The sequence below is a fragment of the Dendrobates tinctorius genome, unplaced genomic scaffold (genome assembly GCF_039654945.1).
Source record: "Dendrobates tinctorius isolate UK_male_01 unplaced genomic scaffold, ASM3965494v1 ptg000162l, whole genome shotgun sequence".
Taxonomy (NCBI): Eukaryota; Metazoa; Chordata; class Amphibia; order Anura; family Dendrobatidae; genus Dendrobates; species Dendrobates tinctorius.
In genome coordinates this window covers 48,507,124-48,651,302 of record NW_027361829.1, presented here as the reverse complement: position 1 = coordinate 48,651,302, position 144,179 = coordinate 48,507,124, and the positions used below count along the sequence as shown (strand labels likewise).

Here is a 144,179-nt window from a genome sequence, read left to right as displayed (position 1 = left end):
TACAACTCCAGATCTAATGCCGTTAGGACGGCTTTACAAAAGGCCTGGCCTATACTCCGGATTGACCCAGTCATCAATAAATTCACCACCGAAAAACCGTCTTTGGCATTTCGACGGGCAAAAAATTTAAGAGACCATTTGGTCTCTAGTCATTATTCTGGTGGTTTTAGACCCTCATTCCTGGACTCCTTTACTCTCAGGGCTGGTTGTTCTCCATGTGGTCACTGTGTTGCCTGCCCCAACATATTGCAATGCAATGATTTCACCAACTCGGATGGTGATCAAACTTTCACCATTAAACAACGAATCACATGCACGACAAGATATGTAATTTATTACGCTACTTGTCCGTGTGATCTTATTTATGTTGGCCTTACAACACGCCAACTAAAGGTCCGTGTGCGTGAGCATGTGTTGGGGATCCAGGCGGCACGGGACCACATGGATGACTCCACCCTGAGAACTATTCCCAGGCACTTCAAAGATCATCATAAATGTGACGCATCTTTACTTAAAGTGCGTGGCATCGAGGCTCTGAGAATAGATATCAGAGGTGGGGGCCTATCTAAAAGGCTGGGTCAACTGGAAACCAGGTGGATCTGGAAGTTGCAAACGGTTCATCCGAGGGGTCTTAATGAGTGTCTGTCATTTGCTCCATTTTTATGATTTTTCTTTCTATCCCCTTTTCTGCTGCTACCAGTTGGGTGACACTTCGTGTCTTTGGTTTTAACATTTGTTTTTATTTCAGTTTTAATTGCAGGCATCGGTCTGATGGTTTTCTTGTGGCTTTCCTTGTTGGGTTGGATGGATATCCTACTTGGGAAGATGAAGATACATCTACTCCTCCATTGTTGTATGGAGAATATGGCGGTTTCAAGGCCTCATTTTTCCCTCATCGCAATGTTATGAATGCTGGACTAACAATGCCTCTGTATTTATGTGCCAGTTTATTCTATGGCACATTCTGAATGGAGAATTTGGCAGTTTCAAGGCCTCACTTTTTTTTTTTTCCATCACAATACTATGAATGTTGGTTTAATAATGTCTCTGTATTTATGTGAAAGTTTAATTTAATTTATGGCACATTTTCATGGAGAATATGGTGGTGCCCTAGTCCCTATTATTTATTTATTTATTTATTATTTTTTTTTATGCATGCTGGACTAATGACGTTGCTGTATCCATATGTAGGTGTATTTTATGGCTCAGTATTATGGATGTGTATACTGATGTATATTTCGACACGTATACAGCTTTTGTGCGGCTTTATGTATTTATAATCATGTGTTCGATTATATATGATAGGTATGGGCACTGAACACTGGTTATTGTTATTTTTGTAATATTATGTGCTCTGCCTCTCATCTTACCGATTATTCTTGCTGCCCAGGTGCAATTTATACATTTAGTTTACATTTCCATTTCTTGTTAATGCCTTATTTGCGCTCCCCTATATATTAATTAATTTTTATATCATTGGTAATGCGTTACTACATTATTATATTAGGGTACTTCATTATTTGTAGCGCTATTTAGCCCGCTTCTATCCTGTAAGGTCCTTTTAGGGACGCTCACTATTCCCTTTCATAGTTCTGGCAGATTTTCTGCCTTTGGCCCATAGCCAAGATGGCCGCGGCCGTCCTTCCTGTTCCTGTACATGTGTGGGTGGACGCGCTTCCTGTCCCGCCCCCATCTGCCTGTGGTCTGGCGTCTGACGTCATGGGGCCCGTGCTGATCAGCGCCAGCCCAGGCAGCGATGGGGGATGTGGGGGGATTGGTCAGCGTCACCCCTCATGATTGGTGCTTGTTTTTTATCTCCCCTATTTAAACCGCAATTAACACCCTATTGACACGCCCCCTGAGGAAGGAAGATCATTTCCGAAACGTACGTCGGGGTCAGCTGAGCTTGGGATCCAGTGTCTCTCCCCTCTCCCCTCCTGGTATGTTTACCTTACTTTTGTGTCTTTGTAATTTCACCCCTGATTATATGGCTGTCCAGCTGGGGATTTTACCCCTTATTGCTTTTCACTGGTCTGCCTGTTATATATCGGGTGTGTATACTTGAATCTTTACCACCAGGTGCTTACTTATGATAAGGGTCAGAGTGAGGTTTTTGACACTGTATACCCCTTTGCTCTGCTTCTGCTTGTGTCACCATTTGTCATTGTTTGTGCTTTTCTACCTGTGTTATCTAATAAAGATTTGTGATTTTATCATACTTTGGACATCTATGCACTGATTTCCTCTTGTTGTTTCTTATTAATTACAGTGTGTCCTACACTGATTTTCCATGGGCTGGTTTCATCTGCACCCACATGCAATATATGATGTTATACTGTTTCAGCCTTGTGGTCTGTCATTTTTATTTACTTCTGATCTTAGTAGATCTATTACGTCTGCCCATATAGTGTCTATAAGGGTTTTGGGCTGGGATTCGTAACTACAAACCGTCCTGGGGGGGTTATAAATTCGCGGGTATAGCACTGGGAACCTGTATTCAGGATCCGCTGGTTCTGGGGGATGAGCCCTTGGTTCCAGGAAGTGGTTTGAGGCACCCCACAACCAGTATGGTGTCACTGCCTGTTGAGGAACTTTGTCCTGAGCGAGAAGGGGGATCCTACTCTTCCCCCTTCTGGTGATACCAGCGAGTCGATTTACCCTCTTTCTATCTTCCGGTCTTTGGAAAGGACGGGACCTCTGAAGGGAAAACCTTTGCATTCCCACGGGACCGTTTTTTAATGTCAGTGGCATTCTTCCATGTTGAATCTAAGACCGGTCCAACTACCTTCCTGTCTGAAAAGGTATGGCACCTAACTTATTTTTCAACTGGTAAAGCCCTGACCAGATCTTCATGCATATGGCCTGGCGAGCCATTTTGGGTAAAGAATTATTCCTAGCCACAAACACACCGGTACGGCCGAAGCGTCCAACAGGAATCTAGCTGCAACTCTCCCAGGGAAAGGTCCTCTAAGAAATCACTTCTAGGGGTTTCCCCGGTAACTGGTCGGACCTCCGAGCATGGGCTTGTCTCCCATTCGGGTCCCAGCCCAGGCTCAAGCTGCTTAGCGGCTGCCACCTGACGAATGCACTCACGCTCAGTCTAGAATGGCCGGTGGCTGCTACAACTTGTTGATCCTAGATACGTGAATCTGGCGACCGATGTGCCCTATCTGCTACTGCAGACCCAAGCCCTCTTTAGGAGCCTGTCGGCCTCTTGACCCTGGGTCTTTTGGGGCTAGAGGAATCTTCGAAGGGAATTGAAGTGTTCCTTGACACCCCCCTGGGTTGTCGATCCTAGGAACTCCATCCCAAGTGCTAACCTGGTTGACGGTAGGAGAGCCTGAAGTCTCAGGAGACCTTGAGCTGCTTCTCAGCGTCCTCCCATTCCTCTAGAATGATTTATACTCGTCCGATGATAGACCGGACTCTCATCCTGGCCGCCTAGCGGCTGACACCTGACTAGCACCGGCTGCTCAGCCTAGCACCTCTTAGTGTGGGGTGGAAGACTGAGAAGGTAGCCATCCTGGGACGGAAGTGTGGACCTCCTATCTGACCCCTATGCGCATCTCAGCTCCGTGCGACCTGCGATTGTGGACTTGTCTGCACTTGGGATAGATATATTAGGCGTCAAGTTTCCCCCACTGCACAGGGGGAATCTCAAGCCCTGTCCTCTGCGGTCTCCCATCCTTTGCAGCCGCAGAGGTTCCTTCCCAGCAGAGACGTCAGTCCAGGTGATTTGCCCGGCTAACGCTAGGCGTTTTGACAAATGCAGTCATGCTGGCACGGACGGGTATTAGATCTGCCTGGTTTCCTGGAGGTTGAAGCTGCAGGAGTCGGTGCTGTCTTTTGCTATCATAAAGTACAGGAGCTTTTTGGTTAAAGCTCCTGTCTTAAGTATGTCCCTCCTGTCCACTACTTACAGACATTGGTGGTTCAGGGTGATTGCTGGGTTTCCACAGCGCCTTCCATGGCGGTGTCCCATGCAGCTGACCCACCCCATCGTCCTACCTTGTCTTGAGTGGGTCGATTGATCCTCACGCCGTCTGCCGCTTCAGCCGTCGTTGCCCCAGCCGTGCCGCCGCTCCAGCTGCGCCGCTGCTCCGTCCACGCTGGGATGCCACCGGAAGCTGTCATCTGGCGCCCGAAGTGATGCGGCCCTGGGGATGATGCGGCATGTGACGGCGGGAGCCGAGAGCCCCGCTGAGGGGAAGCGGCTCCGAGTCACGAAGCAGCGCTCCACGGGATCCCTGACGGAGAACCCCCCTCAGGGGGGTGCTGCCTCGGACCATCTGACAGGGAGAGCTGGTGTCTGGACCCCGATCCCCCTGGCCCGTCGGTAAGCTTCTCTTGGATGCCGCGGCTATCTTCCTCCGCGGCGCTCTCGTGTCTGTCCTTACAGGGACAGGAAAAACACTGGAGTCTGAGAGTGGGAGGGGACCTTTTAACCTCTCATGCATTTCCTGTCCCTGTGATGAAGGAAGGACAACCCCATGGTGCTGTCAGGATAGGACGTCCTGGAAAAGCATATGCCTCTTCCACTGAATAGCACTTCTGGGACAAACGGGATGACTTTTTTATGTATGTGGTGATTGTGTCAGTACTTTATTTAGTTGTGTGTGTGTGAAAGATAGTGCTTGGTGTAAACTTATTTGTTTGAAAAGAAAAAGCTAAAGCAAAAAAGCAGCAAACAGGGAGAAAAAAGTCAGTGAAAAGAAAAGTGTAAAATAGCAGGCACGAGCCCTGATAAGCGAACTGCCTCACTCATCAAAGCTCGGCGGCTGTTGGATGTGTGCAACAGGGTGGCGAAAAAGAAAAATGTCTAAAACAGCACACATGAGTGAACAGCATATCACTAATCAAAGCTCGGCGGCTGCTGGATGTGCGCACGGTGGTGGCGCAAAAGGTGGGTGAAAAAGAAAAGTGGAAAACAGCAGGCACGAGTGCTGATTGGTGAAATGTGTCACCAATCAACGTTCAGCGGCTGGTGGATGTGCGCACGGGGGTGGCACAAAAGTGGATGGAGGGGGTAAAAAGAGGGGGAAGTGGGAAGAGGGGGATTGGGGTGGATGAGGAGAGATCAGGCAGGGATGAAAACACACTTGTCTATTGTGAATTTGGTTTCTGGCCTACCTCTGGTTACTAATGAAGGTAGTGGAGCTGGTTACATTGACAGAGGGGTTGCGAGTTCTCTTTCCGGGCTCCCTCTGGTGGTTACTGGAGGTAATGGAGCTGATCTAATTAACAGAGGCCTGCCACCTGATAATGAGGATGACTGGAGATCTGGAGTTTCTGACTGGATTTTAGACATCCAACTCCCTCTATCCCTGCTGGTGATTTTTTCCTGCCTCCTGAGGTCTTAGTTTCCAGTTCAGTCCCTGCATGCTCAGCTAAGTATTCTTTTGCTATTGTTCACATTTGATCTGGTTTTGTCTATTTCAGTTTTGTGTCGTCAGCCAGCTCCGGCTGGGGCTGTGCTGAATTTCCATCCTTATGTTACTGCTTGTGGCTGTTTGTTTTTGTCCCTTATTAGATTGGCCTCTTTTTGCTCTTCTTTCAGAATATACCAGAGTGCTGATATAGTGGGCGAAGTCTTAAGTATTTTTCTATCAGACGTGTTGGGCATTTTTTGCAGGGTTTTTTGCGTGATTGCAGACAGAGTCTTTCCTTTCTAGTTAGTGTGGGCTCCATCGTTTGCTCAGTCTATTTTCCTACCTGCGTTTGTGTTTTCATCTTGTCTCACCGACAATATATGTTTGGGGGCTATCTATTCCTTTGGGGTCTGCTCTGGGGCAGTTTAGATTTCCCCTTTCTTGCTTTAGGCTTATTTAGTTCTCCGGCTGTGTCGAGGCGTCTAGGATCATCGTAGGTACGCTCCACGGCTACTGCTAGTTGTGTGGATGGGATCAGGGGTCTGCAATCTGCTTAGTTACCAACCTCTCTGGTTTTCTGTGGCTTAGCTTGGTCTTGCTTTCCTCCTCGGTGACCCAATCATAACATTTGTCTTCTATCTTTACTTCTGTTCTTCTTTCTTCAGCAGGGATTGTGGTGTCACAGGCTTCTGTGGCACCACAAGGCACAGCACAGCGCAGATCCTGTAGAGTGATCACTCTGCAAAAATAATCAGCTACTGTGAGGACCTGCAGAGCAATCACATACAGGTCACACCGCTGCTGTGCCCAATCAGAGCTGGCCCTGGTGACGCTGGCATTGCCAGGCAACGGCCTAGGTTCTGTGCTTTCACAGCTCTGATCCTAGGCAGGTCACAGCACAGTCACACCATGGCTGTGCCCTGTGATTGGCGCGATCAATGTAATTGTCGATCACGCCAATCAGTGGGTCCATGCCATGTCTGGCATTGCCAGGCACCAGTCTAGGATCGTTGCTCTTACAGCTCCAATCCTAGGCAGGTCACAGGCAGGGCACAGTGCGGTCACACCGCGGCTGTGCCCTGTGATTGGCCCGATCAATGTAATCGTCGATTGCGCCAATCAGAGTGGGTTCAGTGATGCCAGCCTAGGATCGGTGCTCTTGGAGTTCATTTTTGCCACCGCATCCCAATGGAACCACTAGCGGGTGAAGCTGCTGTATGGTCAATATAATACTGGAGTTGGGAGAGCTGAATGATCAATGTCAGTAAATTGGATTCCAACAGACACCAAAAGCATTAGAATTAAATTCAGAATACAGTGGAGTGCCCATCAGGGCAATGGGGATACTCGGTACCGAACCGCTTCTTAAAGGGGCAGTGTAAAGGCAGCAGTGACCTGGTCCGTGGCCCTGGGCGTCCAATAAAAGGGGAATAGTGAAAAAAGGAAAAATAAAGTGTTTGTAATAAAGTGTTCGTGACGTCACCTGTGGCACTCAGCAATAAAGATGTTAGCCAACGCTGCAGATTCAGTCCACTGGGATAGTTGTTGATGCAGCAGAGTTGGTTCAGCTTTCCACAGGCAGAGCTATGTCCCAGGGCAGTTAGGATATTAAAGATAATGTTGAAGGTGAATGTGGTGCAGGGCAGGTGACGCAGGAAAGATTTAGAAGACACAACAAGGTGAAGTTTCCTTTACCTTTTACTGAGCAGTGCAGGTACAGTCCGGGGCTCAGGTTACAAATGGTTCTGGAGCCGGTTAGCCTGTAAGCAATTTGGGGATCTCCTTATTCAGGTGGGTTGTGAGGCCTCCTTTCTAGCGCTACTCTGTGGGGTACTTGCTGCTGTAAATTCTCTTCAAGTTCCTTTCTCTGTCTGCTACTTAGTTAGAACTCCACTCACATGACAGGCAACTGGAACCTGCTTCAGGGATTGCTCCTATCTGGTGTCTCCTGCTCACACATGCTGCTGTGTCATCGAGTATCAGTTGGGGACAGAGGATCTGTGGTCTTCTGTGCCCCGAATTCTGCTGCTGAGGTTTTAGTACCCACACAGCCTCAGGCTCCGGGGCCCAGTCTCTGGTGCTCAAGCCTGGGGTGAGCTCTGCTATAGCTCCTGTTCCCCAGCTCCTCTCCACATGTCCTGTCTCAACCCTGTTCAGGCACTAACTAACTCCACTAACTTCCTCCTCCTGACCAGAGAGAGCAGCTCCCCTGAAGTCGGGTTTAGAGCTCAGTCTGCTGGCCTGGAGCAGGAACTGTGTTGTGTGCTGGAACTACATGGTAAGGAGATTCCTTCTTTGCTTCCAGGCATGACATCATTCCCCTCTGGAGGGAGGCAAGGCCATTGTGGCAACCGAACTCCTGGGGTGCCACAACAGTGTATGCAAGCGAGGGCCTGTATTGTGGTAAAGCTGTCAGACCTGAAACCCATGTCAGGAACATGTACAAGCCTCATTTTAATTGGAAGCAGCCTCCTCAAGGGTGCCATTGACCAATCTGCACAAACCTACACACGTCTTCTGGAAACTACACAATCAGGCAGAATGTATATTTTGGATGGTTTTGAGCAACAATGGAGTAATTACAAGATATGTCCCAGAGTGTCGAGGTCAGTGGTGTGTATTACTCAGGTGACAGGCAGTGCTACAGAGCGCAGGTAAAGGCAATGACCATATTCTAATATGTGTAAGCTGCGGCCTGAATGAGTCTGTGGAGTGTATTAACCCAGTCTCTTAGATGTTCTTAAAATGTACTGAAACTTGTCAATACCCCACCACAATTTTTTTTGTAAGGGCCTCAATGTAGACAATGTTAGGGAAGCGAGTTTAATAAAGAGACAAAAGTCTCATTTAGGAGCCTGTAAAAGTCAGCAATGGTCTTTGTCCAGCACCAGACAATGTAAATTGATAACGAATATGTATGCTCTAACAATTTGTGAACAGACATATATGCTGACAAGGGACAACTGAACGCTGCATTGGGACAATGAACTGGACGTGGTTGCTGACTGTTGTGTCTGTGCAACTGCTGGTTGTGGACTGGAGGCCTCAGCGCCTCCTTCCTGGACAGCAGAGTGGGAATGACGTAACACGGGGGAAGGGCCAGTGGTTTCACCCTCAGACAGATTTGGTACCCAGCCTTTCCCGCCCACCTACTGGGGTGCTGCGTATATGAGCACGATATGGCGTATGCTAACAGAGGTATTACAGTTAGGTCCATATATATTTGGACAGAGACAACATTTTTCTAATTTTGGTTCTATACATTACCACAATAAATTTTAAACAAAACAATTCAGATGCAGTTGAAGTTCAGACTTTCAGCTTTCATTTCAGGGTATCCACATTAAAATTGGATGAAGGGTTTAGGAGTTTCAGCTCCTTATCATGTGGCACCCTGTTCTTAAAGGTAATTAAGTAATTGGACAGATTAAATAATTGTAAATAAAATGTCCATTTCTAGTACTTGGTTAAAAGCCCTTTGTTGGCCTGAAGTCTTGAACTCATGGACATCACCAGACGCTGTGTTTCCTCCTTTTTGATGCTCTGCCAGGCCTTCACTGCGGTGGTTTTCAGTTGCTGTTTGTCTGTGGGCCTTTCTGTCTGAAGTTTAGTCTTTAACAAGTGAAATGCATGCTCAATTGGGTTGAGATCAGGTGACTGACTTGGTCATTCAAGAATATTCCACTTCTTTGCTTTAATAAACTCCTGGGTTGCTTTGGCTTTATGTTTTGGGTCATTGTCCATCTGTAGTATGAAACGACGACCAATCAGTTTGGCTGCTCAGAATTCATTTGGCTGCTTCTGTCCTGTCACATCATCAATAAACACTAGTGACCCAGTGCCACTGGCAGCCATGCATGCCCAAGCCATCACACTGTCTCCACCGTGTTTTACAGATGATGTGGTATGCTTTGGATCATGAGCTGTACCACGCCTTCGCCATACTTTTCTCTTTCCATCATTCTGGTAGAGGTTGATCTTGGTTTCATCTGTCCAAAGAATGTTCTTCCAGAACTGTGCTGGCTTTTTTAGATGTTTTTTAGCAAAGTCCAGTCTAGCCTTTTTATTCTTGATGCTTATGAGTGGCTTGCACTGTGCAGTGAACCCTCTGTATTTACTTTCATGCAGTCTTCTCTTTATGGTAGATTTGGATATTGATACACCTATCTCCTGGAGAGTGTTATTCCATTGGTTGGCTGTTGTGAAGGGGTTTCTCTTCACCATGGAGACTATTCTGCGATCATCCACAACTGTTGTCTTCCGTGGGCACCCAGGTCTTTTTGCATTGACGAGATCACCGGTGCTTTCTTTCTTTCTCAGGATGTACCAAACTGTAGATTTTGCCACTCCTAATGTTGTAGCAATTTCTCGGATGGGTTTTTTCTGTTTTTGCAGCTTAAGAATGGCTTGTTTCACCTGCATGGAGAGCTCCTTTGACCGCATGTTTCCTTCACAGCAAAACCTTCCAAATGCAAGCACCACACCTCAAATAAACTCCAGGCCTTTTATCTGCTTAATTGAGAATGACATAACTAACAGATTGCCCATACCTGTCCATGAACTAGCCTTGGAGTCAATTGTCCAATTACTTTTGGTCCCTTTAAAAACAGGGTTGCACATGTTAAGGAGCTGAAACTCCTAAACCCTTCATCCTATTTTACTGTGGATACCCTCAAATGAAAGCTGAAAGTCTGAACTTCAACTGCATCTGAATTGTTTTGTTTAAAATTCATTGTGGTAATGTCTAGAACCAAAATTAGAAAAATGTTGTCTGTCCAAATATATTTGGGCCTAACTGTATGTCGATTTTCCCTTTATAAAGGGATGTGTGGGTAAGATTTTCGAATTAGCAGCATATACGGTATATAGAGCATGTTTCATTACTAATATTCTGTGTAAGGCGGAAACCTGAAGAATTGTGTGGGACATATTAATGCATTTATGTTCTAAAATGTCCAAGTGCAGACCCAAAAAATATCAGGCTACCAGACACACGCTTAAAAGACCGTGAGAAGGGCAACACAATAAAAAAAATGCTAATAATAGAATATATAGAGATTGAGAGTAGAAATTTGACCATTGCACAAAGTACAACGGTTTCCAAAAATTACCCCAATTTTAAATAATAGAGATGAGCGAATATTTCAATGTTCGATTCGAATTACGTTTGCCGAATTTGCAATATTTGCCGATTTAAGAAAAGAAAAGAAAGCCATTCAAAACAATGGGAGGCAAAAACAAATGCATGCACAACACCTTATAACGGCCCCAAAAGCTGTCAAAACACATCAAATTATGGGAAAACACCAGGAAAGTGTCCTCAATTCACTCACAGTAAAAATTGTATCGTGGCACTGTAGCAATCAGCCAGACATGAGGTATTGAGGTCTGGGACAGCCTTTACGGCTTTCAATTGAACGTCACAGTAAGACGAGGTAGGTGAGGGATCGGTGTAGGCCTCCTGTGCTGGAAGCCCTGATATCACATGCAACAGCTCAACCTGCTTTCATGCTCAGACACACTCACGTGGCACAAATAAGCCGGATTACTTACCGGTAATGCTCTTTTAATGAGTCCATGACAGCACCCACTGGAGAGAGGGATCCGCCCATAGGAACAGGAAACCTACAGAGATAAAAGAGGGCGGTCCGCCTCTCCTCCTCAGTTGGATTTCAGAGTACCCGGAGGACCGCCAATTATTAGGCCATTATATTATTCAATATTTTAAATTTATCAATTTTATATCTAAGAAGGTGTATATACATTATGTTAACTTCTAGGGAGGGTAGTGAGCGGGTGCTGTCGTGGACTCATTAAAAGAGCATTACCGGTAAGTAATCCAGCTTTTTACCCTTCGACACAACAGCACCCACTGGAGAGACTTTCAGAGACCTTCACCTGGGGGGGGACCACCGTGCTGAGGACCGCTGTACCAAAGGCTAGGTCAGATGAGCATGATAAATCAAGAATATAGTGGTTATAAAAAGTAGAGGGCATCGACCAAGTTGCGGCCTTACACATAGACTCTATTGCGATGTCTCCCCTCTCCGCCCACGAGGATGCCATAGCTCTGGCGGAATGTGCCCTGATACCCTCCGGAGGATCTTCATTTTTCGTGGAGTATGCCAGACAGATGGAGTCCCTGATCCACTGAGACAGGGTACCCCCTTGTGACTTCATATCCCATATTTGGCCCTGGAAGGAAATAAACAGAGCCCTACTCTTCCTCCAGCTGCTAGACCTCGATGTATTGTAATACTGCTCTTCTAATGTCTAGTGTATGGAATTTTTCTTCTGGAGTAGAATGGTTACTGTAAAATGAAGGGAGGTGGATCTCTTGCGACCTATGAAATTTCCCCGCTACTTTTGGCAGATATGAGGGGTCTGGTTTTAATATCAACTGATCCTGGAATGTTAACAGGAACAGAGGTTCTATTGAAAGTGCTTGTATGTCACTGACCCTTCTGGCTGAAGTTAGTGCCACTAGCAGTACCGTCTTAAGAGATAAGTGCTTAAGGGATATTGAGTCTAACGGTTCAAAGGGGGAGAGTGTTAGGGCATCTAGTACCAGATTCAAGTCCCAGAGAAGCACTCTGGGTATGTGTACTGGTTCGCTCCATTCACAGGCAGAGGTGAATCTGGTTATCCCTCTATTGCCTGCCACGTTATAACTACAGAAGGCCCCTAAAGCAGACTCTTGCACTTTTAGTGTGTTGACGGATAGCCCTAGATTTTTCCCTTTTTGTAGAAATTCTAGAATGGGTGTTATCGGGATTTCTCTAGAGTCGGGAGCTGTGTGGAACTCTAGGAACATCCCCCATACCCTGGTATAAATCTTTGTAGTAGCCAATTTTCGACTCTGTAGGAGGGTATTGATGTATTGATTAGTCCCTCCGTGAACTCTCTTGCTCTCAACATTTCCCTTTCAAGTTCCAAGCCGTCAAATGGAGATTGTCCACTTGAGGATGGAAGAATGGCCCCTGAGAGAGGAGCTTGTGGGTTGAGGGGAGCACCCAAGGGTCTGTCACTGACATTGCTTGTAGGCACGAAAACCATGGCTTCCTGGGCCAAATGGCGCTATTAAGATTATTCTCGCCTTTTCTGCCTTGATCTTCCTGATAACCTGCGGCAGTAGTATGATTGGGGGAAAGGCATATGCCAATCTGAACTGCCACGGGGCTTGGAGGGCATCCAGAATTTCCAGACAGTCTGTCACGTTCAGGGAGGCAAACCTTCGCCCGTCTGTTTAGTTTGGTGGCAACGAGATCTATCTGGGGGAAGACCCCACAGTGACGCGATGTGTTTGAATATTTGCCGGCTCAGGCACCATTCTCCTTGCCGTAACGTGTGGCGAATTATGAAGTCTGCTTCCGATTAGTCTTCCTCTTATGTGGGGAGCCGAGAGAGACAAAAATAGCTTTTCGGGTAAGGATACGATTTTTCTTGCGGAAGATATCAGGCTGTTTGATCAAGTTCCGCCTTGCCTGTTCAGATATGCTACCACTGTGGTGTTGTCTGAAAGGATTCTCACGTGCTCCCCTTGTAGCTGTGGAAAGAAGTGATATAACGCATAACTAACCGCATTCAGCTCTTTTAAGTTTGAGGAATCTTGTCTCTCGCTTATATCCCACTGGCCTTGGGAGAAGGTCCCTCCCATATGAGCCCCCCATCATGTAGGGCTAGCATCAGTAGTAACTATACAGGAAGGTGTTATTACCCATGGCACTGCTCCCGATAGATCATTGTCATCTAACCACCATGCTAGGGAAGTTAGGACTGTTTGGGATAAGGTGATTTTCTTTGCCAAATTCCCTCGGACACAAGCCTTCTCTAGGAGACTCTGGTGTGGCAGTTCCCTGGTGTGGAACTGGGCCCACTGAACTGCTGGGATGCAGGAGCTAAGGGACCCTAAGAGGGACATTGCTTCCCTCAAAGACATGCATGGTTTGTCCATTGCTAATGTGATCTTTGTTTTGATCATTGCAATCTTTACCTGTGGAAGCAGACATTTTTGCTTTATGGAGTCTAGTTGGAGACCTAGGAAGGACTGGACGGATTGTAGCTCGACTCTGGACTTGAAGTTTGTTATCCAACCTAGAGCCTGTAGGGATAAGATTGTCAGCAACTCGTCTATTACATTGTTGAATTGAGTTCCCTGTTATTAAGAAGTCGTCCAGATAGGGTATCATCAAGGTGTCTTTCTGGTGTAGGAAGGCCATTACTTCCAGCATCACCTTTGTAAAGACCCATGGTGCGATGGAGAGGCCGAATGGCATGGCTGTGAACTGGTTTAGATTAGATTAGATTAGATTAGATAAACTTTATTGATCCCGGAGGAAATTACAGTATTACAGCAGCAGAACAAAGATCAAGAACATTACAAGAACAATACACACTTTACAAAATAAGTCTATATGGACAGCAGATGCGGATAGACTGGTACTTGTAACTCACCAATTCCCCCCCATACACTTTGAACTTCATTTAGTCTTGGGATGCTTTACACTTATACATTTGTTAAACATCCCCACAGCTGTCGGAACAAACGATTTTCTATATCTTTCCTTTTTACACATTAGTTGGAGTAGACGCTTGCTGAATGTGCTCTTTTGCTTCGCAAACAGTTCATAGAGCGGGTGTGTATGGTGCCATCGAGGGACACCGCCACTCTGAGGTATTTCTGATACCTGTAATGGATGGGAAGATGATAATAAGCATCCTTTAGATCTAGGGCCGCCATCATACAATTGGGGAAGAGAAGTTTAATTGTAGATCTAATAGACTCCATCTTAAATTGTTGATTTTTGACAAATGTATTTAGTTTCTTCAGGTTGATGATTGTCCTGAAAGAGCCATCTGGCTTAGGTACCAGAAAAAGAGGGGAGTAAAATCCTCTCCCTTCCTGCCCTTTGGGCACATGGACCAATACTTTTCTGTCCAACAAGCTTAGAATCTCAACTTCCAGGGCCTGCTGTTGGATTGGTGAGTTGAGAGATGTTATAATTAACCGAGTTATGGGGGACATGATGGAACTCTGTCTTTAGCCCATTTCTAACAATGTCCAGGACCCAAGAACTGGCTGTGATTTTTTCCCATTCTCGGAGGAAAAATTTTAGTCTTCCTCCTACTGGAGGGACTAGCCCTTTAGTTTCTGTCTCTACGGGAGGAGGATCCCTTAAATATGACACCTTTGTTCTTGTCCTCCTTTGTGGCCCAACGATTCAGGTTTTCCATTGGCCTTCCTCTGCCAAATGGCCGTCTCCTAAACGCCCTTCTATAAAATGGGAGAGAGGGGTTAGGGAAGCCCTTTTTCCTTTCTTTCGCCTCAGTGAGGATCTCATCTAAGGTTTTCCCGAACAGAAACTCACCCTCACAAGGGATGGCACAAAGCTTTGCCTTGGATTGGGTATCGCCTCTCCAGCTTTTAAGCCATACTACGCCTGGCGTTAAGCCTGCTGTCCTGGCTGCCAAGCGTAACGAGTCAGCAGAAGCGTCCGCTATAAACGTAGCCGCACCACGGATCATGGGAACAGCGGCTCGTAATCTGTCTCTGGAGGCCTTTTGGTCTATTTGCTGGTCTAGTTGATGAATCCAGACCAGCATAAAACGGGCCGTGCAAGTGCTGGCTATTGACAGCTTAAACGTGCCGGTAGCTGCCTCCCATGCCCTATTCAGTGAGGCATCGGCCTTACGGTCGAGAGGATCTTTTAGTACGCCTGCGTCTTCTACCGGTCTACCGGTAAGGCTGATTGTTTTGAGGTAGAGGCGACCGCAGAGTCCACTTTCGGGACTTTAGACCACGTTACCAACTCCTTGTCACTGAAGGGGTACCTTCTCTTTGAGGCTGAGGGAGATAACCTCTCTGGTCCTGTTTCTTCCATTCCTATCAGTTAGTCCTACAAACATTATTTCTTGCGTTGTTTGCGGCTCCCTTGTGTCTGTGCACCCCATGGTGTTTCTCACGGACTTAACTAAGTTGTCCATGTTCTCTAAGGGGAAACACGAATGCCCCTCCATATCTGAGGAGGATGACGATGTGGATGCGTAAGAGCTATCAGAAATCACAGCCTCGTCTGAGCTGGCTACAGTCGGTTTCTTAGTCTTAGTATGTGTAGGTGTACTACTAGACTGGGTTAGGGCCCGTAACTTCTGTGGCTAACGCAGATGCCTGTTTCGCAGTCTCATTAATGCATTGTTTACATAGCTTTTTTTTTTTTTTAAGCCTGAGGAGGAGACGTAGCGAAGAGGAGAAGAGGGAGAGAGAGAGGTATTTGTCAGCTTGATAGGCAGAGAGTCGTCCACTCACCCAGAGAAGCTGTAGATACCGGATCAAGAGGCTGAGATGGGGGCTTGTTGGCGTGGCTTCTGTCTGAGGAACCTCTGCCAGAGTGTTCCTTGGATGCCACCGTGTCACCTGCCGGGGGATGCGTGCTCTGTCCTGGGGAAGACATGCTTGCATGCTGAACCCTCTGCTGCAGTGTTTTTTTTTTTGCTCCACCATTTTGCCGGTACCTCCTCAGGGTAGGTGCGGCTAATTTGCGCGTGTTCGGCCTGGTATACAGCCGCCGAGCTGCACCACTGAATATCGTCCCTTTTTTTTTCCTTGCAGCGTCTGCGGGGAGGGGGCGGGGAGTGCTTTACATGCTTATGCGCGGTCTCACGATGCTCCTGAGACCACGCGTGCACCCTGCCGCTGGGGATTCTCCGGTGACCCGGAAGTTCCCACTTACCACTTCCGGTATCGGCGCTGCATGTGCATCCTCCCTCTGGGCGCTGAAGCCATGGGAAACGGAGGCTTCATCTGTTCCCTCCGGTTCCGCGCTCCTGCACGGACCGAGACGGCCATCTCCGGACCCCGGTGGCGTGTGTATATGCAGGAGAACCCCGGGCGGCCTCACTCGGACCCGTTGTTTCTGCCATCGCTGCTGCGGCTGTTCAGACGAGGAGGGAGCCGGATTACAGCACTCCCCCGTCGCTGCTTCTGGACCGGAACCCCTGCCGTTCCCACAGAGACTGCACAGGCGGTTCCTTGGCCCAGGTATGTCTGTAGGATAATCCTGCTGTTTCCCACAGGAACAGGAAACCAACTGAGGAGGAGAGGCGGACCGCCCTCTTATCTCTGTAGGTTTCCTGTTCCTATGGGCGGATCTCTCTCTCCAGTGGGTGCTGTCGTGGCAAAGGGTAAAATATAAATTTCGTAGACTACTATTGTCAGAAAAATCTAAGGACAGTAACATGGGTAGTTGACTCCAAGGAATCGGAGACCTGACGGTCTCGGAGGCCTACTGCTACAGGCAACACACATAAAGTAGGCCCAACCAGGAGTCTATACATTTCCAAAAATTATTGGCAGCCACCACCAAAGTGGCATCAATTTCACCACAGAAGAAATAGTATAATAGGGACTGAGAGGTTGTCCACTACACCCAACCCAGCAGATTAACACTCAACCAGGAGTGTTCAAATTTCAAAAAATTATTGGCAGACACTAGTGATGGGCGAACACTAAAATGCTCGGGTGCTCGTTGCTCATGTAGACCATATTGGAACACTCGGGTACTCGGACAGAAAAACAAGCCCAATGTAAGTCTATGGGAGACCTGAGCATTTTTACCGTGATCCCCCGGGGGTCCTTTTAAGGTCTAAAAATGATGGAAACACTGCTCAAATGACACAGCGACATCATGGGGATCGCCCCTGGAAGCATTTCTCACTCATAGTTCACAGCTTTAAACAATGTTGTCAGAGTTTCATGTCATTTTTACCGGTGCACCAAAAAACATACCAAAACTAAACCAAACGGATTTTGCTGGGAAATATGTTAAGGTACATCCTTTCCAGGTTAATGACTTGTATATAAGGCAAAATAATTAACCCCAGACCAAAATGTTCCTCCACCACTTGGGCTATGTTCAGACACAGAGTTTTTGAAGCGTTTTTTGACTTTAACATTGCTTTCAACCAATACAAATGCATTCACTGGGAAATGTCATTGTAACATTTAACAACCCTAGCTGGCCATGTGGTGTGTGACACATAAGCAAACACATCTTGTTTCATTTATGAAAGAGGGACTCAAAGTCACAGAGCCTATTTTTACAAGGGCATCAGGCAGCATTAATCTTCTTAAAGGGCCATTAATAAACAGTGGGTCTCCTAAACTGTTATTGTTTATGCAGTGAGTGGATGGGCTGCCAAGAATTACGATGCACCCCAATACCCCTTTCACAAGATGTCCAGGAGGGATTCCATAAAAAATGTTGCATTGAATGCAAGGCCTGGCTTCCCCAAAGTTATGTGCACCCCAATAAGCTTTTTCAAGCCACGTACTGGATGGCCACCGGAAAATCCACTTCACATTATTAATTTCGTAACCCCAAACTCTTTTCTTATGCATTGACTGCAAGGCCTGCCCTGCTGCCAAGTTATCTGCACCCCAATATGCCTTTGAACCCAGGTACTGGATGGGCCCAGGAAAATCCACTTCACATTATTCATTTTGCACTCCCATTCTGTTTTCTTATGCTTTGACTGCAAGGCCTGTCCTGCTGCCAAGTCATATGCACCCCAATAACCCCAATCCCCCCTTGGAAGTAACAAGTAAGAGGGCCTCTTGTAATGCCCATACACTAAGTGTGTTGGCTGTCAAACATTTTCCCCTGTGGGGTACACCTCAACCTTTTCCATAACAATTCTTTTACGCCCAGCATAACCACCCACCCTTGTTCAGAATTCGACACTGGCTGAAGCAGCACGGATCATGTTAATGCTGGTGATCTAGTGGGGGTGGATGATGCGTGAAGGAAGGCCTGATTAAAAAATAGGCCCAATTTCTAGGAGCGGGTCTCCGACTTGGAATGCCCATACGATGGCCTTGTTGATGCTGGTATTCCACAACTGCCCGCTTCTGCTCACAAATAATTTCTAACATATGCAGTGTAGAGTTCCAACACATGGGGACATCACACACCAGTCGGTGAGCCGGAAGCTGCTGCAATCGCTGCTGAAGCACGGCAAGGGCGGCTGAAGCTGTAGCTGACTTTGTAAAATGTGCACACAGGTGGCGTACTTTAACCAGCAGATCCAGCAGCTTCGGATAGCTTTTTAGAAAACGTTGACCAACGAGGTTCAGCACATGGGCCAGGCATGGTACGCGTGTCAGTTTACCTCGCCTCAGAGCCATCACCAGGTTCCTGCCATTGTCACACACAACCATGCCTTGCTGGAAATTCAGCGGTGTCAGCCACACATCTGACTGCTCTTTCAGAGCTGTCAACAACTCTTCAGCATTGTGCGGTTTGTAATCTAAGCAAATTAGCTTCAGCACAGCCTGTTGCTGCTTTGCTTTGGCAGTGCTTCCAGCTTGTGACTGATGTGCTCATTTTGGACATGGAGGTTGAAGAGGAGGAGGTGCAGGAGCTGTACACATTGGGGGCAACCCTGATTGATGTAGGGCCTGCAATTCTTGGCGTCGGGAGGAGTGTTCCATCCCAATGTCTGACTGGGTCCCGGCTTCCACTATCTTAACCCAGTGTGCTGTCAGCGAGATGTACCATCCCTGGCCACAAGCACTTGTCCACGTGTCCGTGGTTAGGTGTACTTTCCCAGTAACTGCATTGTTGAGGACACGGGTAATGTTGTTGGACATGTGCTTGTGTAATGCCGGGACAGCACAGCGGGAGAAATAGTGGTGGCTGGGGACAGAGTACCTTGGGACGGCTGCCGCCTTCAGGTTGTGGAAAGCTTCCATCTCCACGAGCCTAAAAGGCAACATTTCGACCGCAAACAGACGAGAAATATGAGAATTGAGTACTGTGGCCTGTGGGGCATTGGCTGCTTAGTTACGCTTATGTTCCAATAACTGTGGTATGGACAACTGAAGGCTACGCTGGGACAAGGACGTGCTTGATGATGATATATTTGACTGTGGGCAACGGCAGGTGCAGGGCAGGAGGCATTTTCGCATGCACCGTTGACAGGGGATTTGCTTGCACGCACAACACTGGAAGAAGTTGTGGTGTCAGACACTGTTCCTGCAGCATGGGGTTGGGTCCACAAAGTCGGGTGCTTTGCTGCCATGTGGCTGATCATGCTGGTGGTGGTAAGGATGGTAGTTTTGCTACCCCTGCTAATGCTGGCATGACATGTGTTGCAAATGGCCTGTTTGGGGTTATCTGCAGTCTTTAAAAAAATAACCAGACTTGGGAAGACCTAACAGTTGGACTGGCAACTTCCGTCAGGTTGGTGTTACGGGTAACGGTTGCATGCCTTCTGTGTGCAGCCACCACACTGCTTCTTCCTGCCTGAACTGGTGCGACGCCTACCTCCCCCTGTGTGCTGCTGTCCTTGCTGTGCATGTCCTCCTGCCAGGTTGGGTCTGTTACTAGATCATCCACCACCTCATCATCTTCTACTTCCCTACCCTGGTCCTCCTCCAGACTTTCCGGCAATGGTGTCTCATCATCGTCCACCTCTTGCGACCGTGGCTGCTCAAATATTTGTGCATCGCTACATGGAATATCATCTTTCCCCGCTTCAAGTGGACCGGGCAAGAGGCATGAATCTCCAAATGTAAAACTGAACAGCTCTTCGGAGTGTCCGAGTGTGGGATCAGTTTTCTCAGGGCACTCAGCATGGTGGGAGGAAGGAGGATCAAGGTAAGGAATATGTGGTCCAGATACACTGTGACTTGACCATGTGGAAGACAGGGTGCTGGTGGTGGTGAATAAGTAACTGCAAGTATTATCCGCTATCCAACCAATAATCTTTTCACACTGCTCGGGCTTCAATAGTGCTGTCTTGTCACAGTCCCCTAGCATTTAGGGCACTAAGGTCCAGCGAGAAGATATGGGTGTTTTTGGTGGCCCAATTTTAGCTTGCCTGTGTATGTGATACGTGTGCTGGAAAATCACACACTTTTACCTATAAGGTCTGTAGGTAAAATTATGTTTTGAATAAATCAAATTTGTGTCAATAAGTATGTTAACAGACTGCAAAAAAAAAAAGTGTAGGCCTAAAATGGCCAAATTTTTGGCACTGAAAAATGAGACATGTTAGGGAGATACCACTACGACAAATGTGTGTCCTGTATTTTTTTTTATTTTTTGGCTAAATAGTGCTAAATTTAAGTACAGTGACACCCAGGACAAAGAAAGAAAAACGGCCTAAACTGGCCAAACTTTGAGCACACACAGATATGAGCTGGAACGGAGATACCACACCGAAAAATGTGTATTTTTTTGCTAAATAGTGCTGTATATAACTACAGTAACACCCAGGACATAAAAAGAAAAAAAGCTTAAACTGGCCAAACTTTGAGCACACACAGATATGAGAGCTGGCACGAAGATACCACGACGACAAATGTGTGGCCTGTATGTGTATGTTTTTTATGTTTTGGCAAAATAGTGCTGTATATAAGTACAGTGACACCCAGGACAAAAAAAGAAAACTGGCCTAAACTGGCCAAACTTTGAGCACACACAGATATGAGCTGACACGGAGATACCACACCGACAAATGTGTGGCCTGTATTTTTTTTTTTGACTAAATATTGCTGTATACAAGTACAGTGCCAGACAGCAAAAAAAACTTGAATTTAGGGCTAAAAAGACCAAAAATTTTTAGCAGACGGATGGATGAGGTGTGTCACAGATATACCACACTGTAAAATATGTGGCCTTTTCTTGGGGGGAGAGTTCAGCAAAATAGTGTCAAGAAATTGTGCAAGATACTCAAAAAAAAAATCTACTCAACCGTACAACATAAAAAATAAAATATTTCTCTGCGCACTCAAAAGTGATTTTTGGGACCCCTTTAAAATTGCTGGATTTTCATGCTGTGCTAGGAAAAGGATCTGGCTGCATTGTGCACTGTCAAAAAGCAAATGGTGGGAAAAAAAGGGCTCTGGATTGCTTTGCAATAAAAAAAAACTATTAACCGTGACCAAAAAATTTTTCTAAGCCAATTACACCTGGGGCTAGGTATATACGGGCAATATATCCTACAGGTAGCAGCAGCACCAGAACACTGGAAGTGAATGGTCCCTCTTGATGTATGCAATGAAATGTATATACATACACAGTGCCTGCAGGCCTTGCACTTATAAGTATACAGCGATGTACACTACCCTGCCTACCTAACACTGGAACCTATATAATCCGGAATTAGTTCTTAGAAGGACTGTTGGTTTAGCTGGATTTGAGTAGTTTATAATGGTAGACCCCACACTGACTAATAAATCACCAAATCTGACCCTCTGATCTCGACAGCAGCTCTCCCTACACTTTCTAAATCCAAAGCTGAATGCGCTGAGCAGGGCAGCGTCCAGTCTCTTATACCCCTGATGCTGCTGTGCGGCCAGCCAATCACTGCACGACCACAACAAAGATGGCTGCGGCGTTTCATTGCCTGGCAGACAATTCCTGCATTGTGATTGTTTCTGTAAAATCCGCCAAAAAAGCTGGGTGGAGACCCGAGTTCCCATCGAGTAATCCCGGAAATGCTCGATGCTCGCCGAGTACAGTGATACTCGGGCAAGTAACGAGTAGTGGCGAGCACGTTCGCTCATCACTAGCAGACACCAAAGTGGCATCAATTTCACCACAGTAGAAATAGTAGAATAGGGACAGACAGGTCTCCCACTACGCCCAACCCAGCTGATGTTGGACCAAAATTCATCGCACACTCGTAGGTATAATCATGAAAAAAGTTTTTATTCAAGTCTGTTACAAAAAAAAAAAAAATCAAATAAAGGAAGCAGATCAGATTGATGGTACAGAAAGGCGACTATGAAATATAATAGATGTTTCGACCCATCCTGGGTCTTAATCATTAAGTCCCTGAAAAAGAAAGAAAGCACATAAGAGAATTCAAAATCATAACAAAGTTGACAATAACGGGTTTGGAGCATAAAAAAAAATAAATAAATAAAGTTGTTCTTTGCTCTAGGATCTTGGTCAAACAGTCTTGTAACCAGAGAAAAGAAAAATCTGGGGTACAAATAAAATTAAAAAGGAATAAACAGTAAAAAGGGAAAAAACTAAAAACATGGTGTACTCATGGTACGTTGATATAGTGTTAATTTATATGTGGCATCTATGGCCAACCAAGGAATGCATGTAGGGGAACAGACAATTAAATATTAATACAAATAGTCTAAAGGCAGTGAGAGATCTCTTATGATTATAGTAAAGGGGAAAGTTTTCCTGTGGAATCCACACTGCAGGTGCTGAGTGAGAGAGGGATGTTAATAAATAAGTACAAGTTAGAAAAAGATACCCTAACACAGAGGTCTTGTACCTGAGCTGCAGTGGAGAGAGGTTGCTAGGAAGAATGCCAGGTAACCTGCTGTGGGCAGTAAGCAGAGGGTTACATATAGGCAGAGTAACTAATAAGCAGTCCCATATACAGTGGTGAGGCAGAATACCTGGCCTGAGTGACTTCAATAGCGGCGATCCCGTGCCTTGCTGAGGTGCTGGCATGCTCATCAGTGGCTCAGTGAGTGTTTATGTAGTGATATGCATCGCAAGACCAAAAGTGCGTCATCTGGTCCTGACCGGAAGTGACGCGGCGCCACCTAGAGGATTGCGACCTCGCATGTCTGCTGGTTGTTATGGAAGCGCTGATGCTTCCAGACAGGGAAAACAGTGTCTGCTCGACTATGGGTTGCGTAGTTGACAGGATTTTAGCCTGCATGCCCTGCAGCAGTTAGGACTGTGTGTATAAACAAGAGATGTGAACAGAGAGCGGCGGCATGAATTGTTACTTAATGTACTTAATGTATGGTAATAGGGTTCATATTCCTCACAACTGTTACACCGATGCCTCTACCTTGTGCCAGTCATTACACTGGTTACCCATCCACTCCAGAATTCATTATAAACTTATTACCCTCACCCACAAAGTGCTCCATGGTTCAGCACCACCCTACATCTCCTCCGTCGTCTGAGTCTACCACCCTACCCGTTCCTTCCGTTCTGCTGATGACCTGAGGTTAACATCCTCAATAATCAGAACCTCCCACTCCCGTATCCAAGACTTTTCACCTGCTGTGCCAATTTTTTGGAATGCACTACCCAGGTTAATTTGATTAATCCCCAATACCCACAGTTTTAAGTGTGTCCTAAAAACTCATTTCTTCAGACTGGCCTACAGTCTCACACATTAACCTAACTATATCCTGTGTTGCACATTCAAAATTTTTATCATAACCAGGTTGCTTGTATCATGTTTTCACACGCTTTATGCATTTAATAGCCCTCTGTGTCTGTACTGTTCATATTCAGGTTGATAACCGGTTCATGTTGCATTACATGAACACTCGATTTCTTACATTATGGCTGGTCCAAGCAATGAAAGCAATTGTTACCATCCACCTATCGTGTCTCCCCTATTTCCTCATAGATTGTAATCTTGCGAGCAAGGCCTTCATTCCTCTTGGTATCTGACTGATTTATGTGATTATTTTTATGCTGTAATGTCTTTTGTCTGTACAAGTCTCCTCTAAAATGTAAAGTACTGTGGTTATCTTATCGTAGACACGGATATGTAAAATGGTGGGAACGTGGAGACTTCAAATATAGCTCATCTGTGGTATGGGGTATCTAAGGAAGAGGATGTGGGCTCTCCTGTTGTGATTAAGAAATAGCAATAAGAGGAGCTGGTATTTTGGAACCCCGGGGGATAAACATTTTAAGGGAATATGTGTCAATTACTAAGGGGGCGCTGAGGTATTAGAAAATACCTAAGGGCCGTCAAGTTGATTATTGGACCGAACAGTTTGGGAGTGGTGTATCAGAGACTCAAATAGGGATGGGAGGATCAACGTGTCTGTGGGGGGAATAATAGGAGTTAGTAAATAGTAGTAACTAGAGATGAGCGAATATTTCAATAGTTAGTTCGGTTCACGATCGCCAAATTTTCAATTTAATCGTCGAATATAGCCGAACATACACAACACAAAAGCCAGGGTTTCCCATGCTGTGTGCTCAGCTGTAATCAGAGGTATAAAGTTTACCTCCGGTCACTGGTGTCAGCTGATGGGACTACTGCTCCAATCAGCTGACACCTGCTGCCGCTAATAACAGTCAGAGCAGGAGCGGCAGATGGGAGTATTCATCAGCCGCTCCTATGCTGTAAATAAATAATAAAAAAAACCTGCGTGGGTTCCCTGTATTTTTGATAACCAGCCAGGTAAAACTCACAGCTGCAATCCTCAACTGTCAGCTTCAGCAAGGATGTTTATCAAGAATAGAGGGGTCCCCATGCCGTATTTTTTAATTATTTAAATAAATAATTTTAAAAAAATGGTATGCGGTCCCATTTTTGACAACCAGTCTTGCTAAAGCTCACAGTTGGGGGCTGGTATTCTCAGGCTGGTAAGGGGCCATGGATATTGCCCCCAACCAAAAAATATCAGCCCGCAGCCACCCAGAAAAGGCACATCTATTAGATGCGCCAATTCTGGCACTTTGCCTGGCTCTTTCCACTTGCCCTGTAGCGGTAGCAAGTGACGTTTATATTTGTGGGGTTGATGTCACTTTGTATTGTCAGGTGACAGCAAGCCCACGGCTTAGTAATGGAGAGGTGTCTATACCTCTCCATTGCTAATCCTATAGTTACGTGGTAAATAAAGACACAGCCAGAATAAAGTCCATTTTTAGAAATAAAAGACATACTGATAGGGAATTTAGATTGTGGGCCCCATCGGGGACAGTAATGATAATGTGTGCAAACTGTAAAGCGCTGCAGAATGTGTTTGCGCTATATAAAAATAAATATTATTATTAAATAAAACTAAACACAGTTTTCCATTTTATTTAAAAATAACATACAGTTATACTCACCTAACGTCTAACTCCACCGAAGCCCTCGTTCTCCTGTAATAAAACTAAGATAAAAAAACAATATCCCAAACCTGTCTGTCATTCTGTCCCACTCCGTAATCCATGTCTGGGGGATTAATAGTTTTCGACCTGGATGGTGCCAAGATGCAACCGTCCAGGCTGAGAGCCACTGGTGCATGAGCTGCTGCGAGCGCAGCCTCAGTGACTGGCAGTGATGTCATCGAGGTGACCTCCGGTCACTGAGGCTGCGTTCCCTGCGAGGCTGAACTGCGGTGACCTCAGTATTGTGGGAAAGTCAGTGATGTGGTCACCACAGTTCAAGCTCAGTGTCTTCACAGATCACTGTGAGAGTGTCTACTGGATGACAGGCTGGATGATCACATCATGCAACCTGCCACCTAGATGTAGAAGAGCTATACCCATCGTGGGACAAATGGATTAAAAGCATCTCTGCGGAAAGGTGAGGAATATTGATTTTTTACCTCTTTTGCAATGAGGGAATATGCGTGGTCGTAAGTATGGTTTAATTAAGATTATTAAAGGAGTCTTTCAATTAAAGGTCTTTTTTCAGGGTGTCTATGTTTTTATACAATGTGACTATGGGGTTAGTAATGGGGGTGTCTTATTGACACCTCTCCATTACTAACCTCGGGGCTTGATGTGATCTGACAATACAAAGGTGACATCAACCCCCCCAACTACAGGGCAAGTGGGAAAACTGAGGCTAAGTGCCAGAATTGGTGCATCTTAGAGATGGATGTGCCTTCTCTGAGGTGGCTGAGAGCTGATGTTTTTAGCTCTGGAGGGCAGTATCCATGGCCCCTTACTAGGCTATTAATATCAACCCACCAACAGAGAATATAGAGCACAAAAATACCGAAAAAAAATACACAAGTTTATTCAAGTTACATATAAAAATCGACAAACAATAAAGGTAGCAATCAATTTAAAGACAAAGTTGAGAAGTGACTTGCACAGGTGTATCGCGCTAGGTCCACCTCAATTTCAAAGGATGGATGAGCAACTATGGCATTAAGTTTAGAAAAAGAATAAAGTGCCAGACTGAGCAAATTTATATGCTGGCCTGCTTGCTAGTAAATACTATTTCATTCAGTCAACTATATGACTGATTCCAAGAAAAAATAATGAAAGTCATAAACAGTCAGGCCAGCAATAATTGGTCAGTACATATAAAGTAAAAAAATAAGGTGTATATCACTTTAAGAAAGTCAGTAAGTGACATAGAAAATGGCAAAAATTGCCCTTACCCATAGTATCCAGTCAGGGACCATGTATGCGCAGCCCCAATGCTCGTTTTGCATGAGCTCCTTCCAGGAGCTGTACCTAATAGTGTAATGCCCTGTCGTTATCTAGGGATCCCTTATTAATAACATCTGTGTCAGCACATGAGCGTCGCACTGGAGCCCCACCTCCACGTCATGTCTGGTCTCAACTGGAGCAGTCAGGAGGGGAAAACACCCTCTGACATCATTACCCAGACTGCCCCAGGTTAAGAGCCCTTCAAGAAGGCGGCGAAAAGGCCGCGCGCATCGCGTATGCGCACTAATGTGAAGGCGCCATCTTAAGTCTGGGAAAGCGCGGTTTTAATCATCATTGATAAGGGCATCGGACCATAATAAGAATTTTTAGTATTATTCATCATTTTTCAGTGTTTAAATGTAAGTCCCATCTTTAGGAGTAAATACATAAGATAAGAAGCAATATTACCTTAACGGCGTGCGGCGGTGGAACGGGGACAGGTGAATATCGCAAGTGCCGGCGGGCCTGAGCCAGTGACGACACTGGCAACTGGACCCCATAGCTCGCCAGTGTCCCTGCCTGCTCAGGACACCGGCACCTGGCCCCCAGCGATGAGAGGTGAGCATCTTTTTTTTTTTTTTAATCGCAGCAGCATATGGGGCATATTATTCTATGGAGCATCTTGTGGGGCCATCAACCTTTATGGAGCAGCATATGGGGCATATTATCCTATGGATTATCTTATGGGGCCATCAACCTTTATGGAGCAGCATATGGGGCATATTATTCTATGGAGCATCTTATGGGGCCATCAACCTTTATGGAGCAGCATATGGAGCATATTATTCTATGGAGCATCATATGGGGCCATCAACCTTTATGGAGCAGCATATGGGGCATATTATTCTGTGGAGCATCTTATGGGGCCATCAACCTTTATTGGGAAGCATATGGAGCATATTATTCTATGGAGCATCTTATGGGGCAATCAACCTTTATGGAGCAGCATATGGGGCATCTTATGGGGCCATCATTAACCTTTAACCCCTTTCTGACATGACGTACTATCCCATCCATGTGCCCTGGGACTTAATTCCCAAGGACGGGATAGTACGTCATAGGGGTGAGCGCCACTGATCGCGGCCGGGTGTCTGCTGATTATCACAGCTGACACCTGGCATTATGTCAGGGGCGGTCACGGACTGCCCCCGGAACGTTAACCCCTGGCACACTGTGATCAAACACGATCGCAGTGTACCGGGGGTTTAGGGAAGCATTGACGGGGAGGGAGCTCCCTCTGTGCTTCCCTGAGACCCGGATCCAATATGGCGGCGGGGACCTCCGGGGACCTGCAGGGAACCAGCTTCCTCACTGCCTGCATAGCGCAGGCATGAGGAAGGCTTGTGCAGTGCCTGTGTGAGATCGCTGATCTGTCACAGCGAACAGTGATGTGTCAGAACAGCGATCTCACATGACAGTGATGTCCCCCCTGGGACAATGTAATAAAGTTAAAAAAAAAAAAACAAAAGTAAAAATAATTTATAAAAAACGCTAATTAACAAAAAATTCCCTAATAAATTCATTTTTTGGAAATAAAAAAACCCAAAACTATAGAAGTACACATATTTAGTATCGCCGCGTCCGTAAGAACCCGCCCTATAAAACTGTCCCATTAGTTAACCCCTTTAGCGAACCCCTTAAAAAATAAAAAGCAAAGCAAAAAACTCATCCCGCAAAAAATAAGGCCTCACATGACTCGGTGGGTCAAAATATGGAAAAATTATAGCTCTCAAAATGTGGTGATGCAAAAACTATTTTTACAATAAAAAGCATCTTTTAGCGTGTGACAGCTGCCAAACATAAAAACTCGCCATAAATAGTAAATCATATCCCCCTTTATCACCCCCTTAGTTAGGGATAAATAATAAAATTAAAAAACTATTTCCATTTTCCCATTAGGGTTAGGGGTGTGTTGGGGTTACGGTTGGAGTTAGAATTGGGGGGTTTCCACTGTTTGGGCACATCAGGTGTTCTCCAAACACAACATGGCGTCTGATCTCAATTCCAGCCAATTCTGCGTTGAAAAAGTCAAATGGTGCTCCTTCCCTTCCAAGCTCTGCCATGCGCCCAAACAGTGTTTTACCCCCACATATGGGGTATCAGCCTACTCAGAACAAATTGCAAAACAACTTTTGGGGTCCAATTTCTCCTGTTACCCTTAGGAAAATAAAAAATTGGGGGCAAAAATATCATTTTTGTGGAAATTTTTTTTTTGGTCAAGCCTGGGCGTTATAAACTTCTGTGACGCACTTGGGGGTTCAAATTGCTCACCACACATCTAGACAAGTTCCGTGGGGGGTCTAGTTTCCAAAATGGGGTCACTTGTGGGGGGTTTCCACTCTTTAGGTACATCAGGGGGTCTCCAAAGGCAACATTACACCCGCAGACTATTCCATCAAAGTCTGCATTCCAAAACGTCACTACTTCCCTTCCAAGCCCCGACGTGTGCCCATAAAGTAGTTTTCTACCACATATGGGGTATCAGCATACTCAAGACAAATTGAACAACTTTTGGGGTCCAACTTCTCCTGATACCCTTGGGAAAATAAAAAAATTGGGGACCAAAAGATCATGTTTGTGGAAAAAATATGATTTTTTTATTTTCACGCCCGGGCGTTATAAACTTCTGTGAAGCCCTTGGGGGTTCAAAGCGCTCACCACACATCTAGATAAGTTCCTTGGGGGGTCTAGTTTCCAAAATGGTGTCATTTGTGGGGGGTTTCCACTGTTTATGCACATCATGGGTTTTCCAAATGCGGCATGGCATCCAATCCCAATTCCAGACAAAAAAGTCAAATGGCGCCGCTTCCCTTCCGAGCTCTGCCATGCTCCCAAATAGTGGTTTACCCCCACATGTGGGGTATCAGTGCACTCAGGACAAATTGCACAATAACTTTTAGGGTCCTATTACCCTTGGCAAAATAAAAAATGAGGGTGAAAAGATCATTTTTGTGGAAAAAAGATTTTTTAATTGTACTTTTTCAATTTTGCATTGAAAAAGTCAAACGGCACTCCTTCCCTTCTGAGCTCTGCCATACGCCGAAACAGTGGTTCCCCCCAACATATCAGGTATCAGCATACTCAGGACAAATTGCACAATAACTTTTGCAGTCCAATTTCTCCTGTTACCCTTGGTAAAATAAAAAAAAATTGGACCTGAAGTATTTTTTTTGTGAATAAAGTTTAATGTTCATTTTTTTTTTTAAACATTCAAAAAAATTCCTGTGAAGCACCTGAAGGATTAATAAACTTCTTGAATGTGGTTTTGAGCACCTTGAGGGGTGCAGTTTTTAGAATGCTGTCACTTTTGGGTATTCTCTATCATATAGACCCCTCAAAGTAACTTCAAATGTGATGTGGTCCGTAAAAATAAAATGGTGTTGCAAAAATGAGAAATCGCTGGTCAACTTTTAACCCTTATAACTTCCTAACAAAAAAAAATTTTGGTTCCAAAATTGTGCTGATGCAAACTAAACATGTGAAATGTTACTTAAGGTTTTTGTGTGCCATATCTCTGATTTAAGGGCATAAAAATTCAAAGTTGGAAAATTGTGAAATTTTCGCCAAATTTCCGTTTTTTCACAATTAAACGCAAGTTATTTGAATGAAATTTTAACACTAACATGATGTACAATATGTCTCGAGAAAACAATGTCAGAATCAGTGGGATCCATGGAAGCGTTTCAGTGTTATTACCTCATAAAGGGACAGTGGTCAGAATTGTATAAATTGGCCCGGTCATGAACGTGCAAACCACCCTTGGGGGTAAAGGGGTTAATGCAGCATTATATGGGGCATATTTTTATATGGAGCATCTTATGGGGCCATTATTAACCTTTGTGCAGCATTACATGGGGCCCATCATGAACTTTATGGAGCAATATATGGGGCTCCTGATTCAATATGGATATTCAAAAACTTTTAACCTACAGATATCTCAATTAATTTTACTTTTATTAGTATCTAATTTTATTTTTGAAATTTACCAGTAGGTGCTGCATTTTCCACCCTAGGCTTATAATCGAGTCAATAAATTTTCCCAGTTTTTTGTGGCAAAATTAGTGATCTCGGCATAAACTCGGGTCGGCTTATACTCGAGATATATATATACATACACACACACAGACAGGTGTATATTATATATATATATATATATATATATATATATATATATACACACATACATACATATATATATATATATATATATACACACACACACACACACACACACACACACACACACTACCGTTCAAAAGTTTGGGGTCACCCAATTTTGTAATTTTGTGTTTTCCATGAAAACTTATACCTTTATTAATCAAATGAGTTGCCAAATGAATTTAAAATCTAGTTCAGACATTGACAAGGTTCGAAAAAAAGATTTTTATTTGAAATAATTATTTTCTCCTTCAAGCTTTGCTTTCGTCAAGGAATGCTCCCTTACAGCATTGCAGACCTTTGGCATTCTAGCAGTTAATTTGCTGAGGTAGTCTGGAGATATTTCACCCCATGATTCCAGAAGTCCCTCCCACAAGATGGTTTGGCTTGATGGGCACTTTTTGCGTACCATATGGTCAAGATGCTCCCAAGACAGCTCAATGGGGTTGAGATCTGGTGACTGCGCTGGCCATTCCATTACAGATAGAATACCAGCTGCCTGCTTCTTCCTTGAATAGTTCTTGCATAATTTGGAGGTGTGCTTTGAGACATTGTCCTGTTGTAGTATGAAATTGGCTCCAATCAAGCCCTGTCCACAGGGTATGGCATGGCATTGCAAAATGGAGTGATAGCCTTCCTTATTCAAAATCTTTTGCCTTGTACAAATCTCCCACTTTACCAGCACCAAAGCAATCCCAAACCATCACATTACCTCCACCATGCTGGACAGATGGCATCAGGCACTCTTCCAGCATCTTTTCAGTTGTTCTGCATCTCACAAATGTTCTTCTGTGTGATACAAACACCTCAAACTTAGATTCATCTGTCCATAACACTTTTTTTCCAATCTTCCTCTACCCAATGTCTGTGTTCTGTTGCCCATATTAATGTTTTCCTTTTATTAGCCAGTCTCAGATATGGCTTTTTCTTTGCCACTCTACCCTGAAGGCCAGTATCCCGGAGTCGCCTCTTCACTGTAGATGTTGACACTTGCGTTTTGCGTGTACTATTTAATGAAGCTGCCATTTGAGGACCTGTGAGGCATTGATTTCTCAAACTGCAGACTAGTGTACTTGTCTTGTTGCTCAGTTGTGCAGCAGGGCCTCCACTTCTCTTTCTACTTTGGTTAGAGCCTGTTTGCGCTCTCCTCTGAAGGGAGTAGAACACACCGCTGTAGGAAATCTTCAGTTTCTTGGCAATTTCTCGCATGGAATAGCCCTCATTTCTAAGAGCAATAGACTGTCGAGTTTCACATGAAAGTTATTTTTTTCTGGCCATTTTGAGAGTTTAATGTGACCAACAAATGTAATGCTCCAGATTTTCAACTAGCTCAAAGGAAGGTCAGGTGTAAAGCTTCTCTAATCAGCCAAACTGTTTTCAGCTGTACTAACATACTTGCACAAGGGTTTTCAAAGGTATTCTAACCATCCATTAGCCTTCTTACACAGCAAACACAAAGTACCATAAAAACACTGGAGTGATAGTTGTTGGAAATGGGCCTCTATACACCTATGAAGATACTGCATTACAAACCAGACGTTTGCAGCTAGAATAGTCATTTACCATATTAACAATGTATAGAGTGTATTTCTGAATAATTTAATGTTATCTTCATTGGAAAAAACTGCTTTTCTTTAAAAAATAAGGAAATTTCTGAGTCACCCTAAACTTTTGAACGGTAGTGTATGTATATATACAGTGCCTACAAGTAGTATTCAACCCCCTGCAGATTTAGCAGGTTTGATAAGATGCAAATAAGTTAGAGCCTTCAAACTTCACACAAGAGCAGGATTTATTAACAGATGCATAAATCTTACAAACCAAAAAGTTATGTTGCTCAGTTAAATTTTAATAAATTTTAAACATAAAAGTTTGGGTCAATTATTATTCAACCCCTAGGTTGAATATTTTGTGGAATAACCCTTGTTTGCAATTACAGCTAATAATCGTCTTTTATAAGACCTGATCAGGCCGGCACAGGTCTCTGGAGTTATCTTGGCCCACTCCTCCATGCAGATCTTCTCCAAGTTATCTAGGTTCTTTGGGTGTCTCATGTGGACTTTAATCTTGAGCTCCTTCCACAAGTTTTCAATTGGGTTAAGGTCAGGAGACTGACTAGGCCACTCCAACACCTTGATTTTTTGCCTCTTGAACCAGGCCTTGGTTTTCTTGGCTGTGTGCTTTGGGTCGTTGTCTTGTTGGAAGATGAAATGACGACCCATCTTAAGATCCTTGATGGAGGAGCGGAGGTTCTTGGCCAAAATCTCCAGGTAGGCCGTGCTATCCATCTTCCCATGGATGCGGACCAGATGGCCAGGCCCCTTGGCTGAGAAACAGCCCCACAGCATGATGCTGCCACCACCATGCTTGACTGTAGGGATGGTATTCTTGGGGTCGTATGCAGTGCCATCCAGTCTCCAAACGTCACGTGTGTGGTTGGCACCAAAGATCTCGATCTTGGTCTCATCAGACCAGAGAACCTTGAACCAGTCTGTCTCAGAGTCCTCCAAGTGATCATGAGCAAACTGTAGACGAGCCTTGACATGACGCTTTGAAAGTAAAGGTACCTTACGGGCTCGTCTGGAATGGAGACCATTGCGGTGGAGTACGTTACTTATGGTATTGACTGAAACCAATGTCCCCACTGCCATGAGATCTTCCCGGAGCTCCTTCCTTGTTGTCCTTGGGTTAGCCTGGCCTCTTCGGACAAGCCTGGCCTCGGCACGGGAGGAAACTTTCAAAGGCTGTCCAGGCCGTGGAAGGCTAACAGTAGTTCCATAAGCCTTCCACTTCCGGATGATGCTCCCAACAGTGGAGACAGGTAGGCCCAACTCCTTGGAAAGGGTTTTGTACCCCTTGCCAGCCTTGTGACCCTCCACGATCTTGTCTCTGATGGCCTTGGAATGCTCCTTTGTCTTTCCCATGTTGACCATATATGAGTGCTGTTCACAAGTTTGGGGAGGGTCTTAAATAGTCAGAAAAGGCTGGAAAAAGAGATAATTAATCCAAACATGTGAAGCTCATTGTTATTTGTGCCTGAAATACTTCTTAATACTTTAGGGGAACCAAACAGAATTCTGGTGGTTTGAGGGGTTGAATAATAAATGACCCTCTGAATAAACTTTTCACAATTTAAAAAAAATTAAACAAAGAAATAACATTCTTTTTTGCTGCAGTGCATTTCACACTTCCAGGCTGATCTACAGTCCAAATGTCACAATGCCAAGTTAATTCCGAATGTGTAAACCTGCTAAATCTGCAGGGGGTTGAATACTACTTGTAGGCACTGTGTGTATATATATATATATATATATATATATATATATATATATATATATATATATATATATATATACACACATATACACACACACACACATACATACACACACACACACACCCCTATGTCACCGACATTATATATATATATATATATATATATATATATATATATATATATATATATATATATATATATACACATACATATTCTATATTCTATGTGTGTATATCTATTCTATTCTAACCTGTCACGCTGTGATTTTACTTAACGCGGCACATGATTTGCCGGCTTTTATTCTATCTTTTACCGAATGTTACCGACTTTTTCCGATTTTAAGAAAAATGCTTGTTACACTGATCACGAATCCGAATGTACCATATTCGTGCAACATTTATGTTTGGTGATCGTTTACCGAACATATTCGCTCATCTCTATTCTTAAGGTCAAAAGATATCCAATGCACGACTAGCAGAGTGTCTGAAATAAAGTGACCATACAGTGTTTGTTAGTAAAGAACATATACAACCCACCACATAATTACAAAAATGAACTTTATTTGAGTTGAAATGGCTCCATGGCAAAAATATAAAACTGGGCAGTGGAATCAGCCTATTGTTTACAGAAACATGTAGCTTCATACCACAGGATCCAATATAACAGCTGCAAAGCAGTGAACTCAGTGCCTACACACGGGAAAGGCAGATATTTTGTGTGCCGAAAAGGTAGTCATGAGAAAGCAGCTTAATTGACTGGTACTGAGAAATATCTACCTACATCACTTCAGGGATTACATGCATGAGGCACTTATTCCAGCTGAACTCACAGGATACAGTTTCATGAATAATGGTCTACCAAGCCAAATGATTGCCATTACTGTGTGCAGGCATCAAGAGCACTTTTGGCTGTTGCTAAACTGCGACTTTGGCCACGACACCTGTCGCGCGACCATAGTGTGCCAGGTGTCACTGTTACATTGCAGCACGATACAAGAGAATGGGATCGCGATCCTGTGGGTAGGTGCAACTAGCCAGTGTCAAAAAAATGCCACTGGTTACACTTCTTGTGACTTGCTTGTCCTGGGTGCAGTAGCCTTGGAGAGGCAATGCAATTCCATTCACTTGTATTGCACTGTAATGTAGCAGTGACACCTAGCGAACACTGGTCAAACAAATGTCATGGCTACAATTGCTGTGTAATCCCGCTTTAAGACTGACTATACAGATAAAGTGAGACGCAGAGTATTCCTATATGTTCTAGTAGGCAAGGCCCATTACAATGAAAAAAAAAAAAAATCAGCCATGGAGTGTATCCCATAGATCTAGTAAAATCATATTGCTGCTTCTGTGTAGCCCCAGCCTAAAGCAAAGCAGTAGTGGTAAGAAACCTTAGATTACAACAAAGAAACAATCACAGTAAGTAAATGAAGAGTTCTTTAGTTACCTCCAAATCACATGTAATGTTTCCTGGATATATTGTTATGTGATGAACAATCAAATTACTATTTATATACAGTTGAGCATTGGAAGGATTTTATGCTTCAATGTATTCAGCATTTCTTTGCTTATCAACACGTTATGAAAAATTATCAGCAAAACTCAATCTCCTGAAAGTAAAGGCGACATACTATCTTAATTTCCCCAAGTTGAGTGAAGTACACAAAAATATTATACCTGCATTTAAAATATACCAAGAGGGACAAATCACTGCAAAACTATGCAAATCAAACATGGAAAGAATATCATTCCCAAAAAATGAGATGTGAGAACAATCTGTGGTGGATATTGAGCACAATGCTGACACAGGGACACAGTCAATACTACAAAGAAGATAAGCATCAAGGCTTTTGCTACCTATCATAGACGTAATAAAATAGTGGTGGAGTAGTAGTGAGGTTGGAGAGTTTAGTTTAAAGAAAAAAAATTGTACTAAGAAAAAATATAATACAACAAAAAGGAATTTGCTTACCAGTAGCGTTATTCTATATAATGATATTACCTCCACACTTTGCCATTTTGACCTACCTGCTTTTAAATGCAAGTAGGAAATGTGAATATTAGGTACACCCATCCACACAGCAAAAATTATTTTGAAAACTTTCCACTATGGTAAACTTGGTTCTTTTGTTATTCTGACTATTCTGAGCGGTTTTCAAAAACCTGTATTACCTGACTCTAACCCTATTTGGTTAGTCTTTGTGAAGCTTGCAAGGACATGTAGAATCAACTTGTCATCACTTCCTTCACCAAGTTTTTCTACAGCTTGTTTTGTTTCTGGCTTGGAAAAGAAAGCAAAAAAAAAAATTCCTGTCTTGAGGCATTTTGCGTGCTCTTTCCTAATACATACAAGTATTTTCTTCCTATAGAGATGCCTATGCAAAAATACACGCTAACAAACAAGAGTTGCTGTATTTGGAAAAAAACGTTAGGGACCCCAAATCACCAAAAGTGTATAAATAAAAGCAAAAATCATGTATACACAGTACCAGTCAAAAGTTTGGACACATCTGTTTCTCATTCATATGGTTTTCCTCATTCTTATTGGAATGTGCACATTATAGATTTAGCCAGAAGGCAGCAAAATCGCGAAGGATCAATTAGTAAAGAAACACTTGTGAAACAAACAAGAATATGTATTAAACATTGGATTCCTCAAAGTATCTCCCTATTACTCTGAAAACAACTTTACAACCTCTTGGCAATCTCTCAAGCTTCTTCATCAGAAATGAATTAACAGGTATGTCTCGTTAAGAGGTCATTTTTGGTATAAACAGTCTTCATAATGTACTTGAGGCCATCAGACGTGTTTTGCAGAAACAATGATTGTGTTGAGCTCCAATCCAAAACTGTTCTAAGACAGACTATGGCAAGAACCACTCAACTTAGTAGAGTGAAATGACAGTTCTTCATTACTTTAAAGGAAACCTGTCAACGGGATTGTGCACAGTAACCTACAGACAGTGTCAGGTCGGCATTGTTATATGGATTAAAATGATACCTTGGTTGATGAAATCCGTCTTGTGGTTGTTTAATCTTTATTTTCAGTTTTGAGTTAATGATATGCCCGTGCTCCAGGGCGGCCTGTGGGGGGGGGGGGGGGACGTTATGTGGTGCTCTGCTTACGTATTAATCAGTATGGCTTCCCCCTGCCCCCTAGTTTACATAATGAATATTGTATATGTAAAAAAAAAAATCACCTTCTGCAGGCAGGTGGTGGTGCCTGTGCTGCAGCATGATTGCATCTGGATTGTGTATTTAATTATTGTTTTTGATGGTATACATTAATTTAAAAAATAAATCAGTCTGAAAATGGCACCAGCCGCGCCTGCGCAGTAGCAGCTATTGGCTATCCAATAGCTGCTACTGCGCAGGTTGCGCCATCTTGCTAGAGAAAAAAAAATGTCTAAACTAAGATGGCACCTCTGCAGCAGCTATCGGATCGGATAGCTGCTTCTGTGCAGGTGCGGACTGCGCCATATTCAGACTGATTTTGTTTTTCTTTTTAAATTAATGTATACCATCAAAAACAATAATTAAATAGACAGTCCATATGCAATCATGCTGCAGCAGGGGATTGATTTTTTTTTTTAATACATATAATATTTATTATGTAAACTCGGGGGCAGGTCACTGAGGGATCAGTGACTCGTCAGAAGCCACACTAATGAATACCTAATCAGAGCCCCACATGAAGACTCCCCACAGGCCACCCTGGAGCACGAGCATATCATTAACTCAAAACTGAAATTAAAGATTACACAACAACCACAAGATGCATCAACCCAGATAGTCAGTCTATTTGGAAAAATGCCAGGTCCTTGAAGGTATTCTCAAATGCAGTCATAAAAAACATCAATTGCTATGATAAAACTGGCCCTCAAGATGTCCTCCCCAGGAAGGAAGACCAAGAATTTCGTCTGCTGCAGAGGAATAGCCCTCATAAATGATGTGCATACATCAAGTAACAGCTACACCTCAACATTAAGTGTCCTGAGGAGACTATAAGAAGAAGGCCTTTATGGTGGAATTGCTGCAAAGAAGCCACAAACAAGAAGAGACTTGCTTGGGCCAAGCAACACAAGAACTGGACATTACATCAGTGGAAATTTATTATGTGGTCTAATGAGTCAAACCTTCAGACTTTTGGTACCAGTCACAAAGTCTTTGCGGAGACAAAGAAAATCGAGAGTGGATGATATCTAAATTTGTGGCGCTCACATTGAAGGATGGAAGTTCGGGTGTGATGGCTTAGGCTATGTGCACACGCAGTTTTTTGGGTGTGCGGAATTTGTAGAGAAAACCACAGGTAAATCCTCAGGTAAAAAGTCCTGCGGTTTATCTGCGGTTTTGCCCTGCGGTTTTACACCTCATAATGGATGAGGTGTAAAACTGCAGCGTTTCTGTACCAAACAATTGACATGCTGCGGTTTGTAAACCGCGGAAAAAACCGCAGCATGTGCACAGCTTTTTTTTTATTTCCATAGGAAATAAAGGTACTGTACAACGCAGCAGAATCTGCTGCGGACCCGCAGGTGCAGAAACGCTGCAGAACCGCAGCAAAATCCGCACCGTGTGCACATACCCTTAGCGGTGCTTTGCTGGTGACACTAATGGTAATATATTTAAAATTCAAGGCATATTTACCTAGAATGGCTAACAAAGAATTGTGCAAAGACATGCCAAATGGTTTGCACTTACGAGACTATCATTTGTATTACAACAGGAAAATCATTTAAAAACACACCTCCAGGCTATGTAACGACTATGTGACCAAGAAGGAAAGGCATGGAGTGCTGTGTCAGATGACATGGCCTGCACCCAACCACCAAACCTAAACAAAAATTAACATGGGTTGGACACAGAGGAAGGCAAAGCAGCCGGGAACACCTTCAATACTGTTGGAAAGCCATTCTAGGAGACAACCTGATGTAGCTCTTGTTGTTTCGTAGTCGTGCTGCCTTCAGTCTGACTCTGCCATGTGCACATTGCAATAAGAACAAGGAACACCATTTCATACACAGGTGACCAAACTTTTCAACACCGGTACTGTATATTGATATTTGCTAGGCATTTTTCTCTGGACGTCCAGCCAACATCTGACCCACAGTGTTTTTGCCACAAAAAGCTGCACGTGATACCAATTTTAGTGTTATATCAGCCAAGTCGATAATTCATTGCCTGATTTCACATACTGATGGTCTAAAGTTTTACCCTCATTTGTATTGTTCACCAGTGATTACATTCAAAGTGCTGTATATTTGACTGCTCATGCACCCCAGGTGTATTTTATTACATCCATAGTAGACAGTTGCTATGGCCAGCTGAACGAACAGATAGCTGGATAAATTATTCTTTCTCAACTAACTAAACCATAGCAATTTCCCATATAAACCTATAATCTAGCATTTTAACTGATATAAGCACAAATGTGATTACAATGGCATTAGGAAATACTCCAAATGTAAAAATATTTATATTTCCTCCAAAGTGAACTTGTCAACATGTTTCTTTGATCTAAGCTGCTACGAGTACCTATGTTGCTTATTTAGGATCCTAACAATCCATTGGGATTACAGCCCTGCATACCTGCAGAAATTAACTTTATATATACTTCCGCTAGTAAATCTCTTCCTGGTAACCAGCGCCAATGTGCGAGTACGAACCAAGCTCAGTGCTGCTAGGAGCCTGCTCACCCAGCCTACCAATCAAATACAGAGGGGCTCAATAAGCAGGGTCAGAGGTGGGTCCATACTAGCCCATCAGAGAGCGGTGCGTGATGTCATTTATGCACGTGAACGGATCGTCAGGATCCTAATTAAGCAACACAAACGATGGTGGGAGAAGCTTAGATCTAGGACATCTGGTAACAGATTCCTTTTAAAATAAACAGAAGTTTATGACCACGGGATGGTGTCCTCAGGTTAAAAACTACATATGGTTACTTGTTGAGAGCCGTGTATCTATGAAATGCTGACTAAATGCATGTTAGGCACAAGAGCTGAATGCTCTCAATAATAAGTTGATTAAATTAGCCATTTTAAGCTGAATGGATTCTGTAACTCAGTACCTAAGTCTCAAAAGGGTATCTGCATTTTTACTTTAATGACCTGAAACTGTATTTCCAGATGGATGCAGCGATTTAGTGATCTGAAGCCATTCCCAACCTACCAGTTCTTACAGTAGTTGACTTTACTAAATTTGAATGCTACATGTGTGCCTGAGAACAGCACCTTTAATGTGACAGGTCTACTTTAAGGCATATTCAGAGCTACAGAGTAGTTGAGAATATGACAGTGGCTGAATGGCCTGGGTACCCATAAAGTATCTGTCATTCTGATGTTTGAGCCAAGTTTGCTACAGCGCGTTGCTGAACCTTGTACAGTTATCAGAATGGCTGCTAACCGCAGGGCTTAGGCTAGTTTCACACTAGCGTTTTCTGGAGCTGCACATGGCCGCCGTGAAGCTCCACCCACGGACACACCTCCTCCGGTCAGCTCCGCCTATGGGCGCATGACGCTGCATGCGATCTGCGTACCCTATCTTTAGCTTTGGGTACGCAGGCCGTGCGTCCTTTTGACGTGTGCGCCGACCTGCGCCAAACGCACAGTGTTGCATCTTGGTGCGATCGTTCGCACCGTCAAAAGGACGCATGCGCCAGAAAATGCATACCTGCGCACGGCCTGCGTACCCAATGCTAAAGATAGGGTACGCAGTTCGCATGCAGCGTCATGTGCCCATAGGCGGAGCTGACTGGAGGACGCGCGGCGGTGCGCAGCTCCAGGAAACGCTAGTGTAAAACTAGCCTTATGGTAAGTGGTCTCGCACAATGAGTACATTCAGAAACACAGTACATATTCAAATAAAACATATTTGGAGGAATTCAGTTTCCAGATATCGAAGAGGTAATTTCTCTTCTTTTTCCCTTTTCTTGTCAGTGGAGTTGAATGTCTTTCCAAAGCAGTGCCCAGATGCTTAGGGTATATTGTAGTGTCTTTGTACGGACAAGCACAGCCGCTCAGCTGAGATGCGAGGGGCATGCCAACGGGTAATGGTTCTTATCAATAAAAGAAAGGGTGGAAAAAAAAAAGAGGACTCAACAGTGCTTTCATTATAAAATGCAGCATCTTTCCCTTATCCTCTTAGCTAAACTTTTTCTTTTCTTCTTGCCATTTTTCTCTTTACTGTCTTCCATCTTTCGGGCACGAATTTCTCGCATCAAATCAAAGAAGACCTGCAATAATATAAATGAACTTTACAAAGGAACATGGAAAATGAAAAATAAATGTAAAAAGCGAGATGAAATAATAGCACGTTGTTATGCCTTTAGCAATAACATTCTCAAATGGTTTCCTATTTTAGAAAACCTCTTTTCCCCCAGGTACACTTTGCATCAGAAAAAAAAACAAACAAAAAACCAAAAATAAAAAAAAACACCTTAGTCACGCTCCTCATTGAGTCTCCACTGCTGTTCCGACGTCTATTATTGTGTGCAGCGCTGACGTCATGCTGACAGCATTGCAGCCAGTAACTGAGCTCAGCGGCTCTGCTGGAGTTGACGAAACGATCTGCTGAACTCATTTACTGCCTGCAACGCTGTTGATGTGATGCAGACAGTAACAGAAACGGGAGCAGCGGTGGAGACTCAGGGCTCCACCCAGCTAAAGTACAGAAAGCACGGTTTGTTTTTTAAAAACCTGAAAACCACTTTAACAACTTTGTATAACATGCATTAAACTCAATAATAAAGACACATAGGGGACAATTTACAGAACAAATTATTATGAACTCGACTTCCCAACCAGGAAAAATCTTCTATCCCTTGTTTAGTACACATTAAAATACATGTGTGCTCAAGTTCAAGAAATGTTCAGCTCTCTGTATTAATATGGGCATATACACTCACTGGCCACTTTATTAGGTACACCATGCTAGTAAGGGGTTGGACCCCCTTTTGCCTTCAGAACTGCCTCAATTCTTCGTGGCAGAGATTCAACAAGGTGCTGGAAGCATTCCTCAGAGATTTTGGACCATATTGACATGATGGCATCACACAGTTGGCGCAGATTTGTCGGCTGCACATCCCTGATGCGAATCTCCCGTTCCACCACATCCCAAAGATGCTCTATTGGATTGAGATCTGGTGACTGAGGAGGCCATTTGAGTACAGTAAACTCATTGTCATGTTCAAGAAACCAATCTGAGATGATTCGAGCTTTATGACATGGCGCATTATCCTGCTGAAAGTAGCCATCAGATGTTGGGTACATTGTGGTCATAAAGGGATGGACATGGTCAGCAACAATACTCAGGTAGGCTGTGGCGTTGCAACGATGCTCAATTGGTACCAAGGGGCCCAAAGAGTGCCCAGAAAAAATTCCCCACACCATGACACCACCACCACCAGCCTGAACCGTTGATACAAGGCAGGATGGATCCATGCTTTCATGTTGTTTACGCCAAATTCTGACCCTACCATCCGAATGTCGCAGCAGAAATCGAGACTCATCAGACCAGGCAACGTTTTTCCAATCTTCTACTGTCCAATTTCGATGAGCTTGTGCAAATTGTAGCCTCAGTTTCCTGTTCTTAGCTGAGAGGAGTGGTACCCAGTGTGGTCTTCTGCTGCTGTAGCCCATCTGCCTCAAAGTTCGACGCACTGTGCGTTCAGAGATGCTCTTCTGCCTACCTTGGTTGTAACGGGTGGCAATTTGAGTCACTGTTGCCTTTCTATCAGCTCGAACCAGTCTGCCCATTCTCCTCTGACCTCTGGCATCAACATGGCATTTCCGGCCACAGAACTGCCGCTCACTGGATTTTTTTTCTTTTTCGGACCATTCTCTGTAAACCCTAGAGATGGTTGTGCGTGAAAATCCCAGTAGATCAGCAGTTTCTGAAATTCTCAGACCAGCCCTTCTGGCACCAACAATCATGCCACGTTCAAAGGCACTCAAATCACCTTTCTTCCCCATACTGATGCTCGGTTTGAACTGCAGGAGATTGTCTTGACCATGTCTACATGCCTAAATGCACTGAGTTGCCGCCATGTGATTGGCTGATTAGAAATTAAGTCTTAACACACAGTTGGACAGGTGTACCTAATAAAGTGGCCAGTGAGTGTAGGTTATAGACTGCTGAAAACAGTCCTCCCTGTATGTCTCATATCTGATGTGTTGTTGAGAAATCATCTTTTAGCACTTTATATAAATTACCTCTTCCCGGCTCTAGGGAGGACGCTGCCTGAAAGATAACTCTGCCTCCTGAGCTTGTTTTACACAAAGGAAAGTTACCAGTTTGAGACAAGTAACCAACACTAAACAGGAGAAATGAAATTTGCAAACACATTTTTTGCTTCTCTCAGCTCTGCTATATTGCAACAATATTACACCACTGTCTGCATGTAATATGTAAGCTGAAGCTGAGAGGAACCTGCAGATGTGTCAGGTGTAATCACACACAGCTCTGCTGTGAGATCAGGAGAGCGGCCATTACACATCACACTGGTAACTCCCCCTTCATTTATAATAAGCTCTGGAGGCAGAGTTATCTTTCATGCAGCGTCCTCCCCAGTGCCAGGAAGAGGTAATTTATATTAAGTGATAAAAGAGGATTTCTCAAGAACATGTCTGATATGAAACACACAGGTAGGACTATTTTCAGCAGTCTATAGCCTGTATGCCCATATTAATAGTTTAGATGTCAAATGTGGTGATAGGTTCCCTTTCAATTCTAGGCAGTGGTAAGATTACAGTTTTATGGGTAATCACCTCTAATCCAGTGGGAATAGAGATTTTTGTGTGCTTTTAAAAAGGAATATGTTAGCACTACATAAGTAAGCATAATAAAGACACGAGGAAATAAAATAACCCACAATAAAGAATCGGACTCCTCTTTAATGTACCTTGTCGACATTGGCCCGCGTCTTTGCTGAGGTCTCGACATAATTAACATTCCATTGATCAGCTCTGCTCTTCGCCTCTTCTACTGAAACCTGCCTCTTATCTTCCAGATCTGATTTGTTCCCGACAAGAAGGAAAGGGACATTCTCATCTTCCTTCACACGTAGTATCTGTTCCCTAAACAAGTTTACACTTATATTGAGATATCTGTATTGATTCCACTATAAATCACTCATGTACTCACTCATGTGGTATCTAAACTATTTATTTACAATTGGTCATTTCAAATAATTTTTACTCAACTCATTCAAGCAAAGTGCCCCAATAATGCACTGCTATAAATGATGAGAATATAAGGCTGTGCACCCACTGCCATGTTCGCAGCCTCTGTTAACAGTTACTTCAGATTTGATTAGAATAACGTAGCACGTTAAGCTATTTTTCTCAACAGAATGATTGAAAGTGGTGAATCCAATTATAGGTTAATGGGGTCGTGGAGGACGAATAGTGTCTGTTGTGTGATGGATCGGACACAGTGTCATAGCTTGTGCTCAGAAGTCGGGAAGAAATCGCAGCCCATCTAATGCACCGTGCTAAATTATTTTACTCATGCCCCACTCATTTATACAAGTCATGCCGAAAACAAACGACATTTGACTTACAAATGGTACATAAGATTTCCTTTACCGAGCCCAAAAATAGATACAGCCCGCACATCAGAATAGAGGACATATACTCCTTAATACAGATACCACACAGGGCCTTTTGTAACCAACACCCACTCCATGCCTCAGCATACAGGCCCATGTCATGTAACCACTGCCCTCCAAATCCCTAACAGCAAACAGGCTCTCACCACAACGGTAAGCACCACGTGCTTCAGCAAATCCACCCCCATCACAAAGGCGCTTGCCACATGAACGATAAAGAACTCTCAGCCCCATCCTTCTCCCAGAATACAGGCCCCAACCACATGAAACATAAACAACCACCAATCCATCTCCTTGCTCACAGCACGACCTGTAAATGACAATCTGCCCTTTCACCCAATGCATACAGGCTGTTACCATATAAACTGTGACCATCATTGGTGGTTCATTGGTATTGTTGGTATGTTGTAACAGATTCCCCTCTTACAAAGGTATAACATTTTCCCCCAATAGTACAGGGCCATGAGCATGAAGTGAAACATGAAGCAATATTGATATAATCACAATTCTCCGTAAAGGAACAAAGACTCTTTGAAATCTTTTTGTTTCACCTCAAATACTACTAAGCTTTCATTATTTAGCGGGACATGCAAAACATGGTAATAATGTTCTGTAACGTTAAGTTTCTAGATCATGTTTGCAGTTATTCCACACACCTAAATTTACTCAACATTTCTTGGCATTCACTGCAGAATTTTATTGTGAGAACGAAACTACAAGCAACTGATCGCAGCAAAAAAGGCAACCGCAATCTTCATCAGACCTATGTGGGCAACATATTTATAGTAATTAGCAACTGGCATGGTGTCAGGCAGAACGGGAGGTGTTCTCTTCAGCAACGCTCTGGCTGGGAGGGTCCTGAGAGCTTTACCTTTATCTTGTTTATCTCCTATAACCACATGGCAAATTTCGTAGGAAGTCGATTGAGTTATCAGTACAGTATGTTTCTGGAGTGTGTGTGTGGGGGAATGGACATTTAGTTTCGAGCATTTCCTTCAAGTAGAGGGCATGCTGGTCTTGCATGTGAAGGCAAGGACAGCTCCTTTTTTACATGCAATCTTGGTAGCAATGATTTTTATTTAGCAGTTTCCTAGGAATCTGGATGACATACTGATCTCACTGGAGTGAACAGCTGTTTGCAAGAAGGGATTATTTACATGGCTGGAAGAAGATGTGTCTTGTCGTCAGTTTGTATCTTAATGAAATGTGACAAATAAATTGCCATATGTTCAAGAGAAACAAAAATTAATGAACAGAATTGTTATGTCTGAAGTATTTGGGATAAGACATGGTGCGTGCTCACCTGAAATCTGCAGTAGCAGCAAAAGATTCTTGTTCTGTGATGGAAAAGACACAGAGGAAACCCTCACCGCTTCGGAAGTAATTGTCTCTGATTGCTGCATAGTCCTCCTGGCCAGCGGTGTCCAAGATGTCGATCTGGACCTCTACTCCATCCAGCACAACTTTCTTGCGGTAGCTATCTGCTTTGGTTGGTTCATAGTCTTCTACAAACTTTAAAAAAAAAAAAAAAAATAATGAAAATTAGATATAACTAGTAAAGTTATTACCTCTGCTGCCACTAAGGCCTGTTTCATACTTCCGTTTTTGTGTCCGCCAAACGGATCCGTTTCCGTTTTTTTGACGGAAACTGATGCAAACGGATCCGTTTTTAAAAAACGGATCCGTTTTTTTGACGGATCCGCGGTAACCGCTAATGGAAGTCTATGGGACAAAAAAAACGGATCCTGCAAAAAATGGCGGATCCGTTTTTTTACGGAAACCAACGGATTTTGACGGATTTGAAAAAACGGAAGTGTGAAACAGGCCTTAAGTATAAGGCTAAGTCCACACGTACCGGAACTCTCGCGGAAATTACCGCGAGAATTCCGGAATTCCAGTCCGCGGGAAAATTGCATTTTAAATTCCCGCGATATTCCCGCGGAAAAACTAGCATTTTGCAAGCGTATTTAGCTTGCAAAATGCTAGCGTTCTCCAAGCGATCTATAGCATCGCTTGGAGAACTGATTGACAGATTGGTCACACTCGTCAAACATAGTGTTTGACGAGTGTGACCACCTTTTTACTACTGAGGCCGCCTATGCAGCATCAGTAGTAAAAGATAGAATGTAAAAAAAAAAATAAAAAATGGTGTTATTCTTACCTTCCGACGTCCCGCGCATCCGTTCCCAGTAGTCCTTTGCGAAAATGCCCGCGATGACGTCAGTTCTCGCGGGAACGCGACGTCTCGCGGTAATTCGCGATGACGTTGCGCGAATTACCGCGAGACTTCGCGATCCCGCGAGATCGGACGCCATCGCGGGCATTTTCGCAAAGGACTACTGGGAACGGGAGCGTGAAGAGAAGCGGGAAGCCTGCGCGGGACGTCGGAGGGTAAGAATAACAATATTTTTTATTTTAAATTCTTTTTTTTACAGGGATATGGTACCCAAAGCCCGGAGGACAGTCTTCTCTCCTCCGGACCATGGGTACCATCCGCAATTGTTCTGCTTACTTTCCGCATGGTGTGCACATCCACATGCGGGAAATAAGCGGAACAATGCATTCCTATGGGTGCGGGATCGCCGCGATTCCGCAAAATAATGAGCATGCTGTGGTTTTTACCGCGAAGCGATTCCGCCGCGGTAAAAACCGCAGCATTAGCACAGCATTGCGGAATCCCATAGGAATGCATGGGATGCTTATTTTTCGCGTTTTCGCGGCAAAATCGCGCGGTTAAAACTGCCGCGGAAACGCGAAAAAAACGCCACGTGTGAACTCAGTCTAAAAAGAAGATCCTTGTAAACACCAGAATTTGCAAGAAAAGCACACATCACATAATAAACCTTGGTGATGAAAGTTTATAAAGCACTATACAGTGTCTGACAAAAGTATTCACACTCCCCCACCTATTTACTTTTTGCATTACAACCGGTGTTTAAATATTTTTGTAATCCGATTTGTGTGTGATGCATCCACACTAAATAGTCTAATCTAGTGAAAAGAGAAAAATATGCATAAATTAAATTTATGGGATCAAATAGCTAAAAATTATCATGTGTATTCACTTTTTTTGCTATGAAGCTCCCCAAAAAAATTCTAGCACAAGTAATTAAGTCACATGCTTAATGATAGTATGGTGTAAGTCCTCCTATATGCAATATGAGTGCCAAATGATCTGTCAGTATTGGCTGCAACACCATTAGGCAAGAGGCAACACTAACAAAACACCACCATGAACACCAAGGAGATCTTGAAACAAGTCAGGGACAAATCAGGATTGGGTTATAAAAAAAAAAAATATCCCAATCTCTGATGATCCCCCGAGCACCATCAAATTGATTATCAAATGGAAAGAACATGGTACCACAACAAACCTATCAAGAGAGTCGCCCACTAAAACTCTCAGATCAGGCAAGTAGGGCATCATAGAGGCAGTACAAGACCAAAGGTAACCCTGAAGGAGCTGAAGAGTTCCCAAGCAGAGATTAGAGTATCTTGTTCATACTACCACAAAAAATTGTAAACTCCATACAGGTGGCCTTTATGGAAGAATGGGCAGAAAAAAAAAAAAAAAAAAGTCTTTACTAAAACAAAAATTATAAGGCTCATTTTGAGTTTGCCAAAAGACATAAGGGAGACTCCCCACATTAATGTAGGAAGGTGCTGTGGTCAGATGAGACCAAAATTGAACTTTTGACACTAAGATAAACGCTATGTCTGGTGCTAAGCCAAAATAGTTTATCACCCCAAAGACACCATCCCTACAGTGAAACATGGTGGTGGCAGCATCATGCTGTGGGGATGATTTTCGGCAGCAGGGACAGGAAAAATGGTCCAAGTTGAAGGGAAGATGGAAGGTGAAAAATACATGAATATTTTTGAGCAAAACCTGTTTCAGTCTGTCACTGTCAGTGATTTGAGACTGGGATGGCGGTTCACCTTCCAACAAGACTATGACCCAAAGCATACTGCTAAAACAACACTTAAGTGTTTTAAGAGGAAAAGTGTGAATGTTTTGGAGTGGTCTAGTCAAAGTTCAGACCTTAATCCTATTGAGAATCTGCGGTCAAACTTGAAGACTGCTGTTCACCAGAGAAAATAATTTAACTTGAAGGAGCCGGAGCAGTTCTGGCTTAAGGAATGGGCATATATCCCAGTGGAAAGATGTGGAAGACTCAGACTAATCCAAAGAGACCTGCAGCTGTAATTGCTGCAAAAGGAGGCTCTGACTGATTTTAGGGGGGTGAATAGTTATGCACACTGAAGTTTTATTATTTGTTGTTTGCTTCAGAATAAAAAGAAAACAAAATGTTGACAGTTGTATGCATGCATATTCTTTACATAAACTGATGTGAACCCTCAAAAAAACAAAAATAAACAAAAACAAAAAGAAACAGTGAAACACCAGGTTGTAAGGTAGCAAAACATGGAAAATGTCAAGGGGGTGAATACTTTCGCAAGCCAGTGTATATCTGGTTTCTCTAGCATATCCCTGCACCTGATATCGCCAAAGTTAATGACTTAAAGGGGTATTCCCAAGAACAAAAGTTAATTTTAATCAGATCTTGGAATAATAACTTTTATGTAGATGTTTATCTCTCAGCACGATTTCACCCTCAAAAAACGTTTTTATGAGCATGTAGCTCTTTCAAAGGAAAGTCCAGCAATATCTTTAGGCTATGTGCACACGTAGTTTTTTTGGTGTGCAGATTTTGGAGAGAAAACCGCAGGTAAATCCGCAGGACAAAAGTCCTGCGGTTTATCTGCGGTTTTACACCTCATAATGGATGAGGTGTAAAACTGCAGCGTTTCTGCAAACAATTGACATGCTGCGGATTGTAAACCGCAGCAAAACCGCGCGGAAAAATCTGTACCATGTGCATAGCGGTTTTTAATTTTCTTAGGAAATAAAGGTACTGAACAACGCAGCAGAATCTGCTGCGGACCCGCTGCTGCAGAAACGCTGCGGAACTGCAGTAGAATCCGCACCGTGTGTACATACCCTTACATGGCCTGTCTGATCCAGTGTTAGAGAAATCAGAATTTGAATTGATATGAAAATGAGGCTGCAGATCAAAAACCTCTGTCACTCCAGCTCTATTCCCTAACCAGTGCTGCCTCCTACTTGACTGGACTGTCTCTATGCTGTATGACTTCAGGAAAAGGAGGCGTCGTTTAACAGGAGCAGGCAACACTGGGCAGGGAATAGAGCTGGAATGATAGAGGCTTCTGATGTACAGCCTCATTTGCATATTAATTCAAATGCAGATCTCTAAATAATAGAGGAACAGACTGGTCATCTAAAGGTATTGGTGGATTTGTCTTTGAAGGGGCTACATGTGCATATAAATAATTTGGGGTGTGAAAAATCCTGCTCACTGATTCTCTAGAAGCAATCCCTAAACACTTACATAATACTCATCAGGGTTCTTGGCAGATGACCAGTTTGGTGAAACTACAGTATACAGAAGCTCTAAGTCTTCATGCCACAAATTAAAAGTGCAGAGCAGGTGTACACTTACCTCGTCATACATAAACTGAAGAGTTAGAGCAGATTTTCCCACACCACCACTTCCCACCATGATGACTTTATGCAATGCCAAAGAGTTCTGTCCCTTAGGCTTATTGGCAGTCATCTTTGGGTTATTTTTCAATTTTTACCTTGAAAGAAAATCAATTTTCTAAAAAATAAAAAATAAAGACATGTTAATTCTGACATGTATTTTTAAGAACGGGTAACCCGCCCATAGACACAGACAATTGTAAGGTCTCAGATATTGAAAAGAGATTTTACATTGTGTCCTCAAAGAGGCTGGCTACTACTTTTTTAATTGGTGACCTATCCTTACGATAGGCCATCATTATCTGATCGGTGGGGATGCTACACTCGGCAGCCCCGCCGATCAGCTGTTACCAGCAGTGGATGAAATTTCTTGGATGCTGGCAGAACACAGAAGCGCCATCAAAGCTATAGTGGCTGCGGACCAGGTACTGCAGATATCCCACATACTGAAATGAGTAATTTTTTTTTTCCTGGGGGGTGGGTTTCAGGTTATACGAGCCATTTTAAAAGATATGTGTTAAAAAATGTAGCAATTACACCTTATGAAATGGAAAGGATGTAATTTTAAAAAAATCTGCCTTTATTTGCTCTGTTTATATGGTGTAACAAGTTACATTTCTACAATTATGGAGATAGTGTAGTGAATTTATTACATTTTCCCTAAAGTTTTAGGAACATTCCCAAAGGGCAATACAGCTGCTGATATCATGGGAAAATTGTGTCATTAAGCCGCACACATTTGACCCACACTGCAGTCATGTCCTCTATGGACATGTTATGGATAACAAATACGCAGCATTGGTCAATTTCTCGGTGGATATTATCCAAAGCGTATGCACAAATTTCTTAAAATCCTGCTATTATGAAAACAGCAGATTTTTGTGCCCGCTGAATTTGCTCCATTCACATAAATTTACACACATTTTTATTTTGTTCCAGCAACTGAACTGTGTAAAGTCTGTGCACCTTTCATTAGTAAGATTTGAGGACAAATAAATCACTTCAGTTTTTTGAATGGTTATGAATATATTTTCCCATTAAATCAGTTTATGTAAATAAACAAATGTTGTATTAGTTTTGATAGTATAGGTCGTCGTAGCGATAATACCAAATACTTTTACTTTTTGTTTAAATATTGCTCCAAGAGCTATTAATTTTCAGTCGACAGTCCTACAAGGGCATGTTTTCTGTGGGACAAGTTGAACTTTTTAATGGTACCATTTGTTGGTACATAAAATTATTTGCCCACCCCTGACCTATAGGGATGTGAAAAAACAAGAGAAAACCAATTCTAGCACCATTTTCTAAATATTTTTTTTTTAAGTTTGTCACCAGGTGAGAATTCTAATTGCCACTGTTTCGCCAGGAACCCGGCTCATTTGTGGACCTCCTGCAGTTTATTACACAGGTACAGTGGTAGTATTGGCTGGACCAGCACAATATATCTATCAGGGAGTACTTATTAACAATCACTCGTGATGACTGTACAAATGATAGACAGTTAAAGTGCTAATGCTACTGGATTAATCCAATTTCAGATAACATAATCAATGGTAATCTACTGAAGGACTTGATCAAGGCTTAGTCAGTGGTATAACAACCTGTAATAACACTGAATTGCACTGTTTCATGCCTGTCAGAGTAAATTAGATCTTTTCTCCATTGCCAATGGGGTGACAGAGACAAGCCTCCATCAGAATAACTACTTAGATGCTGCAGTTAGTATTGACAGTGGCACCGTAGTCCTTTTGGATCCCAGCCATTGCAACACAATGTCCGTGTAAGTCTGTGCCATATACAACTCAGGCAAAAATTAAGAGACCACCACATCAAAACCCTGTCATGGGCAGCCCATTCTCCAGACCTGAACCTCATTGAAAACCTCTGGAATGTAATCAAGGATATGATGGATAGTCACAAACCATCATACAAAGAAGTGCTTAAGGGTATGTGCACACGTTTCGGATTTGTGTAAAGATCCGCAGCGGATTTGCCTCTGCTGATCCGATGCAGATCCGCAAGTGATGTACAGTACAATATTTGGCAATGGAAAATAAAAACCGCTGTGCACATGCTGCAGAAAATTCCGCACGGAAACGCAGCAGTTTATTTTCTGCAGCATGTCAAATCTTTGTGCAGATTCCGCAGCGTTTTTACACCCATTCCATTCTAGGAATCTGCAGGTGTAAAAATGCAGGCCAAATCTGCAGGAAATCCACAGTAAAGGGCAGGCATTTTGACCTGCGGGTTCTGCAGATTCCGCGTGAAAAATCCTCAAACGAATCCGCAACGTGTGCACATACCATTAATGTTTGTGCCAAAAGCAGTGTGACAGGCTGGTGGCAAGCATGCTAAGACGCATGAAAGCTGTGATTAAAAATCATGGTTATGCCACAAAATATTGATTTCTGAACTCTTCCTGAGTTAAAACATTAGTATTGTTGTTTCTAAATGATTATGAACTTGTTTTCTTTGCATTATTTGAGGTCTGAAAGCACTGTTGCTTTTTTTTTTTTAATTTTGACCATTTCTCCTTTTCAGAAAAAAAACCTAAATTTATTGCTTGGAAATTTAGAGACATGTTGTCAGAAGTTTGTAGACTAAAAGAACAATGTACATTTTACTCAAAAATATATCGATAAAGAGAAAAATTTGACAAACTGAATATTTGGAAGTGGTCTCTTTTATGCCAGAGCTGTATTTGGCACACAATCTTTGGTACATCATCTCCTTATGTGCCATGCAGTGCCTCACCAAATGGTATTTTTCACCATGCTAATATCCTACAGTCAAGTATATGACCACTTCTTATATCGCAGTGAACTTGGGCATCCTGACGTGGATTTGATATATAGATACGATGAATCTTGGAGGGGAAACATGTCGACTTATTGCTACTGGATATATTTTGCTATTCAGTTATTAAAGTTAAAGAGTAATCGTGCTTTTAATTTTTATTTCAGAAATCAATAGTATACATAAAAATAAGTAGATTTATAATATACTAGCTGAAGAGCCCGGCGCTGCCCGGGCATAGTAACTAACTGTGGTTAGTTATAGAAAATTATAATTATCCTCCATCCCAAAGTCCCGTGCCCATATACCCATCATACATATCCACGATCCCATAGGCCCGTGCCCATATACCCATCATACATATCCTCCATCCCAAAGTCGAGTGCCCATATACCCATCACACATTCTCCATCCCATAGTCCCATGCCCATATACCCATCATACATATTCTCATCCCATAGTCCCATGCCCATATACCCATCATACATATTCGCTATCCCATAGTCAAGTGCCCATATACCCATCACACATCCTTCATCTCATAGTCCCGTGCCCATATACCCATCATACATATCCTCCATCCCTTAGTCCCGTGCCCATATACCCGTCAAACATATCCTCTATTCCATATTCCAGTGCCCATATACCCATCACACATCTTCCATCCCATAATCCCGTACCCATATACATATCCGCCATCCCATAGTCCCGTGCCCATATACCCGTCATACATATCCTCCATTCCATAGTCCAGTGCCCATATACCCATCACACATCCTCCATCCCATAGTCCCGTTCCCATATACCCATCATACATATCCTCCATCCCATAGTCCCGTGCCCATATACATGTCCTCCATCCCATAGTGCCGTTCCCATATACCCATCATACATATCCTCCATCCCATAGTCCGGTGCCCATATACTCATCACACATCCTCCATCTCATAGTCAACCATTATGACATCATAATGAGCGGCGGCGGGGCTTGCAATCTTTGATGACATCAGCGTCGCCATGGCAACCATTGTGACATCATAATGAGGGGCGGGGCTTGGCGCGCACACACTGCTTCCCCAGTATGCAAATAGGGGCATTGTGACATCACAATGAGGGGCGGGGCTTGACACGCACACACTTTTTCCCCCAGTATGTAGATAGGGGCACAATTGTTTGGTGAATTGGAACGCGCGGGGTTAAAATTTCGCCTCACAACATAGCTTAGGACGCTCTCGGGGTCCAGACGTGTGACTGTGCCAAATTTTGTGGCTGTAGCTGCGACGGTGCGGATGCCTATCCCGGACATACAAACAAACATACACACACACACACACACACACACACACACTTTGAGCTTTATATATTAGATCTCAAAGAAATCTGATTCTTTCTCTGCCAGAATAGGTCATTATCAAAATTCTCAATTCTGAGGTATAATCTGTGTTCAAAGAATAATAAATAAAGTTGCACTCTGTAGTGCTATAGCACATAAACATGAAATATAAGACATTGGAATAGCATTACTGCTCTAGAAAATAGGAAAAAATTAAGATACTTAAGAGCATAAATTGGCCAATTCAAATGTGCCCAGTGGCCACAAAAAGGAGATCTTCTTTGCTGGGAACCTATCCTAGTGTGATTACTCTCCTGGGCTGATAGCATCCATTTATATTGGTAGGTTGGAATTGCAAAGTTGATTATTTTTATGTGTACTATTCACTTATGAAATACAAATTAAAACGATTGTTACACTTCAATTATTCAGTCTGTTTTGCTGCTATTATAGCAAATATTTTTCCACTGAATCTTTGCTAACGGAAATATTAAAAGATTTCTAGTTTTTCCACTGAAAAACTGAGGTTATATGGATATTGTTTTTAGCGTATATGATGCAAGATTACATTTATGCTGCAAATCTATATTTCACTACTGTGGATTTCATTATAGTTTACCTATTGGTGGTATATAATGATTTTGTAAGGGATATTAGGGTAAGCCATTGTAGACTTGGGCTGCCAGTTGCGCATCTAGGATGCCAAACTCCACGGATAGGTAGGGTACTACTTTTTTTTACTTAAAAGAAAAAGGATAAAACTGGAAATCTCATTTTGACCACCAAACCACAAGGAATACTAAAGCACAGTCTTCTTGGTTGTAGGGTTCCCTTTCCAAATAAAATCGCCACTTGGTGGATTTTGTTTTATAAAAACCTAACCCCTAACCATGCTGTACTCCCCTTACCTGGGTCCACCAGTGAATCTCCGCTACTGCTCCTGGTATGTGGTATTGGATGCGGTACAGACGCCAAGCTGACAGCACAGCAGCTAACAAGTGAATTCAGTGGCTGACCTCACTGCTGGACTGCTGCACTGTCAAGATAACATATGTATTTTTCCCAAGTCTCTGGAGCCATATAGCGGATTTAAAAAAAAAAAAATAAATAAAAAATTGAATACTCGGGAACAGTGGGGATAAAAAGCAAAAATTGCCCACTTTTGACCTGGTGAAGGGTTCTCTAACGAATTTGAGCTTTCATTTGACAGTGTAAGTAATGTACATTTCAGTCGTAATTAACAATACATTTGTATAACATATTTGAGTTTGTCTATATTAACCCCTTCACTACCAAGGGTGGTTTGCACGTTAACTCCCGGGCCAAATTTTACAATTCTGACCACTGTCCCTTTATGAGGTAATAACTCTGAAACGCTTCCATGGATCCCGGTGAGTCTGACATTGTTTTCTCGTGACATACTGTACTTCATGTTAGTGGTAAAATTTCCTTCAAATAACTTGTGTTTATTTGTGAAAAAAAACAGAAATTTGGCGAAAATTTTTAAAATTTCGCCATTTTCCAACTTTGAATTTTTATGCCCTTAAATCACAAAGATACGGCACCCAAAAAACTTAATAAATAACATTTCCCACAGGTTTACTTTACATCAGCACAATTTTGGAACCAAAATTTTTTTTTGTTAGGAAGTTATAAGGGTTAAAAGTTGACCAGCGATTTCTCATTTTTGCAACACCATTTTATATGATAGAAAATACCCAAAAGTGACACCATTCTAAAAACTGCACCCCTTAAGGTGCTCAAAACCACATTCAAGAAGTTTATTAACCCTTCAGGTGCGTCACAGGAATTTTTTTGAATATTTTAAAAAAATGAACATTTAACTTTTTTTCACAAAAAAATAATTCAGGTTCAATTTTTTTTATTTTACCAAGGGTAAAAGGAGAAATTGGACTGCAAAAGTTATTGTGCAGTTTGTCCTGAGTACGCTGTTACCTGATATGTGGGGGGGAACCACTATTTCGGCGCATGGCAGAGCTCAGAAGGGAAGGAGCACCGTTTGACTTTTTCAATGCAAAATTGGCTGGAATTCAGATCGGACGCCATGTCACGTTTGGAGAGCCCCTAATGTACCTAAACAGTGGAAACCCCCCACAAGTGACCCCATTTTGGAAACTAGACCCCCCCCAAGGAACTTATCTAGATGTGTGGTGAGCACTTTGAACCCCCCAGTGCTTCACAGAAGTTTATAATGCCCGGGCGTGAAAATAAAAAAAATTGTATTTTTTCCACAAACATGATCTTTTAGTCCCCATTTTTTTTATTTTCCCAAGGGTAACAAGAGAAATTGGTCTCCAAAAGTTGTTGGCCAATTTGTCCTGAGTACGCTGATACCTCATATGTGGGAGAAAACTACTGTATGGGCACACGTCGGGGCTCAGGAGGGAAGTAGTGACGTTTTGGAATGCAGACTTTGATGGAATGGTCTGCGGGTGTCATGTTGCTTTTGGAGAGCCCCTAATGTACCTAAACAGTGGAAACCCCCCACAAATGACCTCATTTTGGAAACTAGACCCCCTAAGGAACTTATCTAGATGTGTGGTGAGCACTTTGAACCCCCCAGTGCTTCACAGAAGTTTATAACGCCCGGGCGTGAAAATAAAAGAATCATTTTTTTCCACAAAAATGATATTTTTGCCCCCAATTTTTTATTTTCCTAAGGGTAACAGGAGAAATTGGACCCCAAAACTTGTTTTGCAATTTGTCCTGACTAGGCTGATACCCCATATGTGGGGGTAAACCACTGTTTGGGCGCATGGCAGAGCTTGGAAGGGAAGGAGCACCATTTGACTTTTTCAACGCAGAATTAGCTGGAATTGAGATCAGTCGCCATGTTGCATTTGGAGAACACCTGATGTGTCCAAACAGTGGAAACCCCCCAATTATAACTCAAACCCTAACCCCAACACACCCCTAACCCTAATCTCAGCCCTAACTCTAGCCCTAACCCTAATGGGAAAATGGAAATAAATACATTTTCTTTTAATTTTATTATTTTTCCCTAACTAAGGGGGTGATAACGGGGGGGGGGGGTTTGATTTACTATTTATGACGGGATTTTATGTTTGGCAGCTGTCACACGCTAAAAGACACTTTTTATTGTAAAAATAGTTTTTGCATCACCACATATTGAGAGCTATAATTTTTCCATATTTTGACCCACCGAGTCATGTGAGGTCTTATTTTTTGCGGGACGAATTGAGGTTTTTATTGGTATCATTTTCGGGCACGTGACATCTTTTGATCGCTTTTTAATCCGATTTTTTGGGACGCAGAATGAACAAAAACTAGCGTTTCATGAATTTCTTTTGGGGGGTGCGCTTACACCGTTCGCCTGCGGTAAAATTGATAAAGCGCTTTTATTCTTCGGGTCAGTACGGTTACAGCGATACCTCATTTAGGTCGTTTTTTTATGTTTTGGCGCTTTTATGCAATGAAAACAATTTTATATAAAAAATAATTTTTGCATCGCTTTATTCTGTGAGCTATAACTTTTTTATTTTTTTGCTGATGATGCTGTGTGGCGGCTCGTTTTTTGCGGGACAAGATGATGTTTTCAGCGGTACCATGGATATTTATATGCGTCTTTTTGATCGTGCGTTATTGCACTTTTTGTTTGGCGGTATGATAAATCATTTTTTGCTTCGTTTTTTATTTTTTAAGGGGTTCGCTAAAGAGGTTAACTAATGGGTGGGTCGTTACGGACGCGGCGATACCAAATGTGTGTACTTTTATTGTTTTTTTTATTTAAAACAAATGAATTTATTTGGGAATATTTTTTTTTTTTTTTAATTTATTTAGCGATTTTTTTAAAATTATTTTTACACTTTTTTTTAACTTTATTACATTGTCCCAGGTGGGACATCACTGTCCTGTGACAGATCGCTGATTTGTCACATCACAGATCACTGACAGATCAGCGATCTGTCACAGGCACTGCACAAGGCTTCCTCGTGCCTGTGCTTTGCAGGCACTGAGGAAGCCAGCTCCCTGCAGGCCCCTGTCGCCATCTTGGATCCTGAGACCTGCAGGGAAACAGCCCCCCCGCAGCAGCGCTGCACATTGCGCTGCTGTGGGGGGCTCAGGGAAGCACAGAGGGAGCCCCCTCCCTGCCGATGCTTCCCTTTAACCCCGGTACACCGCGATCATGTTTGATCGTGGTGTGCGAGGGGTTAACGTGTCGGGGGCGGTCCGTGATAATCAGCTGACACCCGGCCGCGATCAGCGGCGCTCACCACGTGGGCGCCGCTGATCGCTATGACGTAATATTCCGTCCATGGGAATTAGGTCCAGGGTCACATGGACGGAATATTACGTCCATTGTAGGAAAGGGGTTAATTGATCACACTCCTTCCTGCTAAACTCCACTCATTATTCGAAAAGAGGGTGCAGCTAGCTGGGACCAACAAAAATGCCAACCTTAAATGTACAGTATGAGGAATCTGGGCCATAAGCTAAGCACTTATGATGAGTGAACGTGCTCGGATAACGTCTTATCAGAGCATGTTCGAGTGTTATCCGAGCATCTGGCTGTACTTGTATATAATAATAATAATCTTTATTTATATAGCGCCAACATATTCCGCAGCGCTTTACAGTTTCAAAACACAAGCCATAAGTAACAACGTTAACAATACAATAATTAAAGCAAAATAAGATTAAATAAGATGACCCTGCTCGTGAGAGCTTACAATCTACAATGAGGTGAGGGAGATACAAAGTACAGGTGTGTATTTACAATTGTATATTTACAATGAAGGTCCAGCCATCTTGAGGGAGTGAAGGATGGATGGATATAGTGAATGGGCTACACACGCACACTTACACATAGAATGACTTTGATTAGTGAACGTGATAAGCCACTCTGAACAAATGTGTTTTGAGGGAGCGCCTAAAGCTATGCAAATTGTGGTTAGTCCTAATTTCTTGGGGTAGAGCATTCCAGAGGATAGGAGCAGCATGGGAGAAGTCTTGGAGTCCGGAGTGGGAGGTACGGATTAGTGCAGAGGTTAGTCGAAAGTCGTTTGCAGAGCGCAGCGATCGGCTAGGCCGATAAGTCAGAAATGAGGGAGGAGATGTAGGGGGGTGCCACACCTTGGAGAGCTTTGTGGGTGAGAACAAGTACTTTGAATTGGATCCTATAATGAATGGGCAGCCAGTGTAATGACTGACGAAGAGAGGACACGCCCGAGTACCGATTAGCCAGATGGACAACCCTGGCTGCTGCGTTAAGTATGGACTGGAGAGGCGATAGTCGAGTGACGGGGAGGCCAATTAATAGAGCGTTCCAGTAATCCAAGCGGGAGTGGATCAATGCTACAGTGAGGGATTTTTTGTTTCCATGGTGAGAAAAGGGCGGATTCTAGAGATGTTCTTTAGGTGTAAGCGGCAAGAGTGGGCAAGAGATTGTATATGGGATGTGAAGGAGAGATTGGTGTCAAACATAACGCCTAGACAGCGCGCCTGCAGCCGGGGTGTTATTGTGGTACCACCCACGGAGAGGGAAATGTCCGATTTAGGGTGGTTAGTAGATGGCGGGAGCAGAAGTTCAGTTTTGGAGAGGTTGAGTTTCAGATAGAGAGTGGACATGATATTGGAGACTGCGGACAGTCACTGGCGTTCTGTAGTACAGAGGGGGTAAGGTCGGGGAATAACGTGTATAGTTGGTTGTGTGTCATCAGCATAAAGATGGTACTGAAAGCCAAATCTGCTGATGGTCTGTCCAATTGGGGCTGTGTAGAGAGAGAAGAGAAGGGGACCAAGGACTGAGCCCTGAGGTACCCCGACAGCAAGAGGAAGAGGAGATGAAGTGGAGCCAGAGAACAAAACACTGACGGAGCGGTCAGAGAGATAGGAAGAGAACCAGGAGAGAGCAGTGTCCTTAATGCCTAGTGACTGGAGAGTAGGAGATGGTGATCAACAGTATCGAAAGCTGCAGATAGGTCAAGAAGAATGAGCAGAGAGTGGTCACCATTACGTTTTGCTGTCAGAAGGTCATTGGTCACTTTGCTGAGTACAGTTTCAGTCGAATGTAGGGGGCAGAAGCTGGACTGTGAAGTGTCTAGAAGGGAGTGAGTGGAGAGGTAATGGGTAAGGCGGAAGTAAACTAGGCGCTCCAAAAGTTTAGAGATGAAGGGGAGATTGGAGACTATTCTGTAGTTGTTTGTGCAGGATGGGTCGAGAGCGGGTTTCTTTAGTAATGGAGTAATGATGGCGTGTTTGAAGGACGATGGGAAAATGCCCGAGGAGAGAGAGATTAAAGATTGTAGTTAGGTGGGTTGTGACGACTGGAGAGAGATACTGGAGGAGATGTGAGGGAATGGGGTCGGTAGTGCATCTAGTCGGACGAGAAGAAGAGAGGAGTCTGGAGACAACTTCTTCTGTGATGGGATCAAATGTGGAAAGTGAGCCAGGGGAGATGCAGGAAGGGTTGGGAGTCACAGCACTTGGTGGTTGAGAGCAGATTTCCTGACGGATTTTATCTATTTTTTCTGTAAAGTGGGAGGCCAGGTCATCAGCACAAATGTCTGTGATAGGGGCTTGTGCTTTTGGCCTGAGGAGGGAGTGAAAAGTGTCAAAAGGTTTCTTGGGGTTGTTGGCTAGTGAGGAGATCAGGGTGGTGAAGTAGGTCTGTTTGGTGAGGTGAAGGCCAGCGTTATAGGATCTTAACATAAATTTGAAGTGGATGAAGTCTTCTGGTGTGCGGGTTTTTCGCCATAGGCGTTCAGCACTCCTAGAGCATCGCTGGGGAAGTTGAGTTTGCGATGTGAGCCAGGGCTGTTTAACTCTGTGCTTGGAGGTTCTGAGAGTGAGGGGAGCTACTTGGTCAAGGGTGCTTCTAAGAGTGTCATTGTAGTGATGAACAGCCAGATTAGGACAGGAAAGTATTAAGTTACGTACCGGTAACGGTATTTTTCGGAAGCCCATGACAGCACCACGAGAGAGGGGATCCGCCCCATAGGAACAGGAAACCTACAGATACAAAAGGGCGGTACCTCTCCCACGCATCAGTTGGATTACAGAGCTTGAGAGGCTACCATGGTTAGTACACAACATATGATATATACAACCTATCTACCCTATTTAACAGAATTATTTCATACCATCTCCCACATAAGGTGATTCTATGAACAAACTTCTAAGGAGTGCACCCCTATATGTGAACAAGGGAGGGAAATAAGGGTGCTGTCATGGGCTTCCGAAAAATACCGTTACCGGTACGTAACTTAATACTTTATTCGGACTCCCATGACAGCACCACGAGAGAATTACAGAGATGTAAACTAACTTAGGGAGGGACTACAGCCTGCAGCACCCTTAGCCCGAAGGTGAGGTCTGAGGAGGCACCCATGTCTAACCGATAGTGGTTAAAAAAGGTGGAAGGAGATGACCAGGTGGCCGCCTTACATATTTGATCAATTGATACTCCAGATCTCTCTGCCCAGGATGATGCCATGGCCCGAGTGGAATGTGCCCTCAGGTTCTGTGGAGCCGGACCGCCACCTGCTGTGTAGGCAAGAGAGATAGCCTCCCTAATCCACCTTGCTAATGTGCGTTTTGATACTCTGTATCCTTTTCTGGAACCTTGGAAGGATAGGAATAATGCGTTCTCCTTCTTCCAAGGATCCGTGGCTGCTAAATATGTCAGTAAGCACCGCCTAATATCTAATGCCTGAAGTTTCTGCTCTTTAGGGTTGGTTGGATTAGGGAGGAAGGAAGGCAGAACTATCTCCTGTGTCCTGTGGAATTGTGTTGCTACCTTGGGAAGGTATGCTGGATCTGGCCTTAGGATCACTCTATCCTGTAAGAACTCTGTGTAAGGAGGCAATCTGGAGAGTGCCTGTATGTCGCTCACCCTACGTGCGGATGTTATTGCTACCAGGAATGCTGTTTTAAGGGATATAATCTTTAGTGAGGCGGAATCTAAAGGTTCAAACGGACTTTCTGTCATGGCTGTAAGGACTAAGTTTAAGTCCCACGGTACGCATCTGTCTTTGTGTATAGGTCTCGATCTGGCCGCTGCTCTGATGAACCTTGCTACCCAATAATCTTTTGCAATATCAGCTGCAAACAGGGCCCCTAAGGCTGAAACCTGTACTTTTAGCGTACTTGTGGAGAGACCCAATTCGAAACCTTTCTGGAGAAATTCCATAATATGTTTCGTGGGAATTCCATCTCTGATGTCAAAGTGAAAGGTGGATAGGAAGCGTTTCCAGGTCCTAGCATAAATATTAGTGGTGGTTAATTTTCTGCTTCTTAGGAGGGTGTCAATTAAGTTCTTGGAGAACCCTCTATTTTTTAATAGTGACCTTTCAAACACCACGCCGTCAAATGAAGTCTCGCTACTTGTGGGTGGCTGACTGGCCCCTGGTAGAGGAGATCCGGAAGGTTCGGTAGTACCCAGGGATCGCCTACCGACATGGTCCTCAACCACGCGAACCAGGTCCTCCTGGGCCAAAAGGGGGCAATCAGTATGACTCTTGCCTGATCCTCTCTGATCTTCCTGACTACCAGGGGAAGAAGATTCAATGGTGGGAAGGCGTATGCCAGAGAAAAGTCCCATCTTATCAGTAGGGCATCCACCGCCAGGGGATTTTCCCTGGGGTTCAGAGAGCAGAACAATCTTTCTTTTCTGTTTTCTCTGGTGGCAAAGAGGTCTACCTCTGGCTGGCCCCATCTGCGGACAATCTGGCGGTAAATGTCTTTGTTCAAAGCCCATTCTCCTTGTCTTAGAGCCTTGCGGCTTAAAAAGTCTGCTCTTACATTGTCCTTTCCGCTGATGTGGAGCGCGGTCAAAGATAGACAATTTCTCTCTGCTATCTGGAGGAGCCGTTCTGTTATCTGCATCAGAGCGCTGGAGCGGGTTCCACCTTGGTGGTTGACATATGCTACCGCTACCTGGTTGTCCGAGTGTATCCTCACATGATGGCCCTGCAGGTAGATAATGAGTTTCTTGACTGCTCGCTCTATCGCCAATAGTTCTCTCTGGTTGGATGAGATTTCAGAATTAGAATCCCACTGGCCCTGTACCACTATGTCCCCCATATGGGCTCCCCAACCAAAGGAACTAGCGTCTGTGGTTATAATACGGGTTATCTGTGCTATCCAGGGCACCCCTGACGCTAGGTTCTCACTCTGAAGCCACCATCTTAGTGATGTAACAGTTGAGGGGCTTAGACACATCCGACCTTGTAAGGAGCCTCCAAGGGCCCTGCTATTAATCAAGACATCGTTTTGAAGGGTTCTGGTATGGAACTGTGCCCACCTTACTGCTGGGATGCATGAAGTTAGAGAACCTAACAGGGACATGGCCTGTCTGAGGGTCATAGATGGATTATCCATTGCTCGAAGAACCTGCTCCTGTATCTTTTGTAATTTATCTAGTGGTAGCAGGCACCGCTGAGTGTCTGAATTTAGTATCAATCCTAAAAATTTCTGTATTTTTAAGGGCTGGAGTCGGGATTTCTCGTAGTTTAAAATCCATCCTAGGTTTTCTAACCTGGATCTAGCTTTTTCTATCTGGGATTTACAATGACCCATCGATTTTCCTACAATCAAGAAATCGTCTAAATATGGAATGATTAAGACGTCAACCTCTCGTAAGTGAGCCATAACTTCGGCCACTAATTTTGTAAAAACCCTGGGTGCTGCTGAGAGACCAAAGGGAAGGGCTCTATACTGAAAATGACGTACTGTGCCCTCTACTGAAACTGCCACCCTCAGGAACTGCTGGAAGTCTGTATGGATAGGTACGTGATAGTACGCGTCTTTCAAATCTATGACTGCCATAAAACAACCTTTAAACAATATTTTTATTGTTGTATTAATGGACTCCATTTTGAATTTATGATTAATCAAAAATTCGTTAAGGGAACGAAGGTTTATAATCGTTCTGAATGTGTTATCAGGTTTCTGGATTAGAAACAGGGGAGAGTAAAACCCTCTTCCTCTTTCAGCCTCTGGGACCTCTACCAGAACATTTTTCTGACATAGGCTCAAGACTTCCGCTTCTAAAGCCGCTTGTTCAAGATGAGAAGATCTTAAGGGGGGTCAGTTTAAAGGTGTCCCGCGGGATCTGGGTAAATTCCAACCTAAGCCCGGTGGATATTACCTTGCGCGCCCAGTCACTATTCGTAATCTGCGACCATGCCGGGAAGAAGGATGACAGTCTACCCCCTACGGGAACCGCTAGTCATTGATTTGGTTTCTTTTGATCTCTTGACGAGCGTGTAAACATATAGCCCGTACCTCGTCTCCTTCTGTCTTCCCATCTGGGTCGATCTCTAACAGGTGAAGAGTTGCGCCTTCTCCCCTGGCCAAATCTCCTTCTACCAAATGGACGACGGTAGGACGCTGATGAAAGGTTTGGGAACTTTTTCTTGTCGTCCCCCGCCTTTTCAAGCAGCTCGTCTAGGACGGTTCCAAATAAGTATTCGCCCTCACATGGAATCGCACAGAGCTTTGCTCTGGACTGGATGTCTCCCTGCCAGCACTTTAGCCACAGGGCTCTGCGAGCTGCGTTAGAGAGACCTGCTGCTCTGGCGGCCATTCTCATTGCATCCGCTGAGGCATCTGCTAGGAAAGCTGCTCCCTCTTGGATGGTCGGTAGGGCCCCAAGAATTGTTTGTCTTGATGTACCCTGCTTTAGTTGTGACTCCAACTGGTCCAACCAGACCATCATGGACCTGGCCGTGCACGTTGAAGCCACTGCTGGTCTTAAGGACCCGGCCGCCATCTCCCAGGTGTTTTTCAGGAAGGTATCAGCTTTCCTGTCTAAGGGATCTTTAAGGGATCCCATGTCCTCAAAGGGGAGCGAGGATTTTTTTGATGCCTTCGCAATGGCAGCGTCTAATTTGGGGGCTCTGTCCCAAGAACTTACTGCCGGATCGTCGAAGGGGTATCTCCTTTTGAGGGCTGGTGGTAGCGACCCTCTCTTGTCCGGTCTTTTCCACTCTGTGGATCAGATCCTGTATCTTTTGGTTTAACGGAAAGACTCTCCGCTTCCTCTGTTCCAGCCCACCGAACATGACATCCTGCATGGATAAATGGGGCTTAGGCTCCTCTACCTCCATTGTCCCTCTGACTGCTTTGACCAGCTTGTCTACCCGGTCAAGAGGCAGACAAAATCGCCCCGAGTCCTCTTCTCCTGAAGAGGACGAGGGAGATGAAGCCTGGGAGTCTCTGCTTTTTCTCCACTCTGCTGAGGAATCAGACTCCGCCGGGACCTCGCCCCTTAGACTTTGCGGCTGAGACAAGGACTTTAGGGTTTCCCTCATTTCTACCCTGACAATGTCTCTCAAACTCGCCGCTACTGCAGGCGACTCTTCTGCCACCGTCTGCTGAATACAGGGGGGGCACAATCTTTTGAGGCACGCGTCTGGTAATGGGCATGCACAGAGTGCGCATTCCCTATGTTTATTTTTATTTGTAGCTTTTTTTCCCTAGAAAAAGAAAAACACAGAAGGGGGGTCCCGTCACTGAGTGAACTTTCACGAAGATCACTTACCAGTGCCACAATCAAGTACCGGAGAACGAGGGGGATTTCTTTCAGCCGATGCTCCTGTCTGCCTGGAGGAGCTTTTACGAGTGGACTGGTCACTTCGTCCCGCATTACTGTCACGGGACCCTTTCTTTTTCTGTTTGACCTGCCGAAGGTCATCCAGGGGCGGCAGTGATGTCTGCCGCTGCTGCCCTTGCTTCTGTCGCTGCTGCTCTCGATCGCTTTCCATCACCACTGCTGCTGCTGCTGCTGCTGCACACTGCTGCATGTAGTAATGTGGCCAAGACAAGGTACCCTGCCCGGGTCCCGCCTAAATACCCCTCCTCCGGTCAGCAGTTTCCATGCCGCGCCCCTCCCCCCCGTAATGGATCTCCCTACCCCAGCTGGCGCCCCACCGCGCGCCATCGGTGTTTCCGATGGGCGCCGCCATCTTGGGCTCGCCGCGCATGCGCAGTAGCGCGCTGACCCGTAAGCGCCTCCTCCGCCCGCCCCCTGACGTCACCGCTACCCCGGAAACGCCGGAAGCTCCGCGGGACGCCCGGGAGCTCCGGAGCAGCGCCCGGTCGCAGCCCTCTGCACAGCGCTGGCAACCTATCTGCGCCGCCGGAGCCGGGAATCCCGGGGGGGGAAAATACTTACCGGCGGCGGCTTAATTCCGGAGACGGCCATCCTCCGGACGCCGCTCCCTGCTGTCCACGCCACCGCCGTGATACCCATCCTGGGCCACCGTGGCGTCTTCCAGAAAATCCGAACCAAGCCGAGGTAGGAGACCCCCTCGCTACCGGTGTCGGCTGGCCGGCCTGGGATCCCATTCTTCTGTAGGATCCCGTCCCCTCAGGAACAGGAAACCAACTGATGCGTGGGAGAGGTACCGCCCTTTTGTATCTGTAGGTTTCCTGTTCCTATGGGGTGGATCCCCTCTCTCCTCGTGGTGCTGTCATGGGAGTCCGAATAAAAAGAGGAGTTTGGGGACAGTGATGAGTGTAGGGAGTCTGAAAGTGTCTGAGGGTTAATGGCTTGTAGATTTCTGACTGTGCGGTAGGTAGGAGTGAGCTGGGGTGGGCGAGGATTTGGGAGTGTGAAGGAGAGAATATTGTGGTCAGAGAGTGGAAGCGGTGAGTTATTTAGGTGGGAGATTGAGCAGAGACGGACAAACACCAGATCAAGGGTGTTACCATTCTTGTGTGTCTCAGAGGTTGAAAGCAGCGAGAGGCCTAGAGAGGTGGTTAGTGATAGAAGCTAGGATGCAGATGTGGAAATAGGGCTGTTAATGGGGATGTTGAAGTCTCCCAGGAAAAGGGTTGGAAGTTCTGAGGACATGAAGTGTGGCAGCCAGGCTGAAAAGTGGTCAAGGAAGTGGGTGGGTGAGCCTGGGGGCCGGTATATGACTGCTACTCTGAGGGAAAGGGGACGAAAGAGCCTGATGGTGTGGACCTCAAAAGAAGGGAACAAGAGTGATGGAACTGGGGGGGATGACCTGGAAAGTGCATTGTGGGGACAGGAGTATACCGACTCCACCACCATGTCTGTTTGTGGGTCTCGGGGAGTGGGAGAATTGTAAGCCACCATAGGAAATGGCAGCAGGAGAGGCAGTGTCAGAATCCTGAATCCAGGTTTCAGTGAGGGCCAACAAATTAAGAGAGTTGTTCAGAAAGTAGTTGTGTAGGAAAGGAAGCTTGTTACAAGCAGACCGTGGATTCCAGAGGGCACGATAAAAAGATGGAGATGAGGGAGTGCAAGTAATATTAATAATATTACTATGGTTTCGATATGAGGTAAGGTAGGGGTTGGGGGATGGTGGGCCAGGGTTGGGGGAGATGTCCCCTGAAATCAGAAGGAGTAGGAAGATAACGAGCAAATAGTTGTTGGAATTGTAAGTAGTTTTTTTCTGCGATGTGTTTGGGCAAGATGGGCTGAGGTTTCTCAGGAAGGTGAGGAGTGCATGGGAGCTGTACATGGGAGAGGGAAGTATAGAGGGGCTGATGTGTATAAGTCTAGTGAATGACAAGAAAACTTGTCACTCAATGTCATGTCGGACCACTGAAGTGCACAGTGGGTTTACAAAGATTGTCCATTATTAGAGTTTGTAATTAAAGATTCATTATTATAGTGTCTGCAGCTTTCAATTCTTTGATTTTCAGATCTCCAACTGTTGTCAGTTAATGGAAAAACAGGCTCAACACAGATATCTCCTGTTTACCGAATCAATGTTTTATTCACAGAGGTTTTAGGTACTTTCCTAATTTAAAGCAATTAAAATGCAGAATACCAATAAAATTATTTTGTCACTTCCTTTTTATATACAGTAAAAAAAAATCATGAAATCTGTGGAACAAATATGTTAATAATGCAACAGAGATTTGCTTGTCTCATCGAGGTCCTATTATACCGCACTTCCTGAAAGGGATCATGGTCCTCAACTTTTGTATCAAGGAAAAAAAGTCATGTAAAGAATATTTTTGAAGATCCCCAATTATGTAATACAGCCACTGTCATCTATCTCCGTGATGAGTAAATCTGTACCCACTGAAGACAAATTTTACCCATGAATTGAAGATGTTAAGAGTGAAAAATCAGTTCTGGAGAAGAAAGGAGCAGATTACCCTAATATACATTATAACGTTTATTATTTTCATGTATAATATATATATCTAGAGATAGAGATATATCTATACTAGCTGAAGAGCCCGGCGTTGCCTGGGCATAGTAACCAACTGTGGTTAGTTATAACAAATTATAATGATTATATTGCACATAAAAACCGTGCATCTAAACCTATCCTGTGGGATACTGACTGCTGAGCCGTGTATCTAATCCTATTCTGTGTGATATTGTCTGCTGAGCTGCGTATCTAAGGCTGGTTTCACATTAGCGCTTTTTAAGCGCACGCACGGCCGGGGGTAGCTCCGCCCCCGAGCCGGCTCTCTGCCCGGCGTGCCCGCCCCTTGCTTGTAGCGCCGCCTCCTAGCGCACAGCGGCGCTACAATCAAACTTTTCGGATTTTGGCGCGCACGGCGCACCGTCAAAAGTGCGCAGCGCAGGTCAAAGCGCAACTAGCGCACGGCCTGCGCACCCTATGCTAAAGATAGGGTGCGCCGATCGCAGGCGCCGCTGTGCGCTAGGAGGCGGCGCTACAAGCAAGGGGCGGGCACGCCGGGCAGAGAGCCGGCTCGGGGGCGGAGCTACCCCCGGCCGTGCGTGCGCTTAAAAAGCGCTAATGTGAAAGCAGCCTTATCCTATCCTGTGTGATACTGACTGCTGAGCCGTATATCTAATCCTATCCTGTGTGACTGACTGCTGAGCCATGTGTCTAATCCTATCCTGTGTTATACTGACTGCTGAGGTGTGTATCTAATCCTATCCTGTGAGATACTGACTGCTGAGCTGTATATCTAATCCTATCCTGTGTGATACTGACTGCTGAGCTGTGCATCTAATCCTATCCTGTGTGATACTGACTGCTGAGCCGTGTATCTAATCCTATCCTGTGTGATACTGAGCTCCCCTTGCAGTCTGTGTCAGAGGGTGGTCTGTTGGCACGGTAATAAATTGTGCTATTTCCAGCTTTACAGAAGGACGATAACACCATAGAAATGATAAGAATAATAGGCCTCAGTTACCATAACTGTCTACAAAGAAAACTGTTGCTGATAGCAACCAATCACAGCTCATTTTTCATCTTTTAAACAGCTCTGGGACAGCGTGGCGAGTTTTGAGTGGCGACTTTTATGTGGCGAGGTTGGTGTATGTGTGGTGAAATGTGTGCTGAGGGTGGTATATGTGTTTAAGCATGTGGTAGTGTGTGGTGCATTTTGTGTGTGTTCATATCCCCGTGTGTGGTGAGTATCCCATGTCAGGGCCCCACCTTAGCAACTGTACGGTATATACTGTTTGGCGCCATTGCTCTCATTCTTTAAGTCCCCTTTGTTCACATCTGGCAGCTGTCAATTTGCCTCCAACACTTTTCCTTTCACTTTTTCCCCCATTATGTAGATAGGGGCAAAATTGTTTGTTGATTTGGAACGCGCAGGGTTAAAATATCGCCTCACAACATAACCTATGATGCTCTCGGGGTCCAGACGTGTGACTGTGCAAAACTTTGTGGCTGTAGCTACGAAGGTGCAGATGCCAATAGATGCATACACTTTTTTCCCCATTATGTAGATAGGGTTAAAATTGTTTGGTGAATTGGAACGCGCGGGGTTAAAATTTCGCCTCACAACATAGCTTAGGACGCTCTCAGGGTCCAGACGTGCGACTGTGCAAAATTTTGTGGCTGTAGCTGCGACGGTGCGGATGCCAATCCCGGACATTCATACATACACACCCACATTGAGAGATAGATATATATATATATATATATATATATATATATATATATATATATATATATATATATATATACACACACATACATACACATACATATATACATATACACACACACACACTGTATATATATATGTAGTGACCACTGTGTCCGCTAGGGGGTGCTGTGTGGATGTCCCAAGAGAGAGGATGAGTGGCAGAATCCTGAAGGACCGTTATGTATCTCAAGGTGGGTGGCCTTGAGATGGAGACTTATGTGTGTGTGTGTGTTGATCAGCAATGATATTGCTGAAGTGTTGTTTCAATGTGTCAGGGAGAAGTCTCCAGGTAACTAGGGAGATGGGCAGACCTAGTTATCCAACAAACCCACCCAGGGGGTGTGTTTAGAACACTATGGTAGAGTGTGTATGAGAGTGTGAAGGACCTGTGATGAGGTCATAGCCATGTGATCTGGTGGGCGTGGCTACGGACCATATATGGTGGCCAGGGTAGGTCACATGTGGTGAATGCAGGGGCCTGGTTGGTCCAGTGTGCAATATGGTGCGTTCAGCGCACCATCAAAAGGGCGCAGCGCATGCAAAATCCTACTAGCGCACGGTCTGTGCACCCTATGCTAAAGATAGGGTGCGTAGATCGCATGCAGCGCTGTGCGATAGTAGGGAGGAGATGACCGGAGGGGCGCGGCAGGGGGCGGGGTTTAGCGGCACCGTGCGCTGCGTGTAGATACGCTAGTGTGAAACTAGCCTTAGAACAACATAAAATAGGACATGAGCACCTGATTTCAATATTGTATCTGGGCTGCTTGTAGTTTTTATAGAATCCCTGTTTTATCTGTTTGTAGGTGTTGCACTAGTCACAATGCTGAGTTATATATGAGCCCGTTTTGTATACACTGTGCATTGTCAGCAACTGCCAATTCGTGGTGGGGCGCAGTTACACAGATTAGCATGGCTGGTGTGCATGTGAGACTTGGGTAGTGATAATATAGTGCTGATGAAAACAGACTTATTGTATTGCAAAGACAACGTACAGTTTAATAAGTGACACAACCTTTAAACGGGCTCACTTGCCCTATATTATTCTGCTCTTGAATTAAATAGCAAAAACCTTCTCACAGATTCCCTTTAACTAAGGTTACATCTAAGGAAACATGCAGTCATCATAGGTTTACATCAAAATTGCTTTACAGGCAGGCCATTGCTACTTGTAAGATTGCCCCTAAATCAAAGGGGTTTATATGTTGTAAGAAGGCTTCAGGGCACTTGGGAATGTCCAGCCACCTCCTAAAGAAGATGCAGCTATGGGATAAGTTCACCACTAGTGCAGAGCCTGCTCAGGAATGGCAGTAGGCAGGTGGCAGTCCATCTGCACGGACAATCAGACAACGACTGCTTTTAGAGGCTAGTCTGATGTCAAGAAGGGCAACAAATGAGCCACTTCTCTCCAAGAAAAACCTCAAGTACAGACTAACATTCTGCAGAAAATACCAGAATTGGACTGCAGAAGACTGAGGTAAATTTATTTTCTCTGATGAAGCCACCTTCAGACTGTTTAGGACATATGAAAGAATGATTGTGCAGAGAAGAAAAGGTGAAAGCTCCCATGAGTGCTGTGATAAATCCAAAGGGAGTTCGTAGCTATATTCCGCGCTGCCGCTTTAGACAAATTCCAGGAGAATGCTGTATGATTGCAGTGGTTTTATTCTACGCGTTTCAGGGGTCTCATGCCCCCTTCATCAGGAAATACCACAGAGTACATACAGGTATCACAGACATAAATAGTTTTGAAAGGATTCTGCATTTCAAAAAAATGAGCGCCAACAAGTCAGATGATGCAGTGTCAAAGTTCAATGACACCACATGGTTAACAGTTCACCTAGGATATATTCCAAAAGTATGTGTATTTTAAAAGTTTTTTTGATTAAATTTGCATTTCCAATAATAAAGTCAAATTTATGATTTTAACATGGAAAAAAAGAAAATCTGAAAGAAAAAAGATGAAAAAGAACCAGACATCTGCTCAGGAGGACACGAACCTGCAAAAAAAAAAAAGGGGGGGGTTCATTCCTGTTCAGAGGTGGATGCCTTACAAGTGGACTACCGTATGGAAACAGCAAGCTACTTTTTCTCAAGGAAAGAATTGCAATCTTTATATAAAAAAGGAGAAAAATAAAAGCATAATTTTAATTCTTTACCAATAAAACATAATTTAAATTAAACTCTGAAAAATTAAATATGAAATTATTTTCTGGTATAAAAGTAAGTAAATTATTTTCCCATGAGTGCTGTGTCATGCCAACAGTAAAACATCCTGGATGTCATTCATATCTGGGATTGCTTTTCATCCAAGGGAGTGGGCTCACTCACAATCCTGCTTAAGAACGCTGCCATGAATAAAGAATGGGATCCAAACATTCTCCAACAGCAACTTCTCCCAGCAATCCAGGTGCAATTTATTGTTGAACAATGCTTTTTCCAGCATGAATGGAGACCTTGTCACAAGGCAAAAGTCATAACTGAGTGCCTCATTCAACAAGTCATTGAAATTTTGGGTCCATGGCCAGTAAGTTCCCAAGATCTAAATTACATTGAGAACCTGTGGTCAATCCTCAAAAGTGTGTGGAGAATAAAAAAAAAAAACACAAAACTGTGATAAACTCCAAGAACTGATTAGACAATAAATGGTTTATCATCAGTCAGGATTTGGCCCAGAAGCTGATGTTCAGCTGCTATGGCAAAGGACAGGAGTGTTGAAAATTACGGCTCAACACTGTAAATATTGAGACTGCGTGACCTAGATACATTTGCCAGTAAAAGTGTAAAAACTTATGAAATGCTTATAATTATACTACACTAAATGTAGAAACATCTTGCAAAAAGATCTAAAAACGATGAAACGGCAAACTTTGTGAAAACCAAAATTGACAGTGTGGTATCTAGTAGGTTTATATGTACCAGTCATGGTCAATGCAGTAGGTTGTCAGGTGTACTATTCAGTTGACAACTGCTATGGGTGGCGAGCCACTAATTGCTTATACCTCAGCACCGTAAAAATCTTCTGAACAACGAATGAAAAAAAAAAGAGGGTCAGCTTACCAAACCGGTATATTCACTTAGTCATGGCAGGAGACTGTACACGGAGCTGCCAGAGTAACTCCAAACATGCAATTAAATGGGTAAGATGGATCTAGCAAAAAAGGCTCTATGTGGTACTAAAACTTCACGTTTATTGCAAGCAATTAAAAACTCCATCAAATCTGTACAGCTCACACAAATAATACAGTGCTACCTACTCATTTCGTTATATAGCTTTAATCATGGTAAAAACTATCGTGCGTTGCCATCATGGTTTAAATCATGAGTTACCGTACGTACTCTGCATTTAGAAACATCCTAACAGAGCTCAACACCACTATCGATAGATAAAAAAAAAAAACATATGTCCAAAACTATAATATACAGTGGGGAAAAAAAGTATTTAGTCAGTCAGCAATAGTGCAAGTTCCACCACTTAAAAAGATGAGAGGCGTCTGTAATTTACATCATAGGTAGACCTCAACTATGGGAGACAAACTGAGAAAAAAAAAATCCAGAAAATCACATTGTCTGTTTTTTTTTTTCATTTTATTTGCATATTATGGTGGAAAATAAGTATTTGGTCAGAAACAAGCAATCAAGATTTCTGGCTCTCACAGACCTGTAACTTCTTCTTTAAGAGTCTCCTCTTTCCTCCACTCATTACCTGTAGTAATGGCACCTGTTTAAACTTGTTATCAGTATAAAAAGACACCTGTGCACACCCTCAAACAGTCTGACTCCAAACTCCACTATGGTGAAGACCAAAGAGCTGTCAAAGGACACCAGAAACAAAATTGTAGCCCTGCACCAGGCTGGGAAGACTGAATCTGCAATAGCCAACCAGCTTGGAGTGAAGAAATCAACTGTGGGAGCAATTATTAGAAAATGGAAGACATACAAGACCACTGATAATCTCCCTCGATCTGGTGCTCCACGCAAAATCCCACCCCGTGGGGTCAGAATGATCACAAGAACGGTGAGCAAAAATCCCAGAACCACGCGGGGGGACCTAGTGAATGAACTGCAGAGAGCTGGGACCAATGTAACAAGGCCAACCATAAGTAACACACTACGCCACCATGGACTCAGATCCTGCAGTGCCAGATGTGTCCCACAGCTTAAGCCTGTACATGTCCGGGCCCGTCTGAAGTTTGCTAGAGAGCATTTGGATGATCCAGAGGAGTTTTGGGAGAATGTCCTATGGTCTGATGAAACCAAACTGGAACTGTTTGGTAGAAACACAACTTGTCGTGTTTGGAGGAAAAAGAATACTGAGTTGCATCCATCAAACACTATACCTACTGTAAAGCATGGTGGTGGAAATATCATGCTTTGGGGCTGTTTCTCTGCAAAGGGGCCAGGACGACTGATCCGGGTACATGAAAGAATGAATGGGGCCATGTATCATGAGATTTTGAGTGCAAACCTCCTTCCATCAGCAAGGGCATTGAAGATGAAACGTGGCTGGGTCTTTCAACATGACAATGATCCAAAGCACACCGCCAGGGCAACGAAGGACTGGCTTCGTAAGAAGCATTTCAAGGTTCTGGAGTGGCCTAGCCAGTCTCCAGATCTCAACCCTATAGAAAACCTTTGGAGGGAGTTGAAAGTCCGTGTTGCCAAGCGAAAAGCCAAAAACATCACTGCTCTAGAGGAAATCTGCATGGAGGAATGGGCCAACATACCAACAACAGTGTGTGGCAACCTTGTGAAGACTTACAGAAAAAGTTTGACCTCTGTCATTGCCAACAAAGGATATATCACAAAGTATTGAGATGAAATTTTGTTTCTGACCAAATACTTATTTTCCACCATAATATGCAAATAAAATGAAAAAAAAAAACAGACAATGTGATTTCCTGGATTTTTTTTTCTCAGTTTGTCTCCCATAGTTGAGGTCTACCTATGATGTAAATTACAGACGCCTCTCATCTTTTTAAGTGGTGGAACTTGCACTATTGCTGACTGACTAAATACTTTTTTTCCCCACTGTACATACTAGAAATGAAGCTAATATATTGTAACATGAGACCTTGGGATCACTCGCTTGCAGCCATAAAACCAGATCCGGCACGGGTTTTTTATAAAACAATCATAGTCCCTTCGGCTTATTCAGCATCATAAACCATCACAGCAACAGGAGACAGCATATAGTCAGCATAGTGTCCATTACAGAGTTCAGCTCTGTTATCCGGTAGTCATACAAGTTATGCACTGTTCAATGCGCAGGCTTTCCAGCCACCAAGTTCTCTCACCCTGTCAGGGCTTCCTCATGCTGCTTCACCAACACGTTCATTCCCTCCAGGGAACTAACAGGCACACGTCGCCATTACTCACAGCCACTTCACAGGCTGTTAGCCAGGAAATACTTTTCCCAGCGGGACCTTCCACACTGGACCAACCAGGCCCCTGCATTCACCACGTGACCTACCCTGGCCACCATATATGGTCCGTAGCCACGCCCACCGGATCACATGGCTATGACCTCATCACAGGTCCTTCACACTCTACCATAGTGTTCTAAACACACCCCCTATTAGTGATGTGTCGGTCGCGAACGATCCGACACAAAGAGTCAGCTCCCTGCTGCGAATGATGGGAGCCGGCACCCCAGTGAGAGCCACTAAAATCCTTGACTGGCTCTCACTGGGTGTAAAATCCCAGTGTTCGGCAGGCGTAACTCCGCCCACCCGAGCAAAACTCCGTCCACTCAGCAATGTAATTGGGTCTTAGAAAGTGGGCGGGGCTTATGCGGCAGGTTATGGACGCCTGAGCACGTAAGCAATAGGGATCCATTTAGGATCCAAAAAGAGCCGGCCCTTTTTGGTGAGCGGAGCCGTGAGAGCCAGATCACCAAAAAGAGCCGGACTGCCCATCACTAGTTCAAATCGTTAGCGGACACCATATCGTGTTTGGAGAGCCCCTTTGCCTAAAATTTGGAGCTCTCCCACAAAGGACCCCATTTTGGAAACTAGACCTCCTAAGAACTTATCTAGATGCATAGTGAGCACTTTGAACCCCCAGGTGCTTCACAGAAGTTTATAACGCAGAGCCGTGAAAATAATCATTTTTTTCCCTCAAAAAATGATTTTTTTAGCCCGCATTTTTTTTATTTTCACAAGAGTAACAGGAGAAATTTGACCCCAAAAGTTGTTGTACAGTTTGTCCTGAGTACGCTGGTACCACATATGTGAGGGGAACCACTGTTCGGGCACATGTCGGGGCTTGGAATGGAGGGAGCACTGTTTGACTTTTTGAATGCAAAATTGGCTGGAATGAATGGTGGCGCCATGTCGTGTTTGGAGATCCCGTGATGTGCCTAAACAGTGGAAACCCCTCAATTCTAACTCCAACCCTAACCCCAACACACCCCTAACCCTAATCATAACCCTAACCACAACCTTAACCCCAACACACCCCTAACCCTAACTCTAACCCTAATCCCAACCCCAACCCACCCCTAAGCTTAACTCTAATTCCAACCCTAACCCTAATTCCAACTCTGAACCTAATTCCAACCCCAACCCTAATTCCAACCGTAATGGAAAAATAAAAATATTTTCTTTATTTTATTATTTGTCCCTACCTATGGGGATGATAAAGGGGGGGTTTATTTACTTTTTATTATTTTGATCACTGCGAGTTTATCACAGTGATCAAAATTAATGAATGAATCTGCAGCCGGCAGATTCGAAGGGCACACTGCACATGCGCCTGCCATTTTCCAAGATGGCGGTGCCCATGAAGGATCTGGGAGGGACACCGGTACGGCCAGAGGGATGTAGGCGGTACCGGGGTGGTGGGGATTGGAAAGTGGGGGGAGCGGAGGGAAGGGGGAGGAGAGCAGATGCTGATGGCGGCGGCAGATCGCCGCTGTCAGTCGGTGGCGGGGGCCAATCGCCCCCGCCAGTCGGTGTGTGTGTGTGTTTGTGTGTGGGGGGGAGGTCGGATCTCGGTCTCCAGCCATGGCAGATGCTATCGCAGCATCGGCCATGGCGGGATTGTAATATTTCACCAAATTTCATTGGTGAAATATTACAGATCGCTCTGATTGGCTGTTAAAAGTGAAACAGCCAATCAGAGCGATCGTAGCCATGGGGGGGGCTAATCCACCCGCCCTGGGGTGAAGTACAAAGGGTCCTGTGTGTGCGGGTCAGGGGACCATTCAGTGAGCCCGGTCACTCGACCCGCAGAGGACTATGAATTCATGACGCCACATAGGCGTCATGGGTCGGATTGGCACCGACTTTCATGATGCCTACGTGGCGTCAGTTGGGAAGGGTTTAAAACTGTGGTTTGTCACACTTATCACATCTAAAAAGTGCGCTCAAAATTGCCATTTCTGTCCTCCATTTAAAGTTTGTTGCAGTGTGTTAGCGAAGTTTTTGACACCAGTTTGCTGGTAAAAGGAGTTACCTACGGGCCAACTATTTAAAACAGTGGTTTGTTCGTCCAAAATCAGCCATTTGTAGTGAACGTGTTGTGAAGTATCCACAATCAGTGGTGGTTTGAGGAGCCATGTCATCTGCTGGTGTAGGTCCACTGCGTTTTAATACCACCAAAGTCAGTGCAGCTGTTTACCAGGAAATTTTAGAGCACTTCATGCTGTTGACAAGCTTTCTGGAGATGGAAATTTCATTCTCCAGCAAGACTTGGAACCTGTCCACACTGCTAAAAGTACCAATACCTGGTTTAAAAACAACAGTGTCACTGTGCTTTGGTGGCCAGCAAACTCGCCTGACCTTAACCCCATAGAGAATCTATGGGGTATTGTCAAGAGAAAGATGAGAGACACCAGACCCAACAATGAAGACGAGCTGAAAGCTGCTATAATAGCAACCTGGGCCTCCATAACACCTCAGCAGTGCCACAGGCTAATAGCCTCCATGCCACACCGCATTGATACAGTAATTGATGCAAAAGGAGACCCGACCAAGTATTGAGTGCATTTACTGAATATACATTTCAGTAGGCCAACATTTCGGATTTCAAGCTGGCGTTATAAAGTATTCTAATATACTGACAATGACTTTTGGGTCTTCATTGGCTGTAAGTCATAATCAACACTAACAGAAAAACACTTGAAATAGATCACTCTGTAATGACTAATATATGAGTCTTACTTTTTGTATTGAAGAACTGAAATAAATCAACTTTTTGATGATATTCTAATTTTGTGCGATGCACCTGTAATGCAAAAGATAAGACAAGTGCCGTGAAGCACAGCCATCATTATGGGAGAGGGATAAACTCTCATAAGGACTACAAGATCCCAAGTACTTTCATTTGCATCACATCTAATGTGGTATATATACTTAATTACATGTACCAAATGTCCAGCTGGGGGTCTATATGTAGGGGAGACAGCGCAAAAACTTAGGACGAGGATCAATTCTAATCACCACACAATAAAACAAAAAAGGATAGCGGTGGCCAAACATTTTGGTATCCCTAATCACAGCACCATGGACATGAAATTACTAGTATTAAAACTAACTCTGGCACCCAGACTGGTTGGCGCGAGGGAGGATTGTGGCCCCACTGCGCCACAAACAAGACTGACGGAGGGGCGTGACTAAGCAGCCATCTTGGTGTTCAAGTAGCTTCCAGGTACGACTGCAGGGCAATGTCTGGCAGTAGCAGCTGATCCCTAAGGGGACAGGACACTAACGACATGAGCAGGTAAGTATTGTAGATATACTGTCGGGCTCAGCTGATGTATAGTCAGGAAAGTACTGATGGACAGGGGTGATGTGCAGGCGGACACAGCTGGTATACAGATAGATTGGGGTGGGCACGCACGGCTGACACTCTGGCAGGCAGGCGGGCCCCAGTTCAGACTGGAGGACCAGGAACAGTTTCGGGAAGGACTGGGAGACAAGTACGAATGGGATGCAGGGACAGGTAGAACCCAGTTCAGACTAGGAGTATTTTCAGGAAGGACTGAGACACAGACAATTATGACTTGAATATGGAAACAGATAGGACCCAGTTTATACAAGGAGCCACACATGCGGCACAGGTGTAGAGCCGCAGGTGGGAAACAGAGGTAGAGGAGTAGTAACAGAGACAGACACAGCAAGATCCAGATTTGGATACAAACAGATGCAGGGATAGGTCCTAATACAGACAAGGACAGAATCATGGTACAGGCCTGGGTTTTCACGCCCCAGGGTGGCAGGAATGGAAACAGGCAAGATCTGAGACAGGACAGGACTTGGCAACTCAGTAGTTGTACACAAACTGAAAGAAAGAATATTGCTCAGGCATCTTTCCATTCATAGAGATGCCTTAAGTACCAAGTGCCTTTTAAAAAATGGCTGGGGCACAGTCCCTTGAATAATAATAATCTTTATTTATATAGCGCCAACATATTCCGCAGCGCTTTACAGTTTAACAGTCTCAAACACAAGTCATAAGTAACAACGTTAACAATACAATAATTAAAGCAAAATAAGACGACCCTGTTCTTGAGAGCTTACAATCTACAATGAGGTGGGGGAGATACAAAGTACAGGTGTGTATTTACAATGATTGTCCAAACATCTTGAGGGAGTGGGTGACAGATAGAGAATAGGCTACACACACATAAAATGACTGATTAGGAAACGTGATAGGCCGCTCTGAACAAATGTGTTTTGAGGGAGCGCCTAAAACTGTGCAAGTTGTGAATGGTCCTAATTTCTTGGGGTATAGCATTCCAGAGGATTGGCGCAACGCGGGAGAAGTCTTGGAGTCGGAAGTGGGAGGTACGGATTAGCGCAGAGGTCAGTCAAAAGTCGTTTGCAGAGTGCAGCGATTGGTTAGGCCAATAGACAAAAATGAGGGAGGAGATTTAGGGGGGTGCCGCACTGTGGAGAGCTTTGTGGTGAGAACAAGTACTTTTAATTGGATACTGTAATGAATGGGCAGCCAGTTTAACGATTTGGCGAAGAGCGGACACGTCTGAATACCGATTAGCTAGATGGACAACCCTGGCTGCATTAAGGTTAGACTGGAGAAGGGAAAGTCGAGTAACGGGGAGGCCAATTACTAGAGCGTTGCAGTAGTCCAGGTGGGAGTGGATCAAGGCGATAGTGAAAGTTTTTGTTGTTTCCATGGTGAGAAAAGGGCGGATTCTAGAGATGTTCTTTAGGTGTAAGCAGCAAGAACGGGTAAGAGATTGTATATGGGATGTGAAGGAGAGATTGGTGTCAAACATAACACCCAGACAGCGCGCCTGCTGCCGGGGTGTAACTATGGTGCCACCTACGGAGAAGGAAATGTCAGATTTAGAGAGGTTAGTAGACGGCGGCAGCAGTTTTGGGGAGCTCAGTTTTGGAGAGGTGATGTTTCAAATAAGAGAGCGGACATGATGTTGGAGACTGCGGACAGACAGTCACTGGCGTACTATAGTACAGCGGGGGTAAGGTCAGGGGATGACGTGTATAGTTGTGTGTCATCAGCATAATCATGGTGCTGAAAGTCAAATCTGCTGATGATCTGTCCTACTGGGGCTGTGTAGAGAGAAAAGAGAAGGGGGCCAAGGACTGAGCCATGAGGTACCCCAACAGCCAGAGAAAAAGGCGATGAAGTGGAGCTAGCGAACAAAACAATGAAGGATCGGTCAGAAAGATAGGAAGAGAACCAGGAGAGTGCAGTGTCCTTAATGCCTAGTGACTGTAGCCTAGAGAGTAGGAGACGGTGGTCAACAGTGTAGAAAGCTGCAAAAAAGGTCGAGAAGAATGAGCAGAGAGTGGTCACCGTTACATTTTGGTGTCAGAAGGTCATTGGTCACTTTGATGAGTGTAGTTTCTGTCGAGTGTAGGGGGTGGAAGCTGGACTGTGAAGGGTCTAGGAGTGAATGAATGGAGAAGTAACGGGTAAGGCAGACAAGGTGCTCCAAGAGATTAGAGATGAAGGGGAGATTGGAGACTGGTCTGTAGTTGTGCAGGATAGGTCGAGAGCGAGAATGGAGTAATGATAAAGTGCTTGAAGGAGGATGGGAAAATGCCCGAGGAGAGGGAGAGGTTAAAGATTGTAGTTAGGTGAGTTGTGACGACTAGAGAGAGAGACTGGAGATGTGAGGGAATGGGGTCGTTAGTGCATGTAGTCGGACGAGAAGAAGAGCGGAGTGTGGAGACTTCTTCTGTGATGGGATCAAATGTGGAGAGTGAGCCAGGGGAAATGCAGGGAGGGATGGGAGTCACAGCACTTGGTGGCTGGGAGCGGATTTCCTGATGGATATTATCTACTTTTTCCATTAAGTGGGAGGCCAGGTCATCAGCACAAATATCTGTGATAGGGGCTTATGCTTTCGGCCTGAGGAGGAAGTGAAAGGTATCAAAAAGTTTCTTGGGGTTGTTGGATAGTGAGGAGATCAGGGTGGTGTAGTAGGTCTGTTTGGCGAGGTGAAGAGCAGAGTTATAGGTTCTTAACATAAATTTGAATTGGATGAAGTCTTCTGGTGTGCGAGATTTCCTCCATAAGTATTCAGCACTCCTAGAGCATCGCTGGAGGAGTCGAGTTTGCGATTTTAGCCAGGCCTGTTTTACTCTATGTTTGGAGGTTCTGAGGGTGAGGGGCGATACTTGGTCCAGGGTGCTTCTGAGAGTGTCATTTGTAGTGGTGTACAGCAAGATCAGGACAGGAAAAAGAGGCGATTGGGGCCAGTGATGAGTGTAGGGAGTCTGAAAGTGTATGAGGGTTAATGGCATGAAGATTTCTGACTGTGTGGTAGACTGGAGTGTGCTGGGGTGGGCGAGGATTTGCGAGCATGAAGGACAGAATGTTGTGGTCAGAGAGGGGAAGCAGTGAGTTATTTAGGTAGGAGATTCAACAGAGCTGGACAAAGACCAAGTCTTTGTGTGTCATAGAGGTTGAGAGCTGTGAGAGGCCTAGAGAAGTGGTTAGTGATAAAAGCTGGGATGCAGATGTGGAAGTGGGGCTGTTAAAAGGAATCTGTCACCCCATTTTCGGCCTATAAGATGCGGCCACCGCCATCAGGGGCTTATCTACAGCATTCTGTAATGCTGTAGATAAGCCCCCGATGTAACCTGAAAGAGAAGAAAAACAAGTTAGATTATACTCACCGGGGGGCGGGGTTGGTTGCGGTGGATGTCGCGGTCGGGGTCCTCCCATCGTCATGCGATGACATCCCCCTTCTTACTTCTGCTGCGGCTCCTACACAGGTGTATTTTCTCTGCCCTGTTGAGGGCAGAGTAAAGTACTGCAGTGTGCAGGCGCCGGGAAAGGTCAGAGAGCTCCGGCGCCTGCGCACTGCATTACTTTACTCTGCCCTCAACAGGATAAAGTACGCCTGCACAGGAGCCGCAGCAAAAGTAAGAAGGAGGACTTCATCTCTAGAAGATGGGAGGCGCCGGACCGCGACACCCATCGGACCGGATCCCCAGGTGCGTATAATCTAACTTATTTTTGTTATCTTTCAGGTTACATCAGGGGCTTATCTACAGTATTACAGAATGCTGTAGATAAGCCCCTGATGGCGGTGGCCGCAGCTTATAGGCCAAAAATGGGGTAACAGATTCCCTTTAATGGGGATGTTGAAGTCTCCCAGGATAAGGGTGGGTAGTTCTGAGGACATGAAGTGCGGCAGTCAGGCTGAGAAATGGTAAAGGAATTGGGTGGGTGAGCCTGGGGGCTGATATATGACCGCTACTCTGAGGGAGAGGGGACAGAAGAGCCTGATGGTGTGGACCTCAAAAGAAGAGAATGAAAGTGATGGAACTGGGGGAATGACCTGGAAAGTGCATTGTGCGGACAGGAGTATGCAGACTCCACCACCAAGTCTGTTTGTGGGTCTCAGGGAATGGGAGAATTGTAAGCCACCATGGGAAATGGCAGCAGGTGAGACATTGTCAGAATCCTGGATTCAGGTTTCAGTGAGGGCCAACAGATTGAGAGTTGTTCAAAAAGTAATTGTGCAGAAAAGGAAGTTTGATACATACAGACCTTGGATTCCAGAGGGCACAATTAAAAGGAGATGAAGGAGTGAAAGTAATATTAATAAGGTTAGAAAGGTTTCGATGTTAGGTCGGGTAGAGGTTGGGGGATGGTGGACCGGGGTTGGGGGAGATGTCCCCTGAAATCAGTAGGAGTAGGAAGATACAGATCAAGTAGCTATTGGAATTGTAAGAATTTTTTGTGCAATGTGTTTGGGTACGATGGGCTGAGGTTTTTCAGGAAGGTGAGTAGTGCATGGCAGTTGTACATGGCAGAGGGAAGTATAGAGGGGCTGATGTGTATGAGTGGTAATGGAGCAGTGAATGTGGATGGCAGGAGAACAAATGAGGATAGAAATATAGCACATGGATAAAAAAGAAAGCAAAGTGTGGGTTACCTGACTTCTGCCCTGTCTAACTGCCATGGATTAATTGCTTTTTCTAGATGCTTAGCTTCTGAGATGCTTTGCTTATGGAATGCGTGCACCCCTTAGAATGCTTCTAAATTTATAGACCACAATACAGGGTCAGGAGAGAGGGATTGTGGGAGCTGGTTTGTGATAAATTAGCACCATCTGCTCTACACACCCAAGTGTGGATAGATGATCAAAGACACAAGTCCTGCCTCTGCTATAACATCTTTCCCAAGATGGTATTTACAACCATTGATATACAGCAGTAAGTACTGAGTACAATGCTACAGATGAACTATAGCAAATATTTAGTAAGCAGAGTTCTTTAAAATACATTGCAGGTGATACGCAGCACGAGACAGCTGACAGACATGTGGAGTTGTACCATTGAAATATATTGCAGATGATATGCAGCACATAAGAATCAGGAAGGGCAGGAGCGGCTGCCCTAAGCATGCAGCCAGGAAGTATGCAAACAGCAAGCAGAAGACATGGGGCTTACAGCATACAGCAAGCAGAAGACAGAACTCACAGCATGGCCTGGAGTGGTGAGTAAGTCGGTGTACCTGCATGGTGGGGGATGGGAAGCCATGCAGTGATGCCAGCAAGGATGTTACAGAGACGTCAAATCTCAGAGAGACAGAAGAGTCAGAGAGCATAAATTTATTACAACCTTTGAAACACTCAGTGCAGGAAAGCATGGATACCACCATGGTTACTTAACGGTAGCCAGTTTTTCTGGAACCCATGACAGCACCACCTGAGAGAGGGATCCGCCCCGCTAGGACAGGAACCTACTGAAATATAAGGGGCGGCACCTCTCCCCCGCTTCAGTTGGTTACAGAGCATTGAGAGGACTTCCCGGTTAGTTACATGTTTATCCAACACCACATCACACAAATACACCCTGTTATAACGTGCACACCCATACGGGGAAAAAGGGGGGGAATATACAGGTGCTGTCATGGGTTCCGGAAAAACCGGCTACCGGTAAGTAACCATGGTGGTTTTCTCTTCACCCATGACAGCACCACCTGAGAGATTTTTGGAGACTTCGAACACCTTAGGGAGGGACCACCGCTTGCAGCACCCTTCTACCAAAGGTTAAGTCAGCAGAGGAGGATAGATTTAATCTATAGTGTTTAAAAAAGGTTGAGGCCCAGGTAGCGGCCTTACAAATCTGTTCAATTGATACCTCTGCTTTCTCAGCCCAGGAGGTCGCCACGGCTCTGGTGGAATGAGCCTTGATGCCGTCAGGAATCGGACCACCACTAGCTGTGTAGGCTACACTAATGGCCTCCCTAATCCATCTGGCAATAGTCCCTTTCGATACTCCGTAACCCTTCCTGGCACCCTGGAAGGCTACAAATAGGGACTGGGACCTCCTCCACTGGCTAGTTACTGATATATACTCTAAGAGGGCTCTTTTAACGTCTAGATTATGGAATTTCTCCTCTCCTGGGTTTTTTGGATCGTCACAAAAAGAGGGGAGGACAATTTCCTGGCTTCGGTGAAAATCTGATACAACTTTCGGTAGATAAGCAGGGTCTGTTTTTAGGACAACCCTGTCCTGGTACACCTGGGTATAAGGTGGGTTAACTGAGAGGGCCTGCAAGTCACTCACTCTACCTGGCGATGTAAGGGCCACTAAAATAATGGTTTTTAGGGTAAGATATTTTACTGGTAGTTGTTGCACTGGTTCAAATGGCTCTTTCGTGAGAGCTTCTAACACAAGGTTTAAATCCCAGGGAGCTATTTTTGGCAAAGGGACTGGTCTAGACCTCTGGCAGGTTTTAATGAATCTGGCCACCCATCTGTTGGCTGCTATGTTGCAGTTATACAGAGCGACTAGTGCTGAAACTTGCACTTTGAGTGTATTTACCGCTAGGCCTAGCTGTAGTCCTGCCTGTAAGAACTCTAAGATGGCCTTGATTGGGGGTTCTTGGTCTAACGGTCTTCCTAGGAACTGCAGAAACTTATTCCATGTCCTACCGTATATATTAGTTGTTACTGGCTTCCTACTTTTCATCAGTGTAGCCACCAACCCAGGGGAGAACCCTCTTTTTTAAAAGTGACCTCTCAAATTCCACGCCGTCAGATGGAACCCCTTGACTTGCGTGTGGAATACCGGACCTGAGCTAGCAGGTCTGGAATCTCTGGCAGCACTCATGGATCTGAGACGGACATCATCTGTAGTAGTGAGAACCAGGGCCTTTTTGGCCAAAAAGGGGCTATTAAGATCACTCTGGCCTGATCTTCTCTTATTTTCTTCACCACTGCTGGGATTAGAGCTACTGGAGGAAAGGCGTAACCCAGCTCGAAATTCCACGGAATTTGTAATGCGTCCACTGCCCATGGGTCTTCTTTTGGGCTCAATGAACAGAATCTTTTTACCTGCCTGTTGCTTTTGTTGGCAAAGAGGTCTATTATTGGCTCTCCCCAGAGTTGTACTATCTTCTGGAACACTAAGTGATTTAGGGCCCATTCTCCCTGCCTCAATGTGTTGCGGCTTAGGAAATCGGCTTGTATGTTCTCCGCCCCTCTGATGTGTAAGGCCGTTAGAGAGTGTAGGTGTCGTTCTGCTCTGCGAAAGATTTCGCTGGTTTCGCTCATTAGGGAGTGTGACCTTGTCCCTCCCTGGTGGTTGATATAAGCCACTGTCACTTTGTTGCCCGACATGATTCGGACATTGCGGCCTTCTAGACTGGGGATGAATATCCTTAGGGCTTTGTTTACTGCCCTTAATTCTCTTAGGTTTTGTTCTTGGTGTCCCCAGGGCCCCTGGGCTGCCCGTCCCCTCGGGTGTGCTCCCCACCCCGAGGAACTTGCGTCCGTCAGAATCACATCGGATTCTGGCCTGTGCCATAATGTCCCTGCTACTAGGTTTGTTCTGTCTAGCCACCATCTGAGAGAGTTTTTGACTTTTAAGGAAAGTTCCAGCCTTCCTTCTAAACGCCCTTTTAGCAATTTCTGCGCTGATAGGATCTCTGCTTGCAGTTGACGGGTATGAAATTGTGCCCATCTGACCGCTGGGATACAGGCTGTCAGTGTGCCTAGTAAGGATATCGCCCCTCTCAGGGACGTGTGAGGTTGGTCTATTGCTGCCAGGGTCATATTCCTCACCTTTTCCACTTTGGCCTCTGGTAAAAGGCACTTTTGCTGTTCCGAGTCCAAGATGAATCCTAAAAACATTTGCCTTTGTAGGGGTTGAAGCCTTGACTTTTTGACATTCACCATTCAGCCCAGTCTCTGTAGGGTATTTGTTACCCTTTCCACCTGTTCTGTGCAGTGATGTTACGAGCTGCCCACAATTAGAAAATCGTCTAAGTAGGGTATTATAATAGTGTTGTGGATTCGGAGGAAGGCTGTCATCTCTGCTACTACCTTCGTGAACACCCTCGGGGCTATAGATATGCTGAATGGAAGGGCTCTGAACTGAAAATGTCTGAGGTTGCCCTGGATGAAGAGAGCTACCCTTAAGTATTTTTGGTACTCGGGATGGATCGGGATGTGGTAGTAGGCATCCTTTAAGTCGACTACGGCCATAAACCAATTGTGGTGTAACAGTTTTATGGCCGAAGTCACTGACTCCATTTTGAAGATCTGGTTTTCTATCCATTGGTTGAGGCCTCAGATTTATAATCGTCCTGAATGAATGATCCGGTTTTTTTTATTAGGAAGAGGGGTGAATAGAAACCCCTTCTGTCCTGCTCGCTTGGAACCTCGATCAGAACGTGTTTGTCCAGCAGACTTAGGATCTCTGCCTCTAGGGCCAACTGCTCTTCTAAACCTTTGCTGATGGGGGTCACCACGAACGATGCTCTCGGCCGCTGAAAAAAAGGAAATTTTAGGCCATTTTTTATGATGTTTAAAATCCAAGTGTTGGAAGATATATTTTCCCAGGCCTGATAAAAGAGCATCAGTCTCCCCCCTACAGGGATACCGGCGTCATTGTGGGGACTTCTTTGTGGATGAAGCGGCTCCCCCAAACATGAATCCAGACTCTCTTTCTTTTGTCCTCCCATCTTTTCCAATCCCCCGGAGGACGGCCCCTATTGAATTTTCCCCTCCGAAAGGGCGGTCTTCTTTGATCTCTCGTAAATCTGGGGAAGCCCTTTTTCCTGTCCCCTGCTTTTTCCAGGATGTCGTCTAAATTTTTGCCAAAGAGAAATTGTCCATCACATGGAAGAGAGCATAGTTTAGCTTTTGATTGCAGGTCTCCAGGACAGCCTTTAAGCCATAATGCACGCCTTGTGGCATTTGATAACCCTGCTGCCCTTGCTGTCAATCTCATGGAATCGGCAGAGGTGTCGGCCAAAAAGGCAGCTGCTCCATGTAGAAGATACATATCTCCCCAAATTTTTTCCCTTGACACCTTGGATGCAAGCTTTTCTTCTAGCTGCATTAACCAGATCATTAAAGAGCGGGGGGCTGTGCAGGTGCCTGCTATTGCTGGTTTCAGACCCCCTGCCGCTGCTTCCCATGCATGTCTTAGGTAGGAGTCCGCTTTACCTAGCGGATCTCTTAGTACTCCTGAGTCTTCTAGGGGCAGGGCCGACCTCTTGGATGATCTGGATACTGCCGCATCAATTTTCGGGACCTTGTCCCATATTTCTGTGTCTTTAGGCTCAAAGGGATATCTCCTTTTTGAGGAGGGAAGGCTACCTGATCTTTCAGACTTCTTCCACTCTTTCAATGAGCGCCTGAATTTTCTCATTAACCGGAAAGGTGCGCTTTTTCCTTTCCTGTAACCCCCCAAACATTACGTCTTCTAGGGACTTAGCCGCTTTTTCCTCCTGTAGGCCCATGGTTGTCCTAATGGACTTAAGGAGAGCGTCTGTATCCTCTACCGGAAAACACAGCCTGCCCCCTGTATCACTATCCGAGGAGGACCTGTGTTCGACCTGATATTCAGACGAGGAAGAGTCTGTCGAAGAAGTTGGGGAGTCTCTCCTACATTTTTTCTTTTTCTTTAATAATATTTTAAGTGAGCCTTCTACCTCGGACCTTATAACTGATCTGAGGTTAGTTGCCAGGCTCGGCACCTCCTCCGCCATAGTCCGCTGGATACAGTTGGCACAAAGGTCCTTTTGCCAATCTTTTGCTAGGGGGCTCTGGCATACAGCGCACTCTCTATTGTTCCTTTTGCTCCCTGCTTTTTTCCTAAGGAAAAAATAACACACAAGAAGGACCCTATTAATATTGGTCTAACATTCACGAAGTCCACTCACCACCCACAAAGTCGGGTACCGGACTCGAAGGCTATGTTGGAGCATGCGGTCTGCGCTCTCTCGACCTCGAGGAATCCCTCGATCTGTGGCTCGGGCGGCTGCTGCTCTTGCCGCTTGAACGGCTTCCATGTTTACGTGCAGAGGTCTGCGACGGGGGCAGAGACGGTGGAGACGGTGAACGCTCCTGCTGTGACCCCATTGTAACACCTGGCCGTCCTGCTCCTTGCCCTCCTTTTGTAGGTGTATGTCCAGTGAGTGGTCGGTACCCCTCCCCCTGCGACCGCCGGCCGTTCATCTTCCTGCGGCCGGCGCCGCACCAGGCGCCATGTTGCCATCGCGTCCGTGACGTCAGCCGGCACACTTCCCAGGGTGCACCGCGCCACTGACGTCAGACGCCGGAAGCCGCCCGACTTCCCCTGTCGTCCTAGGGAGAAGGATCGGGCGCGCGCAGCGGGAGGGAGGCACGGAGGAGAGCCCCGCTGCTGAGGCCGCCTTACCGCAACCGCACAAACCCGGGGCCTGCAGGAGGAACCCCGGGGACTGCGCTTCCAGGCCACCGACGGCCGGCGCTGCAGGTAAGCCTGACCTGCTCTTCCTGCGCCGTGACGGCCCTGGGTCCATCTTCATCTATGACAGGCACCGCTGCTGTCAGACTGGGATCCCGTTCCAGGACAGGAACCCCACTGAAGCAGGGGAGAGGTGCCGCCCCTTATATTTCAGTAGGTTCCTGTCCTGGCGGGGCGGATCCCTCTCTCAGGTGGTGCTGTCATGGGTGAAGGGAAAAATATGTCTTTCCACATCAACTAAGGAATGTGCTCTTCAGACCATTTGGGGGCATCACAATCATGGACAGGCTTCAATCACAGGACAATAAAACTTTCACATATATGACTCTTCAGATTCTGTGTTAGTCTATAGGCCCTGTCACACTAAGCGACTTACCAGCGATCCCGACACCGATATCAAGGTGTCAGGATCGCTAGTAAGTCGCTATGTGATCGCTGGTGAGCTGTCACACAGACAGCTTCACCAGCGATCAGCACAGCGATGCCGAGCGCCCGGCATCGCTGTAAAAAATAGAATCAAAATAAAAAATATAGTTATTCTCAGCTTCCGACGTCCCGTTCAGCCATCCTGCCTCTCTCCACGCTCCGGTCCCAGTGATCCTTTGCACGAATGACCGCGAGATGTCACGGTCTCGAGGGATAACAAAGTCTCGCGGTCATTCGTGCAAAGGATCACTGGGACCGGAGCGTGGAGAGAGGCAGGATGGCTGAAAGGGACGTCGGAAGGGGAGAATAACTATATTTTTTTATTTTTTTTTATTATTTTTTACACCTGATCGCCGGTCTCCCGCCTGTCACACACAGCGATGCGTGCTGGCCAGCGGGAGACCAGCGACCAAAGAAATGTCCAGAGGTTTCTTGCAGCGATCAGCGATACCGGCAGGGGGGCCGCTCGCTGATCGCTGTCACACACAGCGATCTCGCTGGTGAGATCGCTGTTACGTCACAAAAGTTGTGACTCAGCAGCGATCTCGCTACCGAGATCGCTTAGTGAGACGGGGCCTTATGCCTAACGCAGAGACCCGAGTAGTTTCGAAAGCTTGCAATTTTTTAGTTAGTCTTTAAAAAGGTATTAACCACTGAGGACTCTCAAATCTTCATATTTCCCTGAAACAGAGGAGTCATATTTGAGATATGCTGGCAAGCATCTGTACAGAACTGTACTACCAACCAGACAGCTGCTGTGTCACCACTGGAAATCACTTTGAACATTTGTAGTGTATGGATATAACTTGAATAGGTAGTGGAGCTATTTCATGTTAATGAGTTTGTGCCACATTCTCTCAGTTATTTATACCAAAGCTATTATTTTGCACATCTTTTTAAATCACCCTGTATATGTGGATAAAATCACCACCATAAAGAAGCACTCATCCATACAAGAAACATGTCAGCACTATTTATCAGTGAACAGTTTTCTGACAAGATAACATCTGCTGTTGCCAAACTCCCTGTAGCCTTGAAATGACCAATATGTTTTAGCAAAAGTTAGAACTGTCATGCATTACACGAGCCGTTTATAATTTAGCTTGAAGCAGGATGTTCTGGCAGTTCGATAAGGTATTAGATTACATTTTAATCATTAAAAAAAAAATAATTAAAGGGAACCTGTCAGCTGATTCATGCTGTCTAAACCATGGCCATGTATGTTTAAGCCTATGTGCCCATGATCAGCGGTTTGGAAGCAACGTATTTTCGCTGGGTTCAAATCACACAGTGTGTTCAGTGAACCATAGAGCTTTACCGCATCTAATGAGTGGCTATGGGGCAAACTACGCAGCAGAGACTAGCATCTCCACTGCAGATAGTTGACATGCTGTGGTTCATAAACCCAAACCGTGGGCAATTTTATGCAGCGTTAAATAGAAGCACAGTGGGCATGGGTTTCTATAAATCCCATCCACTGTGCTTCTAATATAGAAGTCCAAAAATGCTGCTCTTCCTGACCGTGGGCATATACCCTAACTCTGAAACGCTGCAACGTTTCAGAGAAAACATACATTGAAAAACTGACCAGGGACTATGCATCTTCGCTGACTAATCCAAGAGACCAAGGAAGGTTTTTTTTTTTTTCTCTTTTGTTCACAGAAAGAACAGGTACACATTACAATCTATGGTGATATTCACACTTCTGGGTTTTTCCATTAGTACACATATGAGTGACAATTTTTTTTTGTTGCTCAAAATAGCAGCGGCGCATGCACAGTAACATATATCAGCAAGCAACGCTCTCAATCTGTGCAAGCTCAGCCCACCAATGGGCGGGCTTGGCAGATCAAGAGCATTGCTTGCAGATGGCTGCTACTGGGTATGTTCAGCCGGAGCCATTTTGTTGGAGTTACATATTTTTTTTTTTTTTTTTTTAAATACTACAATATTAACTGAGCAAGCTCAGTACATTGCATCCGTAAAGTCATGGTGCACTTTTGACCAGTCACAGGAAAGTATACAGTATACAAAATAACAAAGTCCATAAAAGTCAGGGAGGGCGGGAACTTAACCCCTTCATGACTGGAGCTTTTTCGATTTTTTGCTCCCCTCCTTCCCAGAGCCATAACTTTTTTATTTTTCCGTCAATATGGCCATGTGAGGGCTTATTTTTTGCGGGACGAGTTGTACTTTTGAACGACATCATTGGTTTTAGCATGTCGTGTACTCGAAAACGGGATAAAAATTCCAAGTGCGGTGAAATTGCAAAAAAAAAAGTGCAATCCCACACTTGAAATAAATTACAGTGTACACACTGGCTCAATCCCACACTTGTTTTTTGCTTGGCTTTTTTGCTAGGTTCAATAAATGCAAAAACTAACCTGCCATTATGATTCTCTCCAGGTCATTACGAGTTCACCAAACCAAACATGTCTATGTTCTCTTTTATCTAAGTGGTGAAAAAAAAATCCAAACTTTGCTTTAAAAAAAAAAAAAAAAAAAGCGCAATTTTCCGAGACCCATAGCGCCTCCATTTTTCGTGATCTGGGGTCAGGTGAGGGCTTATTTTTTGCTGGTCAAGGTGACGTTTTTAATGATACCACATTTGTGCAGATACATTCTTTTGATCGCCCGATATTGCATTTTAATGCAATGTCGCGGCGACCAAAAAAAACCGTAATCCTGGCGTTTTGAATTTTTTTCTCGCTACGCCGTTTAGCGATCGGGTTAATGCTTTTTTTTATTGATAGACCGGGCGATTCTGAACGCGGCGAAACCTAATATGTGTATGTGTGATTTTTTTTTTTTATTGTTTTAGTTTGATTGGGGCGAAAGGGGGGTGATTTGAACTTTTCGTTTTTTTATTTTTAAACTTTTTTTTTTTAACTTTTGGCATGCTTCAATAGCCTCCAAAATAGACGCCAAAATTTTGACGTCCGCCGACATGCCCGAGCGGACCATGCAACTTTTTTCGGGCGGCAGGATACGCGATTCTCACTGCGCATGCCCGAAAGACTTCACTCAGCCACAAATTTAACCCTAAGCTCTGTTCTGGCGGCTGAAAAATTCTCTCTCTCTCTAGGCAGCGGTTCCTTTAAAATTCTTCCCTTGACGGATCCGTTAAAATATTGGTCCGGTGACAAACGTTGTGGTCAGTACAGGAACGGATCCGTTATCTGCCATTTTAGCGGATTTTGACTGACCAAAAAAACTGATGTGTGAAACAGGCCTTAGGGTTAAGGCTAGGGTTGGAGTTAGAATTGGGGGGTTTCCACTGTTTGGGCACATCAGGTGCTCTCCAAACGCAACATGGCGTCTGATCTCAATTCCAGCCAATTCTGCGTTGAAAAAGTCAAATGGTGCTCCTTCCCTTCCAAGCTCTGCCATGCGCCCAAACTGTTTTTACCCCCACATATGGGGTATCAGCCTACTCAGGACAAATTGCAAAACAACTTTTGGGGTCCAATTTCTCCTGTTACCCTTGGGAAAATAAAAAAATTGGGGACTAAAAGATCATGTTTGTGGAAAAAATATGATTTTTTTTATTTTCACGCCCGGGCGTTATAAACTTCTGTGAAGCCCTTGGGGGTTCAAAGTGCTCACCACACATCTAGATAAGTTCCTTGGGGGGGTCTAGTTTCCAAAATGGTGTCATTTGTGGGGGGTTTCCACTGTTTTGGCACATCAGGGGCTTTCAAAACGCGACATGGTGTCCGATCTCAATTCCAGACAAAAAAGTCAAATGGCGCTGCTTCCCTTCTGAGCCCTGCCATACGCCCAAATAGTTGTTTACTTCCACATATGGGGTATCAGCGTACTCAGAACAAATTGCACAATAACTTTTAGAGTCCTGTTACCCTTGGGAAAATAAAAATTTGGGGTGAAAAGATCATTTTTTTGGAAAAAATATGATTTATTTTTAATTCTACAGCTGTACTTTATAAACTTCTGTGAAGCCCTTGTGGGTTCAAAGTTCTCACCACATATCTAGATAAGTTCCTTGGGGGGTCTAGTTTCCAAAATGGGGTCACTTGTGGGGGGTTTCCACTGTTTAGGCACATCAGGGGCTCTCCAAACGTGACATGGCGTCCGATCAGAATTCCAGCCAATTTTGCATTGAAAAAGTTAAACGGCGCTCCTTCCCTTCTGAGCTCTGCCATGCGCCGAAACAGTGGTTCCTCCCCACATATCAGGTGTCAGCGCACTCAGGAGAAATTGCACAATAACTTTTGCAGTCCAATTTCTCCTGTTACCCTTGGTAAAGTAAAAAAAATTGGACCTGAAGTAATTTTTTTTTTTAAAAGTTAAATGTTCATTTTTTTTAAACATTCAAAAAATTCCTGTGAAGCACCTGAAGGGTTAATAAACTTCTTGAATGTGGTTCTGAGCACCTTGAGGGGTGCAGTTTTTAGAATGGTGTCACTTTTGGGTATTTTCTATCATATAGACCCCTCAAAGTGACTTCAAATGTGATGTGGTCCGTAAAAATAAAATGGTGTTGCAAAAATGAGAAATCGCTGGTCAACTTTTAACCCTTATAACTTCCTAACAAAGAAAAATTTGGTTCCAGAATTGTGCTGATGTAAAGTAAACATATGTGAAATGTTACTTAAGTTTTTTGTGTGCCATATCTGTGATTTAAGGGCATAAAAATTCAAAGTTGGAAAATTGCGAAATTTTCAAAATTTTTGCCAAATTTCCGTTTTTTTACACAAATAAACGCAAGTTATTTGAATGAAATTTTTACCACTAACATGAAGTACAATATGTCTCAAGAAAACAATGTCAGAATCAGAGGGATCCATGGAAGCGTTTCAGTTATTACCTCATAAAGGGACAGTGGTCAGAATTGTAAAAAATGGCACGGTCATAAACACGAACCACAGGACGGATTTCTTCAAACAAGGTATCATTTTAATCAGTATAACAGCCTGATAATACCTATATTTACTTAGCAAAATCCTGATGACAGGTTTGCTTTAACCCCTTTGAGTTTACAATCTGTATATTTGTGCATGCAGTTTAATGTGAGATAGAAAAGAACTAATGTTACTGTTAATCTTTATAAAATATGCAAAAGAGTGCCAGGTATGACAGTATCCAAATTCAAATATAAATGCATTTCTCCTTCCTATCAAAATAAAGACAAAATCAGTAAAGATATATTTTTACATACATTTAATATACATCTTCAAACTAAGATGCCCTTTCAAAATACAGGTCCAATTCCATAGCAAGCCCACATTATGCAGGATGGAGGTGTCCCAAAACGAAGGACACACTGTATTTTCGGACAATAGGACGCACTTTTTTTCCTCCAAATTTGGGAGGAAAGTGTGGGGTGCGCCTTATGGTCCGAAGGTAATATGTGTGGAGGGGGCTGTGGCGGAGTGGGATCGCACTCGCAGGAACATGTCACCGCTGCAAGAATCCGGCACTGGGGAGACGTGTTCCCGAGCGCGCGGCGTCGCTGTGTACATTAGTTACCAGCGCGCTGATGCAGGGAGCTGGTAACCAAGGTACACATCGGGTTTCTAAGGGGCGCGTGTCACTTAGAAACCCGATGTGTACCTTGGTTACCAGCTCCCTGCATCAGCGCGCTGGTAACAAAAGTACACATTGGGTTTCTTAGCACAGCGCGCTGCTTAGAAACCCTGCGTTTACCTTAGTTACCAGCTGATCGCTGGTCTCCTGCCTGTCACACGCAACGATGCGTGCTGGCCAGCGGGAGACCAGCGATCAAAAAAATGTCCAGGGCTTTCGAACAATGATCAGCGGTACCGGCAGGGGGGCCGGTCGTTGATCGCTGTCACACACAGCGATCTCGCTGGTGAGATCGCTGTTGCATCACAAAACTTGTGACTTAGCAGCGATCTTCCTAGCGAGATCGCTATGTGTGACGGGGCCCTTAATGTGCTTCTGATTAAGTGATAACCTAAACCAAATCTTATTTAACAAAGCACAAAGTATAAAAAAAAAACCCTGCTGTGCTGTTCATAATCCTCTTGCAATAGGACAAGCTGGATGGCAATACAATTGCTAGTAATATCCCAAAAGTAATAGGTGTTGTGAGTTCATTTTCCCCTCCGTCACTGAGGCCTGGTGAACTCCCTGTTCTAGTGAAGGAAGGTAGTGAGCCTGATTATCAGGCACCTGGGACTAATGAAGACGATTGGCTGAGTGGAGTCACTGACTGGATTTAAGGCAGCCTACGCCCTTTCTGCCCTGCGGGTGATTTGTCTGTGGACTCTTGGACACCAGTCTGATTCCTGCTCTCCTAAAGCTAAGTTTTCTGTTTTGCCTTTTTGCATTTAAGATTTGTTTTTGTTTTTCTTGCTTTTTGGATTCTGCCACTCCCTGCTGGAGTGTGCAGTGTTCCGTGAGCTGAAAGTACCTGAGTGCTGATTTAGTTTTTGAAGCTTAGTTGCTTCAGGGCCATTTTTATATCAGCTTGTTGGCTTTTGTCTCTGATAGGGTTTTGGCAGATTGCAGACAGCAGCCTTCCTATCCGTTCCTATCTAGGTAGTTTTTGGGCCCCGTCTTTGCTCAGCCTGTCTTTCTGTCTTTGTAAGTGTTTTCATCTTGCTTCACCGTCATTATATGTGGGGGGCTGCCTATTGCTTTGGGGTCTGCTCTGGGGCAGTTAGATTTCCCCTTTCCTTCTTTAGGCCTATGTATCTCTCCGGCTGTGATCGAGGGGTCTAGGTCATCGTAGGAACCCCCCACGGCTACTGCTAGTTGTGTTGATAGGTTCAGGGGTCTGCAATCTGATAGTTGCCAACTTCTCTGGTTTTCTGGACTTAGCTAGCATTTCTGTTTTTGCCTCCTACGGTGACTCAATCATAACAAATAGGAATGAAAAAATAACTTTTAACCATGCCAAATGAGTTGAAAAGAAAAGTCTTGAGTGAGGAAAACAAGGGCTCAATTCTGGCTTTATTAGCAGAGGGATACAGTGAGCATCATGTTGCCTCCATCCTTAAAATTTCTTAGATGGCAGTCCATTACAACAAGGTCAAGCAGCAGAAATTGGGGACAACAAAGCTGCAGACCGGCAGAGGGTGAAAATGACTCTCCACTGACTGAGATGAGAGTCATCTTATTCGAATGTCACTCAGCAACCGCAGGATGACATCAAGTGACCTACAAAAGGAAGGGCATATGGCAGTTGGGGTGAAGTGCACGGCAAGAACAGTTCGTAACAGGCTCCTAGAGGCAGGGCTCAAGTCATGTAAAGCTAGAAAAAAGCCTTTCATCACTGAGAAGCAAAGGATAGCCAGGCTCAAGTTTGCCAAAGACCATAAGGATTGGACCATAGAGGACTGGAGTAAGGTAATCTTCTCTGATGAATCTAATTTTCAGCTTTGCCCAACACCTGGTCGTCTAATGGTTAGACGGAGACCTGGAGAGGCGTACAAGCCAAAGTGTCTTGCACCTACTGTGAAATTTGGTGGAGGATCGGTGATGATCTGGGGATGCTTCAGCAAGGCTGGAATTGGGCAGGTTAATCTTTGCGAAGGACGTATGAATCAAGCCACATACAAGGTTATGCTGTAAAAACGGTTGATTCCTTCTGCTCAGGCAATGTTCCTCAATTCTGAGGACTGGTTTTTCCAGCAGGACAATGCGCCATGCAATACAGCTAGGTCAATCAATGTGTGGATGAAGGACCACCACATCAAATCCCTGTCATGGCCAGCCCAATCTCCAGACCTGAACCCCATTGAAAATTACTGGAATGTAATCAAGAGGAAGATGGATAGTCACAAGCCATCAAACAAAGAAGAACGGCTTAAATTTTTGTACCAGGAGTGGCATAAGGTCACCCAAAAGCAGTGTGAAAGACTGGTGGAAAGCATGCCAAGATGAATGAAAGCTGTGATTAAAAATCATGGTTATTCCACAAAATAATGATTTTTGAACTCTTCCTGAGTTAAAACATTAGTATTGTTGTTTCTACACTTATTACACAATTATGTAAATCAGGTAATTTGCAACTCTGTAATGAGGAGTGTGGTCTAATGACATCAACACCCTATATAAGGTGTGCTTAATTATTAGGCAACCTTCCTTACCTTTGGCAAAATGGGTGAGATTTGACGGCTCTGAAAAGTCAAAAATTGTGAGATGTCTTGCAGAGGGATGCAGCAGTCTTGACATTGCCAAACTTTTGAAGCGTGATCACCGAACAATCAAGCGTTTCATGGCAAATAGCCAACAGGGTCGCAAGAAGCGTGTTGATAAAAAAGGCGCAAAATAACTGCCCATGAATTGAGGAAAATCAAGCGTCAAGCTGCCAAGATGCCATTTGCCACCAGTTTTGCCATATTTCAGAGCTGCAACATTACTGGAGTATCAAAAAGCACAAAGCACAAGGTTTGCCACACTCAGGGACATGGCCAAGGTAAGGAAGGCTGAAAAAAGACCACCTTTGAACAAGAAACATAAGATAAAAAGTCAAGGCTGGGCCAAGAAATATCTTAAGACTGATTTTTCTAAGGTTTTATGGACTGATGAAATAATAGTGACTCTTGATGGGCCAAGATGGATGGGCCCGAGGCTGGATCAGTAAAGGGCAGAGAGCTCCACTCCGACTCAGACGCCAGCAAGGTGGAGGTGGGGTACTGGTATGGGCTGGTATCATCAAAGATGAACTTGTGGGACCTTTTTGGGTTGAAGATGGAGTTAAGCTCAACTCCCAGACCTACTGCCAGTTTCTGGAAGACACCTTCTTCAAGCAGTGGTACAGGAAGAAATCGGTATCGTTCAAGAAAAACATGATTTTCATGTAGGACAATGCTCCATCACATGCATCTAAATACTCCACAGCGTGGCTGGCCAGTAAAGGTCTAAAAGAAGAAAAAATAATGACATGGCCCCCTTGTTCACCTGATCTGAACCCCATAGAGAACCTGTGGTCCCTCATAAAATGTGAGATCTACAGGGAGGGAAAACAGTACACCTCTCCGAATAGTGTCTGGGAGGCTGTGGTGGCTGCGGCACGCAATGTTGATTGTAAACAGATCAAGCAACTGACAGAATCTATGGATGGAAGGCTTTTGAGTGTCATCGTAAAGAAAGGTGGCTATATTGGTCACTGATTTTTTTTTTTTTGAATGTCAGAAATGTTTATTTCTAAATTTTGTGTTGTTATATTGGTTTACCTGGTGAAAATAAACAAGTGAGATGGGTATATATTTGGTTTTTATTAAGTTGCCTAATAATTCTGCACAGTAATAGTTACCTGAAAAAAACAGATATCCTCCTAACATAGCCAAATCTAAAAAAAAAAAACATTCCAACTTCCAAAAATATTAAGCTTTGATATTTATGAGTCTTTTGGGTTGATTGAGAACATATTGTTCAATAAGAAAAAGAATCCTCTCAAATACAACTTGCCTAATAATTCTGCACGCAGTGTAAATGACTATGAACTTGTTTTCTTTGCATTATTTGAGGTCTGCAAGCACAGCATTTTTTTGTTATTTTGACCATTTCTCATTTTCTGAAAATAAAATTTAATGCTTGGAAATTCGAAGTCATGTCAGTAGTTTATAGACTAAAAGAGCAATTTACATTTCACTCAAAAATTTACCTATAAAGAGAAAAATCAGACAAACTGAAAATTTTGCAGTGGTCTCCTACTTTTTTACCAGAGCTGTATGACCCATGCACCGAGCACAACATTTTTCTAATTTTGGTTCTAGACATTACCACAATGAATTTTCCCTGATGAAGGAAGCCGTGTACTTCCGAAACCAGTAGGAAGGAATTGGTCTGTGCTACTCGCTGGATTCAACCACGTGACTCCTGACGTCACGAAGGTCCTGTAGCTTCCCTGAAGCCAGCGGCACAACGTTGAGAACCGCGCTGTGAAGAACGCTGGCTCACCGAGGGAGCTGTGAGTAACCAAGAGACTGTCACCGGCCGGGACAGTTCTCTAATTATAGTGGTTTGAAAAAACCACTATATTGTAATCCGAACGCTGCTAACTTATTCTTCTTATTATTTTCCAGTTGATTTCCGCAATTAATGCGGCCCGAACCGCTACACGCACAGACTCCGTTGAGGTGTCGTTTCGAAGCCAGCGTCCATGAGAGGTGTGCTAAGTATTTTTCGTGTCGATCGGATTTGTAGTTTTTGCGCAATTTGCGTTTGAAATTTTTTTTCCCGTCATTGGAATGCACTGTCTCAATGCATTTGAATGGGGAAATTTTGCTATAGACAAAACATGCCCTGAGGCGATTGAAATGGCAGTTAAGCTCATTGATATGCGCAGGCAGACCCAGTTACTATGCCAACGCCTACGAACGTCACATGACCTCTCCAAGACAGAGCTTCTGCCACATAATATCAGCTCTTAAAGCAAAACCCACAGCACAAATGCAAATCTAGCTTCATCACATGACGTATGCCCCTGAGAGAGAATGTGCGCCAAAGTGGATTTAGAAGCCCAGTGAGCCACCCTGGCTCTTAAAGGGCCGACGCGCCAAAGTGATTCTTAAAGAGCCGGCGCACCAAATCGAAAGCTGAGTGACGCAAGGCTCCAAATCGGAGGCTGATAGACCCGGCCTACAAAAAGGAGGCTGAGCAACCCTGGCATCCAAATTGGACCCAGAGTGGCCCCGCCCATCAAATCAGACCCAGAGTGGCCCCACCCACCAAATCGGACCCTGAGGGGCCCCACCCACAAAATCGGACCCTGAGGGGCCCCAAACACTAACTCGGACCCTGAGGGGCCCCGACCACAAAATCGGACCCTGAGAGACCCCGTCCACAAAATCGAACCCAGAGGGACCCCAGTCACAAAATCGGACCCTGAGCCCCAACCCACAAAATCGGACCCTGAGGGGCTCCACCCACAAAATCGAACCATGAGGGGCCCCGCCCACGAAATCGGACCCTGAAGGGCCCCGCCCACCAAACCGGACCCTGAGGGGCCCCGGCCACAAAATCGGACCTTGGGGGGCTCCAACCACAAAATTGGACCCTGAGAGACCCCGGCCACAAAATTGAACCCAGAGGGGCGCCAGCCACAAAATCAGACCCTGAGGGGCCCCAACCACAAAATCAGACCCTCAAGGGCCCCGGCCACAAAATCGGACCCTGAGGGCCCCCCAACCACAAAACCGGACCCTGAGGAGCCTCAACCACAAAATCGGACCCAGAGGGGCCCCAACCACAAAATCAGACCCTGAGAGAGCCCGGCCACAAAATTGAACCCAGAGGGACCCCAGTCACAAAATCGGACCCTGAGGGGCCCCGCCCACCAAATCGGACCCTGAGGAGCTCCACCCACCAAATCGGACCCTGAGGGGCCCCACCCACCAAATCAGACCCTGAGTGGTTCCGGCCACAAAATCGGACCCTGAGGGGCCCCGACCACAAAATTGGACCCTGAGGGGCCCCGGCCACAAAATCGGACCCTGAGGGGCCCCGGCCACCACATCAGACCCTGAGGGGCCACGGCCACAAAATCGGACCCTGAGGGGCCCCACCCACAAAATCGGGCCTTGAGGGGCCCCACCCACAAAATCGGGCCTTGAGGGGCCCCACCCACAAAATCGGACCCTGGGGCCAAAGTGGCCCCTGAGAGGCACCCACAGTTAAAACGGATCCTGAGTTGAAAGTCTTGCAGGGGCATCAGGCAAGTCTCTCTTAAAGGGGCAGCCTGGGCACCATTTCAAACCACTATCTGTACTTCCTTCAGGAAATACACATCTAGTTATTAAATTATTAACTGTTGGAAGCAACGTACTGTCGCTCTCTTTTTAAGAAACATACAGTACCGCATGTGTGAAGCACAGCACCTCAGTATTACTGCAGCAATGGAGCTCTAACATTGTCAGCTCCTAGGAAATCACCACATTCTGGTTCCTTTTGTGTGGATCCGAGTGTTTTGCTAAATATATCTAAGATATATTATATATATATATATATATATATATATATATATATACATACACACACACACACATACGTTTTCTTTGTGGTGTTCCCAGAACACATGTGTTTATTAAGTATTTCTGACTTTCACTTTATGCATTTATCTATTTCTTTGAAACCGCTACTATTCATTTGCAATCCAATTTTGGATAGTGCTGTTTTATATCCCCGCAATTAGGGTGGTTTTTGATTACGGTGTTCCTAGAACACATATGCTTATTGAGTATTTCTGATTTTTATTTTATGTACTTATTTATTTCTCTGAATCGCTCCTACTTTTTTGCAATCCATCTCTGCATTTTGCTGTCTCAGTTTCATAATTAGGGTAGTTTTGGATTGATGTGGAATTCAGCGCAGACATACTTTAGCATTATTTGTATTTTAATTCACAACAGTGTGGAGGGTTGTTTAGTCTTACGGCAGATATCCCTTTAGAATTACTAGCGCCCCCAGAACTGTGCTGGCTTTTTTAGATTTTTTTTTAGCAAAGTCCAGTCTAGCCTTTTGATTCTTGATGCTTATTAGTGGCTTTCATCGTGCAGTGAACACTCTGTATTTACATTCATGAAGTCTTCTCTTTATGGTAGATTTGGATATTGATACGCCTAGCTCCTGGAGAGTGTTGTTCACTTGGTTGGCTGTTGTGAAGGGGTTTCTCTTCACCATGGAGATTATTCTGCGATCATCCACCACTGTTGTCTTCCGTGGGCGCCCAGGTCTTTTTGCATTGATGAGTTCACCAGTGCTTTCTTTCTTTCTCAGGATGTACCAAACTGTAGATTTTGCCACTCCTAATGTTGTAGCAATTTCTTGGATGGGTTTTTTCTGTTTTTGCAGCTTAAGGATGGCTTGTTTCACCTGCATGGAAAGCTCCTTTGACCGCATGTTTCCTTCACAGCAAAACCTTCCAAATGCAAGCACCACACCTCAAATCAACTCCAGGCCTTTTATCTGCTTAATTGAGAATGACATAACGAAGGGATTTCCCAAACCTGTCCATGAAATAGCCTAGGAGTCAATTGTCCGATTACCTTTGGTCCCTTTAAAAACAGGGTGGCACATGTTAAGGAGCTGAAACTCCTAAACCCTTCATCCAATTTTAATGTGGATACCCTCAAATGAAAGCTGAAAGTCTGAACTTCAACTGCATCTGAATTGTTTTGTTTAAAATTCATTGTGGTAATGTCTAGACCCAAAATTAGAAAAATGTTGTCTCTGTCCAAATATATATGGACCTAACTGTTTGTTATTATTCTTGAAGAATTAGAAGGCTTTGTGCATGTATGAGGTTACTACATCATGCTATGTTTTTTGGCTTTCAATAAAATAATTTGATGCAAAAATTTACTAATGCCATCTGACATTTAGACATTATTAACATTGCTGAAGTAGTCAGTACATGCGCTAAATGCATCAGAATAGAGCATGCCATTTGATAGAATTGGCTCATATAGAATTTAGAGAACTTCTATCGCTAAGGTTACCTCAAGGGAACCTGTCACCAGGAAAAACGCTGTTAGATATGAGGTTAATCTGCAGGTATTCTGGTATGACTCACCACCAGGAGATATTACAATTTCATACTCTCCCCAGAGAGAAAGCATAGGTTAGAATTCCTCAAAATCCATTCTGTCAAATATCATGGCTCCATTTGTCTTACATTTCTAAAACAAAGAAAAAGAGGACACAACCTCCAACAGCGACAACCTGTAGATAATCATCGTCTCCACAAAGAATTTTTATTCTACTTACAAGGGTTACCGCTTTTAAAGCTGCATATGAAATCGGATCCATGCCATCCACCCGACTCAAAGTTTTGCCTACTGGGCTGGCTGCTTATTTGCCCCTTGAAGAAGTTTTTATGTGTATGGAGGAAGACAGCCATTAGCCGAACAAAGATTCAGCTGATAGCCATTTCATGTTAATGGCAATCTTTAGAAATTGGGGATGAAAAAATGAAAGTAAGAAAACTTAAAAAAATATATAGTCACCTGTGGTAGGTGTGCAAACCATTTAAATGATAATACACCAATTATTTAGGTCTCATTCAGATATCCATGATTTTACTTATACGTAAAACCTGGACCATTATTTATTAACGGTTTGGATCACATTTTCAGCACTGGGCTATGTAAGTTTTTACCATCAGTATTTTACTTCATCAGTAAGTTTTTTCTCATGAAGAAAAAAAAAAAAAAGTGCAAAGCTTCTATCAATTAGGCCTCAGTCACACATTCGATTTTTGTTCAAGTACAAGAAAGACGGACTAATTATTCTGATCAGAGTCAGATCTGAGCATGGTCCAAACATCAAAATTTATTCTACTTTCTCCATTCTGACAGTCTGTAAAAATCGGACCGCACTCAGATAACAGAGTGCAGACTGATTTTCACGGACCCATTCACTTGCCATGTTGAATTTGATACGACCATTAGATATGTTGCTGATAATTTCCAGAGACCACTCAATCAGAAAAAAAAAAAAAAGGAAATTTCTTTAGCCCAATAGGAAATCAAGGGCATGAGTGCTATCCGTGGTTTTCACAGATAATACTTTTATGCAAAAATTGGACGTATGAATAAGCTACAGTTGTGGCCAAAAGTATTGACACCCCTGCAATTCTGTCAGATTATACTCAGTTTCTTCCTGAAAATGATTGCAAACACAAATTCTTTGGTATTATCTTCATTTAATTTCTCTTAAATGAAAAAACACAAAAAGAATTGTCCTAAAGCCAAATTGGATATAATTCCACACCAAACATAAAAAAGAGGGTGGACAAAAGTATTGGCACTGTTCGAAAAATCATGTGATGCTTCTCTAATTTGTGTAATTAACAGCACCTGTAACTTACCTGTGGCACCTAACAGGTGTTGGCAATAACTAAATCACACTTGCAGCCAGTTGACATGGATTAAAGTTGACTCAACCTCTGTCCTGTGTCCTTGTGTGTACCACATTGAGCATGGAGAAAAGAAAGAAGACCAAAGAACTGTCTGAGGACTTGAGAAACCAAATTGTGAGGAAGCATGAGCAATCTCAAGGCTACAAGTCCATCTCCAAAGACCAGAATGTTCCTGTGTCTACCGTGTGCAGTGTCATCAAGAATTTAATGCCCATGGCACTGTGGCTAACCTCCCTAGATGTGGACGGAAAATAAAAATTGACAAGAGATTTCAACGCAAGATTGTGGGGATGTTGGATAAAGAACCTCGACTAACATCCAAACAAGTTCAAGCTGCCCTGCAGTCCGAGGGTACAACAGTGTCAACCCGTACTATCCGTCGGCGTCTGAATGAAAAGGGACTGTATGGTAGGAGACCCAGGAAGACCCCACTTCTTACCCCGAGACATAAAAAAGCCACGCTGGAGTTTGCCAAAACTTACCTGAAAAAGCCTAAAACGTTTTTGAAGAATGTTCTCTGGTCAGAAGAGACAAAAGTAGAGCTTTTTGGGCAAAGGCATCAACATAGAGTTTACAGGAGAATAAAAGAGGCATGCAAAGAAAAAAACACGGTCCCTACAGTCAAACATGGCGGAGGTTCCCTGATGTTTTGGGGTTGCTTTGCTGCCTCTGGCACTGGACTGCTTGACCGTGTGCATGGCATTATTAAGTCTGAAGACTACCAACAAATTTTGAAGCATAATGTAGGGCCCAGTGTGAGAAAGCTGGGTCTCCCTCAGAGGTCATGGGTCTTCCAGCAGGACAATGACCCAAAACACACTTCAAAAAGCACTAGAAAATGGTTTGAGAGAAAGCACTGGAGACTTCTAAGGTGGACAGCAATGAGTCCAGACCTGAATCCCATAGAACATCTGTGGAGAGATCTAAAAAATGGCAGTTTGGAGAAGGCACCCTTCAACTATCAGGGAACTGAAGCAGTTTGCCAAAGAAGAATGGTCTAAAATTCCAGCAGAGCATTGGAGTTTTGTGTGAAATTGGAGCATTGGAGTTTTGTCGGGAGAGGTCTGGCGCCTGCGCACTGCAGAATTCTGCTCTGCCCTCAACAGGGCAGAGCAATGCGCCTGCGCCATTTCAGGATGGGAGAAGAGGACAACATCGCATGAAGAAGGGAGGCGCCGGACGGGACCGCAACACCCATCGGACCGGACCGCCCACCTCCGTGAGTATAATATAACGTGTTTTTCTTCTCTTTCAGGTTACATCGGAGGCTTATCTACAGCATTACAGAATGCTGTAAATAAGCCCCCGATGTCTATGCCGGCAGCTAATAGGGGAAAAAAAGGGTGACAGATTCCTTTTAAAAAAAAGTTCTAATTGCTCCTATCCTTTTGCCCCCTTCAAAATAAAACAATTAAAAAATAAAAAATACACATATTTGGTATTGCTGTGTTCAGAAACGCCCGATCTAGCAAGATAAAATTAATTGATCCGATCGGTAAACAGAGTAACAAGAAAAAAAAAACAATGAAATGAAATAACGGGTCGATCAAGTCATCATATCTATCCCTAAATAACCTGCAGAATCATAATGGCACATCAGTTTTAGCATTTAGTGAAGATGGTGAAAAAAAATTGTGGAATTGCACTATATTTTGCAATTTCACTGCACTTTAATTTTTTTTCCGTTTTCCAGTACACTACATGGTAAAACCAAATGGTGTCGTTCAAAAGTACAAATCGTCCCACAAAGTTGCCATATTGACAGAAAAATAAAAAAAGTTATGGCTCTGGGAAGAAGTGGAGCAAAAAACGAAAACGCAAAACGGAAATACCCATAGTCGTTAAGGAGTTAAAATGGTATTGTATCCATGAAAAAAGCATGACTTAGGCTAGTTTCACACTAGCGCTTTTGAGCGCAGCGACGGCCTGCGCACGGCCGCCGCTATGCCCCGCCTCCGCCGGTAGCTCCGCCTACCGGCTTATGACGCTGCATGCGTCCTCTATCTTTATCACTGGGGGCGCAGGCCGTGCGCAGTATGCGTTTGGCGGCGCATGCGCCTTTTTGACGGTGCACCGAGCGCAACCAAACTGCAGCAGGTTGCATACTGCGCATGGCCTGCGCCCCCAGTGATAAATATAGGGGAAGCAGGACGCATGCAGCGTCATGCGCCGGTAGGCGGAGCTACCGGCGGAGGCGCGGCAGGGCTTAGCGGCGGCCGTGCGCAGGCTGTCGCTGCACTCAAAAGCGCTAGTGTGAAACTAGCCTTACAGATGTTAGCCATAATGTAATTATTTTTTTATGCACCTATTAACTTCTAATGAGCAAGTCTGCTCCAGAATACAGATCAAAGTAGCGCATGCTGCAATTTTGTATACGCCGACCATCGGTTTGTGTTTAAAAACATTCATGTAAATTACCACACTGACTAGCATCGGTCCTTGTGCTACCTTGTTGTTTTGCATAGACAGTACATGTCTGAAAGAGCCCTTACAACGTTAATAAAGGACAGCAGACAGACTGCACACTGATGGCTTCTGTGTATCAGTGATATTAATGTACCCAGAAGCTGGTATGGGTAATTTAGATCCAGGAAGAGAGTTGAAAACGGACATGTCTCTGAGATTTTCTTTTTGAGGACCCAAGGCCAGTTAAAAAAAAAAAAAAACACAAAATAACAAAAGTACAGACATGTATTGGCACAATAATGAGCCATCTACATGTACATGAGAAACAGACATCTGAAAAAGGCCTTTATAGGGGTTGTCCACTAATATGATAACCCTGTCTTGATCAAAGTGTTTGGCCCCATAAAATAATAAAGCCTATACTCACCTCCTGTGTCGGCACTCAACTCCCCGGGGCACTTGTGTGGTGTTGTTACACGTGACGTCGGCACCCAATCAGCACAGGTGTCACTGTTCTCACATTTGGACAAATCGATCATGAAGAGGATGTCCGGGCTGCAGCTGATCTCGGATTTCCTCTTCAAGTTAATTTTGTGCGAAGGCGGAGACAGTGATGTCAGCACTGATTGGGCGCAGCCATCACTACACCGCACGAGAGTGCCGACAACGTGGGAAAAGCTTTGGGACAGGAGGCGAGTTTAGGTTTTATTATTTTATTGGGGCACAACGAAATAGTCCAAGTAACTAGTTGTTAGGGCTGGCGGAACGCACCAAGTAATAAAAAGGTGGTATCAAGGTGCGTTCGCAGCCCGTGGTCCACCGTGCAGAGATGTTACCTGCTGCTTGGTAATGGCGGACGCTATATGAAAATGTAATATCTGGACACAGGTGGGTTAACGTCACCCAGTGTGTACAGCGGCGGATTCTGTTACTTCACAGAATCGCAAAACATAAACGCTGAACCCTGTTACGCTCACAGATCCCGGCAAGGAGAGCGCTAGTGTAGAGACCCAGGACTCTGCCCCAAGGACACAGGGTTAGAGTCCCTCTAGCCCCACTAGCGTTCAGCAACGCAACTGCGATGCCTGGACAAAGTGACTAGGGATAACCGCTCCAACAGCATGCAGCGCTGCCCTGGCGGACGCCACTAACCAGCCTAAGCTAGAGCTGGAAAGCGCACTACTTGCGCCGCACTGACGGACGCTGCTGTATAAGCGGTACAGTGGTGCCTTGTGCAGATTGGCACACACTGGCGCCAACATGTGAGAGGAGCTGGGAGCACTGCGGCGCTAGGCAGTACCACTACTCGGCGCTGACTCCACACCCTAACCCTATAAACAAGCACAACCAGAAGGAGGGAGTCTTAATGAGTCAGTCAGCGGTTCACAAGCATCCTTCATCACAAACACAATTAGCCATCTGAGTGTATACTAGCGCATGGCCGAGTGGCCATGCAAACCTTTTATAGCAGCGTCCTTCCGGGACCTCCCTGATGGTCCAATCGGAACAGGCACGGGACCTGGGCATGTGACCCCTGAACTCCAATGAGAGGTTGAGCCACGGGCATGTTCAGTGGAGCAAAAGAGGGACTGGCTAGTGCAGGCTGCTATAGCTGAACCAGAGATGGCAGCAGCAACCAACAAGACAGCACTAGCTTGAGCAAGACGCTAGGACCGAAGTCTTTGCTAAGCAGGCTCCTCTGCGGCTGGGACTGAATGGGAGACCGCAGAAGGCAAGGCTCGGGATTCCTCCTGTGCAGAGGGAGAAACTCGATGCTTAACAGTAGTGGACAACTTCTCTAAAGAGAATCGGTCATCAGAATTTCACATCCTAAACTATTTATAAGCACATGTAGCACTTTCAAAGACTAATCCAGCAATACATTTACAAGGCCAGTCAGTTCCTCCATTACGCTGGTGTCCCACTTGCAACTGCAATGCGAGAAACTTACCTCAATACTCAGCACTTGGGACCCCGGAGTATTCAGCTGCATAGAAACACATGCAGCTGCACACTCCAGTCCTGAGTGCTGGCGGCAGTGCCAGGTATTGAGGTAAGTTTCTCGCACTGCAGTTGCAAGTGGGACCCTGGCCTTATAGAGAAATCAGCGTTTGAATTATTATGTAAATGAGGCTGTAGATCTGAAGGCTCTGTCACTCCAGCTCTATTCCCTGCCCAGTGCCAATTCATGCTACTTGTGTGACAGCAACATTGCCTAAAGTGACACAGCAATGAGGCTGTCCATGTTAAAGGGAACTTGTCAGGTCCCCCATGCCCTCCAACCTAGCACCATTCAGTTGTGCATCAGTAAATTTCCTGCCTTCCTGAAAAACGTTTTTAGGTGAAAATTAGGTTTAAAAAAGCATTTATGTTGCCATTGTTTTCTTTGCCATTTAAAGGTTTGACTAGTCAATGGGGCGTTAGTTGCCCAGACTAGTGAGCCCTCTTTTCCATGTTATCATGTCTGTGAGAAATCTCGTACATGCGTGCTGCTTATTTCGGCAACGTCACTGTGTCTTTGAAGCTGGGCGTACACTTCCCAGCTTCAGAGGCACACTGCGAATGACTGGAAGATCAGAAGATGGCTTCCTGTCATGTGCAGTGCGCCTCCGAAGTCAGGAAAAATACACCTGGCTGCAGAATCGTGCAAAATGCGAAATTTGCAGGGGCTAACGTTGACAACAGCTCCTGCAAATTATGTTATTTTGTCCACAGTGCGTGATAACATGGAAAGAATGCTGACTAGTCTGGGGCAACTAACGCCCCATCGACTATGATTCTATGACTAATCAAAGCCCTAATTGGCATAGAAAACTGGGACAATATAAATGCTTTTTTAAACCTAATTTTTACCTAAAAACGTTATACAGAGCTGGTTAGGCAGGGAATTTACTGATTACATAAGTGAATAGTGCTGGGTTGGAGGGCATGGGGGACCTGACAGGTTCCCTTTAACGTATTGATGGACTTGTCTTTAAAAGTGCTACATGAGCATATATATAGTTTAAGAGGTTAAGGATTCCCTTTAAAGATCTATACAAATATTAATACAGAATTATTGGATCCTATTAGAACATGTATTGCATAGTAACAAAATTCAACAGTGTCAAAAATCATTCATATATTCTGGACAGAAGTAAAGCCCCTTTCACACACAGCGAGATCGCTTGTGATCTCGCTAAAGCGTCACCGATTTTGTGACGCAACAGCGATATCGATAGCGATCTCGCTACATGTGACACTTACCTCCGACCCGGCTCCCCGCTGGATATCGCTGATCGCGCGAGAACGGGATGGTCCGTTTCTCGTCGTCGGCTTCCTGCTGGCGCCGACGAGCGACTCCATGGATGTGGGCGGAAGACGTCACCCTTGATGCGTGTGACAGGTAAGTATTGACCGCCGACCGCTGCTGCATCGCTAGTGAGATCTGCCTGTTTGGCAGCTCACTAGCGACCCTTTAGCGATGCACCAGCGATCCTGACCAGGTCGTATCGTTGTCGGGATCGCTGGTGCATCACTAAATGTAATGGGACCTTAAGGAATACAAGAAAGATATAAATTGCCACTCATTGTAAAGTCAAAGACTCACTCTATAGCACTAGAAAATGATTTAGTAATCATTGCTTCTATTCTAAAGGTACTGTCACACTTAGCGATGTACCAGCGATCCCGACCAGCGATATGACGCGGTCAGGATCGCTGGTACATCGCTAAGTGGTCGCTAGTGAGCTGCCACACAGGCAGATCTCACTAGCGACATCGCTGGGGACGGGGATCGCTACTTACCTGTCACACCAGGCGATCCTGCGTCCTCCCGCCCGGATCCACGCGTCGCTCGTCTTCAAAGCAGGAAGCGCCACAGGAAGCTGACGACGAGAAGCGGTCCTGAACGTTCTCGCGCGATCAGCGATAACCAGCGGGGGAGCCGGTCGTAGGTAAGTATCAGACACAGCGATATCGCTAGCAATATCGCTATAACGTCACTAGTTATAGCGATATTGCTAGCGATATCTCTTAGTATGACATGCCCTTTACCCAAGTACAGCTACATATGAAGGTCACATACTCCAGATAAGAAATGAAGTTGGATTCCCACTGATTTCTTTCCATTAGCTCTTCTACAAGGCAGCATCACTTGGGAGACTGCAGCCTATTATCCTCTAGTCTTCCAAAGGCTGTAACATGAGCTTAGTGATTTTAAAGAACTTCCATCATCCATGACATGGAGGAGGGTGGTGACTTTTATGAATAGGGCACCTGTATGCCTTTTCCAGCTTCCTTCATACGTCAGAATAGGTCAGAAACAACTTGCCTTACGGCAACTACAGCAACGGAATTATTACACTATGAAATTAAGAAATAAAGTGCAGATCTGATAGTGAAGAGCTGCTGCACCGCACCCCACCCCGACAGTACGGCCTGGAAGTTGTTACCATACATAAACCATGTCTCCACAGAGGAGCGCACAGCCTACATGTCTTCACATGTAACCCCAAATCTAAGGACCATCAGCCACATTTCTGATTATGAATATTAATAAGCTACACCATACACGCAAGTGTAACAATCACAATCGTGTTTATAAAGTATATACAATTATATAAATATGTAATCTATAGACAGTTCATTGTTTATAGCCTTTATACATGTACACACATAGCCCATCGATATACAAATAAGTGTATAATATATAGAAGATATAGGATAAACAAACTGTACATAGCTAGAGGCTTCAAACATATGTAAATGTAGAAATAGTACATGTATAAGCTCTATGTATCAATATGGACATGCATCATATACTGTACATACTTAGTACACGTATTATATACAGCTACATGTATCACTAAGGTCATGTATCTTATAGATGCATATTACAAGTGCCATATACAGATAGATGTGAATATGGACATGCATTGTGTAAAATATTATATATATATATATATATATATATATATATATATATATATACACATACACACACACACACACTAGATGGAGGCCTGATGCTATCGCATCGGGAGGGCGGTAATGTCATGATGGGGTCAGGCTTTGCAGCGTTGAGAATCCCCCCCCCCCCCCATGTGCTCACCCACCTATCCACTCTCTCTTTCCCCTCTGTGCTGGTTTCTCCCGTCTGTGCTCTCTTCTTTGACCCGTCTACCCCATGTGCTATCCCCCTTGTCTGCTGTCTCTTTACTTCCTGTGCTATGTTCTCCACTCATGTGCTGTCCCGTTTGAGCTGTCTCCCCCTTGTGCTCTGTCTGGAGATCGCAGAGGATACATTTTGTGAGGTACAAGATTGTTTAAAAACAGTCAGTGAAATATTTTACCTCACAAAATGAATACTCTGTGATCCCCTGCTGTAATGTCAGTATTGTCTTTAGCTTCCTCCCCTTCCAAACACACCATATACACATATTACACACACAGCTAGCTATATATACATGCATACACACAGATACTATGTACATATATAAGTACACCCGGGCATCATATACCACTATATACATTTCACACACACACGTATATGTAGATATCTGAGTAGTACACAAAGCTAAGTACACACAGGGGTCATAGACAGCTATGTACATAACACACCCAGCTCTGTACATATATAAGTATACCAGGGCACCAAACACAGCTACATACATATATAAGTACACCCGGGCACCACACACAGCTACGTACATAACACCCAGCTCTGTACATATATAAGTACACCCGGGCATCATATACCACTATATATATTTCACACACACGTATATGTAGGTAGCTGTGTAGTACACAAAGCTAAGTACACACAGGCGTCATAGACAGCTATGTACATAACACACCCATATAACACCCAGCTCAGTACATATATAAGTATACCAGGGCACCAAACACAGCTACATACATATATAAGTACACCCAGGCACCACACACAGCTACGTACATAACACCCAGCTCTGTACATATATAAGTACACCCGGGCATCATATACAGCTCTGTACATAACACCCAGCTCTGTACATATATAAGTACACCCGGGCACCACACACAGCTACGTACATAACACCCAGCTCTGTACATATAGAAGTACACCCGGGCACCACACACAGCTACGTACATAACACCCAGCTCTGTACATATATAAGTACACCCGGGCATCATATACCACTATATACATTTCACACACACACGTATATGTAGGTATCTGTGTAATACACAAAGCTAAGTACACACAGGCGTCATAGACAGCTATGTACATAACACACCCATATAACACCCAGCTCTGTACATATATAAGTATACCAGGGCACCAAACACAGCTACATACATATATAAGTACACCCGGGCACCATATACAGCTCTGTCCATAATACCCGTATAACACCCAGCTATGGCAGTTGTCAGGCTTCCTACCAGGACACACATGCAGGGATGCCGGGCTTGTGCCCTGTCAGTGCCCACACACTACACGTCAGGACGGGGTGAGGTGAGCGGTCGCCGCTCAGTGAGGACACAATGCCGGGACATGACGGACATGTTGTGCTGCTGGATAGGACTATATTTAGCGCACACGGCATTGTCCTCCGTGATGTAAGAATGCCGCCCCGCCACTCACCTCCGGGCTGCACCTCGGCCACACTGAGCGCTCCAGCAGCCTTCCTTCCCTCTCTCTCCACACCCCGGTTGGTCGGGGCCCTAATCCCCTGATCCTGCCTCCTCGTTTCTCCTCCCTTCCTCCTCAGTCCCGCTTGTTGTGGTGGGATGAGGGCCGTGTCCGGTGGGGCCCAGTGCAGCTGTGTGTGAGGAGAAGCGATCCCGGGAGGAGCAGGAGGAGGGGGCTGCCCTTCCTGATGATGCTGCTGTGTGCAGGCTGAGCTCACACACTGCGCTCACCCGACCGCCCGGTTTGCAGCTGTTCCAGCTGAGGAGACTGGGGACCGCGGACTCCAGACACCTGTATGACGGAGAAGCCATGAGAACAAAAGGGCGGGAACAGCATCTGCAGCCTGGGTGTCCTATTCTGCCAGCTCACGGATAGCTTTCAGCACTTTTCCCTTCAGCTGTGACACCCGGAAACCGTCGCCTTGGGGATTGTTCACGCGGTTTTATTCACATGATCAAGAATGACAAGTGTTAACGGCTTTAGGAAAACGCTCCTTTTGGGAGTTTTTGGAGGGGTTTTGGGGTACGCACCCATGACGTCTTTTTTGAGTGGTCGAACCTGCTGAAATTTTCAAGAAGAAACTTTAGGAAATGTTTTTTTCTTACCATTTTTTGGAGAGGGTCATTTCTTGAATGCTGTTTCAAACTTATGGGTCTCCTGTGGGGTTTTTGAGCGTTTTTCCATTGTTTTTGTGGTGTCTTTTTTCCACTGGTGTTTTCTTTTAAAGGGAATCTGTCACCCTTTTTATGCCCTATTGGCTGCCGGCATAGACATCGGGGGCTTATCTACAGCATTCTGTAATGCTGTAGATAAGCCTCCGATGTAACCTGAACGATAAGAAAAACAAGTTAGATTATACTCACCGGAGGGGGCGGTCCAGTCCGATGGGTGTCGCGGTCCGTCCGGCTCCTCCCATCTTCATACGATGACGTCCTCTTCTTTTCTTCCTGTCGTGGCTCCGGCGCAGGCGCACTGCTCTGCCCTGTTGAGCGCAGAGCAGAATGCTGCAGTGCACAGGCGCCGGAATGCTGTAGATAAGCCCCTGATGTTGATGCCGGCAGCTGATAGGGCATAAAAAGGGTGACAGATTCCCTTTAAAGTGAACCTGTCAGCTGTTTTTTCTGTTATAAGATGTGGCCACTGCCTTTCAGGGTCTATCTACAGCATTAGTGATGGGCAGTCCGGCTCTTTTTGGATCCTAAATGGATCCCTATGGCATCCGTGTTCAGGCGTCCGAAACCTCACCCACCTACCGCATAAACCCCGCCCACTTTCTAGGAACCAATTAATTTGCTGAGTGGGTGGAGTTTTATTTGGGTGGGTGGAGTTACGCCTGCCGAACAACGGGATTTTACGCCCAGTGAGAGCCATTCGGGGATTTTAGTGGCTCTCACTGGGGTGCCGGCTCCCATCGTTCACAGCAGGGAGCCGACTCTTTGTGTCGGATCGTTCGCGAACAACACATCACTATACAGCATTCTATAATGCTGTACATAAGCCCCCGATCTGACCTGCAAGATAAGAAAATAAGTTTTATTATACTCACCGAGGGGCGGCCGTTGCGGTCCAGTCCGATGGGTGTCCCAGGTACTGGTCCAGCACCTCCCATCTTCTTGTGATACCGCCCTCCTGCTTGCTTCATCGCTCCCCGGCATCGCACTTCTGCGCAGGCGTACTTCTCTGCCCTGTTGAGGCACAGTACTGCAGTGCGCAGGCGCTGGGAAAGGTCAGAGAGGCCCAGCGCCTGCGCACTGCAGGACTTTTCCCTCAACAGGGCAGAGAAATACGCCTGCGCAGGAGTGCAATGCTGGGAGCCAAGAAGCAAGCTCAAGTCGTTTTTACATAAAAATCAATAGACAGAAAAAGGGAGAACCAAGATTGTGGTCATTGAGGTGAATAAAATTATTATCTGTTGAACGTATATACAGTTGTGATAGATAAGTAAACCGAATCAAAGAAAAACCCAAATTTTGGTCAAAAAATGTATATAAAAATTAAATAAGATATATGAATAATAAAAAAGTCATAAAACAGATATACGATTAAAATACCTTTATTAAGTAATAGTAATACGAATACATATAAAAAAGATGTGTGCTCAAAAGAATTTTATATATACACCTATATAGGTTAATAAAGCACGGCGTTCCCCATTAATAAATAACTATATTTTATCCCTCTATACATTGGCTCCTTAAAAAAGTGACATAAAATATATGGAGACCATATAGGCTCAAACAAGTGTCTGTGCATAGAACCATGTGGTGATGCAAAACAATCAACAAGGAGAGAAACCAATGTGATGGTATAAAGTGCAAAAAATGCAAATTCCAAAAATAAATAAAAGAGTGAGTGTAGGGGAAAGGAGGGAAGAATAGAGGGTATATACCTTGGAGGAACGCTGCTGGATGAGCTACACACGCCCGACGTACGTTTCGGAATGAATCCTTCGTCAGGGGCGTCAGTTGTGATAGAACAGAATGCTGGGAAGAAGGCGCAGATCACAGAAACGACCTCGCCAAAGATCTGATGGTCATTACACAGAAATGACAACCCCTGTCAAAAATTATGGAATCACCGGCCTTGGAGGATGTTCATTCAGTTGTTTAATTTTGTAGAAAAAAAGCAGATCACAGACATGTCACAAAACTAAAGTCAATTCAAATGGCAACTTTCTGGCTTTAAAGGGAATCTGTAACCCCATTTTTGGATTATAAGCTGCCGGCACCGCCATCATGGGCTTATCTACAGCATTCTGTAATGCTGTAGATGAGCCCCCAATGTAACCTGAAAAAGAGTTATATTATACTCACCCAGGGGCGGTCCGGTTCAGGTCCAGAGGGTGTCGTGGTCCGTTCCGGCACCTCCCATCATATAGCGATGACGTCCTCTTTGCTTCCCGTCGCGGCTCTGTCGCAGTCGTACTTTATCTGCCCTGTTGAGGGCAGAGTAAAGTACTGCAGCGTGCAGGCACCGGACCGCTCTGACCTGGTCTGGCGCCTGCGCACTGCAGTACTCTGCTCTGCCCTCAACAGGGCAGAGCAGTGCGCCTGAGCCACGACGGGAAGCAAAGAAGAGGATGTCACCGCTAGAAGATGGGAGGCGCTGGACCGCGACACCCTCCAGACCGCCCCCTGGGTGAGAATAATATAACTCGTTTTTCTTCTCTTTCAGGTTACATTGGGGGCTCATCTACAGCATTACAGAATGCTGTAAATAAGACCCTGATGGTGGTGCCGGCAGCTTATAGTTCAAAAATGGGGTAACAGATTCCCTTTAAGAAACACTAAAAGAAATCAAGAACAAAAAATGTGGTAGTCAGTAATGGTTACTTTTTTAAACCAAGCATAGGGGAAAAATTATGGAATCACTCAATTCTGAGGGGAAAAATTATGGAATCATGAAAAACAAACCAACAAAAAAACACTCCAACACATCACTAGTATTTTGTTGCACCACCTCTGGCTTTTATAACAGCTTGCAGTCTCTGAGGCATAGACTTAATGAGTGTCAAACAGTACTATTCATTAATCTGGCTCCAACTTTCTCTGATTGCTGTTGCCAGATCAGCTTTGCAGGTTGGAGCCTTGTCATGGACCATTTTCTTCAACTTCCACCAAAGATTTTCAATTGGATTGAGATCCGGACTGTTTGCAGGCCATGGCATTGACCATATGTGTCTTTTTTCAAGGATTTTTTTCACAGGTTTTGCTCTATGGCAGGATGCATTATCATCTTGAAAAATGATTTCATCATCCCCAAACATCCTTTCAATTGATGGGATAAGAAAAGTGTTCAAAATATCAACATAAACTTGTGCATTTATTGAAGACTAGCTGAAGAGCCCGGCGCTGCCCGGGCATAGTAACTAACTACGGTTAGTTATAACAAATTATAATGATTATATATATACAATATATATAAATATAAAAATGAGTGTAGAGCCCCGCCCATTCCGCATAGCCACATTCACTATAATATCGCACATCATCCCGTCAGCCAGAGCTATCGGACTACTACCCATAATATGAAACATCATCCCGTCAGCAAGAGCCACCGGACAACTACCACTAATATCCCACATCATCCTGTCAGCCAGAGCTACCGGACTACTACCCATAATATCCCACATCATCCCATCAGCCAGAGCCACTGGACAACTACAACTAATATCCCACATCATCCTGTCAGCCTGGAGTCAGAACCAGAGCGCTGAGTGGATTTGCCCTGACTTGCATACCAATGATTACTTTAATATAACCCTGGGGTCAGAATCAGAGCACCGAGGGATTTGCCCAAACTTCCATACAGGAGATCCCTTTAAGAGAGCCTGGGGTCAGTACCAGAGCATTTGAAGGTAATTGCTCTGACTTCCATACCGGGGATCGATATAAGAGAGGCCTGGGGTCAGAATTAAAGCGCTGGATGGATTTGCCCTGACTTCCATACCGGAGAACCCTTTAAGGCCGGTTTCACACTAGCGCTTTTTCAGCGCGCGCACGGCCGGGGGTAGCTCCGCCCCCGAGCCGGCTCTCTGCCCGGCGTGCCCGCTCCTTCCTTGTAGCGCCGCCTCCTAGCGGACAGCGGCGCCTGTGATCGGCGCACCCTATCTTTAGCATAGGGTGCGCCGATCGTGCGCTAGTTGCGCTTTGACCTGCGCTGCGCACTTTTGACGGTGCGCCGTGCGCGCCAAAATCCGAAAAGTTTGATTTTGGCGCGCACGGCGCACCGTCAAAAGTGCGCAGCGCAGGTCAAAGCGCAACTAGCGCACGGCCTGCGCACGATCGGCGCACCCTATGCTAAAGATAGGGTGCGCCGATCGCAGGCGCCGCTGTCCGCTAGGAGGCGGCGCTACAAGGAAGGGGCGGGCACGCCGGGCAGAGAGCCGGATCGGGGGCGGAGCTACCCCCGGCCGTGCGCGCGCTGAAAATGCGCTAATGTGAAACCAGCCTCAGAAGGGCCTGGGGTCAATACCAAAGCGCAGAGTGGATTTGCCCTAAATTCCATACCAATGATCCCTTTAATAGACCCTGGGGTCAGAACCACAGAGCTGAGTGGAACGGTCCTAACTTCGATAGCGGGGATCCCTTTAAGAGAGGCCTGGGGTCAAAACCAAAGCGCTGGATGGATTTGCTCTTACTTTCATACCAATGATCCCTTTAAGAGGGAAGATGTGCCTATATGATGGAGGATGTGTGATGTGTACTGTATATGGGCACAGGAGGAGGGATTCATTTCTGTCATGTGCTCTGCTCCTGCCTACGGGATGGAGGATGTGTGATGTGTAATGTGTATATAGTGTTACGAACGGCGGAACGCACTAAATAAAAAATATAAATAAAGTGCGTTCGCCGCTCGGGGTCCACAGTGTAGTAGGTGAAATAACCGCTGCTAAGTGGTGGCAAAAGCAATATGGCGGTATTGTGCACAGGGTTAACCGTCACCCAAGGGCACAGAGCAATCTCTGTTAAATCACAGAGATGCCTATGAACATAAAACAAAAGAGCTGAGCCTGTTAAGGTCACAAGTACTCAAAGTAGTATACACACACGGTACAGGGTCACAGGAATGGCCAAGTTGGTGGTACTAAGTCCTTCTAGACCTACCGTGTGTGTAGCGTCGCGGCCGCGAACGCTTAAGTGGGCTGCTACTGCAGCGCGGCGTAGGACACTGCCACTAAACGACAATGCTAGACGCAAGCGCAATGTCGGACGCTAGCAGCTGTGGACAATGAAGCAGAGGTGCGCTGGTACTGAACTCAATCCCTCACACAAGCGTAATATCAAAGGGTAGGGGTTTCAAATGAGTCATTCACCAGAATCATGCATTCATCGTCATTCACACAGCAGCAAGTATGGTCTATACTAGCGCATGGCGGAACAGCCATGCGCGCTTATAATAGCAGCCGGGACCTTCCGGAAGCTTCCAGATCTCCGAGATGGACCAATGAGATCTGGAGCGGGACCTGAGCACATGACTCCCGATCTCCAATGGGAGATCGTTTCATGAGCATGCTCAGAAGGTGGATGGAAGGACTTAGCCTCTGGAGAGATTTGCTGCAAGGCAATCTCCTCTGCAGTAGATAAACAGCAGGAGACAGCAGAATGTGAGGGTCTGGATTCCTGCATAGCGACCGCAGAAACCTGACTCCTAACATATAGGCATGGGAGGGGGGGGATTCATTTCTGTCATGTGCTCTCTGCCTCTTTCAGGGGGTCAGACAATGGCTGGGAGCTTATGTTCCCAGGGATGCTAGATTTATTCCACCATGTCAGTGTCTGCTGAGGTGTTGTCAAGTGGGAAAACTGTTGGTCATAGCAACCAATCACAGCTCAGCTTCTTTTAACCAGCTCTGGTGAAATGAGAGATGCTTAGTGATTGTTTGCAAGGAAAACTGTTGCTCATGGCAACCAATCACAGCTCAGCTTCTTTTGAACAGCTCTGGTGAAATGAAAGATACTTCGTGATTGGTCAGTGATACGCACACACACATTCATTTTTATATATAGAGATGTAATGACAGCCATCTCCCCAGTGCCTTTACCTGACATGCAGCCCCTTATCATCAATGACTGTGGAAATTTGCATTTTCTCTTCAGGCAGTCATCTTTATAAATCTCATTGGAACGGCACCAAACAAAAGTTCCAGCATCATCACATTGCCCAATGTAGATTCACGATTCATCACTGAATATGACTTTCATCCAGTCATCCACAGTCCACGATTGCTTTTCCTTAGCCCATTGTAACCTTGTTTTTTTCTGTTTAGGTGTTAATGATGGCTTTCGTTTAGCTTTTCTGTAGGTAAATCCCATTTCCTGTAGGCGGTTTCTTACAGTTCGGTCACAGATGTTTACTCCAGTTTCCTCCCAATCGTTCCTCATTTGTTTTGTTGTGCATTACCTGTTTTGGAGACATATTTGTCACGATATGTGACTGGCCCTGCATGACCTGACCAGACAATCGGTCGGTCACCAAAACAACTGGACAAACAAGGGGACACAATTACAACGGTGGGCCCTGCTATAGGGAACGGGGAAAGAGACACCTCCTGCACTCTCCTAAGGATATGCCCTGATCTCCCTGACGTCCCTATACAGGTTATTTCAACCTGTCGCCGAGCAGGATACCTTAGCCCTCACTTGTCCTGCACCTATCCTTCAATAGGGAATTGGTAAGGGGGGACACTGGTCCCACTGCTACACTAATATAACACCAAGGTTAATCAAACAACACTAAGTGTATGTGCACACGGTGCGGATTCTGCTGCGGATCCGCAGCGTTTCTGCAGCTGCGGGTTCGCAGCAGATTTAGGTGCGTTGTACAGTACCATTGTTTTCAATGGTAAACTCGAAAACGCTGTGCACATGCTGCAGATTTTTCTGTGCAGTTTTGCTGCGGTTTACAATCCGCAGCATGTCAGTTCTTTTGTGCAGAAACGGTGCGGTTTCACACCTCATCCATTATGAGGTGTGAAACCGCAGGGCAAAACCGCAGGCAAATCCGCAGATAAACCGCAGGACTTTAGCCCTGCGGATTTTACTACAAAATCCGCACCACCAAAAAATTCCGTGTGCACATACCCTTAGCTTTCTCTGCTGCAAAGCACCGAAGAGCAGAGTTAGGCACCAGATCAGCATTCAGCTGAAGCACCACTGCACTCAGCCAGCTTCTGTCTTCACCACGGTTGGTATTCAAAAGGAAGTGTATCACCAACACTAGCTGATGCACCAGGTGACCTTATATAGGAAGGTGGGAGTGGTCACCACCAGCCTCAGCAGACTAACTAAACATGTAGTAACACCAGCGGCCACTGGGGAGGAAAACTGACATTAACCCCCGATGGCCAGAAAGGAAAAAAAGTTTAAATGTGAGCAGCCGAAACTGACACAGATCCAAAAATGGATCGTGACAGTACCCCCCCTTAAAATGAGGGCCCTCTGGACCCTCAACACCACACCTCACCAGAAAACCACCTACAGTGAGGATGCCTAGATCCACCAGAGTTCACCTCAGCAACCACCTGACTCTCAGGTTCATGGCAAACGTGGACTGATGGAGGTGACAACGTATGCTCCGGAGGCAACACAAATCTGCAGATTGCCGACCTGGGGAAGGAGTTGAGTATGGGCATTAGTAGGGGGTAACTCCAGCTGGTAAGTCCCCGGGCCGAGGATTGCCGACAACTGATACGGCCCGATCGCCCGAGAACTCCAGACCCCAGCAGCACACTTCCACTGAAGGTTTTTGGTGGACACCCATACATACTCGTTCACACACAGGTCCGGACCTGAACGTTTATTGCCATGCACACGTTTTCCACAAGATGGTGAACTCTTTAAGGAATTGACAACAGAGGCGTCCCCCTGTGTCACAACATGGATCTGGATAAGTTGGGAACTTGGGCCAAAAGGTGGCAGATGCAGCTTAACAATGATAAATGTAAGGTTATACACATGGGAAGAAGGAATCAATATCACCATTACACACTGAACGGTAAACCACTGGGTAAATCTGACATGGAGAAGGACTTGGGGATCCTAGCTAATGATAAAGTTACCTGGAGCAGCCAGTGCCAGGCAGCGGCTGCCAAGGCAAACAGGATCATGGGGTGCATTAAAAGAGGTCTGGACACATGATGAGAGCATTATACTGCCTCTGTACAAATCTCTGGTTAGACCGCACATGGGAGTACTGTGTACAGTTTTGGGCACCGGTGCTCAGGAAGGATATAATGGAACTAGAGCGGGTACAAAGGAGGGCAACAAAATTAATAAAGGGGATGGGGGAACTACAATACCCATAGATATTAGCAAAACTAGGATTATTTTGTCTAGAAAAAAGACGACTGAGGGGTGATCTAATAACCATGTATAAGTATATAAGGGACAATACAAATATCTCTCCGAGGATCTGTTTATACCAAGGAAGGTGACGGTCACAAGGGGGCATTCTCTGCGTCTGGAGGAGAAAAGGTTTTTCCACCAACATAGAAGAGGATTCTTTACTGTTAGGGCAGTGAGAATCTGGAATTCCCTGCCTGAGGAGGTGGTGATGGCGAACTCAGTCGAAGGGTTCAAGAGAGGCCTGGATGTCTTCCTGGAGCGTAACACTATTGTATCTTACAGTTATTGTTAGGTTCTTTAGAAGGACGTAGATCTGGGGATTTATTCTGACAGAATTTTATAGGCTGGACTAATGTCTTTTTGGCCTTACTAACTACGTTACAATGTTACTGTCATGATCCATGCGGGATCATGACAGATAAGAGCTCTGGTAACCTTTTTTTTCCCTCTCTCTAAGCTTTGTGCTTAGAGATAGTTTTTTCCCCCGGTGGCCAGTATGGTCATTGCACTGGTGTGCTTAGAGGTAGTTTTGCCCCAGTGGCCAGTATGGTCATTGCACTGGTGATTTTAGGGATAGTTTTCCCCCGGTGGTGGTTAGTGTAATTGCACGGGAATCACTAACAGGTGTGTTTACTCAATAAAGGTGTGTCAGTTCTGACTCACATTGGTGATATTGTTGGTCTTTTCCAACCATGCTGGGTGAAGGAAGGAGCTGAGGAGAGTCCAGGACAGTTCAGTCAGAGTCCTGGAGTAGCAGCTATGGTGTCAGCAAGTAGTTCGTGTAAAGCATGGTGGAGTGGCAGCTATGGTGTCAGTGAAGAATTCTTGCAAAGCTTGGTGGAGTGGCAGCTATGGTGTAGAGCTGCACTCAGTTGCTGGACTCTTTTGCTGGAAGCTGCACTCAGATGCTGGACTCCGTTGCTGGACAGCTGCACTCAGGTGCTGGACACTGTTACTGGACAGCTGCAGTCAGGTGCTGGACTCTGTTGCTCCAAGGCGGCACTCAGGTGCTGGACACCGTTGCTGGACAGCTGCACCCAGATGTTGGACACGGTGGAGGAAGATGCACTCAGGTGTTGGACTCTGTTGCCTGGAGCAAGTGCATCAGAGCAAAGCTAAGTGTTTCCCTGTTTGTCACTTTTCCTCATGTTGGTGTTAGTACAGTGGTGGGGCCAGTGCCTGCACCACCCAGCTCCCTAGTAAGGAATAGGTGTAGGGTGTGCTATGGTGACAGGTATCCTGATCGACGACAGGTGAGGAGCCTGTATAGGGAACGTTAGGAGTGTTAGGGACACTGACTCAGGGAAGTGCAGGAGGTCTCCACATCCCCCGTTCCCTATCGCAGGGCCCACCATTGTTAATGTTTCCCTATCCCCTGTGTCTTGTTGTATTAGTTACCGGCCTGCGGGCCGCATCACACTGGACAATTACACGTGCCGCGTCCTGTTGTATTAGTTACCGGCCTGCTGGCCGTGTCACACAGGACGGGGCATGTGACATTATCACCAACCCTTACATTTTTTTTTTCTGGTGAGCCTCGGGCCATGTTCAGACCTGTGAGCATTTGCTGCTGGGCCTCACTGAGGTGAGTGAGGAGGTGCATGGTGTGTAAGCAGTTCCTGCAGCATTAATCAGGGTCTGGGGCCTTCCCTCTGACTCAACCGGAAAATCAAATAGCGGCTGGCAATGAAGCCCCCTAGAGTTGCTGCTGGGGAGCGGGACTTGCTCACACAGGCAGACACACCCAGACAGGTGGGTGGAGTTGGTGTCCCCATGGTGCTGTCTGGCGTTCCCCGAGGTGAAGGGGTATGTCCCGGTAGTGAGCAGACTGGTGTTATAGTCCGTGGGGCTCACGCCAAATCTTCCATACCACCGAAGAAGCCGCCCCCTCCTGGTCGTGTGGAGGAAGGCAAGCAGGGAGTGTATTTTTCCTCCATATCCCAGGCCCCTCCCTCACCGGTGTGAGCAGCAGGTGTGCTGCGGAAGAGTAGGGGCAAGTCTCTACCCTCGCCATTAGCCAACCATGGAGGTGCAGACCATGTGGTGGAAAGGGTTGGGGAGTGGTGTACCCCTTGGTGGAGTGCGGGGGTGTGAGTGTGGTGACACGGGGACACCTCTGTTGTCAATCCCAGAGAGAGTTCCCCGATTATTGACAAACAAATGTGTGGCAATAAACGTTCAGGTCCGGACCTGTGTGTGAACGAGTGTGTATGGGTCCCGCCAAAAAAAAATATCTAGTGGGAGTGTGTTGTGGAGTCTTATATAACTTGTTCCCCAGGATGGCGCTTTGGAGATGTGTGGTGCCTCCAGAACTTATATTGCCAATACCAGCGGTGCGTTTGTCATAAACCTGAAGTGCAGGTGGTTGCTGGGGGGAACTCTGGATCTGGGCGTCCCCTCTGTGGGTGGATCCTGATGAGGAGTGGTTTGAGGGTCCAGAGGCCCCTCATTAAGGGGAGGGTACTGTCATGATCCATGTGGGATTATGACAGATAAGAGCTCTGGTAACCTTTTTTTTTCCCTCTCTCTAAGCTTTGTGCTTAGAGATAGTTTTTCCCCCGGTGGCCAGTATGGTCATTGCACTGGTGTGCTTAGAGATAGTTTTGCCCCGGGGGCCAGTATGGTCATTGCACTGGTGTTTTTAGAGATAGTTTTCCCCCCCGGTGGTGGTTGGTGTAATTGCACAGGAATCACTAACAGGTGTGTTTACTCAATAAAGGCGTGTCAGTTGTTCTGACTCATGTTGGTGATATTGTTGGTCTTTTCCAACCATGCTGGGTGAAGGAAGGAGCTGAGGAGAGTCCAGGACAGCTCAGTCAGAGTCCTGGAGGGGGAGCTATGGTGTCAGCGAGGAGTTCGTGTAAAGCATGGTGGAGTGGCAGCTATGGTGTCAGTGAAGAATTCTTGCAAAGCTTGGTGGAGTGGCAGAAATGGTGTAGAGCTGCACTCAGTTGCTGGACTCTTTTGCTGGAAGCTGCACTCAGATGCTGGACTCCGTTGCTGGACAGCTGCACTTAGGTGCTGGACACTGTTACTGGACAGCTGCACTCAGGTGCTGGACTCTGCTGCTCCAAGGCGGCACTTGGGTGCTGGACGCCGTTGCTGGACAGCTGCACTCAGGTGCTGGACTCTGTTGCTCCAAGGCGGCACTTGGGTGCTGGACGCCGTTGCTGGACAGCTGCACCCAGGTGTTGGACACGGTGGAGGAAGATGCACTCAGGTGTTGGACTCTGTTGCCTGGAGCAAGTGCATCAGAGCAAAGCTAAGTGTTTCCCTGTTTGTCACTTTTCCTCATGTTGGTGTTAGTACAGCGGTGGGGCCAGTGCCTGCACGACCCAGCTCCCTAGTAAGGAATAGGTGTAGGGTGTGCTATGGTGACAGGTATCCTGATCGGCAACAGGTGAGGAGCCTGTATAGGGAACGTTAGGAGTGTTAGGGGCACTGACTCAGGGGAGTGCAGGAGGTCTCCACATCCCCCGTACCCTATCGCAGGGCCCACCGTTGTAAATGTTTTCCTATCCCCTGTGTCTTGTTGTATTAGTTACCGGCCTGCGGGCCGCGTCACACTGGACAATTACACGTGCCGTGTCCTGTTGTATTAGTTACCGGCCTGCTGGCCATGTCACACAGGACGGGGCACGTGACAGTTACTATGTTACTCACACCCCCACAATTCAGAGAGGGAACCATCACCCTCCTCCGACCCCTCCTCCTACGAGGACTCCGCCTCTCAGGGTTGGCTAATGGTGAGGGTTGAGATTTGCCCCTACACCCTGGAAGCACCTCTGCTGCCCCCACTGGAGAAGAAGGGGATGGTTGTAGAATGACAGCAGAGACAGTAGCCCAGGGCAGCAGCCCTCAGACGACTGATCCCAGCTGACTACTTCCCTAGACCGCCAATCTATGACCGGGTTGTGTCTTTTCAACCAAGGGAGGCCTAAAACGATAGGTGATGGCATTCCCCCCAAGACGTAGCATGACAGGGACTCATCATTATGAGTCCCTATATGCAGATGTATATTATCCATGACCTGGGTCAACCTCCCCTGGCTCAGTGGGACAGAGTCAATGGCCTGGACGCTAAGGGGTTTTGCTAGCGTCCTACACCTCAGGCCATGGGTCTGGACAAAGTGAACATCCACCAGATTGACTCCTGCTCCACTGTCCACAAGCACCGGTATACTCTCAGTTACCCCGCCAATCACCACTGAGAAGGTACACTGAGGGGAAAAAATGGAAATATACACTCCCTGGTCACCTCCCTCTACACGACCAGGGGGACGTGGCTTCTTAGGTGGTACAGATGTTTTGGCATGAGCTGGGCAGACCCCGATAAAATGACCAGTCTGCCCACAGTAAAAACATGCCCCCACACCACGACGAACCGCAGGCGACACCGTTTGGGAACTATCTCCTCCCACCTGCATGGGTTCGTCCGTCAGCACTGGTGTGTCCTCCTCCCTAGCAAGAACTACAGGGGGCACATTTGGTTTATGCCTCTCCCTGAGGCATCTACCCACCCGGATGGCAAGGGACATGGTGCCTCCAACGACCTGGGGGCGGCGTACTGCACCAGAGTATCTTGCAACTTTGGGGACAGACCCTGCACAAAATGACTCCTAAGGGCAGGGTCATTGCACTGTGTGTCAGTGGCCCACCTCCAAAACTCTGAGCAGTACTCCTCAGCAGGCCGGCCACCCTTGCTTGATCTTACGGAGTCAGGTTTCCGCCAGGGAGACGCCATCAGGATCTCCATACACCAGCGACAATGCCGCAAAAATCTCGTCCACTGATCGTAGAGATGGTGAATTGACCGGCAAGGAGAAGGCCCAGGATTGGGGATCACCCTTAAGAAGGGACATAATGATTCCCACCCATTGTACCTCACACCCTGATGAACGAGGATGGAGCCTGAAGTAATGTCATGATATGTGACTGTGAAAAATGAGGATGAATGAACTCATGGAGATCAACATCCAACACTGCAGAGACACCATCACATGTTTCTCAACGCAGTTATTCTAGAGCAATGCCCCTATCCCATATGGGAAATATGTAAAAACATGCAAAACACAAGCCGCGGAGACATCATCACATGTTTCTCAATGCAAGCAATGACTAGCCCGGTCTTTCCCCGGGAAGGAACAACCACGGGAAGGGCAGTCTCCAATGAAGGAAACCACCTGTGCCAAAACATGGTATCCATCCACAGACAGCTGTTTCGGGGTATTGCCCCTCATCAGTGTGGTGTAGGAAACTGGCCAGTAGGAGCAATGCCTAGTAGAAGACTGTGAAAAATGAGGATGAATGAACTCATGGAGATCAACATCCAACACTGCGGAGACACCATCACATGTTTTTCAACGCAGTGATTCTAGAGCAATGCACCCATCCCTTATGGGAAATATGTAAAAACATGCAAAACACAAGCTGCGGAGACACCATCACATGTTTCTCAACGCAATGACTAGCCAGGTCTTTCCCCGGGAAGGAACAACCACGGGAAGGGCAGTCTCCAATGAAGGAAACCACCTGTGCCAAAACATGGTATCCATCCACAGACAGCTGTTTCTTTTTTTTTTTTTTTAAACCATTCAGGTTAGTTATAAACAACTCAATATAAGCTCATCAACTTAAACGTCGTTGTTTCAACTCTCATCATCATGGTTCATATTTATTTTAGTATAACAAACCAAGGGTATACACAAAGACATCCTAAACATCAATAAACATCACTAAAATTCACTGATATTTGATCAGGTGCTGCCATTTTTTAAATTTCCAGACACCCTCTGCATCAGACCCACCACCGACTTCGCTGTCTAATTTATAAATCAAGTATAATCTAGAAAGGATCAGCCCGACACACTTATTCACAGATACATGCTTCTCTTTGAAAATTCCTAAATTCCTCACATCCCACAAACTCTGCATCACACAAGTCATAATTAACCATAGGATTCTATTTTTCACACGACCACATGCACCAATTCCAAACATTGCAACATGCCAGTCAATAAAACTCACACCCGCTAACTCCTTACACAACCCACCTACACACTTCCACACACTGCACGTGTAATCACAGTCCCACATAGTATGCCACACAGTCTCACATCCACCACATCCTTCCCTCGGGCACACATCCGTTCTGGTCAGACCTTGTCTCTTCTGAACCTGTCACACAGGCAAAATATTGTGCAAGGACATCCATAAAATATCCTTTTGTCTATTAGACATCCCGTGCGTTCCCAAACTGTTCCATGCAACCGAAACTTCATTCCCTCTCAACCCCACAATATTACATTCCACATCATTCTTACGTATTATTTTCATCACATTCTTAGCCATTCTAAAATCATTCATCGGCACACTCAGTAAATCATGCTTCCTCACAAACTTCTCAATCACCTCATACCAGACCGGACACTGGAAAGCAACAGGCACTCTAGCATCCCTCTTTCTCCAACATAAGCCATATAACATCCAACCAGCAGAATAACTTGCCATATACGCTCCCTTATTTCCTTTATTCAGCAAAATAACAACAGCTTTGATATACTGAAGCCCCAGAAAAATCTCAATGTTTGGAATGGCCATGCCACCATGGTGACACGCCTTGAAAAGACTCTCTCTCTTAAGTTTCTCTATTTTACTGCTCCAGAAAAAAGTAAAAACTAACTTTTCCACTCTTTTTATTTTCCTACATGATGGTGGAAACACTGTTGCAATAAAAAGCAAAATCGGAAGAATCACCGCTTTTATGACCAAAATCTTACCACTCAAGGTCAAGTCTCTCAGTCACCAAAAATTTATCTTACGCTCTATGCGCAATCCACACTCCTCCCAGCTCTCCTTACCTTCCAAGTCCTTATTAAATAATACTCCCAGCACTTTGATAGCACCCTCCTCACACTTTACCCCTCCATTTTAACCCTGTCATCCCCAAAACATTTAAAACTGCATTTATTCCAATTCACTCTAAAGCCAGATGCACCACAGAAAAACTCCAGAAGCAACTTAACCCTACTCATAGACGCAATACTTTCACTCACAGCCACAACAACATCCATATATCCAAGAACGTTCATATGCTTCCCACCACTCCCAGGTACCAGCAAACCTCGCATCATTTTATCACGTCTCACCAAGCACAACAGAGGTTCAATCACACATACAAACAAGACAGGGGACATGGGACACCCTTGCCTTACACCAGACTTAATATTCACTTTCTCACTCAACCACCCATTAACAAGAAACTCACTTGACACACAATCATACAAATACATTATCCCATTCACAAATTTTTGAGGAAAACCCATTCTCTCCAGAACTTTAAACAAAAACACATGCGACACCCTATCAAACGCTTTCTCAAAAGCAATTGACAGAACCATATACTTCCGTTTCCTTCCCATGCAGTCTCCAATAAAATCCCTTAATAACAATAAGTTATCACTCATACTTCTTCCAGGCACAGCACACACTTGATCCTCATCCACAACACTACCAATCACCTCACGCATACGATTCGCCAACAATTTGCTATAGATTTTGTAATCTGCGTTCAGCAATGTTATAGGTCTCCAATTCTCTAAACACTTTCTCTCACCTTTCTTATGCACAAGCACAAACACCCCCTCTTTCATTGATTCACACAACTTACCACTCTCCCACATATACTTACATATCTCAGTCAAATCAGCACCCAGAAAATCCCACGCCTTCACGTAGAATTCTACCGGCAATCCGTCTTTACCTGGAGTCTTATTCTTTTTAGCACTCCTCATCACATTTTCTACTTCTTCCATAATTACGTCCTCATTCAAAATATCACATTCTCCACTAACCAACTTGTTCTCTAACCCATTCAGCACTTCTGAAACAAGACCAGAATCAATCCATTTTTTATCATATAACTTACTGTAGAACCTATTCACCTCCTTTATCACATTCTCACCTGACACACACAAACCGTTCCTATCCAGGATTTTATCCATATCAACCTTTCTCCCATTCATTTTCTTAAAAAAGAACCGCGTGCACTTTTCATCTTTCTCAAGATGTTCTATTTTGGTGCGATAGATGATTTCTTTCCCTTTTTCATCCATAACATGCTTTAATTCACTCTATGTCTCAGCCAGCAGATCAGACACATCCATCCCACTTTCTCCACACTTCCTTAACCAGTCTAAGCGCCTGTTTAAATCATTAAATGTACTCCGATAAATAGCAGCTTTTTTATAACCCCACTTTTTGAAGAATTTTTTGCAACACACCTTAACCCAATCCCACCACTCCAGTACACACGCAAAATCCCTCTAAGGCCTCTTTCACACATCAGGTTTTCGCCAGAAACCGGATCCGGCGAAATGCAATTCCGGATCCGGTTTCCCCCCCATTGACTTGCATTTGCGCCGGATCGCGCCGGATGGCCATGCGTTTCATCCGGTTTTCGCCGGATCCGGCAATGTGTCGCGATCCGGCGTCTGGAAAAAACGGTGACTGTAACGTTTTTTGTCTCCGGCGAAAAAGCCGGACACGCCGGATCCGGCGCGTCCGGCTTTTTCACACAATGAAAGCCTATGAGCGCCGCAATGCGCCGGATCCGGTTTTTTGGTCTGAGCATGCTCAGTAGCTCTGCCCACAAGACATATATAAAAGCAAGACAGTGGGACCCACAGCCACACCCAACATGCCACCCAAGACAGCAACCAGGCGCAGGAGAAGGCAGGAGACCACTGCAGCACCATCCGCACCACCACCACCCCAAATGGAGCAGCAAATAGAACATGCTGAGGAGGGGAGGCCAGCAGCAGATGAGAGACGGTAATTATCAAATAACCCATTCCTCCAAACTAGGGCTATTGAATATCAAGATATTCATTGGCCCTTTGTTTCTCTTTATTCAACAGCAGCCCAATAGATGCAGCAGCAGCAGCAGCAATGGCAGCAGCTGGAACACCACCCACAGGCATGGAGTGTGGCCACCAGGAAGACAGCACATCATCTTCTGGGAGCCCTCCCTCGCATCGTCAGCGTTTGACGGTAAGTTTTTATTTCCAAAATTATTATTATTATTATTATTTATTTATATAGCGCCATTAATTCCATGGTGCTGTACATGAGAAGGGGGATTACATACAAATTTATAAATATTGTTAACAGTAAACTAATTTACAATGACAGACTGGTACAGAGGGGAGAGGACCCTGTCCTTGCGGACTTACATTCTACGGGATAGCGGGGAAGAGACAGAAGGTCCGGGGTGCAGTAGCTCTGGTGGTGATGAGGCGGCAGCTCAGGCAGTGGTGAGGCGGCAGAATGGTTATTGCAGGCTGTAAGCTTTCCTGAAAAGATGGGTTTTCAGGTTCCATTTGAAGGATCCGAGGGTGGTGGATAATCAGACGTGTTGAGGCATGGCATTCCAGAGGATAGGGGATATTCGGGAGAAATCTTGGAGGCGGTTGTGTGAGGAATGAATAAGTGTGGAGGAGAGTAGGAGGTCTTGGGAGGATCGAAGATTACGTGAGGGAAGATATTGGGAGATTAGTTCAGAGATATAGGGAGGGGAAAGGTTGTGGATAGCTTTGTAGGTCAGTGTTAGTAGTTTGAACTGGATTTGTTGGGGAATTGGGAGCCAATGGAGGGATTTGCAGAGGAGAGAGACAGGGGAGTAGCGAGGAGAGAGATGGATTAGTTGGGCAGCAGAATTGAGGACAGACTGGAGTGGTGCAAGAGTTAGCAGGGAGGCCACAGAGGAGAGTGTTGCAATAGTCAAGGCGGGAGATGATGAGGGCATGTACAAGAGTTTTAGTAGATTGAGGACTGAGGAAGGGACGGATTCTGGAAATATTTTTGAGTTGGAGGCGACAGGAGGTGGCAAGAGTTTGGACGTGTGGTTTGAAGGACAGGGCAGAGTCGAGAGTTACTCCAAGGCAGCGGATTTCAGGTGCGGGAGAGAGCGTGATGCTATTTACCATAATAGATAAATCGGATAGGGAAGATACGTGAGATGGAGGAAAGATAATGAGTTCAGTTTTGTCTATGTTGCGTTTTAGGAAGCGAGAGGTGAAAAAGGAGGATATGGCTGATAGACACTCTGGGATTTTCGACGGCAGAGGTGTGACATCTGGGCCAGAGATGTAGATCTGAGTGTCATCTGCATACAGGTGGTACTGGAAGCCATGGGACTTTATGAGTTGTCAGAGGCAAAGAGTATAGATGGAAAAAAGTAGGGGCCCCAGGACAGAGCCTTGGGGGACTCCAACAGAGATGGGGCGGAATGAGGAGGTAGCGTGGGAGTGGGAAACGCTGAATGTGCGGTCAGAAGGGTATGAGGAAATCCAGGACAGGGTAAGGTCTTTTATGCCAAAGGAATAAAGAATCTGTAGCAGCAGGCAGTGGTCAACAGTGCCAAAGGCAGAGGACAGGTCAAGAAGGAGGAGGATGGAGAACTGTCTGTTAGCTTTCGCTGTGAGTAAGTCATTAGTAATTTTTGTCAGGGCAGATTCAGTGGAGTGGTCGGGGCGGAAGCCAGATTACAGGATGTCAAGGAGGGAGTTAGATGAGAGGTGGGAGGAAAGTTGAGCATGGACATGCTGTTCAAGGAGTTTGGAAGCAAACGGGAGCAGTAATATGGGGTGATAGCTGGGCATAGCAGTTGGGTCAAGGTTTTATTTTTTGAGGATGGGTGTTATGGTGGCCTGTTTGAAGGCAGAGGGGAAGGTACCAAAAGTTAGAGATAGGTTGAAGAGATGGGTTAGGGCTGGAATGATCATGTTAGTGAGGTTGGGGAGCAGGTGGGAAGGGATGGGTTCAAGTGCTCAGGTGGTGAGGCATGATTTGGAGAGGAGATGAGTAAGCTCTCCTTCAGTGATGTTGGAGAGGGAGTTTATTAGGGAAGGGGAGAGGTCTGGTATGTGGAGCGGTTGGGGTGGTGGAACTGTAAAGGTTTGCCTTGTTTGATCGATCTTGTTTTTGAAGTAGGTGGCAAAGTCCTCAGCAGAGATGATGGGAGTTGGAGGTGGCAGTGGTGGGCGGAGGAGAGAGTTGAATGTGCTGAACAGTTGTTTTGGGTTGTGGGATAATGAAGAAACAAGGTTTGTGAAATAGGTCTGTTTAGCAGAGGTGAGGGCCGATTTAAAGGCAAGTGTAGCTTGTTTGAAAGCAGTGAAGTCGTCTGGCAGGCGTGTTTTCTTCCAACGCCGCTCCTTGACCCTGGATTCTTGTCGAAGTTTTTTGGTGAGGTTGTTGTGCCAGGGTTGCCTATTGGTTTGTTGCACTTTGCCATGCATGAGGGGACCGAATGAGTCTATGGCTGATGTGAAGGTGGCGTTGGTAGAAAGAGGTGGCACTGTCCATGTTGTGGAGTGAAGATATGGAGGACAAAGGTAGAAGAGAGTCTGAGAGTCTGTGGATGTCTAGGTGTGCGAGGTTTCTGCGAGTATGTGCTAATGGCTGGACAAAATCCATCTTCTCTGTAATATATGTCTATTCATTGCCTTTTATTTCAAAACAGGAATCACAAGATGAAGAGGAGCTCCCAGAAGAAGAAGGAAGGGGTGGACAGACACCTGGAGTGGGCTCACAATTGGTAAGTTTTTTGCATCAAACGCAGAAACACAACATCACACTACACACAACACATAGAAAACAATGTTCTGCAGACCACACACAGCAAACAAATGCCTACATCCAAAGACATAACATTTTTTGTTTTCTTCTCTAGTCTTCCCAATCTGGTGCTTGGCCAAGAGGTCCTCGCAGTGCCTCCCAGGGTCGTCGGCGACAGCAACGCGGCGGTCACCAGCGTGTAAGTATAAATATTTTTGCTTTGTTTTTTTGCACTTTTTATTTCATTTCTTTTGTGGAGGCTAATTATGTTATTTTTGTCTTTTTCTTTAACAGCCTTCACAGCGTGCTCCCGACTCTGACGGTGAGGATGGAGGGATTGATGTGGACCGCCTCATCGATCTCGTCAGAGAAAGGGAGCCGCTCTGGAATATGGCTGACCGCCGCCACGCTGACCTGATCGTTACCCGACGACTCTGGGAGGAAATCTGTTCGCTCCTTGTTGGCCGCTGGGAGGACCTCGAAGCTCGGGCCCAGATTAAAGAGCGTAAGTATATACAGTACCGGTTGCTTGATGTAAACCAGTGTTTCCCGAACTCCAGTCCTCGTGGTCCCCACGGATCATGTGTTCAGGATTTCTATTTACTATAGAAATCCTGAAAACATGACCCCTGGGGACCATGAGGACTGGAGTTTGGGAAACACTGATGTTGTATACTAACCACTCCTTTCTCGTTTCAGGGAACAGAATTGTGAATCGGTGGCGGTCTGTGAGAGATCGTTTCAAGAAGGAGTTCAATAAAGAGATGCGGGCCCCGAGTGGATCTGGAGGACGCAGGAGCAAGTACAAGTACGCAGAAGCCCTGTCGTTCCTCCGGGAAACAATGGTCACCAGAAGGTAAATATTACACACCACATGTGAAAAAAAATGTTATGTAAATTTTTTTTTCAGCCAGGGCCATACCATGTCAGTATTTTAATTGTTTTTTTTTCTCTTTATTCCACAGCACGGTGAGCAGCACTCGGGAGCCGGCACGATTGGACCCTTCTGAGGCGATCCCTGAGGAGACCGGCACCGAGGGACACTTCGACCGCCCCGGTATATCTGCACCTTCCCAGCCTTCCCACACATTCGACCCATCTGTCCCATCCACCAGCACAGGAGCATCGTGGCCGCCTACATTACATGAAGCTGCTGGTGAGGAGATCGCTTTCCCTTTACCCCACCCTTCTGCCCCTGCCACCTCTAGTACACCTGCGGGTACTGGGCGGCAGCGGCAGAGGGGTCAGGAAAAGACTTATGCGCCAGAGTTCTTGCATCTGAATGCATCTTTCCAGAACTGTCTAAAAGTCTTGTCAGAGCAAATCTCCGCAGGCTATCAGCAGATCAACTCCAGCATTCTGGAGGTGAAGACACTTCTGCAAACCATGCATTCAGAAGCAAGATCTTCGCCAAACCACACCTTTTTCATGTCTGTTGTGGAGCGCATGGAAACGCTCTCTCCTGCCCAGCAGATGCATGTAATGCATTCATGCCACGCTGCTCTCCAGCAAGTTACCTCCCAACCTCCTCCTCCTCCCACCACAGTAGTTCCTCCACCTGCACCCCCTCCAGCCACTTTCCATCCTCCCCCTCCTATTACATCTACACCCCCTCCAGCCACTTTCCATCCTCCCCCTCCTATTACATCTACACCCCCTCCAGCCACTTTCCATCCTCCCCCTCCTATTACATACCATCCACCTCCAGCCACTTTCCATCCTCCCCCTCCTATTACATACCATCCACCTCCCCAGCACCATCCACCTCCCCAGCACCATCCACCTCCCCAGCACCATCCACCTCCCCAGCACCAGCAACCTCCCCAGCACCAGCAACCTCACCAGTACCAGCAACCTCCACAGTACCTGCAAACTCCCCAGTACCAGCAACCTCCCCAGTACCAGACATCTCCCCACTTCCAGCAACCTGCCCCGTACCAGACATCTCCCCACTTCCAGCAACCTGCCCCGTACCAGACATCTACCCAATTCCAGCAACCTGCCCCGTACCAAACTCCTTCCCCATACAACTTGCCATCAACATCATCTGCTCCTACAGTCCCTGCCCAACCCTCCACTCCACCACCCACCACCTCTTCTGCTTCCCACATGTCCACCCATTCTGTAGTTTTTTCCACACCTTCACCTCTAACTGTTCCTTCCCCACCACGATCCCAGTCCTCTCTCCACACTCCCAGTGTCGAAGTGTCCCGCAGCCCCTACAGCAGTATTTCCACCACACACTACACAGAATTATAATGTGTGTATTTAAATAAAAATGACCAGTTTTATGGTTTCAGTTTTATAGTTTCAAAGTTTTATTAAACAAGTTTATTAAAATTTTAAAAAAGTTTACTAAAAAAAACATTTTTCAATAAAAGTTAAATTATTTTACACTGGTTGTCTGTCATTTCTTTCTGCGGCGAAAAAGGTTAAATACAGGGTATTTAAAAGGTGAAATGGTATTCAAAACTAGGTATATAACTGTGGGTAAATTTTAGCTTTTTGCCACAGTTGTGTACCTGGTTGTGTTTGAAGCAAAGTATTTCACCTAAAAAGTTGTGTTTATTGTTGGTGATTTCCTAACAATGTACACAACTTTTGTTAAAAGGTGAAATACTTTGCATAAAACACAACCAGGTACACACCTGTGGCCTAAAGCTAAAAATAGAGACCATGACAAGATAGCCAACTTTGGTTGGCAAAGGTATATACTGTAGGTACAGAAGGTACACAAGTTTGGTTAGGGCACAAATCTTTCACACTCTGTCATCCTGCCAGTGTACTCTGCCTTGAGGTGACATAAAGTATAGTGCAAAATTGTCCCTCATTACTGAAACCGTCACAGAACTTCTAGTGGTAATGTCATGGTAATCTTGCAAGGTGGTTTCTTCAGAGGTGTCCTCAATGGAAATGGGTTCCTTGCAGATAACAAAATTGTGGAGTACCACGCACGCTTTGATCACCTCGTCCACAGTTTCTGTCTTGAGGTTGATCGCAGTCAATAGGACCCGCCATTTGGCTGTCAGAATACCAAAGGTACATTCAACCATTCTTCTTGCTCTTGTGAGGCGGTAATTAAAAATGCGTTTTGGTCTTGTCAATCCTCTGCTAGAGTACGGTTTCAAAAGGTGTTCTGACAACTGGAAGGCTTCATCCCCTACACAGACAAATGGCATAGGTGGACCAGATGTTTGCGGCAGCGGTCTAGGTGGTGGGAACTGGAAGGTGTTTCCATACAGTTTACGCCCCATGGCAGACAGTTTGAAAACTTGAGAGTCATTGGAGCGGCCATAGGCCCCAATATCAACCGCAATAAATTTGTATTCCGCGTCAGCGATGGCCATGAGGACAATTGAAAAATATTTCTTGTAATTGAAATATTCCGATCCCGATCCAGCTGGCTTTACAATGCGGATATGTTTCCCGTCCACAGCGCCCAAGCAGTTTGGAAACTGACATATCTGTTGAAACTTGTCAGCAATTTCAATCCACCTCTCTGTTGTGGGCTCTGGTAAAAACTCTTCAGCTAAGGAGTCCCACAGTGCACGGCATGTGTACTTCACAATTCCAGATATGGTGGAAATCCCGAGTCTGTACTGGAAATGCAGTGACGAAAGGGATTCTCCAGTTGCAAGAAATCTGTGGGGAATTAAAAAACAATAAATTAGTTTTAAATCACAGCATTACATACCAAAACTGACCTATAACACTTGGAGATACAAATTACCACCAACAAGATTGCAGTGAAAGTGTGCTCTGATGCGATCATATCCAATAAATGTGGCTTACCTTAAAGTCACCATCAGACGCTCTGCGGGTGAAACAGAGAAGCGGCAATAGGTGTCCGCTTTTCTTATGAGGTGTGCAATGCGCTCCACCAAGTAATCAAAATTCTCCATTTTCATCCTAACATATCCAAAAAATTTATCCGGGTTTCGTCGAAGGTCCATGCATAGTGTAGAATAGACCCCACGCGTCATTCTCTTGGCTGTGATGGGGTGGATCCACAAACGTCGTCTACGATGCCTGATGCGCTGCTGTCTCGCTCTCTCCTTCTCCAGAACAATCACCCTCAAACGATTTGCCTCCGCTGTAAAATCCGCCAAATTCTTCAAAATATTTCCAATGACAACATCCATCTTCGCCAGTAACTTGCTTTTCTCTCCAACCTGCACTTTCTCCTCTACAACCTGTCAAAGAAGGGCTGTAGGAACATGCTATATATAGTTTTCCAGTAGCCAATCCTGTTCGGAAGGCCACAAGGGTCAATTTTAAAAACCGGATCCGGCGTAATCCGTCGAAAAACGGATAGAAAAACGGATGAACCGGATGAGACGGATCCGGTTCTGTCTGTCCAGAAAAAGACGGATCCGCCAGAAAACCGGATCCGTCACATCCGGTTTTACGAAACATTTGCCGGATCCGGCGTTCCGGCACGACGCCGGATCGCGCCTGACGCCGAAAACCTGATGTGTGAAAGTAGCCTTACATACTCTCCACTCTTTATACTTTATTTTTAATTCATTCATCACATCCTCTTCTTCTAACAATCTTACATTCAGCTTCTAAACCCCACCCCCATACACACGGTCATCAATCGCACTAAACACACCTCTCAAACACTCATGATCAGAAAAAGGTACAGCATTTTGTTCAAAATTCATACGCAACATATTTTTGGAAAACAACATTTTATCTATCCTGGATGCAATACCACCCCTATCAGCATGGTACGTTGGCGGTGGTGGGATGCCAAATTTCAGAGCAGCAGCATCTAGAAGGGAAAAATCAGAAATAAGATTGGATAACTTTTTACCAGTTATGTCACAATTCCCTTCTGTGGTGCAATTAAAGTCTCCAACTAAAACTGTAGGCATTTTGCCCGGAAGAAACAAACTTAATTTTTCCAAAAGAGCCAGACGCTCCTTTTTCCTGTCGTGTCCTGATGGACAGTACACATTAATAATTCTAGCCCGCCACCCCCTATAACTAACATGTGCAATTATACATCTACCCACCTCTACCACCGTGTAGCTATCTAAACTAATCTCCCTGTTACCCATTAATATCCCTACACCATCATTCCTATTAACACATGAGCCAGACCATACATGCTGTCCGTAAGGCCAGTCCTTATCGCTTGGCACGTCCACAATCCCACATTCCTGAAGACAAAAGATGTGAGCATTCATCTGTTTAATATAATCTAGAACGATTGCCCTCCTGAATTTGGATCTAATTTGCCTGACATTCAGGGACGCAACGCCCCAACCAGCTTGGGGAGTCATAACATGACTGTGTTATTTATATGACGACAAACACGCTACTTCCTCTTCAGCCGTTTTCGTCTTCCATTTGGAACTGCAACTCCTTGAATCTGTTTACGTCTCCGGGAATGCCTAAAAAAGCATTGGTGTCAGGAGAGAAGACATTCTGAGGGTAACTACGTTCACTTACCGGACTTAAACCAACTTCACCGGGGTCTGCCCAATCCATTCTGGGCTTCTTACAGGAAGTTCCAGACTCCTCGTCCTCAGAGGACCTCTTAAGAGTGAAGTCACCTTGATCTCCACAACTGGCCAACTCCTCCTCAGTAGCAAACCAAGATACACTGGGGGTATTGCCAAGAGTACCTTCCAACTCCCTCTCCCCACAGACATCAGACTGATGAGGGAGCTCACATTCAACATCAGTAGCTTCCAAAACTGCCACCTCTGGGCTGGGAGACTCCGTTTGGGGCAGGGCCTCCTCATGTGCATCCATGATTTCAGGTTGCTCAATAAGTTCCGGGTCTGAAACCTGTGGAATGTCAACAACAGCAGCAGGGGGTGCAGCTGCCACACCTGAGACCTCAGCGTAAGACCTAGGACTGATCCTGGCCTTACAGTCCTGATACTTATGGCCCTCCTCACCACAAGCATTACACATAGCAGGATTTGTGCAGTCTTTTGCCATATGGCCAGAAGCATTGCAATTCCTGCAAGTTGGCATCTCCTTGCAACTATCCTGGGTATGCCCGAAATTTTTACACCTCCTGCAATACATCGGGGCATCTGGAAAGAACAAAAAAACAGTATTTTTCCCAAATGAAAAATTAAGAGGGGGTTAATGGATGCCTCCCGGGCCTTGGGGATCCATCCCAAATTTCACAAAAAATTTGTACTTCCCGGTCCAGAGCCCTGCTCCATTCAGGACCTTGTGGGAGTACTGAACATAAATGCAATGTCTTTTCAAAAATAAAGCAATGTCCTCCAGGGAAACAAAAGGGTTGTGCATGAAAACTACAAGTAGGATATCTCCCTTAGAGTACAGCACAGTAAAGGTAAGACCTTACAGCAAAGGATTTGCCACTCCATTTTTCAGGGCAGTAAACAAATTCTGGCAAGCCGCCATAGAAGATAGCACCAGTACATACCTGCCTTCTCTCCTAAACTCCTGCAGGCATATTATATCGGACTTCCGAATCTTCAGGATGTCATAAAACACCATGTTGACCAAATATCCCAGGGAAAAATGCAACTTCTTATCTTCAGCGATGTCAATCCTGAATCCATTTTTGACCCGGCTATCACCGGTCCCAGAGAATTGAAGTCGGACTCCCATCGTCCACAACTCCAAGGATTTCCTCCCCGAAACCTCCTGGCTATCTCCCAAAAGCAGCGACCGGCTTAAGCCACCGAAGTGGCGATGCCGGAAGGCCAAGAGACAGCACTCAAGGTATTCAGGAAATTCCGCACCTCTTCAGTGTGGAGTAGGAAACAGGCCAGTAGGAACAATGCCTAGTAGAAGACTGTGAAAAATGAGGATGAATGAACTCATGGAGATCAACATCCAACACTGCGGAGACACCATCACATGTTTCTCAACGCAGTGATTCTAGAGCAATACCCCCATTCCTTATGGGAAATAATGCCCCCAACCCTTCCCGTGGTTGTTCCTTCCCGGGGAAAGACCTGGCTAGTCATTGCTTGCGTTGAGAAACGTGATGGTGTCTCCGCAGTGTTGGATGTTGATCTCCATGAGTTCATTCATCCTCATTTTTCACAGTCTTCTACTAGGCATTGCTCCTACTGGCCAGTTTCCTACTACCACACTGATGAGGGGCAATACCCCGAAACAGCTGTCTGTGGATGGATACCATGTTTTGGCACAGGTGGTTTCCTTCATTGGAGACTGTCCATCCCGTGGTTGTTCCTTCCCGGGGAAAGACCTGGCTAGTCATTGCTTGCGTTGAGAAACATGTGATGGTGTCTCCGCGGCTTGTGTTTTGCATGTTTTTACATATTTCCCATAAGGGATGGGGGCATTGCTCTAGAATCACTGCGTTGAGAAACATGTGATGGTGTCTCCGCAGTGTTGGATGTTGATCTCCATGACTTCAATCATCCTCATTTTTCACAGTCTTCTACTAGGCATTGCTCCTACTGGCCAGTTTCCTACTACCACACTGATGAGGGGCAATACCCCGAAACAGCTGTCTGTGGATGGATACTATGTTTTGGCACAGGTGGTTTCCTTTATTGGAGACTGCCCTTCCCGTGGTTGTTCCTTCCCGGGGAAAGACCTGGCTAGTCATTGCTTGCGTTGAGAAACATGTGATGGTGTCTCCGCAGCTTGTGTTTTGCACGATATGTGACTGGTCCTGCGTGACGTGACCTGACGATCGGTCATTCACCAAAACAACTGGACAAACAAGGGGACACTGGGGACACAATTACAACGGTGGGCCCTGCTATAGGGAACAGGGAAAGGGACACCTCCTGCACTCTCCTAAGGATGTGCCCTGATCTCCATGATGTCCCTATACAGGTTCTTTCAACCTGCCACCGAGCAGGATACCTTAGCCCTCACTTGCCCTGCACCGATCCCTCAATAGGGAATTGGTAAGGGCGGACACTAGTCCCACTGCTGCACTAATATAACACCAAGGAAAGATAACAGACAAGGTAAGACAAACAACACTTAGCTTTCTCTGCTGCAATGCACCGAGCAGCAGTGTAAGGCACCAGATCAGCGTTAAGCTGAAGCACCACTGCACTCAGCCAGCTCCTGTCTTCACCACGGTTGGAATCCAAAAGGAAGTGCAACTGTCATGATCCACGCTGGATCATGACAGATAAAAGCACATGTAACCTTTTTTTTTTCCTTAAGCTGTGTGCTTGAGTTTGGTTTTGCCGCCGGTGGCCATTAGGATTATTACACAGTGGTGTCTTTTGTTCTAGTTTGCTCCTGGTGGTGGTGAGCGTCATTGCACTCTGGTTTCTTTAGTTTAGTGCATGTGATATAAAGCAGGTGTGATTGCTGGCTCTTACCTATAAAAGAGTGTCAGGTGTTGCAATCACTGTTGGTGATAGTGTTCATTTCAACCATCCTTGGTGGAGGAAGGATCTAGAGAGAGGTCCTGGCAGCTCAGTCAGAGCCCTGTTGTGGAAGGAGTCAGAGGGGATTTCCTTGCAGCTCTGACAGAGCTTGGTGGCAGCTATTCAGGAGGAAAGCTGCATTCTGGTGGTGGACTTTGTTGCTGGGAGCAAGAGCAACAGAGCAAAGCTAAGTGGTGTTTCCCTGTCTGTATTTTTCCTGGTGTGTATTAGTACAGCAGTGGGGCCAGTGCCTGCATCACCCAGCTCCCTAGCAAGAGATAGGTGTAGGGTGTGCTAGGGTGACAGGTATCCTGATTGGCGCCCGGTGCGGAACCGGCCTAGGGAACGTTAGGAGTGTAAGGGACACTGACTCAGGGGAGTGCAGGAGGTCTCCACGTCCCCACTCCCTATCGCAGGGCCCACCGTTGTAACCATTTTCCCCTTCCCCCATGTCTTGTTTTAGTTACCGGCCTGCGGGCCGTGTCACACAGGACAGTTTTACGTGCCGTGTCTTGTTGTTTCAGTTACCGGCCTGTTGGTCGCGTCACACAGGACGGATCCACGTGACAGTAACACCAACACCAGCTCATGCACCAGGTGACCTTATATAGGAAGGAATGGTCACCACCAGCCCCAGCAGACTAACTAGACATGTAGTAACACCAGCGGCCACTGGGGGGGGAAAATTGACATTAACCCCCAATGGCCAGAAAGGAAAAAGTTTAAATGTGAGCCCAAACTGACACAAATCCAAACTGACACGTGAACAAAGCCTTAGGAAATGTGCAAATGACATCTTTCTGGTGGATGCAAAAATGAACATAAAGCACAGCAATGCAAAAATGGCAATGCAGTGCTCGTGTTCAGTGTTTTGTTACATCCTTTAGGGTTCGGAAACTGAAGAACTTAAAAGACATGACACATTTTGTGCTAAAGTCACGTTTTGGCATACAAATACTTTTCAAAAATACGTGTGAAAGAGGCCTTACAGAGATTTCCAGTGGACATACAGTTGTGCTCAAAAGTTTACATACCCCGGCAGAATTTTTGCTTTTTTGGCCTTTTTTTCAGAGAATATGAATGAACACCAAAACACTTTTTCTCCATTCATGGTTAGTGGTTGGATGAAGCCATTTATTGTCAAACTACTGTGTTTTCTCTTTTAAATCATAATGACAACCCAAAACATCCAAATGACCCTGATCAAAAGTTTACGTACCCCATTTCTTAATACCGTGCATTGCCCCCTCTAACATCAATGACAGCTTGAAGTATTTTGTGGTAGTTGTGGATGTGGTTCTTTATTTTCTCAGATGGTAAAGCTGCCCACTCTTCTTGGTCTCCCGTGATCTCATTCTGCACACATGTGCCACCTCCGGCAGCCATTTTCATGGAGGCCACCTTTCACAAAATGCCGACGGAGCCCCCCACACCACCAATCATCTGCAAAACTGCCGCACATCATCCTGGGATGGATTTGTGGGGGCTTTCTCAAAATGGCGGAGCCCCCGCACCACCGAACCTGCTGCACCAGCTTGGGATGACCCAGACAACCGAACACCTCCTGTGAACGCGCTCCACCAGTGCTCCCTATCACACCCTACCCCCCAGGTAAGCTGAATAATACGGACTGTAAGACAGACCTTCATTTTACGTGT

At 45.2% G+C, this 144,179-nt stretch overlaps 1 protein-coding gene across 2 annotated transcripts; it reads right to left on the bottom strand.

Annotated features, from left to right (window-relative positions):
• Positions 1 to 40,502: 40,502 nt before the first annotated feature.
• Positions 40,503 to 114,576, bottom strand: RALA (RAS like proto-oncogene A). 2 transcript variants are annotated; one of them, XM_073550011.1, is made up of 5 exons: positions 114,557 to 114,576; positions 50,102 to 50,260; positions 45,883 to 46,091; positions 43,872 to 44,046; positions 40,503 to 41,204 (listed from the first exon to the last, which is right to left on the bottom strand). In XM_073550011.1, the coding sequence occupies exons 2-5, from the start codon at positions 50,213 to 50,215 to the stop codon at positions 41,082 to 41,084; spliced, it is 621 nt and encodes a 206-aa protein (XP_073406112.1). In that variant the 5' UTR covers positions 50,216 to 50,260; positions 114,557 to 114,576; the 3' UTR covers positions 40,503 to 41,081. The 2 variants fall into 2 exon arrangements, with proteins under 2 accessions (XP_073406112.1, XP_073406111.1); XM_073550010.1 differs by lacking the exon at positions 114,557 to 114,576 and adding an exon at positions 113,646 to 114,042.
• Positions 114,577 to 144,179: the final 29,603 nt, after the last annotated feature.

Bases quoted from the DNA above. Each gene is read 5' to 3' on its own strand.
- RALA (XM_073550011.1), bottom strand. From the start codon at position 50,215: ATGACTGCCAATAAGCCTAAGGGACAGAACTCTTTGGCATTGCATAAA. The intron at 46,092-50,101 runs GTAAGTGTACAC...TTTTTTTTAAAG, and splicing joins TTCAGTTTATGTATGACGAG to TTTGTAGAAGACTATGAACC. The intron at 44,047-45,882 runs GTGAGCACGCAC...AAACTTGTTTAG, and splicing joins GCTGCTACTGCAGATTTCAG to GGAACAGATACTACGTGTGA.